Source organism: Nipponia nippon, unplaced genomic scaffold, assembly GCF_047370975.1.
Source record: "Nipponia nippon isolate SJK-2023a ecotype South Korea unplaced genomic scaffold, ASM4737097v1 scaffold_3, whole genome shotgun sequence".
NCBI classification, from domain to species: domain Eukaryota; kingdom Metazoa; phylum Chordata; class Aves; order Pelecaniformes; family Threskiornithidae; genus Nipponia; species Nipponia nippon.
The window spans coordinates 84,188,130-84,305,502 of NW_028262347.1; the positions used below are offsets into that span (position 1 = coordinate 84,188,130).

The 117,373-nt window shown below is 47.4% G+C and overlaps 4 protein-coding genes across 6 annotated transcripts; 1 reads left to right on the plus strand and 3 right to left on the minus strand.

The window, feature by feature from the left end:
• Nucleotides 1-1,142: 1,142 nt before the first annotated feature.
• On the minus strand, nt 1,143-32,245 carry LOC104014584 (alpha-2-macroglobulin-like protein 1). Its single transcript, XM_087766024.1, has 34 exons — nt 32,187-32,245; nt 31,849-32,032; nt 30,054-30,198; nt 29,176-29,391; nt 28,995-29,015; nt 27,609-27,693; nt 27,117-27,231; nt 24,975-25,083; nt 24,007-24,116; nt 23,026-23,190; nt 21,574-21,807; nt 20,630-20,693; nt 19,971-20,116; nt 19,284-19,430; nt 17,924-18,097; nt 16,277-16,379; nt 15,618-15,726; nt 15,297-15,522; nt 14,965-15,091; nt 14,700-14,821; nt 14,471-14,522; nt 14,066-14,149; nt 13,319-13,495; nt 11,994-12,075; nt 11,740-11,896; nt 10,256-10,330; nt 9,329-9,482; nt 6,824-7,005; nt 6,192-6,407; nt 4,830-4,951; nt 3,975-4,065; nt 3,212-3,280; nt 2,856-2,958; nt 1,143-1,198 (listed from the first exon to the last, which is right to left on the minus strand). The coding sequence occupies exons 1-34, from the start codon at nt 32,243-32,245 to the stop codon at nt 1,143-1,145; spliced, it is 4,281 nt and encodes a 1,426-aa protein (XP_087622150.1).
• Nucleotides 32,246-34,703: 2,458 nt separating this feature from the next.
• LOC104014583 (alpha-2-macroglobulin-like protein 1) lies at nt 34,704-61,391 on the plus strand. Of its 2 annotated transcripts, none has more exons than XM_087766251.1 (35): nt 34,704-34,774; nt 36,935-37,121; nt 37,460-37,622; nt 38,356-38,408; nt 38,734-38,754; nt 40,171-40,324; nt 40,759-40,843; nt 41,405-41,525; nt 42,325-42,442; nt 43,511-43,620; nt 43,974-44,144; nt 45,424-45,648; nt 45,784-45,847; nt 46,374-46,519; nt 46,675-46,824; nt 47,700-47,897; nt 48,582-48,669; nt 49,294-49,447; nt 51,287-51,515; nt 51,869-51,992; nt 52,172-52,293; nt 52,701-52,767; nt 53,167-53,250; nt 53,641-53,817; nt 54,137-54,218; nt 54,837-54,993; nt 55,993-56,067; nt 56,277-56,448; nt 56,899-57,113; nt 57,436-57,651; nt 58,066-58,181; nt 58,848-58,938; nt 59,226-59,294; nt 60,506-60,608; nt 61,320-61,391. In XM_087766251.1, the coding sequence occupies exons 1-35, from the start codon at nt 34,704-34,706 to the stop codon at nt 61,358-61,360; spliced, it is 4,419 nt and encodes a 1,472-aa protein (XP_087622377.1). In that variant the 3' UTR covers nt 61,361-61,391. The 2 variants fall into 2 exon arrangements, with proteins under 2 accessions (XP_087622377.1, XP_087622378.1); XM_087766252.1 differs by having other exon boundaries at nt 52,716-52,767.
• A 2,668-nt stretch (nt 61,392-64,059) lies between these two features.
• LOC104014588 (alpha-2-macroglobulin-like protein 1) lies at nt 64,060-87,595 on the minus strand. Of its 2 annotated transcripts, none has more exons than XM_087765934.1 (35): nt 87,537-87,595; nt 86,572-86,755; nt 85,473-85,635; nt 84,851-84,903; nt 83,513-83,533; nt 82,841-83,000; nt 82,312-82,396; nt 80,838-80,949; nt 79,704-79,818; nt 79,177-79,286; nt 78,507-78,674; nt 78,039-78,269; nt 77,296-77,359; nt 76,288-76,433; nt 75,843-75,992; nt 75,463-75,615; nt 74,376-74,460; nt 73,463-73,577; nt 72,537-72,762; nt 72,281-72,407; nt 71,577-71,698; nt 71,018-71,072; nt 70,317-70,400; nt 69,080-69,256; nt 68,880-68,961; nt 67,924-68,080; nt 67,600-67,674; nt 67,067-67,229; nt 66,440-66,654; nt 66,086-66,301; nt 65,852-65,976; nt 65,450-65,540; nt 64,625-64,693; nt 64,231-64,333; nt 64,060-64,100 (listed from the first exon to the last, which is right to left on the minus strand). In XM_087765934.1, the coding sequence occupies exons 1-35, from the start codon at nt 87,593-87,595 to the stop codon at nt 64,060-64,062; spliced, it is 4,302 nt and encodes a 1,433-aa protein (XP_087622060.1). The 2 variants fall into 2 exon arrangements, with proteins under 2 accessions (XP_087622060.1, XP_087622059.1); XM_087765933.1 differs by having other exon boundaries at nt 77,254-77,359.
• Nucleotides 87,596-91,624: 4,029 nt separating this feature from the next.
• Nucleotides 91,625-116,707, minus strand: LOC104014582 (alpha-2-macroglobulin-like protein 1). The gene is made up of 36 exons (XM_087766025.1): nt 116,649-116,707; nt 115,880-116,063; nt 114,685-114,847; nt 114,279-114,331; nt 113,346-113,363; nt 112,679-112,838; nt 111,986-112,070; nt 111,040-111,154; nt 110,596-110,710; nt 110,070-110,179; nt 109,421-109,588; nt 108,858-109,088; nt 108,387-108,450; nt 107,457-107,602; nt 106,345-106,494; nt 105,798-105,914; nt 105,085-105,232; nt 104,503-104,620; nt 102,997-103,222; nt 102,750-102,876; nt 102,340-102,461; nt 101,803-101,857; nt 101,018-101,101; nt 100,430-100,606; nt 100,185-100,266; nt 99,669-99,825; nt 99,397-99,471; nt 95,799-95,961; nt 94,967-95,184; nt 94,569-94,784; nt 93,939-94,063; nt 93,462-93,552; nt 92,962-93,030; nt 92,640-92,742; nt 92,506-92,547; nt 91,625-91,887 (listed from the first exon to the last, which is right to left on the minus strand). The coding sequence occupies exons 1-35, from the start codon at nt 116,705-116,707 to the stop codon at nt 92,507-92,509; spliced, it is 4,335 nt and encodes a 1,444-aa protein (XP_087622151.1). The 3' UTR covers nt 91,625-91,887; nt 92,506.
• Nucleotides 116,708-117,373: the final 666 nt, after the last annotated feature.

The window sequence follows — 117,373 nt, forward strand, 5'->3', positions numbered from 1 at the left end:
ATCCATAGTATATACACATGATCTTCATCTGCTAGCTTTCTGAGGTTGTCTTAGCTAGCTGCTTGATCCCCTTCTGCAAGACAGGTGTATAGAAGAAGCTGTAGGGACATCAATACCCATTTGCCATGTCATCAGGAAGGTGAAACTGCCATAGCCTCAGGAAGATCATGAACAGTTCACTACATGGTAACATCAGTTAGTGTCTTCTGTTTGCATTAAAGTTCTACAGCAGCTTTAGCTTTGCATGTCCTGCATGCACACAGAATCCATCACTGCCTCATATTGCTATTTCTTTTTATGAAAGGTAACTGAATCACTAAAAGGAAATTACAAATGTTTGCTTCCAAAAAAGAAAGCACAGGCAATAAAAACACAAACACATCCAGATCTAACCCTTCTTTTGTATGGCTTGGCAGACTTGCTTTTAAAGCAGTAGGCACTGAAAGAAAATCCTGCAGCCCTCGATCTAATGGAACTGGGATCTGAAAGTGAGATCTGCAGGATCATGCTCTAACTGAGTTTCTAAAATAAGACATAAGAAATGGAAACAAACAAGAGGCCACACAACACGTGGTGAATTTGGAGGGGATGTTATTTCAGTCTCACAGCCTGCCATCATAAGGCACTGTTATACAGTCCTTTTCTGTCTGGAAGAACTGATAAAGTAGTTCTCCCTCAGCCTCCCCTTGCCTGTTCCTGCTCTTCAGTTGTGACAGAAAGATGATTCACATGGCCATGTAGTGAACCAGATCAGGGTTAAAAATGCCTTTTTTTGCTTGGAGTTAGGTTGCAGACAAACTGTTTTGTTAACTCAGTTGAGAAGGTAGCCCAGAGATGGAACTCGGGTAGGAGACGAAGACTTAAGCCACTATGGTGACCAAAAGCAAAGAATGTAACCATGACCTAAGTAATGTTTCTCTCTTTTTCAGGCATTAACATCTGTGCAGACTTCATCAACTGCCAAGTCACTGCCTTCTTTCCAGGTTCCACATACTTTATTTCACTTGATCCCAAACTGCTGTGTATCAAGCCAGGTTTCACATAGAAACTTAGGGCATAGATCAAAAGAAATAAGGTGTGTCCAACGCAGTAGGGAAGAGGAGAGCCAGAGCAATGAAGTTTTCCTTATGGAAGCAGAAAACTCAGATTATTGGTTGCAGAGCCAGGGCATTCTGGTAGGAACCCTTCTTCGAGACATCTGTGGAAAGAAAGAGCAAGAAAAGGCAAAGTGCCTGATAAATTTTTAGGAAGCTAAGGACTAAGAGATCTTAGGGGATGAGTTGCAACATATTTTTGTCACTGACACAGGCATTTCCAGTTGCATTCAGATTTGGGATGCGGTGAGGACTGCACATGTGAGGAGTGTATGGAAATGGAATAAAAATAGATCCTTTTAACCTTCCATGGTATGCTCAAGCCTTGGTCTGCATTGAAATTATACCTGGACTAGAAACTGTGCCCACAACTAGTACAGTAGATCCTAATTCAACCTGCAGTCCAAGAAGGCTCTACAGCACATGATGGAATTAAATACAGAGCAGAGGTGGCTTGCTTTGCTTGCTTACCACCATCCTCTGCTCTGTTTCAGCTATTCCCACCTTGGAAGCCTGTTAACACTAACCTGAACTGCAAGGGAAAACATATTCTCTTGCTGTGCGGTCGTCTGTAGAAAGAAAACAGAAAGGGTGGTGAGCTGCAGAACTGCATGGTAAGGTAATGCCAAGCTTCTTTCTCTTTAACACAACCATCCCACTACCTTAATTTTTTACTCTTCAGACTGTGAATGCAGGAACAGAAAAATGTCTACAGTGGGTCAGACCAACAGTCTGTCTCCCCAACATGTCTCCCATACAGCTGTAAAAGACCCTCTTATGCATTGTGATACCTTCTAATGCAAGGACATTTTTGTAAATAGAGAACCTTTCAGTAGTGTGCCCTGATAGCCTTGCTTTTTTACTGATAATTAGTATTTTCGTGTCAGATAACAATTTTTAAATTGTATGTACTAAGCACAAAAATTCTTGTACAGGATCGAGTAGCAAAGAGAGAGCATATTAGGTGACAGTATTTAGCTCTGTAAAGGCTGGATTAAGAAGTCTCCTCCTCTTCTTGACATGGTGTGGAAGGGGGAACAAGAATGGAATTCAGTATACAACATGTAGGCCTGTGGTGCTGCTTTCTAAATCTCCGGTGGTAGTTTTTCCATTTTGTTCTCAAATACTTTTTTTAAAAATAATTCTTAATGTTCCATCTGCTGTTTTGGCTCATGCTGAGCACAGAATAATCAGAGAGACTCAAAATGACTCCAAGATCTCTCTTCCATGTGCTGAGAGTTCATTTAGAGCTTTAAAGGGTAAGAAAATATTTTCCTATTATCCTCTGAGACACAGCAGCACCCAATGGATGACAGGATTATTACACTATATATGAAAAGCATAGAACTAAATTCTGCCTTCTGGTGGATCAGTGTGGCAATAGGTAACGCTGATTTTAAATAAATGCCTAAATATTTTCAAGAGCGCTAAGGAGCTAGAGAAGACACAGTAAATTGACAGAGAAGCTTTCTTTCCACAGGGACATAGCTTGAAGCTAGAGGAAGTAAAAAACCACAGTCATTTTGAACACATACACACCACAACATAATCACGGTGTCAGGCAGTCTTATCTCAAGAACTGAAAAGCAAGTGATTCTGCTACTTGAATGTATAAGTTTTGTACAGAGGAAACCCAAGCTTGGAGTTGCAGGAGGAAGTGCACTGGATTAGGGGAGTTAAGGGAATAAGGGGCATAGACAGAACCGTGTCTGAGAGGGGGCGTTTAATAGTTACGCTTTGCCTATGTCAGTGAAATCTCACCTGGCTTATAGTAGTCATAGACATGCACTGTTGCTGCTTTCAGGTTCTGCACTTCAACATCTTGTTCCACTGAGATGTTAAGCTTCAGAGAAGTCTTATTCAGCTGGAGAGAAGAATAGAAGTGAGCAGAAATGCACTGGCCTTCTCAAAGTCACCTACATACCAACTTTATTCCCTCTGCATCAGAAATTTCTTTCTCTATGTTTCTACATTCTTCCACCCTCTTCCTCTTTTGCCAAAATTTTAGCCCACTTGACCAGCCTAGAGATTTGTATTTCTGATCTCTGAGAGTCCCAACGCAAAGTACTGCAGTTGCTACTACTTGAATGGGCAGCTCCCTGTGGTCTTCCTCTTACCTCTTCCAAGTAGATTGTGACTTTGTCTGGTTTTACCTCTGTCTTTTTCACCAGGGGTATCTTCTCCAGCTGTATATGAAGACAAGAGATGAGCTTGGTTAGCATCAGCTCATTGGCCTTCCCTGTTGTCTCACACCGAGTTTGGTATTTGTCAGTGAAGCACTGCTGACGAAAGCACTTAACCGAGTCAGGAGAAGGCCTGCGTTCCCCAGCTGTAATGACATTGAGATTGCTGGAAGTGCACAAAGCCTTAGAAAAGATTTTTTCATATTTGGAACAAGTGTCCTTGAGCCACATTCCTACTTTCAGCACTTGTAGCAAAGGGAAAGATGGTTAGTAGAAGGCTATGATGGGTCTTCCTGGCTATCTCCTGGAACCCTGGAGCATGTCATTGAACAACTCTACGGGATTCAACACTGCTTTATGGAGTATCCCTACAAATGGCACTGGCAACAGCGAAGGGTCTCAGTGCACCCCAGATGATTCTAACTAGGTGCTTTTCAGCTCCTCTCTAACCTCTTACTGCATTTGTGATCCTCACCACTGAACATGAAAAATTGCACAATCAGTTCTTCAAGTGGAAAGTTGCCTTGTGAAATAGCCCACTATGTCTGCACTTGCTTAGTTGTAGCTACTTATCTTGCAGCAAGATAAGTAGCTACCATTCTCCAGTGGTTCTTAGATGTTTGGATATTTCTGGCTGAGCTACATCTGGAAAACAGATTTTCATATCTTCAGGGAAGGCCAGAGAAAAAAGTCTTACTGCTTCCACAGAACTCCTCACAGGAATGAACCCTGACAGCATCTCCACCTCCACCAGGGCCATGTTACTGGTCTCACGGTCCCCTACGTAACTGAAAAAAGGCAGGAGAGAAACACATTAGATGTGGAAAGCATCACAGCATTTCTAGGAGATACTAATGAACACTTCCAAACCCTGGACTGCTCTACAGTGATGTGAAAGCTCAGCAGCATTTCTAACTGATGGGAGAAAGGGACAAAAAATCGCCTCCATCTAGTTGCTCAATATGGAGACAGATTGTGCAGCCAATGGGTTATGGTTAATCATCATGCTGCCCTCTTCAACTGGTGGAAGTGATCTTTGATGTTACAGGTTGACAGTGGCAATGTTGGCATTGTTCTCTTTCAGCACAGTAGGGCATGGAGAATATGGACCAAGACACTCATCCTAGACAGATGCAGGCAAGTGAAATTCGAGTAGGGACTGGAGTTTCTGCTGTCTGGTTCCAGCAGAGGTTCACACTGCAGGAGAATGCACCTCAGGGCTGGTTCAGCCCAGGCTGCCAAGTGTCCCCCAAGGGAGGAGCTCTGGCTTTTGGGAATGCTGCCACCACAGGTGCTAGTGCGCTGGAGGCTGCTGAGCTGCTCCATGCTGACTGAGATAGTTGCTGTGGTTCTGCAAGCCACTGCCAGTGTGTTCCCGTGCTTCTCCAGACCTTAATTCTCAGTTCATGATCTCTTTGGGATCTGTGGAGAAGAAGAGAGTCTTCCCCTGCATCTTTGTCTCCACAGACAGGAGGTTTTTATGGGGTTCTGGTCATACTACTGGGGATCCCACCTCTTTCCACTGAAGAAAGAGCATCAAGGGATCTCATACCTGACAGACACATGGATGTCAAGCTGTTTCCCGACACCATCACATTCTCTTGGTACTGTTTCCACATCCAGGACAAAGACCTCTTCTGTTTTTGGTGGTGGGGTGTTATAGAACAAAATGGTCTGGTGAGGGAGAAAACATCTCTGTGAAGTGCCCCAGCGCTTCTCTGTATGAGCTAAAGGACTACCTGTGCCTCCAGCTTTTAACAAATTGGTAACCAGTGGCTAACACAGTTGGCCCCAGCTGTACTTTTTGTTCAGACGTGCTGTTTAACACATAGCATCAGATACATCTGCTAAATGTAACCCTCAGCATGGAGGCTCAGCTATTTGTGATCCAAGGCCTCATTCAGCACAACATTGTCTCATTCTTACTGAAAAATAATATTGTTAAGGTGTGAGAAAGTACATTAGCTAAAACCCTGCCCACAAGGAGAAAGAAGTGTAACTGTTAACTTTTAACATGATAACAGTTAGTAGTTCTAGGTCTCAAGAGGAAAAATACTGACAAAAACCCTTAAGAAAGAAAGAACAAAGAATCAGAAGAGGACAGCTCAGCAAGAGGGATGCTCACACTCCTCCAAAGAGCGGCATAGGCCAATCTTCCTTCACCTGCCTGGTGACCGACTGCCTGGCCAGCAGGTCCTCATCAGATGTCTTATGCTTATTGACTATATTCAAGTGTAGCCAAGTAGTATGAGTCCTAGTTACCTCCTACATGCATTAACAATAAATAATTTTGTCCTTTTGTCTATACACTGCTTGCAGATTGTCTGTGAGCATAATAAGATATGGCTGAACAGAAGTGACCCAGTGAGGGAGGTTTTCACAGGCAGTGATTTGAGTGCTTTGCTGCATGAATGGCTCATAAGCAGACCACTATCAAAGCTGCCAGAAAAATAAGATGTATTTTCCTGATGGACCAGTTGTGTTGATGTACTGGGATAAGACGACCTTAGTCCTACATCACTCCTCATCTCTGCATGTGATAATAACCCAAAGAATATTATGTCAGAAGATATACAGTGCTCAGCTCCTGAAGCAGTGACATCAGCAACATATGTTTGATATAGAAGCAGGTACTGTTCTGTGTCTCATCACTGCTGACTTCAGATCTACTGATCTCTTAACAATGACATGGCTCTGTAGCATGGGACAGCAAAGCTGAGACATTTCTGAGAAGACACCATAGATGGTTGCAGTAAAACCATATCAGCAGAGTATACCTGAGCTCCTTCAAGCTTGACATGGTTCTGCCTAGAAAGCCAAATCCTACTCAGAATCTGAGTGCCTGCTTAGAGCCAAACCTCACTTGAATAGTCAGTGGCAAAACCTGACAGCTCTGTTCCTTAGATATACTCACCTGTACATAAACGCAGCCACTGCCAGTCGCCTGCACTGTGTACGTCCCTGGGACTGCAAGGAGAGATGCCTGATGCAGGACCAACTTGTTGTTCCTGTGCACATGGAACTCCAGTGGAGAAGCCTCCTTGCCTTTCACTGTCACCTTTACATCTCTGATCTCCTGAGGAATCAGGGCTGCATACTGAGCGAGGGCCTGAAGGCTAACAACTGTGTCCTGAAGGTAGAAAGAGAGTCGCTTTGCTGTGGAGCCATGCAGTACAAGATCCAGCACACTAGGGCAGGCACTGCATGGAGAACCACACTCCTCATGGCCCTGGTTCACACTCTGACACAAGCAGGGTCTATGCCACTAAGTGCATAAGTAGGGTCTATGCCACAGGCAGCAGGATGACCCCTGCTGCCTGGAAAGGGTGGCATCTGAGCCCTGGGGTTAGCAGCCCCAGGCTCTGGGTAATCCCAATTACACCACACAGAAAAAGAGTTTGCCTATGGCATTCCCCTTCCCAAGCAGGGCTCATGTATGCCTGTCTGCAAAGGATGGATCTAGAGTGACGTACACATGAGAGATGTACACATCACTCCAGGCACAGTATCTCTCTCCTTCCCCCGTGATTTTTCCTGGCTTGTTACCTGTGTGGAAGCAAATCCGCCAAAGGCATTTCTTTGTCCGCTGAGCCAGTGCACAAGCTTGCTCACTGAGGCTTCATTGAGTGCCAAGTCTGATTTGGAGACATGAGCCAGGAGGATGTAGGCTACTGTCTCAATCATAGAAGAAGATTCTTCATTACTGGAATGTGATGTCAGGAGCTCTGCTGATGGGGGGAGAAACATGTGGAAGAGAAGAACAGTAGATCCCTATGAATATCAGCTTCTCCTGCCCTGGTACCCTTCGAGCACTGGCAGTTTCCTGTGCACCATTAGACATGCATGTGCCTTTTTGGGGCACCTCAGAGTGCAGAAGCCAATCCCTCCTGTTGTTTTTGTACTCTGAATGACCAGCCATCTATGATAGGCTCCATTTCTTCCTTTGAAAGCACAGAGAGATCCAGGCCCCAAATCCTCAACCAGTTCCTCTAGGAAACAGTTCCCTTAGAAACTGATTGACTCTGAACAGACGCTTTTTGTTTAAAGAACAGTCCTAGTCTTATTCAGCTCTGTGTATACTTAAAGCTACGTCCCCAAGCTACAGCATTTTTGCTGTTTCTGCATTTACACAGAATAGTCTAACAAACAGGGCTCCCTGTGCTGAAAAGCTCTAGGACTCATTTCCAGTCAGTTGTATCTATTGTACAAGAATTGGACACCCTTTGAAGGAGAATTGCTGGCAGGCTACCAGAGGAGCAAGACTACCCAACTTATTTTGTTGGCATCAATATGCAGTGCATAGGCTAGGACAATTTAAGCTAGCGCTGGGCTCCCACCTGTGGTCCAAGCTCACAGGCACTGAATGCATCTGAGTCTGGTTGAATGTTTTGCTGTAGTGATAGTAGGGGTTTAACCAAAATTCTGCTAAGAATTTAGCTTAATTGTGCCAGTGTAGACATCTACAATGGTAAAAATGTGAAAACCTGAAATGCTTTTAAATTCCAAGTCAGTTTTCAGAACAAACCTTCACTTTTGAAATAAGAATCACAAAATCACTTGTTTGCATAAAAGCAGCATCAAGACTCTAGAATTTAGCTCAGGGACTCTATAGACTGATATTACTTCATTATGTTTATCACAATGGAAGGTTTTTGCATGAGGGATTTGTGATTTGTTACTTCCAAGCTGACATAGGCAGAACAATTTTTTCACAAAGTGGTAGAAGGTGTCTTGGAGATGCAGCTACAGATGACCTAAAGATTAACCCTGGTTCTTTAAAAAGCACCGAACTCCTGTTTGAGATCCAACTGTAAACCTGTTAGTGAGGCTAACAGAATCCCAGCCACCAGGCCACAAAAGGTGTCTCTAGCCAGCAGAAGATAATCCTCTTGGGCAGAGATTCTCCAGCAGGCAAACTGGCTGCAGATGGCGGCTGCAGTCACATCCTCAGACTCAGCAGACAAAACACAGACACATTTAAACATGTGGGACAACACCTTTCCTCACTTACAATTCTATTGCTCTTGCCAAGTCATTGCTAACTATTATCAGTGGAAGCAAGAGCCAGAGAAAACTGTCACTTCACCCATAAACAGTTTGTAGTGCTCCATGTCCTAGGGCCTTAAGGGGACATTTTCCAAAGTGCTTGGTAAGTGAGAAGCATCAGACTGACTGAACACCAGTGAGGGTGTGCTCCAGTCACTTGTTCCATATGTACTATCTCAGAGGCAGCTGTGAAAAAGTGTTGCACTCAGTGTGTGCAATTCTACTCCTTCCAGTTCGCCCACTAGCCACCCTGTGAAGCCAGCTGGGCAGCTTGAGTGGCTGTGCAGTGAACTGCACTCTGCACTGGAAGCTGGTCAGGCTGAAAAATCCTCTCTCCCTTTTTAGTTCTGTGTTATTTTTCAGTCCCCGTTGTACTTCACCATACTGCCAGATGAACAGATGTGGGGAGGAACTTACTTAATTAAGCCAAATCAAGTAATATTATTACCAACTGTTTAACCATAGACTTTGGTGCTTTGAAACCCCCACCTGGCATCCTCCTTCAGGATAGAAGTCCAGTTTTTTCCAAGTTAAAGAGACAAAAGGAAGAACTGAGCTCAGCAGCACAGCAATAAAGATGCATCCACCCAAGGGCCCTGAGCTGAGTAGAGCAGCAATGGGGAAGCAGCCAAAAGGTTTGAATTCTGCAAGTAAATGCCCTGACCAGCAGCTGAATAGACATGGCAAAGCAAATTTCCTCTGCAAGTTCTCTTGTACTGTGTATGAATTGCTGAAGACTGACAGGAGCACCACAACTCAAGTGAGTACTTTGACCACAAAAATTAAGCATGGATCACCTCTGCTGCTTTTGATTAGAAATTGTTTCCTGGGTCTGAGAAAACTAGAGACTTTCACAGCTTCAATAAATTACCATTTTCTGACACAAAAGCCAATCTGAGAACAGTTAAATTTCCCAAACCACCGCAATTAAATCCTATAGATATCAGGCCTTAAACACAGTCATTATCTCTAGAACCCCAAATCTTTTAAACAGCAACAACCTACCAGTTTCCTTCTCTAGCATATCCAGGAGCTGCTCTCTCATCTCCGTGTCCTTGCTCAGTGTGAAGACATAAGCCATCAAGGCCTTGACATAAAGGCTTGTCTTATCAAGTGTTACATTCTTGAGGCAATGTAAGGCATTATCCAGCATGGTGTCCTGAGAAAGGAATCTAAACCCAGTGAATTTCCTCTGACCACTTTTTGCTGTGAAAATCTGTCCCCAACCCTCAAGCATCCCAGCTACATCCTTGGTGTATTTCAGTGCTAGCATCTCTCTCAGGGCTGTGGAACGTGAAGTAGAGTGGACAAAGCATCACTCACTGTGGACTGAAAATAAAGATGTGACTGGACATGTCACTGGGACAGGGGATTGTTAATACACTGGAGAATCCAGCTATAGGAAGTGTCTGGTAACACGCTGGCTCAGAACTGTCAGACCTGCATGCTGTGGGTCTCAGCTCCCAAGGGGGTATGATGTTGTTTTCAGAACTGAACCAGTAAGGCTAGAATGTCAGCCCATCGTGGCTAGAACGGTCTATACTTGGCTTGAAGATCACTGCTTTTATTTCAGGTCTGAAGGGTGGGGGGTGGTGGTGTTGCATACCTGAAAGCTGATTTTTGTTTTCTCCTTTAGCTATATTGGTCAGTTTAATTCAGAACTATTGCCTCTCCCTGCAAGTCCTGAGCCATTTTCAGAGACAATTGTTTCCTCTGCGATCAGTTGGGAATGTTCTGCTGTGCTGCAAATCAGGCCATTTATATTAAGAACTCCTTACCAAGTTAAAAAATTCCTATTGAGCTTACTGTGTACAAAGGCGAGACATGACCTTTCACCAACTCAAACTGGGTACTCCCTGAAACCACAGACCTGGGGAGAAATGAAGGGTGGAGCATGCTCCTAAGCCCTGCAAGAGTTCAGATGTGACTTACATTCTTCTCCAGATGGAGCTCCACCAGTGCAGCAGTGATATAGGCTGTTAGTGAGATTGTATCGTCCACACCACCCTGCAAGTCACACAGACAAACATCAGAAAGGGACAAAAGCAACCATTGCTTGCCTGTCACTGTATAACCACTGAAACTGCCTATGGATGGCGTGTCTGAGGGAGTACAGTAGCATGCCTCTGGAAATTCTTGGACTGAAGGAAAGCACTCCAGGCTCACTGAATATCATGAAAGTCTGGTGTTGAGGGCAGCCTCAGAGGCATATTGTGCATACAGCCTAGGTGTGCCTTCCATAGAAGGGCATGAAGCAAACTGTTAAGCTATTTCTTTTATTAAATATGTTACAACTGGACACTTGAATAAAGTTTTTGTGATGCAGGATTTGCATGTAAGAAGCAATGCAAGTTTATATACAATTTAGCTGACTGTGAGAAGCTACAGGTTAATATGGGTAAACAGGCTTGCAGGACCCTCTTTTCCCATCAGAGGACATTCACTCTTGGGGAAGCTCTGTTTGCATCTTCAGATATGAGACAAGACTACATCTAAAATGAGGGGGGAAATTTGGGCTGAGATGCTGAGAAGCATCGTTCACACATGAATGAAACTTTGAAGTGTAAGGGGGGGGGGGGGGGGGGGTTGGGCAAAACCTATTCCAAAAAGTTCTGTTCAAATAGAAAGCCCAAGATGAGAAATTAATGAAAGTCAGACAAGGATGAACAGTCTACATGTACACACTGGTTTTATTTTATACTGCATCCAAATTTTAAGAAAAAAAGTGTAACTCTTTGATTTGCTAAAATAGCAGCCTGTTTTCTTTCATACACTTGCCTTGTATTTAATATGGGAAACTTTGCAATCTGACCAGTTTCTATTATTCTCACTTTTACAAAGAGAATGAACTCAAGTATTGCCATACTGCACGTACACTGTTTGGTACCTGAGCACTAGGGCATGTTCACCAAGAGTTTGGTGCATTTCCAGCTACGCTTCGGGGATCATTTTGGGAACGCCAGGCTCCAGGAGAAGTCATACTTTTTGGGCGGTGGAGGGACAACTGTATCTTCAGATAATCCCATATTAGAGCACATAGTCAGGCCTATCTGGAGAGTATTGTGCGTCATAAGACATGAGAAGAGGAAGAATCCAGCCAGGGTATTCTAGACAAGCACTAACATATAAAAATATTTATCCCCATGCCCTTGAAGTACCTTGGCACAATTAGCCATGGTGCCTTTTGGCTAGACTAAAAATGAAGAAAGCCTAGCAGAGATTAAAACCTCACATAGAGGAAATGCCTGCTGTTTTAGGCCATGCTTTTTCATTCTGCTCTGGGAAGCTGCCTTGGCTGTGCTAGGCCATGGGGATATTGCTTTGTGCTACTGTGTACAGTGGAAGATCCTGAGGAAGCAACCCTGTGCCCCACATTGTGTTCCTCCCACTCTCACTCCCAGGTCTGGCAGCCATACCTTCAAGTCATTATTAAAAAGCTTCCCCACACTCTGGAAGCAGCCACTGGGCAGCTGGTGCTTCTGCAGCCAGAGCAGAGCACTGTGCACATGATCCTTATTGATGTAAATGTGAGAGCTGGCTTGCCCAAAGGACCTGGCTACAAAAGCTGTCAGCCTGCAGGCAGAGCACAAAGGAATCCCATGTCACAGCCAGGAGCTGAACAAGCAAGGACAATAGGTTTGGGATGACAGTACCAACTCTGGTCACTCACCATGTGTTGCCCTGCTTGTCAGCTTTCCCAAAGGCGCTGTAGGAGCCATCATCATGTTTGTAGAGCAGCTGGCGCTGGTAACCTATGAAGACAAGTCCCAGGACACAAGTCTTTGTGTGAGGGCCTGTAGCATCTCAGACTGTATCCTTGCTGTGGGAGGAAAGCTTCACAGCAAGAGACTTCACCAGGTCCTACAGTCAGAGACATTGAGGCAAAGCTACCACCTCACAATTCCCCGTGCATCCCATAGCATCAGCATGACAAGAAGCAGTTGCACAGCATCACTGAAGTGTGCCATGCAGCTGCCCTGCGTTACTAGAGCTGCTACGTGCAAGTACTGTGGGTATCTGCCCGGCTTGTTTGCAGAACAGTGACATGCTCGCCCACCTCATGTCTCCCCGTGCCCCAGGGAACCTTCACGGGCACCTTGCTGTCAATAAAAAGAGCTGTAGGAGTGAGGAGAAAGGTTTTTCCTAGAGGGGACCAATATGAAATCCTGTTTGCTTTTCAGCACTTCTGCTAGCCCTGTGGGGACTCAAGAAAGCACTTTTTATGGGACATACAGAAAGCGACAAGCCTTTAAGCTCTGAGGGCAGAACGCTGTCCGCATCTGTTGGCTCTTCCTCCACACAGCCTCACAGTTTACTCTCTACTTCACCCCTCTGCTGCCTCCATTCTCTTGAGTTTGCTCCCCTCTCCCAGATATCTGTCCTAACTCACAGTACAAGAGAGAAAGGAGGAATGAGAGGGAGTAAAATCCTATCCATGGGAGGCTGCTGAACTTGCAGCACAGCAGGATAAGGAGACCAACAGGCTGGAATTTGAGGCACATTGCAAAATGAGACACAGACACTGGCACTGTATTAAATTCAGATTATATTGGACAGAGCTGACATGCCCTCACAATACATGCCCTAAACCATAGGGAAACACTAAGCTACCAAACTCGTATCTACCCCAAAAGGCCACTCTTTATTCCAGTTAATAGCAGCTGATGCCCTGTTTGCACAAGGGACTTCGATCTGCCTTGGACTGATAAGGGAACAAACCACAGGCATCACGTAATGATGAAGATCGTTAATTACCCACACCCTTCTCAGAAAAGCAGGCTTAGTACCTCAATAACAGGCAGAGACAGAAGTCCTGCTTCCTCAGAAACATGCTTTTGCTTCCATGAGACATTTCCCTTATTCTCTGTGATATCTTCCTTTGTCACAGCTCTGGCAGTGCTCCCACTCCTGCCCTGCACCTCCCCACCAGATCAGTGCCCCACTCCCTTGATTTATAGCACCTTCATTTTGCAGCAGCAGAAGGACAATGTTTACCTGTTCTCAGGAATGTCAGTGCTTTATCTTCAATTTCTGGGTCCAGTTGTTTAGTCTTATTCAGGTACTGGAGTATGAAGATGTTTGGTGCAAACTGAACCATGTTCTGTTCACCACAGCCAAAGGGCATCTCTAGCAGCTGGTCTAAATTTTGAAGTGCTGGGCCCATGATGTCCCCTTAAGTTTGAGGTGGAGGGGCAGGAGAAAGGAAAACCACAGATATTCATCAGTATGAAATGAAGGGACTGCTGCCTTCTCTAAGTTCTACTGGGATCCTGGAAAAGAGCCAGCCCCACATTGAATGGAGATGATTAAGATTTCTGCTGACCCCTCCTAGATTAGGCCAGCACAGAAAGGCCAGATGTCATGGTTCTGGGAGGAGGGAGAGAATGCGAAGATGAGGGGATCTGAAGAAAGGTGAAGAGAGCTGTCATTCCTGAGTGGGTATTAAGGAGGGAAAAGAATTATAGAGGCAAACTAGGTGGAAATCTGCAGGGGTGGTTTTGGTTCACTTAGGTGAATGACAGGGACAGACGTCAGAGAAGATACTCCACCGCTTGGGGATCACCCAGGATCATTCCTTATGAGAGGAATACTGAAAAAGATTACTTGATCTGCATTTCTGAGGCCAACATCATGCCCCTGACAGTTTATCTCATGAGGAACTGGATCAATGCATCATTAAGGCCAAAGCATTGTGCAAACTCTTCCCCCTGGGGACCCAAGAGCAGGGAAAGCCTTTCTCACCAATTACAGAGAAAGTGGCCCGGCCAGATCCCTCCAGCACTTCTGCAGGTAGCGTCAGGGAGAACTCTTCAGAGACAGTGTTATCTGAGGAAGGCAGAACCCAGAAATTTATCCCGTGGAAGAAGTATCATACACAGGCGTAACATCCCAAGGAGACCCAGGTGGGGCTCAGTGTGATGTTGAGTCACAGCAGCCGAGACTTGCAAACGACTGCCTCAATACAGGAAACTTTGCCAGGCAGAAGATAGACATGGACAAACTATAGTGGTTGTTCTCCCAGGCAGGGATGGTGCCACCAGCACTTGCTGTCTGACAGATTCCCCCCACCTCTGGGTATTTGCAGTAGCCCTGTCCCTTCCATCCTGCTCTCATGATCAATAGCAGTCAAGGATTTTTGTCCCATACCTGCAGCACAGAGAAAGGCATTTTGGGTCTTCTCTTGTAGGACACCTCCTGGCTGCAGATGGAGAAAGGGTAGTTCAGATAGGGAAAGCAGGAAAGGAAGTCACCATGCCTCAGCAGGCCTGTCTGCTTCCAAGAAGAGGGGGCTTAAACTTCCTCTTATCATCTTGCGAACTGCCTTAGGGGACAACTCACTGTTCCCAGGTGTTCTCCACCCTGAGTTCTGACTAACCTTCACAAGCAGAGGTTTTATCACTGTGTCTCTCTCCCCTTGCAAAGGTGTCACAGCAATCCTGTTATGACACAGATCGTGTGAATCTTCTGCCATGCTGCTCACGGTGACATTCACTTTGCCTGCAAGGAGCACAGAGGCACATCGCTGAGCACTTGCAGCAGACAGCTGCATGTATGAGCATCAGGACCGGACATGCAGAGGCAGGCAAATTCCATCCCTCCTCCCGCTAGCTGCCTCAGCACATCCCTCTGCTCAACCTCACCCAGCCTGGTGGCTGTCACGTTCCACTCAAAGGTTTTTGCTTCATTGGCACAGAGGCAGCTGGTGAACGAGCAGTCTGGACAGACATCCACCTTTAGTTCTGGGGTCTCTGTGAGAGTGGTGCGCACCTGAGCGTGGTGGGGTGTACAAGCACACATTAGCATAGTGTTAGTACCAAGCACTGCACAAAGGAGCAAACACCATGGGTCATGAAGTGCAAGGCTGTGCTTTGTGGCCCAGATGCCAGTATCTACGGCTCCTGAGAAGCTCATAGCTTCCCTTTGGGCTCAAGTTTTTGCTCTGACAGAGGTGTGTAATTGGGGGAATACTCACCTGGATACAGTCCTTAAGGTAGTTGAAGACAGTGGCTTTTAGGCAGAAAGTCTCTCCTTGGATCACAGAGTATGGCAGTGACAGGTCTACAAAGAAAGGCTGGAAGACCTTAAGAGTGGTCAGAGGAGAGAACCCAAAGCCAGTATCAGCAACACAGAAGGTGTTGGCGTTCCATTCTGTGATGGTGTCAGGTACAGCAACTTGGACAGATGCTTGCCCATCATCCCTACAGCAGGAAGAGAGAGAGGACAACTTGCTCAGAAGCAGTCAGAAGTCTCCAGGGGTCTCTCTGGGCAAGGCAGGTAAGAGGCTGTTACCAACCCGACAGAGACCAAATCCCAAATCCAGGTCTCTGGGAAAAGTGTCCGTGGTTTTGGTTTCCTCCTGTTATCAGAGTGAGGTGCAGAATCACTACGGCCAACATGATTTTCTGCAGAAAAGCAAGTGATACCTCAGAAAACAGCATATGTAGCTCCAGGTGAAATTAGTTCTTCATTCACAGGCAATCTAACACAAACCATAAATGCTTTGTGACACAGAACAAGAGTGGACAGAGTTGGATTTTCAGTGAGAATCTGACACAGTGTCTGTATCTTTGAGGAACACAGCTTTAGGGAGACAGAGTTGGATGTCTGAGGCTCAGTCTGACAGATCCAGCAAGTTTGGTCTGGATCCAGGGGCAGGCAGCATGCTCAAATGGAGTTGCGCTCTTTTAAATAATCTGTGAAAGTGCTGGTGGAGAGCATACTACATTTTCTGTGAAGAGTGCAGAACACAGGGACAGCCAATAAAGCACAGAGATCTGAGCTTTTATCTGTGATTTATAAATCAAGTCCATTGAACTGGACACAAGCTTCGTTCCTCCCATACATAAACAAGAAACACAGTAGGATGAAAGTCAGCTATCTCAGCTGCTGGCTGGCCAGAACTGGGAGAAGAGAGCCCATTCAGTCAAGGAGATGGACATGTCCGTTCCTTACCAATATTGTCTTTTCTAAGATACATCTTTTTCTCAAAGCCAGGTAGCATACAGGAAACTGGTTTCTTGATTCTAGTATTGGTTAATATTTTCATGCGCAATTTCTGGGAAAACAGTGAAGAGAGTAAAGCAAATCAATGATAAATAAAAAGGAATGAGGAATATTGAAAATATCTCATGACAACAGGTATCTTAAGGGGGCTGGTAGTAGCTGAAACATTTTTAAATGCTGCTTGTTTATATACATATGCATAGACTTACAGGCTCAGACTCTGGCCAATGCATGAGGAACGGAAACCAGCTTCTGAGGAATACTGGGGCCAAGTATTACTTCTCATAAAAGTAAATTTCAACTTTATATGCCTAACACTAACAATGAGCCAGAGTCAAACGTCATACATCCCATGAAAAACTTCAGAGAAAAAAATTCCAAGATTTAAATCTCTACACAATTTTAGAATGGAAAGATCTGACTGGCTGTTCACACAAAACTGTTCTTACACAAGTTAGTACCAGTCCTGGCTTAGAAAACTGATGGGGAACTCAGTCACAACTTAGTATAGACTCTGCTTTTGTCTGAATGAGACTCAAACTCTTAGGGCCTGTGCTTCACAAGGTGGAAATATTGGACTGAATGCACCCTCACGTGCATGGACTGAGAAGAAGACATCATCACACAAAAGAACGCATTTGATCCTGTGAGCAATCCTTGCTTTGATTTAATGGTCTGCAAATCACTAAGAACTCTTCTACTTTCTTAAAGTGCCAAAGCCCTTCATGGAGAGTATGGGTCCTCACCCTTTCTGTGGAGGCTGTACATGCCTGTAGTCATGTGTTACAGGACAATCATCTGTTGAGATATAGTGGGATCTCCTTTAACTAGCATCCAACATAATCTAGGAGTAAGCATCTAGAAGACAGCAGAGTACCATACCTTTGGGAGGAATCAGGGTTTGTATTTGTAAGGTAGAGTTCTGTCAGCCTGAGAAGCCCATGCAATTCAGACTCCATTTTGGGTTGTTTTCAGTGTGTTGTTACCCTCTTCTCCTATTTTGAGGTGGTTTTACTTGCATATATTTCTTTAAATAGCATTCTGTCAGAAGCAGCACTGCTTGGGTTTCAGTCAGCAGTTAATCTTTTTCTGGCTATGGTTCTTGTTAGTGCATTAGCTTATTTTGTCATTTGTCTTGACAGTTATCTATAAAGCCAAATTGGGAAGGACTTCTTTTTATTAAAACTGCTTTGAGGAGAAGTAACAAGAGACTTAATGAAACACAGAGTAAAGGAGTTTGCAAATAAAATAATAGCCAAAAGGCAGTTGGTCAAAATATGGTGAGGTACTTAGGTCTTACTGGGATATTCTTGCCACTCTCCCTTTGTAGATATGGTAGCCTAAACTAAGTTTATTCATTTTTACACTGTCTTTCTCTAATCAAGCGGTTTACACTATACTTTTACTCGCAAGTTTCATTTTTCCCCATAGTCCCCAAATGAGTGTGGCTACACAAATGAACAGGGCACAGATGACATGTAGCAATGAAAATCAGGGCAGCTGAAGTTTGCTAAGAGTAAATTCTTGTAGGCATTCAGGGTAGCATACTGGCAACCGCTGGCTCAGGAAAAGTTTGGTACAAGTGTAGAGACTCACCTTAAACAGATTAAAGACATCAGCATCACTTTGGTACCATGGTGCTCCCATCAGAGTCTTTTTGTGGGGACTGGACTGCTGGGGCAGACAAGGGTATGCCTCAAAGTCTTCCAAGTGATAGGGGAACCCTCGTCCTCCAATTGTAAAGCTGTCATCAAAGACCTTCTCATACAGCTGCAATGGAAAAACAGAGGTCTCCATAAGGAACTGGCCAACGAGCATGAGTATGGGTCAAATATCTGGATTGTAGCCCTCTATTATACTTTGTAAAGATTTGCAGTTGAGGAAGTCAGCACTGGCCCAGCTTATACTAAAGGACATGAAGCCCAAGGAGTGGATGTAGGCAAGTAGCTTTTGGTGTGCAGACTTTCACCTGTGACAGTTCAAGCCTTTTAACTCTATGGTGCAAGATTAGGATAAAATGCATGATTCAGTTTGAGCACAAGGCATTGGCACATCTGACTTACATATTTAATGATTACTACTTTATATACCTGTTAGTAGATGATGCAAGTGCTCTGCCCTAGAACAGCATTCCTGTAAAATGGAACACCAGATCACACGGTGGGTCCTATCTACAGGTGCAGCAAGTCCCCCTGGATTTGGTGAAGCTTCTTTGTAACAGGTTAGCCTGCTATAACGTAACTTACAACTTTGCATGAGGCATATACATGTGTATTATCTCTGATACACATTGTGGAATTATGTTAGGATTTTAAATTCTTGCAGTACTTTTTTTCTAAGTCTTAAATTCATTCCACTGAAACACACGTCTGCTTTAAGGTAAGTTCCTTCAACCCTTCTAGATTCTCAGAATGCCAACAAAATCCTGACCACTTTTCACTGGCCACTGTGCACTGGGTGCTGTCCCCTAGCTACTCTTTTCTGAAGAACTGCTCAGGTGCTCAGCCTGATCTGTCATATGGTTATAATTCAGCAATGTTTGGGGCAGAAGGATAGGAGGACCCTACTGGGGCAAAATTCCATTTCAAAGGTTTAGCCTCACTGCATTGTGGAAGATGGAAGAGCAGAGAGACAGGTGAATGTGAGGAAAGCTGATAAGCACTCTCCCTCCAAGTGGAAAGCACCAGCATCTCTTTGAAGTTGCTCTCCCTGCCTACCGCTGCAGTGCCATGCAGCATCCACCACCCTCCAGGCAGAGGCCCACAGTGCAGAGCTGATGCATGAGGAACATGATCACCACATAACTGCTCAGAAGAGGCCAAGGAGGGGGAATGCCAGGGCAGCCACCTAACACTGCAGCCATGTCCTGGGACGGATTATGGGCTTCCTCCCACCAACACATGGAGACAGAAGGCAGGCAGACTCTAGGAGCGTGGTTACCACAGGCTGTACTCACTGTGTTTGCTGTTAGGGTATTGTTTTCCTTCAGGAGGACACTCTTGTCAACAGCTTGGACAGAGCACAAGGACCCTGGAGCAGCCTTGATGTCCAGACTGACTTTTGATCCCGGGACTTCCTCCTTGTGTGAGAAGCCCAGTGTCACCTGCAAAAGAAGATAGGGGGCTTAGTGTTGGAGAGTGGGACCCTGTGACTCTCAGATGTTTGGGAAGCAGAGGGAAATACAGAGAATAAGGTAGGGAAGGTGGCTGAGATGCTGAGACAGGCCCACCTGGAAACCTACTGGGAAGGTTACAGGGGCTGCTCAGCCAGAACTCCTCTACCACCACCCTCTGATCCAGAGCTACCACAGGGAGCTAAGCAGGCAGGCTTCTGTTCTGTGTTAGGGAGAACATGGGGGATAGTGTGTTCCCAAGTCAGTTATGGGGAATGAGGGGAGCAAACAGAGTTCAAGGGGGCCTAGTTTACTCCTTGGAAAACGCTTGCCGTCAGTGTTGGGGAGGGCAGGACTAGGAATTCAGGGAAGAAGCAGGTTACCTGTTTTGTTTCCCAGCCAAAAATACTGGGCATCTGGTTTGGCATGTATCCAGCTTACACCACATGGCTGAGGATAAAACAGGACCAGAAACCACAGCAGGCCAGATCACATCAATGATGCTATCTCACTCCTTGTGTTTATACTCGCCTTGTGTCTAAAGCACTTTTCTACTTGAAACTCTTCCACATCAGCCACCACCTCTCCATCCAAGAAGACTGCATACAGCAGAAGATTGATGTCAGGCAGGAAGTCATTGCCAATAGTCAGAGTCAATGAGAAGGAGCCCTGCAGGTCTGCACAAGATAGCAGCAAGGAAGAGAGATAAAGCATTCAATTGAATCAGCTCTTTGGGGTAGGACACACAATACGAATCAAAAGAGTGAATTTAATAATTTTTACCTGCAGATAAGAACATCCCACACAGACACTGTCACAGATTAAGAATAAACCCAGGATACTGGCCAATTCTTTGTCTCAAGATTGGCAAAAATATTCCTCTTCCCTACTGCACCTGAGATAAACAGGCAAGCTACACGAATTTTATATCTTCTCCAAAGGTACAAGCTAGCAGCAAAGTCATAAGGTTGGATATCAGATCCATTAGACAAGGCAGGAGAAGGAGAGTTGCCTAGAAGGACACTGAACTGATATGAGAGAAGATTGTGTTGGTCTAATGGACCACCACTAAGAACTCAGTTCAATAGCTCCCACCTATGGATAAGCATAACACCTGCAGAGATTGTCACTGGAGAGCGGTCACAGTTTTCTGGGGTGTGTTATGAGGCACTTCATGTGTTTCTACTCACTCTCATGCTGGATAATTGGCACCTGCTTCTCTCCACTGAAAATGATCTTGCCTTTTGCTATCACCTGAAGAGCAAAGAGAAGAGCCATTCAAGAGCCTGAATTCTGACTGTATGAGGAGAGTGGGAAAAGAAGAAGAGAAGAGAGAAGGATGTCTGACAGATGTCACAGAAGCTCCTCTGGTGGGACATGACCTAAAGAGCTCTGCAGCAGAGATGGTGATAGTGTAGCTAGAAAGGGACTTGAGAGGTGTTGGTTAGGCAATGAGAACACACGGCTGCTTGCCAAGCCAGAGGTATGTCTGAAGCTAAGAGCAGCTGCTCTTAAGCCACAGTGAACTCTGATCTTCACATTACTAGGATATGGTACTTCTTGACCGTAAAAATGAGCCCAGTTCAGTAACCAAGATACTCATAACCTCTCAGCTAGGCTGTAGTCACACTCTTGCTTTGGACTCACTTTCTTGAAAGTAGACTTCATCAAAACATGATTATATACCTCTGGAGTTCATCAAGACCCTGTGCAATTTCAAGCCTTTTCCTCTAAATATGCAGGCCAGGGGAGGTCAGCTTCCCCAGAGATTGCTTCATAGTTCCCAGACAGGTTGCCCCAGACACAGATGGAATTCTGGGACATACCTGCTGGGCAGAAATCAGGCTAGCCCTCCACTGCCACCCATGTGAACATACTAGAAAGTAGGGTGAATGGCAGGCATCTACCACCCAAGCTTAGGTCAAGGCACTCCTAACAAAGCAAAGAAGCTGGGGGCTGGGAGCAGATCCAGGAACTGGAAAACAGGAGGAGGTTTGGGCAGAACAGAACTCACAAACTGACTTATACTGGCCTGGGAGTAGCTTACCCTTTCCTGTATCTGTGTGCTGTGTGAAAAGGGTAAATGCCAGTAAGCATAGTCTTGCCCTGAGATTCAGTTGTCTTCTATGCTCACCAAGTAGTAGAAATCAATGTGGTCTGCTTCAGAGCTGAGTTTATTCTGGTCAAGGATATAATCCACTTGCACTTCCTGCTTTTGATCACAGGGCATCGCATCATTCCTGGCCTTGATCTCAAGGAAGCTGTTGCTCTCAGAGTAGAAAGGTTTCAGCCAGTGGAAGCTATCCTCGACTCCTGTGTGACTTTCAGAAGAATCTTGCTCATGATCATTTCCAAGGTTGTAGGTACCCTTCAGAGCACAAAAACATGAGTTGGCAATCTGTATCAAGTGATACCAGGGAGCTTGTACACCTGCTGAAAACACTAAGTTATTACCTGAGCTGATGGCAGACCACACATCTGTATGCTTAAAATATCTTTTGTTTAAATGGCATTTTAAAGTCTCTTATGAGACTTTCTCTTATGAAGTTTTAGCAAAAATCTAAGTCTAGTAGATTTGCCCACAATCTCATTTTTCCTCCTTTATCTTTCCATGGGGACACACCCCACACCAGACTTTAACCCCAGCACAGCACCCCTGTTTTCAGTTTGTGTTTCTGGTCAGATGCCCTGAAGCACAACAGGCACCTAAACAGCTTTTGTATGGTGAAGCTCTTCTTCTCTGCACATAATTTAGGGCTCTGTGGACAATAGCCATGGGCATAGGAACAAGAATGAGAGCCTGTCCCCAGGCTCCCTGAGGACAGAAATCTACCTCCTAGATAACAGAACTTCTGATCACCAAATCCTGCCCAACCAAAATTAGGAACCTCACCCTGGTTAGACTGGAGTCTTGGTGAAAAACATATGGAACAATAGTTCCAGTCTCTGAGAAATGGATGGCAATAGATCGTACTACTTGGGCATGAAGCTGACATCAGCTGCAGGAATGTGGGTGTACTGCCAGGCTGGTAACAATGAGCTCCAGGTGTAGGATCAGAAGTTGTGAGAAGAAGCCAAGTGCTTCAAGGTCTGGTATTGAAAGGGAGATCAAGAGCAACTACCTGCCAAGCTGAGCCTGGGCAAGCTATGTGCTGCTGCAGGGCAAGGGAAGCCACTAGAAGTGGAGTTCAACAGAGAGAGGTGTCAACTGCCATTTCTGCTGAGCCACCTCCAACATGTGCCAGAGTGGAGAAAGGGGAGATTTCCTCCAAGGAAATGTTCAGACTAACAGGTGTTTTCGGTGGAGTCAAAGGAAGGTGAGGGGGGATACCAAACATTAGGATCATGCTCTAGCTCAGGACAGCAGAGCATCTTTGGTGCCCATTTAGCTGAACTGTTGCAGCATCGCCTCCAGTTTCCCTGAGGAGATGGCACTGGAGAGTAATCAACGATGCTTCTACAGATATAGTCAAATGAGATCAAGAACCAGAGGACTGTGCTCCAAAACCTAAGATTTCTTCCACTTTCTATCCCTTTCCTCAGTCTACCTTCACTTTATTGTCCTTTTTCTGTGGCTGATGCTCACTTTCAGAGAAACCAGCGTGCTGTTCCAGTTGGTGGTATCCAGTGAGAAGTGGACTTCCCCATTCTCATCTGTGAGGAATGACAGGTGTGTCTCCTCCTCATTGATGTCAACTGTTAGGTAGACCGTTTCATTTCTGAGGGGAGAGTTTTCACTGTGGCAGAACATCTGCAGAGAAGGGGAGGAAGTTAATACCCCATTGTGCCACACTCCGAGGCACTGCCAGTGCTTAATATTAATTGTTTCTATCATTGGGCTTCTTCAGCCCTTCTAGCTTTCAGACAGGTTGGAAGGATCCAAATAAAAGTGCAATAAATACACAAAACCAACAATGTGCAGCTGTTCAGGACTAGAAATTAACAGTAGGGCAGCCAAATGAGACACCTATATTGGGGGGGAAAAAGGTGATTTCCTCAGATCCTGAGCTTTTTCTTGGACAATGCTGCAGAATCCTTGATGATCAGAAACAGTCTTGTCTCCAGCAACTTAACTCTTGTTGTTCCTTGCCCTCCTTCATGCTGGGGTTAGTACTGGCCCAGGTGAAAATGTTTCTAGCCCCAATGGGACAGCAGTCCTAGGAGCACCCAGGGGACTTGAGTCAGAAATGACTGCCAGTGAACTGATATATACAAGGCTTTAGTGATTTCTCCCAAGTTGACATGAGCATTTGGACAGCTGTCCAAAGGGAATGTTATTTCCTTGCCGACACCACCCCATCTCATATGCCTTTTATCACACAGACTAGTTTCAGGAGCTACTCCTGGGGAAGCCTCCAGAGACTGCAGCTGGCTCCAAAATTTCTGTCCAGGGAATATACTAGGTTAGGATGGGGAGAAGAAATTGCTTCTACAGGAGGCTTCACTCATACTTGCTGGGTACCAGCAGAGCAGCACTTACTTTCCTGGAGATTGTTGCTTTCTGCCTACAAAAGCATCATGAAACCTATGATATATTCTCAGCAGAGAAGGGATCCCTGGGTGTTACCTTCCCTGTGTATGGTAGTCCACGTTTGTAGAATGAATGGAGGTTGATAAACTCTATAGACTTCATTCTCGTTGCAATAGGAATTTCAGCTGTTTCCACAGTCTTTGCTCCTGGGTGGAGAGATGAGAAATCTGTTAAACCCTAGCAGTGCTCTTAGGGAAGCAGAAGACAAGAAGATGCTTTGACACTATCTACAACACCTACAATCTCTAAATTTAGGAGAGAAAATACATTCTTCTAGGGTATGATTCCCTCAATCTTTCTGGGCCCTCTGCTACATGACATCATGCATCGTACCCTGTAGGTATTTATTTCTCTTTATTGAAGACTGAGAGAAACTAGATGACTGTTTAATTATAGACAACCACACTGTAGATGCCTAAAAGTGGCCTGAAGGACCCCACCCACAGTGTGACAGTTCGAACAATGGACACCTCCAGTTTCCAGAGCCAGGTGCACATTAACACTGATACTGAAAATCTACCTCCTTACAATCAATATTGTGTTAGACTAAAAGGGAGCAGAATGGGATTCGTAACAGCAGGAGTGTGCATAAGCAGCCCTGCCTGAGGCTTAGGAAAAGAGGACAAGAGACTGTGGGTAGGTACTACGTGTCAGGATGGTGCACTACAATTAGCAAGGACTGCGAGGGTTTGTTGCAGGCTATTCCATGGCTAGCCAGGGCTTTGCAACTGGCTGAGGAACACCTCAGTGTCCAGGCAATCACTAAAAAGTTATCTATGTGCTAGTGGAGATGAAGGGTGGAGAGGGTTAGTAAATCTGGTAATAACAGATGGCAGAGGTACTAGAATAGAGACCATCATCATGCCAGAAAACTTGGGAACCCTCAAGGTACTTTTTCAAAAGCAATTCAACAGCTGCAGAAAGGTCAAAACCAAAAATTTCAAAGAAAGAAAGGATCAGAAGTTGGCTGCAAAGAAGGAAACACTTCACATATCCTCCAGTACCTGTTCCATCTTCCACCATTTTTCCTATCACAATTATGTAGTTGTAGGTTTCATTTAATTCCAGAGTCTCTGTCTTCACTGTAAAAGTAGTGCAGCCATTCTTGTTTGTCTGGAGAAAGAGAGATATGAACAGAGAGTAAGACCATGGTGTGGAGGAAGAGGAGCTGTTTCATACATGCTGGGCAATCCTAAAGAAGTATTTCCAAATACATGTGGAACAGATGGAAGCTCAAAAACCTATAACTGCAGAAACCCATCATGGATACCTTAGCCAGAGAAGAAAATCAACACACTTGGATTAAACAGTCAACAAAAAAGTGGCAGAAAAAAGCGTTTCTGGCAAATCACATAAGGGTTTCTTATGTCACAGACACACTCAGGAGACTGGATTAAGCCCAGATGCTGCAGCTGAAAGAGCATGGGTGTCTTTACCTGAGCTAAAGATAACCTCCTTCCTGAAACTATATAGCCCTGAAGAATAAAGCCTGATGCTATGGCTTTCCAGTCATGGCCATCTCTGTGATGTGGCCATGTTAAACAAGGGCATCCAGCCAGTTACAGATTGCAAGAGCTTTGCCAAGCATTAAGGCAGAATCTGCCAGAGAGGGGACATGGACAAAGTGTTTCTAGTCATGCCTTTTAAGCTCCCCAGAGAACCTTGCAGAGCCTCTTACATGCTACGTGAGAGGGAGCTGGCATTCAGTTGGTTTTGCACAGCTAAGACTGTACAGCATTCCAGCTGGAGATATTTTGCTACTGGATGCATTTTAAAAGATGCAGAGATCCAGATGGATTTTTATATTCTGGCTTGTTGCTGGCTGCTCTACATTTAGAAATATTTTCTTGTGACTTTCAGGCTGAAAGAGCTGCATCTGAAAGCCATGGGAAAAAACAAGTGCGGAGCTTAACCACAAATGTATAATGAACACAAATGTGCAGAAAGTGTAACCAGCACTGGACATAATCTCAGATAGGACACTAGCAAGCTTCAGATGATCCATTAACTGTATGGATACAGCAAGAAACAGGGTATTAAGCCACAGACCATCTGATGCTCTGATAGCCTGTTTATTGGTGGGAGATGTCACAGGGCTGAATAGACCAGTGATCTGATTCCATACAATAGGATACAGACCCTTGGGAAAGGCCCCAGGCATCATTACTTACACAGAGCTTACACCTTCTCCTGAAACAGAGTCAGATATGGGCAGCTAGAGCAGTAATTCAAGCAATAGCGTCACAGGAAGAGGAATCAATGATCTGATCAGGTCTAGCAAGTGGGTAGACACCAGACTAAACAGATTCATAAAATCATAGAATGTCCTGAGTTGGAAGGAACCCACAAGGATCATCAAGTCCAACTCCTGTCCCTGCATAGGACAACCCCAAAATTCACATCATATGGCTGAGGGTGTTGTCCAAATGCTTCTTGAATATTGTCAGGCTTGGTGCCATGACTATGTCCCAGGGGAGCCTGTTCTAGTGCTCCACCACCCTCTGGGTGAAGAACCTTTTCCTAACGTCCAACCTAAACCTCCCCTGGCATATCTTCCTGCTGTTCTCTCTGGTCCTATCATTGGTCGCCAGGGAGAAGAGATCAGCGCCTGCCCCTCCTCCTTCCCTTGTGAGGAAGCTGTAGCCCGCGATGAGGTCTCCCCTCAGTCTCCTTTTCTCCAGGCTGAACAGACCAAGCGACTTCAGCCGCTGCTCGTACAGCTTCCCCTCTAAACCCTTCACCATCTTTGTGGCTCTCCTCTGGACACTTTCCAGTAGCTTCATGTCCTTTTTGTACTGTGGCACCCAACACTGCACACAGTACTCAAGATGAGTACCAGTGCAGAGTAGAGCAGGACAATCACCTCCCTTGACTGGCTACCAATACAGTGCTTGATGCACCCCAGGACACGACTGACACAGTTGGCCCTCTTGGCTGCCAGCGCACACTGTTGGCTCATGTTCAACTTGCCGTCGACCAGAACCCCCAGATCTCTCTCCGAGGGGCTACTCTCCAGCCTCTTGTTCCCCAATTGGGGCACATCAGATTGGTGCACATCAGAGGTGCACTGAGGCAGGTTAAGGGGACAGACATACATTTATGTATAACACAAGTTATACTTTCCACTCTCCTATTTGTTCACCTACCCTGTTGTTTTGCTTCAACATCTCAGTGGAACTTGATAAATCGCCTTCAAAATCCTGGGATAATGTGATAAAAGTAATATCTATTTTCCCTTGAACAGGCTTCCCATAGGTGTACCTGTGTCAAAGGGGAGAAACATTCACCTGAAGACTGGCTGCTTCAGCAGAAATATTGACCCAGGCCACCCCCCACCCTTATCGCGGGGAAGTGGAACCTGGAACAGCTTTGTACCTTGTTTGCTTAGGAACTTCAGCTCATCCCTTAAAATTAGTTTGCATCCCTCTCCACCCACTATACCCAGCATCTTTAGTGTCCTTCAGCCTCACAGTAAATGACTAGGTGCGAGAAGAAGCCCGTTCCAGAGAGTGATCTGGCTCCCCCAACCACAGGGTAATGCAGGAACATCATGCTGGAAGGCCACTTCTCGGCTATGGGCAATCTGGAGGTGATTGTGGAGCCGAAGGCCAGAGATCACAACGGTATCATGTACTCACTTGCCACAGACCTTCAGCTGAAATTCCTCATCTGCTGTAGTGATAAATGGAGGGTGATCAATCTTTATTTCAAATTTTTTCAGCACTGCATGGAAGGAAGATATGAATGGAGGAAAAAAAAGCAATACTGAGTATGGGCACTGACTGTAAGTTCTGTTATAGCTGCAGTCCAGATGGGGGGGAAAGACAGTAATGTCCCCACTTATTCATCACTATGCTGCAATAGGTGTTACTCCCTTCAGCCACACCACCCTCTATTTGCTGCTACAATTGCATATGGGACTGCTTTCTACAGTCATGCAGTCAAGCATAAACATTTTAAACGACACAGGGTTTTGTCCTTACCTACATCACTGCAACTGAATGGGACTAAGGCATGATGCCACTTCCTATAATGCCAGCTGACTGGAGTGGACAGTAAACTTAGTGTAGAAGAGGGTGACAATCAGCAGCAGAAAGTGCTCATCACAGGGCCCAGCTGCAGCTAGAACAAGGTGTCAGGCCACAGCCTCTCCCTTGTACCCTATGCAGCTGCAGAACCTCCAGCCCAGCATGAGATGTGTGCACAGACCAATCTGTCCCTGTCCCCGGTCTGCTCTTCTCCCAGGGCAAAAGGTCGGATGAACATGGCCACATCGTCCTGCTCTCTTCTCCAGCTACCCACACTGGTTTTCCCTCACCTCTGTTGTCCAAGTCTCACCATATTCATCAACACTGAAGGTTTTTTGAGCCATGTCTTGTTGCACTGAGATGGTATACTTCCCAAGGGGTGCTTCAGAGGCCAGGGGGAAGGACAGATCCACAATGCCATGTCTTGACTTTACATTCAGCCACTCAGCAATACGGTTATATTCAGGATCCTATTTGGGAAAGGACATGCAAAACCACCAAGTCATGCTGGGAGTATGGGTACCTGGCAGGTCCAGCCATACTTGGGCACAAGAAGGCACTACAAGGGCTTACCCTTGCCCCAGTAGACAGGATGCCAGATCACCAGGCGAGATTCCCTCTCCTCCCTCCAGTATCCTTTTACTGAACTTTTGAATTGAGAAGGCTGCCAAGAACAGTAAAGCTACTGGGAAGTGGTAATACCATAACACCATGAGAAGAAGTATCTGTGCTGCATCTACTGAGCACTTAGCCTTGTGCTTTGTGCTCTGTGCAGACAAGGTGTTGGGCAAATGTTCATTACTGCCCTGCCTCTAGCTCAGCATCATAGAGGTGCCAGTTTGAATGAAGAACCAAGGCTGACCAGATAGAAAAGACTTCAGCTGAACCTGATCCATAACCTTATGAGGTTACATTTGTGGCACAACTCTGTCCAGGAGTGAAAGGGCACAGTAGAAGAGACAGACATCTGCCTTTGGTCAGTTCTTTGTCACTTACCTGCAGCCATATCTGGGAATACTGTAAAAACAAGAGAAACACAAGGTCAGTTTTGTACAAAGCAGAACAGCATCCATGTGAACCAATATTAATAACACTGCCTGACGTGGTCCCCTGACCAGAAAGTTCTGCCCCATCCAAGTCCCACACTAGGTCTCCTCCTCCCTCTGTGCTAGCTTACACTCCAGTCTTTCTTCAAGGGACCAGTGGATGAGTGGTTCCTCTTCAAAGATCATTTGTTCATATGGTTTAACAGACATGAAGGGGGATGTCTCTTTCATGAGCCTCTCAATGTGCCTCATGCTGAAGCTCCTACTTCTAGAAAAGCACAAGGTGATACTCACCTCATTTTTAATGACCTTAAGGTCCTCATCAAGGTTCACAATTCGAAATTTCACTGGAGATATAAAGAAAAGGATAATAAAGCATTCTGGCTGCAACATGTCCTTGCATAAATCTGCTTCTTCTTTTCTGTGCTCCAGTATTCATGTCTCTCTGTTTACCTCAGAGGTATTCAGGTCTTTCCCCAAACAGCCCTCCCCAGCATCTCCCACCCCAGAGGACTTTGTCTGGGAGGTTTATATGCAGCTGCAGGCTGTAGAAACTCACTGCCTTTACCTGGGAAGATTACAACGATGTGTTAAACGGTGGAGTTGGTCTGTCTGCAGTCTGTTCATATTGTGAAGACTGTGGAGTAACTCTGTATTTATACAGCTTGGAACTGTCACTCTAGGCTTTACCTGAATGTAATCAACAGTCTTCAAAAAACAACAAGAGATTGTCCAGTGTCCTGGAGGGTCCTGGCTTTCCTTTTAGGTCTTACTAGAGATAGTTCACCAAGACAACACCCAGGAGCAGCAGGCTGGGCATTTGGTGCAGCACAGCTTAGAGGGGAACATCCTGACTCATACTGTTCCTGGAAACATCTTACAATAAAGATCTGCTTTCTTCCATCTCCAACAAGCTTAGCTTGCTTCACTTGATGAAATCTTCCCCCGAGATGTGGCTGCTACCTTGACCCTTCCCTCCCCATTTCCATATGCCACCTTCTTGCCTTACCTGTTTCCCCAGGTTTGTATAAGCCCTTGTCTGTCTCTACCAGAATTACATTCTTCTGGGGCTTGACCAGAACCTTCTTGCGACCCTCAAAGAGCACATTGTCCCCGCTGTGGATCAGGACATGCAGAAAAACCACCTCCTCTGGCTGTCAGTTGAAAAAACCAAGCTGCCTGAGACTACAAGTAGCTTGAAGGAGAAACAGAGGCACCTGTCCTACCAAAATCTCCAACTTCCCTCTCCTCCCTTCCCCTCCTTGGATTTAGCTCTCTCCTTTCCGCTCTCTCCTTTCCCTAGTCATAGTCTTCTCCGTGCTCCCCAACTTCCTCATTCTCTTTTCTTTGCCTTTCTCCTTGTCATGTTTGCCTCTTTCCACATTTCTTTCTCCCTTTACTATCTTTCCCACCCTGCATCTCCAACATTAACATGGCTCAGACACAGGAGAAGCTGAAGCCCTCTAGTTTGTAAGAGGAGAGACAGGCAAGAGAGGTGTCTTACGTGTGACGTGGAATCATCTCTTTTCCTGAGAATGAACTCTGGCACCTAGGTTGATTGATACAAGGAAATGGAAAACAAATTAATCAGAGACTTTGCATCTTATCCCAGATGTGAGACATCATCTCACTGTTAAAAAATCTCCAAACTTCAGAGTCCAAATTCCACTGTATGACTCTGTCTCTAACCTGCTTGTCATTATAGGGAGAAGAAGCAGTCACCGCCTGTCTCTTGTTCATGAACCCAAGAGTGAACCAACTGACATGTCATTCTCTCCCTTCACATAAATGTGAGATTTTTATGAAACCAAGAAAAACCATAGGGAAGTTGGATCTGGAGCTGACCAAGATGGGAAATGTGATACTCATCAGGCAAAAACACGGCATCTCAGTATCAGAAAGACCGAGCTCACCAGGAGAAAGGTTCTTTTTGCTAACGGCAGACTTCCTTGGCTTTCCAGAGCCAGGACTCACTCTCTCCTAAGGGCTGGCACCAAACACTTAGTTAACCATTGTCTTGTTGATGCAAGAACCAGAAGTGACTACAGACCCTCCTTGAGCTCTGCTGAATCTGCAGGACAGTCAGGGCATAGGCACAGCAACTTAGTGTGGTGCTGAGAAAGACAGGGGCAGTTTGTAGAGCCTCAGCATCAGACACATCTCCATGGCTCTCCAGCAATGTAACTGAACGTCCTGTAGTCATGCCCCAGCCTCAGTGTGTCTAGTTGGGCTAACAAGAGCAGCAAAGTTGCAATGACAGGAACTCAAGCCACCCAAGAAATATCCGGACTGGCTAGGTAAAATTCAGTTCATTGTGGCTTCAGCACCATCGCCACCCATCACAGCTAAATTATAGCAAGCTCAATGTCTATGCAGGCTGCAACTACACCCTGCAGTATAGATGAAGCTTTAGAGCAGGACAGTCCTCTCGGAGCTGGAGGGACAGGCTTCTGAGGAAGCAAGGATGAAAATAATGGATTCTCTATGCATTGACTTGCACTGTGTTATACAAGCCTTTTTAGGGACTAAACACTGAGTAAACTGAAAGTCAGTGTTTTCCAACAGGCTTTAAGTAGAATGAAATGGTCCAATACAGATCAAAAGAACAGGTGTTTATCTACACAGAAAAGATTCCCTACTTTGCTAGGCTGCAGGACACTGCTGTTTTTTGCCTGACACTGGTAGGGAAATACACTTAATCTGCTTGCAACCTATGGGAAGGCAAAGGACAGTGTGCCCAGAGAAGTGCTGGGCTCCTGTCTGAGACCATCCACTGCCAAATCAGCAGCCACAGCTACACTCACCTTGAAAATGAAACACCGAAAAGTGCCTGGCTTCTCCACATCCTGTTCCACCAGTGTGTGATTGTGGGTTGTCACCTCCAGGGTGACAGCCAGGTGGACAGCCTCAGTCAGGGAGCAGAGGTGAATGCAGAGCTTCTCCTCTTGGGAATGGTGAATGACAGCAGGGAACACCACCATATAGTGACTAGAAGAGAGCAGGAGATGTTCAAAAACAATTCAGAAGCTGAGGTGGACAGGCCAGAATCCATCTCAGCTGCTTTCATGAAGAGGTAGACCAGGGGTCAGAAATGTCTGGAGGCCTGCAGTGAAGGAACTACAGTGCAGCTCCCTTACTATACCAGAAAGAAGCAACATGCCCAGTGTGGAACCAGAAGGCTCCTGGTATGTCTGTCACCATCTTGCCACCAGCCAGGACACAGCTGCCCAGTGTACGGTACTCCAATTGCAAGTACACAGAGCAAGGCTGTGTGAGGAATGAAGCTGAAGACTCAGTGGCTGAGGCAGAAGGCTTCAGTCCTCACACCAAATTTGACCCCCACCAGCACAGGATGAACAGAGTCAAAACTTGTGGCTTCTATAGTTTTGCAGTGTGTGCAGTGCAGTGCCTGCACAAGCAAACACCAGGGGCTTCACCTGCAGTGGTTCTCGACACCCAGCGCTCCAATGGGACTCAGTAGGAGCTGCTTCTGCTCAGCCTACCTGAGAAGAAGGCCCCCACCATTCAGCTCTGTGATGCTAAACAGTGCAGCACCTCAGCACCACCCTTCAATGACAGTCCCTTCCACCAAGCACCCCAAAATCAAAAGGAGATATTCTCACGGTTCCAGGCTTGCTGCAGCTGCGACTGGGAATAGGGTCAGGGCTAAGAGGAGCACTGGTGCTCCCATTGCTTGGGCTGGGACAGACAGCTGACAAGATCCACACAGGAGGAGAGAACTGCCTGTATTGATGGGCCGGAGCAATCCTTAATACCCCCCCTCAGATGGTTCTAAGTCCAAAGAGTGGGGGAGTTTATATGAGAGAGTATCTCTTCCAGTCTAATGACGTTAGCTAATATTTACTCGCTTCCACCAACAGCAGAGTAAAGGCCAGACAGCACAGTTCTCCACCCACATCTACATTCAGATGGTATTCCAGGCCATGGGGTGCCAGAGCACTGTGGGGTGGGTGACGTCTAACCCAGGCTGAAGGGGACTTAAGAGAAACACTCATCTCAGCTGTGGCTGGTCTGGATCCTGGCTGTAGCATACAAATGAGAGCCAAAGCTGCACACCACCTGCTGTCCTCAGCTTGTAAAAAGCATCCTCAATACTCTTTCTGTGCATCATTAGTGATCTTCCTCTCATCCAGTATTTAATAAGAGCTTGGTGTAAAAACCTTTCAATTCATCTCCATTCCCTGAATCACTACCTCTGTCCACACATCCATCCCAGCCATGTCTGATCCTCCTGGGTACAGAACCTTCTCCAGGGCTGCTCCTGCTACCCACTGCCAACTCCCCTCGTAGCTCCACTGTAAGGCCTTTCCAAATAAAGCAAGACATTTTAAGCACCCACATATTTTAGCAAATCTCTACGTTATATCCCCCCAAGCCAGATGTCCAGTTTCTGCCAGCTTCCTCCAGCCATGAGGTAGTTCTACACTGACACCACTACCCATCTCCTCCAGACTCTTCTCAGGCACTGCAACCTTGTATTTCCTTTTGCTGGGTGGCAGCAGTGAAGTTGACAGGGCTTAGATGTATTTGCCCTGTAGTTGCAACCTCATTTGAAGGTGGATGTCCTCATCCTGCCCTGGCCCCAGCTGTGTTTTTGCAGAGCATAACCAAGGGTACACAATATAGAGTGAATTTGCCATCCACCCACTCTTTGCTCCCAGCTGAAGCAATCCCCTGGATTTACTTTGGCACAGTCTCCATATGTGTGCTTAGCATCCACTCTCTTAGTGCACAGTCCGATGTAACAGGAACACACTAGCCTTTAACCTAGCACTGACATTCAGATAATCTGCAGGTTTAAAGCACTGTATGTCACTGATCTGGGAGCATATTTGATTCTCCGAAATCAACAGGGTTTTGAGTTCAAGCCTAAACTAGCAGGACAAAAAACAATCAGAGTTCTGCCTGGTTTCAGAAACACTCCCCACAGCTCTGCATCTCTGAATGGTCATCAAGTTGGCTGTCTCTGAAGTTAAATGGGAACAGATAGACAACAAAAAGATAATAACATGCTAAAGTTCTTCCCTCCTTCCAGAGAGGAGTGGGGGCACTGGCAGAGCTGTGGTGGAGCTCTGGGCTGGTCTGGCTGGAGTCTGCAGGGCAGCAGGGAAATTTCAGTAAGAAGTAAATAATACATAAAAAAGAAGTTCTACAGAAGAAGAACACTGAAACAAACTCCACTGACATCAAAAAGAATGAATTTGCCGCAGGATGTTTCCAATGAAATCCCGGTGAAGACACCTTTATAAAAACCGAGCCCCTGTACCAAATACAGTAACTGAGCGCTCCTGCTGCCATCAGCTGTACTGCGTAAGAAGGCAGAGCAAGACATCTCCCAGAGAAATACCAAGGAGCCTTACAAAGCCATGAGGCAAGTGCCTTTGGTGCGTAGGTAATAAGCACTGTCTCCACCCCTTCCACCCGCCCACATCGCAGCCCCAGCCATGCGCAGCATGATTTCCACCTTCTTGGTTTCGAAGCCAAGAGAGAGACAGGCAGCCTGTCAGGACAGGAGCTGCATAGTCCTTCAGCTCTGGATGAGGGGGAGAGGGAAGAAGGAAAGCATCAGAAGTGGGGGCAAAGCGGGGACAGAGGAGAGGCTCACCTTTCTGTGGAGGGATTCGACCTGCAATCAGCTATGTGGAGCATCGCTTTCCTGTGGGGCAGCATCCTTCTCCTGCCTAGCACAGCCGGAATGCCTGCAATGCTGTAAGAACCTCAGCTGGTCACATACGTGCTCTGGTCTGTGGGGAATCCTGGGGGGGTGGTGGTGTGACAGAAACAGGACAGAAGTTATAAGACCTAGAATGTTTTTCCAAAGAGGCATAATTTCTCATAATCCCAAGGTTTCATTTGGTTCCCATGCGCCTTCCCCACAATGCTCCCCCTACTACTTGGCTCTCCGTTTAGTGCCTTTGATGTAGACCATGTATTTCTGCAAGGACTTGGGCAGAGCAACTCTGCCAGCTTTCTGCGTGTGTTTAATTCTGACCTGCCAACATCTCATGTCTCCTACTGTGCTCCAGAATATACTTCCTTTTGGGCTATGCTTTTCTCCCCAGAGTCATAGGTCACCATTTAAATCTTTAGCAGAGAAAGCTGGGTGCCTTTACAAACTGGGCAAACATGAGCCCAAGGTATCTAATAGGGATGCTCTTTGTAAAGCAATGTGTTCATTCTGACTTAGCTGGCCATCAGCTCCCTCAGACTGTCTGAGAAACCTCTGGCAAGTACAATTCCCAGCACTGCTTCTCTTCATATACTTTATCAGGAATGCAACTCTTGTTCCAGCAGGCACTGCTGTGATATATTGGCTTGTGAACTTGCTTTTGCCTTTTGAAGGCCTTTGCTTTTCCAGCCATGGCATAAGTGCAAACAGAAACAGAGCTGTGCTCAAACAATAGATATTACAGTGGGAAATATGTGACTGGGTCGTAGCTGGGTTCCCTCCTGCCACATGTGGTGTGGCATGAATAAATCTAGTTTTAAAAATCTGTTCCAGTGGTAGTACAGCCTCTTCCTCTAGGACATGTTCCATAGGCTGACACAGCTCCTGCTCAAATCATGCTTTACTGCTACCGGTTTCCCACTGTTACCTTCAGCATGAAGGTAAAGGCATGCTTTATGGAAATACTGCTCGCTTCAATAGGCTGTCTGCTGTCCTGCCTATATGCCAATGTGTTTTATAGATTCATGAGAAAGTAATCCAGCCTGGCTCTTGGGATCCTTGAATGACAGCTTCAGAGATGCTGTCTCAGACTTTTGTAGCTTAGAAGGCAAGGGCAAGGGATGAATTGGCAAAGCGTGTAAGAAAATGTTCCAGAGAAAAGGGTCATTAGGAGCAAGAGAAGTATGGGAGGTTCAAGCAGTGAGTCTTTAGTACTCATCCTGTCCTTTAGCCCAGTGGCAATGGGGAGGTGCCTTGAGTCAGCTTAAGTAGGAAAATCAAAACGCTGTTGGCATCTTTTATCAGATCCCCTACTATTAGCAGCAGACAAGCTGCTCAAGGCAGCTTGACAGCACTCAAGTATGAAAGCACTCAAGGCTTCTGACCAGCAGGACTTTGACTCTCTCTTGCCAGGGTGCTGAGCTCCAGCTAAGAACTGCCAGCAGGTCACGTCCCTGCCTCCTGCTGCTGCAAAACATGCTGCTGGCTGAACCTGTCCAGAGGCAGTAAGCAGGAGTCGTCAGTGATAAGAGTTTTCAAACCTGCTTGAATGTTGGCTTTTCTTTGGTCCTACTTGCTGCAGTGCAGTATAAGATGAAAAAAAAACCCAGTATGAACAACTTCTTGGTGTTATCCATGGGCACAGCTATGAGAGTAGCCACAGAGGTGTGAGATCTGGCATAAGAGAGCAAGGACGACAGGAGTTTCAGGAGCTGAAGAGAAGGTGCTCATGAGACTGTGTCTGGGACACAAAGTCAGGACACTGGGTCTCATACGCTTGGCATTGGTTCTGAGCCCAAGAGTAGCTGACAGGACAGAAAGCAGATAACCAGCCAAGCAAACTGATGGTGATACGTAGCGTGGTTCAGTGAAAAGGCTGAAGTCTCAGGAAACCTTCAGTGTAGCCAAGCTCTGCTGCTGATCCTTTGGGTGATGTGGGGAGGTCTCTTCACTTTATTTTGACTTTCAGTTTTGGAAGCAGTGACTATCTTTTTACATGTGCATGCAGCATGTAGTGCAAACTCAGTGATAATGGCTGCAGTACCGATAGATGAGAACAACAATGTGATCTTGTCCCACTGGCATTGTGACAGTAGAATGAAGAGACCAGAACTCTTGTTAGGAAGTACCCAAATCCTATGTCAAAACCTGTCCTCTTAGAAAATCAGTTTCACCTGACTTTTTTTTTTCTTTTTTAATAGAAATTATGCCGTGGCAATACCATCTCAGCTCTACTACCCTTTCTCAGAGACAGTGTGCCTCCAACTCAGCAGAAAGCAAGCAATCCCAATCCATGTGACAGTAACCTTGCAAAGCAGAGCTGGGAATGAGACTCTGATCACTCAGTCCATCTCTCAGCTCACGTTCTTTCATTGCACAAACTTCCAGGTGAGGAATATATTTTCCAGAGTTGTCAGTAGGGTGGATAGCATATGAGTTCTTCTCTTGCTGGGCAGGAAGGCACAGAATTGTGTCTTACCATGGGGGCATCTTAACTGGGCACTGAATCTTCTGATTCAGCCTGTGTAGGTCTGCCAGCGTCCTTCCTGCTGTGTAGCCCCACTGATATTTTACTCTTCTAGAAAGTATTCTGAAAAGTACTGTGAGGTCTTTCAGGGCAAGAAGAACTGGAGCAATATAAAAGCAGTATCATAATCGTTATTCCAAAAGCTGGGGGATCCATGAATGGGATCCACCCTGAGTGATGGTTACAACTATGCCTGCAGGTCCCTCCTCCTGTTGGAAACCCTGATGAAGTGGCTTTTATTGGGATCACAGTCCTGGAAGCCAACTCAGAGTATCAGAAAAAACAGAAAGTCCTAATCAAGCACGCAGACAAGAAGACTTTTATCCAGACAGACAAACCTGTGTACAAACCTGGACAGATTGGTATGGACAGAATACCATGTCTTGTGAGAGAAAGAGCAATCCTCAGGCCACAAAATACGGGGTAGCCTCTAGAGCTTGGAGTGGGGCCTCCTCTGCAAGGGAGATGGGTTACAGGCTTCATCTCCCTTCTAGGCTCTTCCTGGGGATACCTCTCTCCTGCATAAGCATAGCTTGTGTTTGCCCCAGTGCTAGCCATACTCAGACAGCATGCCAGTGTGAACAGGGCTTGTGTGTTTTGGCTGATGCATGAGAAGAGGTTCAGGTGCCATGGTGTTATATTCATGATTGCCCCAATCAAAGCCACAGCAGTCTGTCAGTGCCCTAAATCCCTCTCTCTCCCACAGACTCCCTCAAATGAGGATCACGGCCCTGCAGGCCCCGTCACTGCCCTAGCACAGCTCAGATCACCGCAGGGTACAGCTCTTTGTCCCATGCCTCTCCACCCTTTCCACTGGCATGACCTTCCCTGCAGACAAGCCTGAGTGCCCCACCGTGGGTCCAATGTCCAGAAAAATGCTGTTTCTCACCAGCACAGCCAGCCTTCCCAGAAACCCCACACCACCTCTCCTGCCACATTTTTTCTAGCAGGCTGCCAGCTCGTAGCAGGGCTCGAGCTGCTGTCCACACCCTCTCAGTGAAGCACATCGGCACATCTTGCTTAGCCATCCATTCTTATTGTTATTAACAGACGTGATTTCATTTCAGCCAGTCCTGTTTTTCTTTTGCTCTGTAGTCAAGTGGCGAATTGTAACCTTGGATCAGAACTTTATTGCCAGCAATGAAACGGTAAGTCAAGAGGGGAGAAACCTTAATAAGTCTGAAAATGCTATGGGTTGCCTCCACAACTTCTGGATCAGTGCTTGGCCCAGCTAGGTGATCCATCTGTGGACAGCTAGTTTCAGTGTTGCTTTTGGTGCTTACAAGCAGCGTTGGGCACCACCTGCAACGCAGGAGCTGCCCATGATGTTGGGTCACAGGCAGTCCCTGGGAATTGCTTAGGGAAGACTCATGCATGGTTGGGGGATAAAAAATGCCATGGAGGTGGATGGTAAAGCATGAAAAAAAAAAGCATGAAAGCATCCCACCAGTAACTGTTATTTCCTCCCCACAGCACCGCCTGGTCGAACTGAAGGTAAAGCACCTAGTTTATTGAAAGTGGTGATCTCTTCTCACCTTGGGGAAGACACAGGTTTGGAGATGATGGTGGGGAAATATGGATGCAGAAAGCCAGTTACCTCAGAATGAATGGGAACAGTCCTCAACTTCTTGCCCTTCCTTCCTTTAGTATCCACACAAGTTTGGCAGTGCAGTGTCATGATACCAATCACACAGGGGTCACGGCAGTAAATGATGGGTGTCACTGAAAACCAGTCCAGCAAACTTTTCTAGAGTGGTCACAGGACTTTTAGTCCCTCCAGCCTGTGAACTGAAGATTTGTGAAAATCCTGAAGATTCTTTAAGGAGACTTTCATATTTAACACACAGAAAATAAAAGTTTGACCACTTAGTGTTGTGGCTACACAGCTAGAGAAACTTCCTAAAGCAGCTTTCAGGATATTGTTCTTAAAATCTGTTACTTTAGTTTCAATATTATAGGTAAAATATGGACTGCAATCACCTGAGCTGAGGAAAGGTACCTGAAAGCAGTGTGGAGTTTTAATAACCCATGCAGAGAGGTCACAGTTCCAACTAGCAATTGGCAGTAGCTAATGCACATTTGCATGCCATACCCACCAAGCAATCAATACACAAACACATGGTTTCTGAGACACCTATGCAATGCTTTATCCCAGTTTATACAAACGTACTACTCTGATCCAGCTTCACCCTTTCAAACAACAGTTCCCACTTGTTCCATATGTTTATAAAGCACCCATCAACTCATTGCTAAGTCCTTCCTGGCTGGGCAGTGTGACTGTAGCCAGAGATCTTCATCTTGCCCTCCCAAGAACTAGCAGTGGGAGAACACTGTCCATCGTGGACTGACTGTGACAATCAACAAAGCCTCCAAGTGCCTTTTCATCCCAGGTCTTTACATCCTCGTTTCTATACTGGGCCTCATGGTCCCCTGCGTGAAGTGCTGGACTCATTTCCCCAGACTTTCCTGGGGATTCAAGAAATCAGACTCCCCCGCAATCACTCCCAAGTAGCTCATGCCTTAGACAGCACGTACTGTCAAGACTGACCCTCTCCACAGTGACCTGGGGGCTATGCCAGCTCAGATCATGACAGGCATCTCTGAGAGGGACGACCTCTATCTCTTAGTGAGACAGGCAGGCAGTAAATGGCAGTTTTGCAGCAGTCAGTGAGATGATGGTGCCACCAGAGAGCAATAATATGATAGATTGACTTTTTGTCAATGAGACAGGGAGAAAAGCCCTATCCTCTTCGAGCTAGGACTGAACCTGAGCACTGTAGCTGTGTCATAGACCTGGGCTCTCAGGACAAGAGGGTGTGTGCTCAGACCATGCTGTGGTATCTTGGACATCCTGCAAAAGAGTATCTTTTTGCACTGGGAAATAACTACTCTCTACTATTGCCTATGCAGAATCCCAAAGGGAACCGAATTGCACAGTGGCTGAATGTTACACCTGTGGGAGGCATTGTGGATCTGTCCTTCCCTCTGGCTGCAGAAGCACCGGTTGGAGGATACACCATCAAAATGCCTGACCGCACACATACCTTCAGGGTAGAGGAGTATGGTAAGAGTGTCAGGGAGTTGATGGCAGCAGAGAAAGATGTATTGCCTCCAGCGCCCCTCTCTCACATAGAGTTGAATGGGCCATGCAGCTGTGAACAGCTGTGCTAGTTGTGCTAGCACCTGAGATGTCCAATTGCCTGCCAGTAGGTGTTATCACTGACTTTCACTAAGGCCCACTGGCTTTCTGCTCCCCCATGTCCTGAGGATGGACTGAGGCACTGTCCCACAGCTGTGCTTTGGGGAGAAGACTAAGGCTGTCTACTCCCACAGCACTCTCCTGACTGGGCTGCTGGTGCATTGCTACCAGGCCCTGTCCTCTGGTAGTCAGGGAATGAAAGGAGAGATTTCTTTTCTGTGAACAACCATTTGAGGAGGACTGGAACAAATGAGCTCTCTCTGTTCTCACTGAATTATATTTCTCTTGCTTTCACACAGTGGTGCCCAAGTTCAGTGTCTCCATCCAGATGCCCCAGGTGGTCACCATCTTGGAGGAGAACTTCCGTCTCCATGTCTGTGGCATGTGAGTTGACTTACCATGACAGAAGGTGCATTCTTACTGGTTTGGAAACTGAACAGCTGTCAATAACTGAGCTCAGAATGGTCTCTACCAACTCTACCCACACCTCAAAGTCTGGTACCCTGGCATCCTTTGCTAAGGAATTCTCCTGGACTCTCACCTTTCTCCATATTCTCTCTCCCTTCTTTTTTCTCTGTGAGTTTGAAAGTGTGCCAGTGGATCGCTTCAGCGGGGCATGTGCCCTACAATACAGTAACTCTGCTGCATTGATTAGTGCCAGTGTGGACGGAATAATGACTCAACTTGTGGCCAGCACAATGTCCCCTAGCATTGCCTGGTGGGACTAGTGTTGACTTGGAGAGAACTCACCCACCACTGCCTTCTGTCTCAATCTGATGAAGTCATTTTAACTTCTTGGCCTCTGCTGAGCTCATGAACCATAAAGATACTGCAGGCCGCTGGGTTGTATAGCTGCAAACCCCAGGCTAAAGATGATATTATTCACCCGTGAGTCAGTGTTTCTGTATGTGAGTGTAAGTCAGTCCTCACTGCTATGTTTGCCAGGTACACGTACGGGAAACCAGTCCAAGGTAGTGTGAAGGCTGTGGTGTGCCGTAAATATATCCGCTATAATCGGAGGTCTTCCAAAGCCAAGCGCAGTATTTGTAAGGATTACACTGGCGAGGTGAGCACATGGGACATCCACTCCTCTTGCAAAAGAGAGGAACAGGGGTAAAGAGAGGGAAGAATACTAAAGGGACAGACATCAGCTATTGAAGCAGCATGCTCTTTGCTCGGGGACAAATGACTGATATGTCCTTAACTCCTCAATGTAGCAATCTTTTAGCCCCTCTCAGTGATTTCTCTGACTGCACTTAGATGCACTCAAAAGAAGAAGCATCTGTAGGCAAGCTAACTATTGCAACAGATATTGCAACAGGGCAATAAAAAACAAAACAAAACACTGTCCACATCGATTCACTTCCACTGGATGCTTTTTAGCACCCCCTTTTAATCTGGTGTAAACACCTATGTACTCTTTCCCAGAAACAGCTGTTTTGGAGATACAGAAATTACCTCTTGCATCTAAGCAAGCAATTGCAGTTCAGCACAGAATTTACTCATTCATCTCTAGGGCTCAATGAATGTATCTATATTTGTTTACATATTTTCAAGTAACAGAAATCTTAAGGATAAATCCTGCCGTAGCAGAAGAAATCATGTTGTCAGGAAGAAATGACAACTCATGTTTGCTACTAGCACATGAGTGAGTGTGTAAAGATGAGACATGCATGAAACAGCATCTCCTATTAGTGACTGCTCCGCAGAAAAGAAGTGCGTTTCATGCCAGTATGGGAGTTGCTCCTTTAACTCAAGTGTCTAAGTCATGTACTTTTAGGCTTATGGACCTTGGGCTTGATCTGCACTGCAGAAGGGATTAGTGCATTCATGATTGGTTAACAGATACAATTTCACATCCCCAGACAAACGAGGATGGCTGCTTTGCCGCTGAGGTGGATATTAAGATCTTCCACCAGAAGCGTGGTGACAATCATGATTTCAACCTGGAAGCCGTGGCTTTTCTGAAAGAAAGTGGAACAGGTAGCAAAAACTGATTCTACAATTTGTGGAAAATCTTTTACTTTACACTTATAAACATGCTTGTCTTTGGGTTTTCATCTGTAAGACTCCTTATGGATCCTTGTGTTTTCCCATCAAACCACTGGTGCTTTCTGCACTGGCTCCTGTGGGGTCAAGTGTTCAGAGGGTTGTGTCTTCCCTGGGAGCACCATGGCAGCATGGATGTTCTCGTGTACCATACCACCCCGGTCTGACTCACAAAGGACATGTGAGTTCTCCCAGTTGCATGATGGGCTTTGCCAGTATGCTTGCTCATCCACAAGCTGTTGTGACCAGTCCAGCTCTGGTAGTCACCTTGGTTTGGCAGAGATGGCCAAGAGCTGCTTTTTCTCATCTTCTAAAGAAATGTGCACAGAGGTGGGCCAGGCCAGGTTCTTTTGTTCTTAAACCATACTTTAGGAAAGTCCATTGGAATGAGGAGATACTCAGAGCAACCAGTGTCACCAAGGCCCTGACTCTATACTGTTAATAGCCCCTCATCAGATATATCGCAACATCCCAGATAGGAGATGAGGCTACTTGTCCAGAGCTACTGTTAAATATCCCATCCTGTAAGGTTTCCTCTCTCACAAAATTTTACAAACCCTTCCTTACAAGAAAATGTTTTGCAGCCCCTTGCTGAAAGCAGTGACACACATTCACTTAGCAAACAACTGCAGTGATTTCAGATGGGCACCACACGACTAGACAGCAGACTGTAAACTAACGCGATGAAGGCAAGGAAAAATGTTGCCTTATAGTGATCCTGCTGTGAGAATGGGAGGAGAATGGAAGCGGACAATTATGAATAGGACCATCTTAAAGTCAGAAAGAGCATTTGAGAACTGTCTGGCAGAGGCTTCCTGTCATTCTAGCAGGTCAGAACGTAGGAGGCACTATTGCCAAGTGTGTCCGTATTAAATGACTCCTGAAGTTACACAGAGAAACTACGGTCCCCTATGAGTCCATCCCTTACCTCAGTCCATCCAGTCTTGCTGCCTTTGCTCAGACACATGATACTCACCTGCGTGCACCCCCTGTCTTTCCCAGGGGTGGAGTTCAACGCCACTGAAAACTGCAAGGTCACTTTTGATATCACAACTCTCCAGTTCTGGGGGACAAGCTACTACTATCAGCAAGGAGCTCCCTACTATGGAAATGTAAGCGAACAGGGCAGAAACATGGAAAGCCCAGCAGCTGGGCCTGAGGGGATGGCGGGTACAGAAGTACTGAGGTGTCCCCTTGTTCTGAGCTGCCCAAAGCTGCTAGCACAGTTCTCTGTCCCAGCCTCTCCTTTGACATCTCTACCAAGATGTAATCCAAAGGTGTGACCACAAGATAAGCACATGGCTTTGCCAGATGAGATGGCTGCTGCATAAATAGGGAGGGGTTGGAGGAGTTAGAGTTCATGCTGAGAGTTACTTTACAGAGAGGGGAACTAAGACTTCTACTGGCAGGTAGGTTTTCAATCCTGAAGCCTCCAATTCTCTGACTGTTCTCTGCATCGTTACAGCTGGAACTCAAAAGTGTCAATGGGACACACCTGAAGAACAAGGAGGTGATTCTTACAGTGTCCTATGGTAGCAGGAAGCAGACCAAGACCTACTTCACGGATGACAATGGGATGGCCTCTTTCACCTTAGAGACATCAGCATGGGACAATAGCAGTAAAGTTGTACTACAGGTTAAGCCCAATAATTAGATTGGATTTGTCTAGCACTAAGCAATACATCCCTCAGACTGATAGTCTATGTCATTGTCTTGGTATAGCCAGGGAGATGGAGGCATGGAGCAGTGAAATGACAGATCTAGGGCAAGAGGAACAGCCCATGGCAGAGCCAGCGTTCTGGCCCCTGGTGCCACACACACTCCCTGAGCAGTCAGGAGACATGATGAGAGATGGGGCAGTGGACAGAGGCCTCATGAAGTTGTGACTGAGGTCTACTTACATAGCACCTCTGTCTGAGGTGAGCAGGCACAGAGACCAAAGGAAGAACTCCCACATGATACGGACCGGGAAGATAGAAAAGGAGCTAGGGAAGAAGCATCTGAAAATACAGGTGGAGAAGAAAATGTCAGTGACCAGTTTGCATTATGTTTCCTCATAGCATAAGAGTTAGGAGAAACCTGGCAGAAAATTTAGGAAAGAAAGAAGGAAGGAACTAGTTGCTGCAAGCCAATCTGGAGCAGAACAGGTAACCAGGATGTAAGGAACTAAATGAGGATGCCACTGACAGGGAATTGACAGAGAAAAGCTTGCATCTGCTTTCCCATGAACAAGGAAGGCTCTCTTGTCTGTTTGTAGGGGTAAGTTTCTAATACCTCTCTTATCTAAACTTCAAGGTCAAGGCACTTCGAGGCAAGCCCTGTCTCTTTATCAAAGTGCATACAGTATCTTAGATGATGGATCTTGACCTTGCTGGAAGTCCACAAGAAATAAATATCATAGTCTCAGTGCAGATACGTCATAGGTCAAAGATGAGCAAGGCTATTGATCTTCAGTTGTCCCCTGCCACCTCTACCCTATGGATCAGGGAAAGTGCTAAAAGAAATACAGCATGTGAGTGGAGTAACACTGAACAGTGAAATACATTATCAGGGCAGATCCATGCTGATACTTTCCCCACACGTACCAGACAGAAACAAAGGGTTCAGTGGTTTGATCCAGGGACTAATAAGCCACTCTACACAGTCTAATGGTCTGGCTTGCTCCCAGGGTAGCAGCAGCATTGTAGAAGTTCAGGCTCTAGCCCAAGCCCTAGTAGTATGCAGCTGCCTGCCCAGAGTGTGATAGAACAGGCAATGCCAGGTTCCACAGAAAGGGCTGACTGAGCTTGGTTTCAGTGGAAATAGACACCTTACCCTGGGAGAGTTCAGAGCCCACTGTCCAGTCAGTCTTGGTTTTGGCATGGGGAGAGCTGTAAGAAACCTTCAGACACCAAGCCTCCTTTTCTGTATCGCAGGCAAAGACCCAGCCGGAGGACATAAGCAGTCGAAATGTGAGGGTGTCTTATGGTACTGCATCCCTCACACTGAGGGCCTTCTACTCTTCCAGCCACAGCTCTGTGAGGATCCAGCCAGTGCAGGCAATGCTGCCCTGCAGGGACGTGCAGCAGGTCACTGTGCACTATCGCATCCTAGCCACAGAGCTGGGGGACAGGGCTGCCAAAGCAGACTTCTACCACCTGGTGAGTACAGGGCAGCACCAGCAACAAGGTCAGCTTTGGGATGGGTCTCTGTGATGTCAGCACAGGGCCCTTTGCTGGCCCAGAGACATGGAGCAGAGGCACTATCAACCCTTTGCTCTGTTCATTACCCTTTAGGTTTTGGCCAGAGGATCCCTTGTGCACCATGGCCAAACAACAGTACTTCTTGATCCACCATTAGGTAAGAGCGTCTAAATACCAGGAACAGATTAAGGACCCAACAGGAAAGCCCTTCCAGCCTAAATGGGGAAGGAGAGAAAAGAGATCTGAGACCAACAGGAAACAACAGAGCTGGCACAAAAAATCAAGAGGAAATGGCAAATATGCTCTCTCTTCTGTCTTTTAATTTCCCTATTTTTTTTTCTGATCAAATGATGAAATTGTCAGAGTTCATCTGCCAAACAGGAATTATCAGACACCTCCAAAAAAACTCACAGAATCATTTTTCTGGATACAGGTGGAAAGTCATTTATCTTCCAAGTGCACACTGTTGCCAAAATTCCTCATGATGTAAGGTCACTGCTACAAAATGGCACTAACCTACATGCTGGTCTAGCTGTGGCCTCCCCAGAAGCAAGGCAGAATAGTTTCTATCCAAGTAACTGTACAGAAGTATTATAGAGGATGAGCATGTTGCTGCTGTAATCCTTGGAGACAGACTTCCTTGCCTCTTCCTATACTTTTTCTATTTCTCCTTCTTGCTTCAGGTCAGTTTAGTGGGGCTTTCAATGTCAGTCTGCCCATTGACCTCATTTCACCCATGGCTACCATCTTTGTTTACACCGCCTTCCCTGAGGGACAAGTGGCAGCCGACACCTTCACTCTGAAAGTCTCCAAGTGCTTCAGGAACCATGTAAGTAGTGCACAAAACATAAGGGGGCAGGTAGGTTGGAGGGTAGCTAATTAACTGCAAATTGGCAATGGATGTCCAGTAGAATCCAGTAGCCACAGTCTCCCCTTTCCTTCCTCTGCCAATGTCTTCAGTTCCTCTTTCTTCTGCTGTTTCAGGTGAAGCTTGGCTTCTCAGACGCAGTGGCTCTCCCAGGATCGGCGGTCCGTCTCCATTTGCAGGCTGCACCAGGTTCCCTGTGTAGCATTTGTGCTGTAGACCAGAGCGTCCTTCTCCTGAGGCCAGAGGCTGAGCTATCCAGGGATAGTGTGAGTCACTTTAGTGCTAAGCCTTGCTAATATTGGAGAGATGCCTTCTGAGTATCTGGTTGCAGGCACTGGTTAATAAGGCACAGTGGATATCCCAACAAGTACTTGAATGGGGACAGGACATGGCTTAATGACAAAAAATGAAGGCCAACATCAAACATCAATCAAAATTTCCAGTCTCCACGGAGGGATCTAATAGAATAACCCACTGTCATCCCCAAGTATAGCCCAAAGTCACATCCTTGTTAAACTTTTAGAATGCTTTGCCACAGTGGCAACCAGATGGCAATAGACTTCCATCTCCTGAACCAATTCATGACAGTGCTCTGAGAAAAGGAGTTATGTTAAAAAAAATGCCCAATATGTGATAGGCTCCATGTCTTTGTTCCAGCTCACATGAACCAGACGGTCCTTCCATTCACAGACCGGACTGTAAGTGGTACCTTGTCAGTGGAAGGGTCACATTTCTCCTCTAGACCTGGTATTCGTTGGGTCTAAGGACCCTTAATTGCCTCTTGACACTGTCTTGGTGGATCCAGGGTATGCCTTCAGTCAGACAAGAAGCTATCTAATGACTCTTACAGGGAAGGTTTCCTCACTGTATGCATTGAGCTCACAGGTACAACTATGAGCTAGAAGTGGCCACAGCTATGCAGCCGATCCCCAGCCATACCAGAGGGGTTCATGTTCATCTCTGGTGCTATTGATCTGAAACTTGTGAAGGCTTTCCATGAAGCTCAAAAAACCTTTGGGTCTGGGCTTTTGTGGCTGGCAGGATCTGAACTCTGCCTCTGCGGTTACAGAAAATCTCTGGATAGAAATGAAAAACTTCCCACCTCACACTGACCTGTACTGTTTTCATTCTCTGTCTACAGGTGTACAATATGTTCAGCTATTCTCAGGAGCACCCCAGCACCCTCACAGACTCTTACAGTGACTACTGTACTATCCACAAGAGCCCAGGAATCATTGGTTCCCCTCAGACCACCCTTCCACCGGGAACAATGTCACCATTCATGTACAACAGATACACTTATGCAGTGTCCCAACCAGATGTTTATGAACTTCTGAAGGTAAATCTAATCTCCAGAAAACCCAAAATATCAGAGCTGAGCCCTTTTGTACCCCAGGTCAGTGCTGCATAGCTTCACAGATTGTCTTTCTTGTAAAGGCTGGCAACGTCAGGTTCTGAATTTGCCAAGCTTCTGAACTAAGAGCTCTCTGACACTCCATGCTGCTAGCTTGATAATTTCCCATTGATCAGGCAGATCCCTAGAACCCAACTCCCCATTTGTCCTAAGCTTGAGACCCTCAGACTTTCTAGGGACTGGAAGGAGAGAGGAATGTCAGCCTGAGTCAGAGAAAATTGGAGGCTGGAAAAGCAAAGCACTTGAGAGAAAAGGGGGACTGGGGAACAGAGGGAAAGAATAGTAGAAAGGAATAGCAGGTGAAAGATGAGAACAAGTCTGTGTTAGGGTGGGCAGCAAACTGTGGTGCCAAAATAGTGACTTTGTGTGTGAGCATCACATGCAAGTTGTCACCCCCACAGTCCTGACTGGAGAGAGCCTCCTTTGGCGTGAGGGGCCAGGACCGGGCTTTGGGAGCAGGGTCGTTCTACATTCGCTCCCTCTATAAATTCACAGGTGCAACAACACAGGGTGGCTGATATGCTGGGAGGTGGGAGCAGAGACAGACCCTCAGACACACAACCCCCTCCACTGAAATCTACCTTCTTTTCTTCCCCTTCTTTCCTCCAGAATTCAGGTCTAACATTTTTAACCAGCCTTAAAATCAAGTCTCCAATTGAGTGCCGCACCCAGACCACTTTCTACTACGACTACATGTGTACATCTCGATTTATCCTGTTTCTTTGGAAATCACGGGTAACATACAGGCTGCACAAGGGCAGCTGAACATGCAGTGTGCTGAGGAACTGGGCATGGCTTCCAGAGATGAGTGGGAGGTTGCACAGGAGATGTGCACCACAGGAAGAGGGGAAGGGTACTGATGTGTGTGTGTGTCCAGTGCACTGGAGGGGTGGCTGCATAGGAAGAACCTGCTTGGAAGCTTCTGCTGGCAGGCAGGAAGATAATATGGTCAAGGGGGGAAATGAGGCAGCTGTCTCAGGAAGGAACATCTGTTTGTGAGACTAGGAAAGGTCTTGCTGGAAACCAGAAAATGAGCCAGGATTGGCACTGGGCTGTATCTAGGCCTTTCTGCAGGGGCTGAGAGCAAAAGTGTGAGCAGGTAGAGTTCCTCATGGGGGAGCACACACATACTGGAATCCACATGGTCTCCTGGGTTGTCTCATGGAAGACAATATGAAGTAGGTTGAGGGCATCTTGGAGAGCACAAGGGAGATCGGAGTGGGAGTGGGAGGAGAGATGGAGAGCTGAGCTTTTCCCAGCTGAACTCTATCCTGATTTCATAATTGCTCTGCCTTTGAATGAATGCTTGTATTCCCAATAGCTTATGGCGAGCTGGAAGACTTGGACAACTTGGACCCAGAAACAGATGCTGCTGTTGAACGTGCTGAGTCAGAGCATGTTGAGCTGGGTAGCGAGGCAGGGCCAGTACGTACCTGGTTTCCAGAGACATTCATCTGGAGTCTGGTTCCCATCAAGTGAGTAATTATGGGCTGTGGCCCCACATGAATCCAGACCTCCTACCAGCCATAGCAGAGAGGGAATGGGCAGGAGCAGAGCCAGGACATTATTGCCTTTTGTGCCCACAAAGAAAAGGGAGGTGTGAAGAAGTGGATAAGGACAATGGAGGTTTGGTTCAGTTCCTGGCTTTGCTTGAGATTTTCCAAATGATTCTGGGGAACTTAAAATCATAGACTGCTATAGGATGGAAGAGGCCTCCAAAGTTCTGTAGCTCAACATCCTGTGCAAGGCACATCCAGTTAGATCAGGTTGTAGTCAAGGTCTCTGTAGCTCCAAGGATGGAGATTCCACAAACTATCTGGGCACCTGTTCCAGTGTTTGACCATCCTCATGGTATTTTTTTTCTTATCTTAAGTCAGAATTTCCCATGTTCCATCTTGTGTCTGTTATCTTTCATCCCATCAATATGCACCTCAGAAGAGACTGGTTCCATTGTCTCTACACCTTCCCAATAGGTAGCTTTAGAAAGCTGAAAGATTTCCCCCTAGCCTTTCCCTCTTAAGTTTGAAATCCCCAGTTCTTTCAGCCATTCCTTGTACATCACAGATCCCAGCCCTCTGACCATCTTGGCAGTCCTCCACTGGATGCATTCAAGTATGTCAGTAACTTTCTTATACTGGAAGGCAAAAATAGGACACAGTACACCAGACGTGGTCCCACAATGGAGGAATACAAGGAAAAAATAACTTTTCTCAACCCAGTGGTTGCAGTCTTCTTAATACAGTTCAGAAGTAGATGGCCTTCATTGCTGTAAAGGCACATGAGATGTCTCAGGCTCAACTTGTTATCCACCAGGACCCCAACCTCTTTTTCTGCAAAGTTGCTTACTAGCCAGTCACTGCTTAGCCTGTACTGTTGCATGGTATTATTCCAACCCAGATACAGAATCTACCCATTTTCAACCCCATTTTTCCAGCATGTCAAGGTTCCTCTTAATAGCAACCTTTCCCTCCAGCATATCAGGAACCCCTCCCCAACAAGGTATAGTCTCCTAATACATAGCAAGATTAGTCTGCTAATCTTGCTGAGGATATCCTCTCTCCTATTATCCAGGTCATTAATAAAGCCATCAAGCAGTATTGGCCCAAGTATCAGTCCCTGAGGGATGCCACAGGTAAACAGCGACCAGTTGGACTTTGTCTCACCAATAACCATCCTTTGTCCCCAATGGTCCAGCGAATTTTCTGCTCACCTTATCATCCACTTGTCCAGTCCACGCTAATGTGGCTACAAGGATACTGTGGGAGACTGTGTCAAAGGCCTTGCTAAAGTCAAGTTACGCAACATCCACTGTTCTCCCTGTTATTCACACACATCTCAGCTTTCTTAATTCTCCCATGTGCCAATGTTCTCCAACTCATCTCATTTGGCTGGATTATGCCCATTTCAGGGCAGGGACCATCTTCCATTTTGTGTATGCAAATCTGTAAGTGACACTTACTTATAATGATGACTGCTGAGCTGCGTTTAGGAATTTGGGTGGTAGTGTGGTGGAAGTGTCACACAGTACTCCCTGGCACAGGCTGGGTGTATAACATGGACCCTGGGAGCCCTGTGTGCCCACGCAAAACAAGAATTTGAGGTGCAACACTGTTCAGATAGAAATTTTGGTTTGCATTTGCCTCTCAGTTCTTCCTTGCCCACTTATTTGCTATCCTTCCTGTACCTCTGTCCTACTTCCTAGGAATCCCCACACCTTCACACGCATTTTCAGTTCATAGTCCTTCTGCATTTGTCTTCCTAAGAGGAATCGTTACAGGGATGGGACAACCCCTTCCACTCTCTTTTCTTATCAGTGATTCAGGGGCTGCTGAGCTAGCTGTCACAGTACCTGACAGTATCACAGATTGGAGAGCCATGACCTTCTGCACCTCAGAGAGCCATGGGTTGGGAATCTCAGAGACCACCAGCCTGCGAAGCTTCAAGCCCTTCTTCGTGGAACCCACTTTGCCCTACTCTGTCTTCCGGGGAGAGTCATTTCCCCTGAAAGTCAAAGTCTTCAGCTACCTGAAGCAGTGCATGGTGGTGAGTGGCTCCCTCCAGGATGGTTTTTGGGCAGGGGGTTGTGTGGTAACAGTACTTCACTGATAGAGACCCAGACAAGGGGCTGCCTCCTCAGGCACGGAGCAAAAGACACCAAGGAAGCTCTTCACAAAGCTCCATGCAGAGCCATCTCTATCTAGTGTATCCCTCCCCATAAGCTCAACCCTACAGGATTGCAATGCCCATGGGCTGTTGGTGTCCCACAGATATTGCAACAGGGCCATCATCATGCTCACCCTGGGCTTCTGGGCTTGACTCACATTTGGATCAAGGAGCTGAAAGGAAAAACACAGCAGCAGCTCTGTAACCCAAACTCCCTTTTGTTTCTCCTCTAGCTCCAGCTTAGCCTAATGGACTCCAGGGATTTTGAATTTGTGCATGCAAATGTCAGGTTCACTATTTGTCTGTGTCCTGATTCAGCAAAAACATTTTTCTGGGATGTGAAGGCTACAAAATTAGGTAAGGGGACAAGGGAGGGACAGGAGCGGGAGGCACTGGCAGAGCTGCTTGAGGAAACCAGAGCTGGGCTGGAAGGGAGAGTGGCCTATTATGCAAAGCATGAGTGAGCAGCCTTAGGCTGAGCAAACCAAAACATAGGCATGAATGTGCCAGCTGGCCTCTGATGTTTTGTTCTTTAGGGAAGGTGAATTTCACTGTCACTGCTGAGGTGATGGAGCAGGAAGGTGTTTGCACTGAGAGTACAGCTGTTGTGCCAGAGTCTGGAGGGAAGGACACAGTGGTTAAACACCTGCTGGTGAAGGTCAGAGTATGCTTCGGGGTCCTGGCGAGGTTGGAACTAGGTCAGGCTCAAAATGGCCTGGTGGGTGGCTCTGGGAAGGGAGGGTTGGCCAGGCAGGTAGGCACATTTCTCAGGGAGGTTGGTCAAAGAGTGATTCTAAGGGCAGATTGGGTCGGGGCATGAGCTGAGCACCTCCACTCGATGGGACAGAGTCGTTAGAACAGCTTGCTAGCAGGGCAATGCGGCAAAGGCCATGTAGCAGCTTAGAAACCTGCTTCCCAGTGAAACTTCACTGTCAGCACGCATATCCCTGCTGTCTGTGTGAGGCCCTTTGCATGGCCCATGAGGATGGAAAAGGTGCTTGCAGGAAGGTGAGGTACTGCGCAGCTGCTATCTCATTTTACTGGTCTCACTTCTGAGCTGACCAGCGTTTTCCTCACCAGGCAGAGGGGCTGCTGGAGGAAAAGACCCACACCTCACTCCTGTGCCCTAAAGGTAGGTGCAGGTTCCCCAGAGACGAAGACTGTCTTACCACTGGGGCTGTACATGTACACAGAGCAAGGAGACCAAACAGAAGCAGTGTGGTGTGTGAACAACTCTAGGACTATCTGGAGGTGCATGGGGAAGGCAAAGGCAGGGATTTTGGAGCTTTTATGGGGAGGCATTCAGCTCTACCCAGTACTACAAGCTCCTGACAGCACCAAGGCACTGCCTAACCACATCACAGTCACTCATCAGTGGGTGGCCTGATGTCTGTCTGTGTCATCCTGTCTTGAATGCTGATTTCACCAACTGATGAGGTGATCCCAGCCTTGTTTACACCATCTCCTGGGAATGCCTATGGGTCTGATGTCTCCCTCCTGCCTGTTATTCTGATGCTTTTTCCATTTGCAGGAACTTCAGCTTCAGAGACAATCACTCTCACTATGCCAGAGAACACGGTCCTTGGATCGGAGAGAGCCCACATCTCTTTCTTAGGTGAGATTTAGGGGCGTCTTGGAAAGTAAGATTCTTCCCTGCAGGAGTCTTTTCTTCTGGTGCCACCATGTCTGCTTTAGCAAGCAGACTAACGAGAGAACATGTACAGTGAAGTGTGATACTGGGCCCTTATGTCTTCCAGAGAAGCATCCCATCTCTCTTGTACAAGTGGGCCAGATGGACATATAATTCCACCCAGCCAAGAGAAAGACAGACAAATACCATATCACTGTTCCTACAGGGCTCTATAGACATTAAAGTCACCCTAGTGTGAGCAGAGATGAACTGAGATCAATCTTAGAAAGTTATCATCTGGAGAATCGGTGAGACCAGAAATTTTTTATATGCAAGAATATGTAAAGCTCCCCAAGCTGTGGTTCTGTCCTACAGGTGACATTTTGGGGACAGCACTGAACAACATAGATGAGCTCCTCCAGATGTCCAGTGGCTGTGGTGAGCAGAACATGGTTCATTTTGCCCCCAATGTCTTTATCACACGATACCTTGAAGAAACAGGACAACTGACTCCAGAAATCAAACAGAAGGCAATTGGCTATCTGGAAAGCGGTGAGTGGATTTCTGCTCATTTTGGGTTATTAAGCTGGTGATGTCCACTACAGTACGTTGTGCGGTGGGGATCTCAGCAGAGGGTTGGTGCTGAACAGGATTAGTGCAGCATCACTTGCCTGACACCATGGGAATTACAACAGCGTAAATCAGGCTGCTGTGTCTCAGCTGAGCAAGGAGTACGAGGCACCCCCCTGGAAGCCCTTTGGTGAACTCCTCAGAGACAATGCTCTCTAGAATGATCAGCAGGATTGGCAGAGCAGGTTGTCACCCTGAGCACATGAAAGAGCATCTTCACTACCTCAGCCTCTTCCCACAGGATATCAGCGGCAACTCCTCTACAAGCACACAGATGGCTCATACAGTGCCTTTGGGGAAGGAAGCGAGCCAGGGAACACATGGTAAGCATATGTTAAACAGACACAGTTGAGGAACAACAGCTTGACCTCATCAGGCTCAAGCTGACTTGGATTTTGGTCTGGGAAACTGAGGGAGTCTGGAGGTGTGGAGTTTTAAACAGAAACTGCTCCTGAGACTTTTTGGAAGAGAACTGTGCCAATGAACTGGCTTGAGGTACCTCAGTTTGATTGTTTGTGCTTGGGGACCCCAACTGAAGCTGATTCTGAAAACTTGGCTGCAAAGACACCTTCTTTCCAGGTTTTCCGTAGTGTTTTGTGCCCAAACAGGATTGGGAAAGGGTCTGAGTGAGCTCACTAAATATCAGCCCTCCTGGCTTTAAATTACACAAATGCACCCTGTTGGAATTGGCAGAGCTCTGGGGGAAGCACTGAACTGTCGGTGAATTTTTTCTCTCTTGCTGCAAATGGATCTGAGCTCGAGCTTCAAGAGCATCTAATTCATGTGCATTGCTTCCAATTCTCCATCTGCACAGAGGCTCTGGCCTGCTGGTATTTCTCCAGGGATGAGACAGTGGAAGACACAGAGACTCCTGTCTCCTACTGGAGATGGGCATCAGTGACTGGTTCAGTTCGATTTTCTTCTCCTTTCCTTGGCTCTAGGCTTACTGCCCTTGTCCTCAAGACCTTCAGCCAAGCCCGGGACTTCATCCACATAGATGAGCAGAATATAAAGGATGCTGCCAGTGCCCTGATTAAAAGTCAGACTCCATCTGGCTGCTTCAAGAGTGTGGGGAAGCTCTTCAACAATGGTCTGATGGTATGACATGTCCTGGCTGGTCATGAGGTACCTCAGAGCTCCTTCACTTTCTGGCCCAATTTGGGTGCCAAGAAGAAACGAACCCTGCTTCAGGAGGGAGGCTCTGATGTGCCCAAGGTCACCCTTGGGTGACACTCAGGGTTGTGCTTAGTCATGGTGGCACTTTTTCAAGTTATGAATGATTGAGGTTTGCATTTGATGATACACGCATGGGAACTAAACCAGTGCCCTGCCCTAGCCCCATCTGAAAAGTTAACACATGCCGCAAAAAACAAAACAAAGCAAACCAAAACAAAAGGTTTTTCAAGCCCTTGGTAAATGGCTTTAGCTTCCTTTCCATTATTGAGCTGCCGTTTCTTCCTTCAGTCTGAGTTCCCCCTGACAGCGAGAGTCAGAAATGGAGTGAATGAAGATTGATGGCAGCCACTCATGTGACAATCACCTTGCCAGGCATGTGCCCTATGCACTCAGAAACACAGCACTTGTGCATGCACAGACACACATAGAGTACCACCAAAGTGGAGCCAGCAGCAGTTTGGTGGACAGGACCTCCGATAATTAATTCTCTAAGTGAAGAGAACGGTACTTTTCACTTCCCATTGCAAAAGATACCTTTTCTTTTCCTCCTTCATACCCTTGCCACTGTCCTGGCCCTCAAGTGAAGTGCCACTTTTCAGCAGAGTTGTGGGAACATCACTTTCCCCTGGCACTGAAATCTGCTACTGAAAATCTTTTGCAGGGGAGGGGAAAGGGGGATGTGTTCAGCAGAGGGAGGGAATCAGCTACCCAGAGGAGCTTGGGGCACCATGGCTGAGAAGTGCTCTGGTAAGCAGGATCTGCAAGAGTAGATACCAGCCCTGGCACTTCCTCAGCAGAAGGAATAGGACCAGCACTGTTGCTTGTGCTGGTTTTCGCTTGGGGAGCAGAAGGCACTGGAAAACTTCTCCCTCTCCCTTCTTATGGCAGCCCTCCTCTTCTCTGTTTTTGTGGTGGCTGCAGGGTGCAGTGGAGGAAGGACTGGGGCTGAGCTCTGCGATCATCACAGCTCTCATACACTCAGGGATGCCACGCTCCGTGAGTATCGGCAGCAGGGACGGGCTGTGTGTGCAGCCTCTCGGCAGGCAGTGCACTGGCGCTCTCTGCCTTTGTGCACACAGGGGTATGTTACCAGTTTTCTCCCCATGCGTCCTGTCCCTGTTTCCACCCTCCTCTGCACACATTAAGGCTCCATTTCCTCCCCATACACCCTGCCAGCAACCAGTATGCTTTCAATTGTACCCTAGGACCCAGTTGTGTGGAAAGCTCTGAAATGTATAAAGGACCTGGTCGATGCTGATATTGGCAGTTCCAACCTCTACAGCCTGGCACTAGCTGCAAACGCCTTTGCAGTAGCAGGTGATAAGGCCCTCAGGCAGAAAATCCTCAAAAGATTGGACAAGGCCGCCATAATATCAGGTACCAAAGACTGTGTGGCAGGAGATAGGGCCATTGACAGAATTGTGTGGAGATCCCAGGGCTGAACGACCAAGGGAATGGAGGGCAGGACAGGGGGCACTGGCAGAGCTCTGTGGGGAGCCCAAGGCTTGGATAGCCTCTGTTTGCCAAGCTGTCACAGGCTATACTCATACTGTGAGACAGACTTTCTCTATGGATGATCTGACAATCCTGGTTCTCCCAGTCATCCAAACCAGAGGAGCTTCATGGATGTTGTAGAGCTCCTTCCCAGCCTGCAGGTCTAGGTTTTTACTGGGAAAAGCAGGGTGTGGGGGGCAAATAGGGAGATACGCACCCGTATCTTGTCCCACTGTACATGTTCACTCACTACTTAGGCACAGGGGCTGAGTAGGACTCCAAGGTCATTAGATACAGCGACACACTCCATAAGTGTTCCCACTCCACCTCTAGGTGACCAAATATTCTGGAGTCAACAGTCCAAACAGGAAGAAGGCTCCCTATATTGGTATCGGGCTCCATCTGTTGATGTGGAATTGACATCTAGTATCCTGATGGCTCATCTTTCAAAGTCAAGTTTGTCTTCAGATGAAATCAGAAAGGCATCCCAGATTGTGTCTTGGCTCACCAAGCAGCAAAACCCTTATGGAGGCTTTGCTTCAACCCAGGTAATCCTCGAGCCAGCATCAGCAGATAACCTGCCATCAGCTATGGTTTATGAGAGCAATGGGTTCTAGCACAGCCCATAGTAAAAAAGAAAAAAAAAAAAAAAGAAGAAGAAGAAAAAAAGATGTATGGATTTACAGCTCCTGGGATTTGGGAAAAGATGAATATTTGTATTCCTCTGAGCTAATCCCATGCTAAAGGACCAAGGGGAAACCTCAACCCCTATTGTGTTGTAGCTGCAGTATGAAGGAGGAAAAGGCTAAGGACTGGGCATGCACAGAAGGCAGGGATCCTATTTTACTCAATGTGTGTCTCTTTCCTCAGGACACAGTGGTTGCTCTGGAAGCCCTAGCCCTGTATGCAACCAAGACCTTCAGCAAGGATGGCCCTGATCTTCAGGTTTCTCTCTCCTCTGAGGGTTTCAATCAAAACATCCGAGTAGACAACACCAATCGCCTCCTGCTGCAGACAGTGGAGCTGCCAGCCATTCCCCGAGATTATACTGTGCGTGTGCAGGGCCATGGGTGCCTCTTCCTGCAGGTAAGTCCAGCCAGGGAGAAAAGGTCTGTCTGGGGAAAAGCCTTGAAAGTCAGGGGACCTCTGACCTTGCTACTTGAAAACAGACTGCTGCAGTGACTTGCAAGAATCTGGGCTTCAAGGCTGGTAAGAGTAGCTGGGATCCAACAGGAAGGGAATAGCAATTCCCCAAATGAAATCTGGATCATCTCCACCCAGTCAGAGCTGCACCTCTCCTCCAAGAAGTCCAGTGAACACCCCCAGGAGCAGCACTAGCAGAACCTCTGCTTCTGCCACATAGTTTGCTCTTACACCAGTGCAAGACAGCAAACAGCAGCCAAATGCTAGACAAAGATACTCTCCAGAAAAAAAACAAAACAAAACAAAACAAAGCAAAACTGTTATTCTCTGCCAACCAGTTTCTTTCTGTCCTGGCAGGCCATTCTGCGGTACCACATCCCTCCACCGCGGAGCGACATCACCTTTGCTGTATCAGTGCAGACAGAGTGCACTGCACCCAACGCCACCCAGTTCCCTGTCACCATTCATGCGCGGTAGGAGACACTCAGTTGCCCCTTGCCTCCCCTGTGCTAAGAGGCTTCTGGCACCACACCAGTCTCTTTATGGCCAGGATTCCCCTTCACTCATGAGGTCCAAGTGCTAAGATGTCCCCATTCATTTAACTATGATCTCCTCAGCTGGGTGAAAGGTATAAGGCCCCAGAGAGATGTCTCAGGCTATAGTCCTATCTCGCTATCATGCTAGTCACCACAAGTTCTCCCAAGGTCTATGGGTCTCACCCCCTTCTAGGATTAGGTCTCAAAACACTACTGATATGAAGGTCCTGTGAGACTGACTGCTGACATTTATTCCTAAGTCTTTCCTCCTCTGCTCCTTGTTGACTGTCACACCACTCTCCTCTGCTGTACTTCTGCCCAACTTGGGACAGAACTGCCAAGAGAGCAGGCAGAGGATGTAATATTCCCTGCCATGCCTAGAGAAGCTAACTCCAGAAATTTATTCTCCTTGGCTCAGCACAATTAAAAGAGAGATCGGGGAAGCACAAAGATTTATTACAGTACAGGAACAGATATGCTTACAGGAGAAACACTGGAAGGAAAGGCAGATTCCTCCACCTGAATACCAAAGCTGGGCTGGAGTATCTGGAGATCATGGCTCAGAAAGTAACATTAGTGCTGTCCCCTGGGTTCCTGCTGCAGCTACACAGGGAACCGTGTGTCCACCAACATGGTCCTGATCCAAGTGGAATTGCTGTCTGGATACAGCCCCGTGGCAGGTTCACTGGAAGAGGTGAGACCGTGAGTTTGTGTCCAGCTGGGATGGTAACAGTGATGGATGTCCATTATGCAGGATTGTATGCAGAACTGTGATCATTCCTGTGGACAGAGAGACACAGTTCTTTTCTTCCCAAGGAAGCTTTATACCCGAAGCCTCTTCAGGCTGCACTTTGCCTTCCCCTACCCCAAGGGCTTCCTTGGCCATGTGAACATTTTGCCCATGCTCTCACAAGGACAAATACCCCTGAATATTTCTCCTTTCTGTTAGAGTCTTTCTGACATTTTTTCCCATATTTTCAGCTAAAGACAATGCCTTTAGTGAAGAAAGTTGAAAGTGAAGCTGACCGAGTCATTCTCTACCTGGAGGAAGTGAGTGGAATTTAGTCTAACATCCTCATTAAAAGGACTATGGACTGGCGGATAGCTTTTAGCTTACTCCTGTATCTCGGTTCCATTAGTATTTTAAGTATCCAGAGCTGTTGTTCCTGCATACCAGCCACATTTGCTGACCTGGAGAAGTGTGCTGTGCCAGCCTGCAGTAGCTCAGCTGTAGAGCCACTTAACTTGACTGAAATGAGGCTAACTCTGATGTTAAGCCTACATCTGTTGGTACTGTTCAGAGACTGTTGAAAGTCCATATGCAGTGTCTAATCAGGATTGGGGAGTAGTAGTAGGATACATCTAGTAAATTCAAGCAAGCCTGAATTCTTAGAGAGCCCTTAAGCAGCCTGAATGTAGTAGGGAGCATCCAAGATTGCTCATGGAGTTTGCCAAGATCACTCAGAATTAAACCAGATGGTTGTGTGAGCAGCAGTGCTTGCTCCTCATTAATGAACAGATTAACAACCACTCCAGCCTTTCTCTAGCTACAGGCATACCTAACAGCACCAGAAACAAGACCTGGCATGAATTTTAAAACTTCAGAATTTGCAAGGAGCACTTCTACATTTCTGTGATTCTTCATCCTCAGTTGTGAATGAGCTGAGCTAAGCTAGCTTCATAGTAAGCGGGTTATTGTCATGTGGATGCGTTAGACTTGCAGAGATGCTGCTTTCGTTACATCTACAGCACAGAGCAAGATTTCAGCTCAGGCTGCCAGGTAGCACAAGGTGGAACCCAATCCACAGCAGGTCATGTAACTACTACCATCCAGCAGATGTTCATGCACACCTTGCATTTGTCTGCTTAATGATGAGGGTTGTGTGAGACTGGAAAATAAGAGCTGATGTAATGGTACTGTGTATAAGAAAGTAGCCACTGGGACAAGATGCATGAAGGAGCTCAGAGCAGGGCTGGATGGGAATGTAGGACTGGTTGGGAACCCTAGTGCTACATTTAGATACTTAATGCACATTGACTCTGTGGGTTTGGTGTCTCTCACGAGCTGAGTTAAATTTGGTGACCAAAAATGGGAGATGGCCACGAAATGTGAAGTAAAAGATATTTCTGAGATGGACTGGAAAGCAGAACAGATCTGTCACAGGGGTGAGGTCTCCACGGAGCCTGAGTGAGAGCAGGTGGAAGGGATTGTCTTACAAGACTTTGATTCTGGCTGTAATCCTTGCATCTCTTGGTTTTAGCTGACTAGACAGCCTCACACCTACACATTGCTGGTGCAGCAGGACATGCAAGTGAAGGACCATAAGCCAGCTAATATCAAGGTCTATGATTACTACATGCCAGGTGAGCTCAGATGCTGTACTGCAGAAACAACCCAAATGTACCACTGTAAAGAAATTTTCTGAAGTTGTCAAGTCTAAGACAATACTATCCCTGACATGTTTGTCTAACTGTCCCTTAGCAGCTCTCTAGTGATGGACTTACCCGCTTGGGTTTCAGAATGGTAGATCCTTCTTTCTCTGGTCCTAGAACTTGCAAGCTTGAAGTTGGCATGTAGATCCACTTAGTGTCTAACTCTCCCAACAAGACGGGAGCAAGGAACTCAGAGCTGTGCTTTTGTACAATGATTTTGTGGGAGGCAGCAAAGGCAGAGGGACCATAGTGAGGGGATGGCTTAGAAGAGTGAGGGCCCCCTTAGAAGAATGACACTGAAAACACCTTGTCCTCTGTTATCTGGGGTCCCTAATGGGAGGAAAAGTTAGAAATGCATCAGGGATTGCTATTGCTTCAGAAAGTGAGGAATCCATAACTGTAGCGGAGCTGTTTGGGACTTATGGCTTCAAAAGATCACAAGCCCTATGACTTGGGTGAATCCAGACTAGCTGCTCACAGAGTCTTTGACACATACCAGTGGTTTCATGTATCACAGCTGAGGGGAGTCATGGCTTGTAAGCTGAGGGAACACCTCCCCTAGAAACAGAGGCACAATGCTGGGTTGCTTTAGTGAGTTTTTGGCAAGTGTATCTCACCAGCACTTTTTTTCTCATCTTCCAGAAGAAACTACAGTGATGAGCTACAGTGCCCCGTGCGAGTGAGGTGACGGCCCAACACCTCTTTTGTCATCACAGGTATGGTCCTGAAGAGTATGGAGAGGGCGGGAGATGCAGGCAAGGGCCCTTGGTCAAGAAACTTGCCAGACTGCATGTTCAGGGAAGTGATTAGCAATGCTAGAGTAAAGGTGCATTCCTGTATCCCAGTGGTTAAACTGAAGGACAGGGAGAAGTGAAGTGGAAGGTTTGAGGTGCCAGCATGACAGAGTTGGAGGCACGTTACAGAAAACAAGGACTGCCTGTCCCGAGTCCTACCACCAGTCCTGGCATTTTGCGTCATCATTTTGCATCATACTTTCCTCAAGTCAACACAGTTCCTTTTCCTGGCACTGTCCCTGCAGTTCCACAGCCCTCCAGCCCTGTGCACAAAACACGCCACGTTCACCTTTACTGCAGAGCCTGGCTCCTTTTCAGTGCCAAGCCTTTCACAGTCTCAGCCTGGCTTCTGATCCATGCTAGGGAACGGGCACCTGCCCATCCTCTTTCCAGGCCAGGCAAAGGCAAAGCTTGAACTTGACCAGTGCCTGCTCCTGTTCTAAACTTTGCTTGCATCTGTGTACTTCCTTGCCCACAGCCCATGAGATGGAGAAAAACACCTGCTTCATGAATCACCTGTGGGAGGCACACAGCCCTGCCCTGGGATGCCTGCCACAAGCCCCACACGCTTAGTGGAGATTCTGCCATAGGCTTTGTATGGGTAGGGGCAGAGAGAGCCCTGTCCTTGATGGCTTGGCAGTCCCGTTTGGTCATGAGGTGCAAAAAAACCCCTGAGTTCCCAGTGGTTAGTCTTAATACTTCAGGAACACAGATTTTTTTTGTCCTTTGCTGTCTTCACAGGAACAGGGACAGACCCATCCTCTGCAGTCTCTGTCCGTCAGTCTTTTGTCACCCCGCCAACAGCCACCACATGGAGATGAGAAGCAAAGAGAAAATACTTGAAATTTCCTGCTGAGCAGTTAGTTTCTGAAAGGCTCTGACTGTGCCTGGCATCTTATTAAAAGTCAGGGGACTAGAACTGTCTGATTGAGTGATTATTGAGGTTTACTGTTTTTCTCCCAAACCAGGAAAACTGCATTTAAGAGCATCTGGGAAAAATAACTTCTTCACCTCTGCTCTGTATGTGCATGTACATGTACACGTGCAAAACTCTTCCCCTCCAGTAGCGGATGTGCACAGGAGGAAGTAGAGCACGCACCAAGGCAGAGTTGGTACCTGGGGGAGGTGACCATCACACAAGCTGGAGCTGAAGGCAAGGGAGGGCTAGGATATGTTCATCAGTTCCTTTGGCCAACAGTTGCATTTAGAGACCTTTATCAAGAGGAACTGGCAAGGCTGTACTGCTGAGGGGTGGGTGAGGGGCTGCAGTCTCAATGCACTGTATTACTATCTGGAGACTGCGTCAACGAAGAGCTGATGGCACAGGAGCTTGCAGGAAGGGTACAGGAGATACAGCTGTCACAGCATGTTCAGTTGCATCTTATACTCCAAAGCTGCCTGAGCCCTACTGCAGGAAGTATTAGGAGAAACCATAGGAAATATGAGGAGAGACAATAGAGAAGCTAGAAGGTCTGTACATTGGCAATGGCAGAAATGGTATCTTCATGGGCTATCCTGTAGTTCATCAACAACTGGCACAATGGCGGCAAGGTCAGGGGTCATGTTTACTTTAATTCTTCTTCCCAGGTGTGTACCAGATATGTGACACGCCCCCGTCCCACCCCAGGCCCTCACAGTGCAGGCACAACTGCTGAACTGCTGTGATCCCTGAGTACATCCACTCAGGCACAGGACCACGTGGGCTCAACTTTAATGTGGGCTGTGTCCCTGCTGAGGCACTTCCTTCCATTTAGTGCCCAACCTGAAATATTGGGCAAAGGCAGGAGTCATGGTGTGGCAGTTCCTCTCCTTTCCTTTATCACAAATTTGGTAGCTCCTCCACCCCTTTCTGAGGAACCATGTGCAATTGTGGGGACAGAAGGTAAGACAAACAAGGAGGGCATGATCCAGTCCCTCCATGGTTATCATCAGGCTGTGTCTCGGCTAGTAGTAGGGGTGAGTCTCTAGGCAGGTCCCTAGGCAGCACTCTCTCTGTGGGATGGTCAGGATGCACCATGTACCATGTCAAGATTCTATCTTATCCTTCCAGAAAGGACTTCTCCAGACCTGTCCTGGCTTCAGGCTACTACTAACAAGCCACCCCCCTTCTGGCAGCTGTGTATGTCACCCCACAAGACAAAATATTACATCTTCCCAGCTTCAGCTTGCTCTTTTGGCTCCCCAAATCCCCCTTTCCTATCCTGTAATGAATATAATGGGGGGTGGAGGGAATGGACCCATGTCCAGGTCTGAGGGCCCTTGTTAGCACAGGCTGCTATAGCTCTGCATTCTCACTCGACGTGATGCTCAGCCCTTCCTTCCTCACTCTCATTTTGAGAGATGCTGTCCTTGTCTCTGCCTTCCACCAGAGCCTTTCAGCTGCCTCCCTGGCTGCAAAAGAGCCTCCATCCTAGCTCCATACACCTGGCCACAGGCAACTGCCAGTTCCTCTTTCTAGCTGGATATATGTCCCCCACTGATTACCATTCTCCTTCCCATCTTTGATTGCTTACATTCCCTCTTTCCCACCCAAGACCCATCATTTCCTGATGCCCCTGTTTGTGTCATACAGGGACTTGCTGCCTACCTCAACTACAGGCAGCACTGTAGTCAGCCAAGGCTCGCTCCTCTGCAAAAGGAAATGAGGAAGTCGATTACACACAGATGCATGCACACAGAGAAGAGTGCATGTCTTTTCCCAGCCAGAGAACTAGGAACCCAGCTCCCAACCCCAGAGAAGGAAGGAATCTGCAACCCACCTGGCTGGTAGTAATCGTAGACTTTGATGCTGGCTGGTTTCAGGTTCTTCATCTGAATTACTTGTTCCAGTTGCAGAATGAAACTCTGAGATTCATCGTTGAGCTTGTGGAGGTGGCAAAAAATTAGCAGGGAAGGGGAGAAAGAAGTCATTGCATCTTCATCTTCCCTAGCTTGAATGTTTTCCTGCACTAAATCTCTCTAATCTATTAGAGATTCTGGATTTTAGAAACGGAGTATGTGTGAGGAATGCTAACCCAATGACAATGAAATTGGGCAAGCTTCCTCTGCCCATAGTTCTATAAGTGCTCTTTCCCCATGCCTTCTCACACAGCTCCTTGTCCTCTGGCCTCTTGCTCTTGCTGTGCTAAACCAAATGCTTTTGTTCCCACTTACCTTCTCCAGATAAATGTAGACCACATTGGCTTTCACTTCTATTTTCTTAATGATGGTTCTGCGCTCCAGCTGGGATAGGAAACAATAACACAAGGAAATTTGTGAGCACTTTCCTTAGGGCTTCCTGACCTGAGGGACCCACTGTTGTATTGAAGGCATGATGTGGTGCTGGACTCTGTGTGGAACTGTGTCTTTCTCATGCATAAGGGTTTTAGTGGTTATATCTTTGGTAGTCTCTGCTGGACATCCCTTGTGAGCATCTCAGGGATGGACTATGCTGTCCCTGCTCAGTTAGAGGAATCTCCCACCCTCGGGACAAAAGGTTTTGTGGATAATATATAGGATTGATGCATTGGTCAGCAAACAGGTGCAGGCACCAGTAAATATTCTGGTTATCTCATCTCACTGCCTGCTAGACTGCTCTGAAAGACCTGCCTGGGGGCTGTGCAAATAATTCATCTCTCAGTTTTAGGGCTTAATTGGAAAAAAATAATCTTTTTGGCTAGAACTAGAGTCTCTCTAAGAAATCTTGTCTTAGAATTTCTGGCAAACAAATCCTGGTGTTTAGCACACCCAGCAGCACATGTTGTTCCTGGCCCAAGGCAGAATAGTGTCAGTGGGAGAAGCTGAACCACCTCTGATGTCCTGTAGCCAACCTTTGTGGGCCCTGTATGGAAATGAGAGGTTTTGGTTCAATTACAACAGCAAAGGGACCCAGCTAATTTAGTTACTTCATGGCCTGAAGTGAACAGTTCCCAACAGGAGCAAGCAGGTGGGACCCATTCATCACAGCCGTTTTTCTTTTTTTAATTCCAAAGTCCTTACCAACATCCTGGATCTGGGAGCCAGGACAAATCCGGACAGCAGGGAGACCTCCACAATCACCATGTTAGATGTGACTCTGCTCCCGATGTAGCTGAAGAAGAACAAGCAGTCAGAGGGTCTGACTCTGTGAGAATAGTGCTCCCCTTCCCCCCCCCCACCATACCCTGTGTGCAGTACCCTGAGCCAGGCAGCCCATCCAGGACTGGGGACATGGCAGCCACTGCTCCCTCTTGCAGAAGGTAGCCAGCCCTTTCCTTCCCCACCCTTCCCACCCACTAAATTCACCCTCTGTCCTGTCCGCCCCAAGTGCCAGGTCCCTCCATTGCAGCCCTGAGGCTTTCCTGGCTGCTGTCCCCAAGCACAGCGGGTCTTGCTGGAGGAGGAAACAACCCTTGGGGTCACCTGGCAAGGATGCGAATGGTGAGGACATGCGCATTGGCCCGGCTACAGTTGGTCAGCTCTGTGTTGACACGCAGAGTGAAGGTTACAGCAGCCCGCGGGGGAGGCTCGTGGTACCTCAGCACTGTCTGCAGGGCGAGGACCAGGAGGGGAAAAGACAGGCCAGGCATGATCTCCTGCAGGAACAGGCAGAGTCCTCCACCTCTCCTCTCTCCCATGTTCGTCCCACCACCTCACCTGAGCGAAGACGCAGCTGCTGCCGTGGACCTGCACCAGGAACTGCCCCGGGACCTCTGTCAGTGCTGCCTGCTGCACCAGCAGCCGCTTCTGGCGGTTGACTTGGAAAGCCTTCCCGAAGCCCGTCTGGGACTTCACCCTCACAAGTGCCTGGCCTGATGTGCTGAACGTCCTTGCTGCATATTTTGCTAAGGCTTGCAAGGCAACAACTGTGTCCTAGAGAGGGAGAGACAGTCACCCGTCTGAAAGCATCAGCTTTAGTGAAGCCAACTTGGAGCAGGAAGACCTCAAGAGGACTCGCCCTGCCAGCCTCGGGTGCAAAAGTACATCAATCCACAGGGATCTACTTGTTACCTGGGTGGAGGCGAAGCCCCCATAGGCATTCTGCTGCCGGATCAGCCATGCCACAATACCAGCTGTAGTTGTCATGTCACCTGCGTGCACCCGTGGCTTAGAGAGGTACGCCAGGAGCACATAGGCTGTCAACTCTATGTCCACTGACTGAGTACCAGGCCAGAAGTCTGTGGAAGCTGGAGAGCTTGGCTTGGGGCTCCAGTGGATTTGTCCTCCTGCAGAAGGAAAAGGAGCATGGGGGCTATCTGGAGAGGACATAACTGGGTGTTCACAGCAAACAAAACCCAGAGTGCTTTCAGGGCTCCTTCAGCTCATTCCCTGTACTCAGGCCAGGATCACTTTCTTCAGTTTATTCTCCAGGGCTTCATCTGGTCTTAGCTCACAGATTCCTACCTCCCCCCTCAAGAGGATCTTGAAATCCTCCAGGCTGAGGAAACTCTTTCTGATAAGTCACCCTCACAGCTTGTGAAATAACTTATTGTATTTTCAGTCATACAGTGCAGTTACTGCACAAATACAAGGAATATGTACAAATACATGTCATTTTTTAACCGCTCTAGTTGGGCATACATTATTCCAGATCTCAGCAGGTGAACAAGAAGCATTACCCCAACCAGCAGTCAGCACCTGATTTGATGGCCTGCTCCTCCAGTTTGTACAGCAGCTCCTGGGTTGTCTCATAGTCTCCCGCCAGGGCAAAGGCGTAGGCCAGCACAGCTTCTGTGTAGATGTTGGTGATGTTGTGAACTGCCTGCTGCAGACAGCGGAGGGTAGTCTGCATCAGCTTGCCCTGCGTTGGGAGAAGAAACACATGCCAAATTCTGACAGTGGCAAAACAGGGGGCAAGGGAGCTCATTCCAGGGTGTCGGACTATGTCTTTCTGATGTAGCTCCAGAGAAACCCATTAAATTATACAGTCTCTTGAGGAAACAGGCAGTACAGCCGCAGTGTGCACTGGGAGCCATAGCCTCCAAACACTATTGCACCATGCCAGTTTTACAGCACTGTCTCTTTTGAGGAAAGACTTTGGCTCCCTCCCAGCAGCTCCCAATCCTGTTCCTGGCCTAGAGAATGCCAGCATTACGAGCTGACATATCCCCATAGCAGTGCCCAGGCGTGGGAGCATACGGGAGAGCAGGAGGGAGCGGAAGCGTGCTCACCTTCAGCGGCTGACCCAGCTCCAGCAGTGCTGCAGCGACATACGCCCCCAGGGAGATTTCATCATCCATGCTGCCCTGCGAAGGGAATGCACCTTTCACCCTCTAAGTGGTGTTTGGATGGCACAGGCAGTGAATTCCCAGAAGGAAAAGCATTCCTTTTGTGTTCCCCGCCCCATACCCTGCTCTCTTTAAGGCTGGTTGCATGGGTTGCAGGAGTGATTTTCCAGGATCCTTTGGGATCCCACGGGATCCCACAATCTTTTGGTGTCACAATATCTGTCCAGCCATTCTCCAGATGTGCTGCCTGGCTTGGCCCTCATTTACCTTTAGGGAGGAGTGAAAGAGGCTCCCTTTGATGGCAAAGCAGCCACTGGGGAGCTGGTTTTGCTCTAGCCAGTGTAGGGCATCCTGGATGTTCTTGTCGTCTACATAGATGTATTTTCTGGCTTGGCTGAAAGTCTTGACTACAAAAGCTGTCAGCCTAGGAAGAGGATGAGTTGTAAGAGAAAGAGAAACATAAAAAAGGCAAAGAGAAAGTCAAAGACCTCCTGGTGCTTGTCCCTGAAGTTAACACTGACATAGTGGGGTGCCAAAAAAAGAGTCATTTTCATACAGAAAGGCAAGCTAAAAGTGGAAATGGTCCACAGGACCCAAGTAGCTCCTCTCTCTCAGCGTGGCTCCACAAATGTACTACTCATGTACTACTGCTTTACCCAGTCATTTCACAGGTGAAAAACCTCTTACCCCTTCTGCTTTTACCTGTTGCACTTCATCTCCCCCAAATATCTAGAGACAATCTTGAATTCCCCATTTTCTTTCTCCCTTCCTTTCTCCATTTCTCCCAGCCCAGATGCCACAGGGTCAAGCTGGGCCAATGCAGCTCTTTCAAACTCTCCCAAGCAACACTGTCCCTGGGGAGATGATTTTTTTATTGCTCTTCCTTGATCTACCTCTAACCAATATGTACCCCTCCTGGCTGCCGGGACACCACCAGCAGTACCTGGTGTTGCCTGTGGGGCAACAGCAGGGCCACAGAGACAAAAAGGGACCTCCCACCCCCTGGGACCACATCTTTGTTGTTCCGCTTTCCCAGAAACTCTGCTGCTTTGCCTCACTGCTGTTTCAAGTGGCTCAAGTCCCTCAATCTGTCTCCCTGCCAGAGAGCTCCTGGGGTCTCCATCCAAAAGAAGGAACACACATCCTATCAGCTTTCCGAGGCATATTAGCTGCTCTGGCCCAGACATGAAAAATCAGGAGTGAGGGATATTTGTAGTGCTTACCAAGTGTTCCCTTCCTCATCCTGCTGCCCAAAAACACTGTAGGACCCATCTCTGTGCCTATAAAGAAGCTGCGTCTGGTACCCTGGGGAGCACAGTAACACAGAGGGGCCAACATTGACAGAGGGAGTGAAAGGGCAAGAGCTATTAGTCGGTTGGACACAGGGGAAGACAGAAGAGCAAGGTGGGTCTGTTGTACTTGCCATTGCGCAGGAATCCTGTGGCCCTTTCCTTGATCTCAGGGGTCAGCTGCCTCGTCTTCTCCAGGTACTGCAGCACATAGACAATGGGGGCAAACAGCACCATGTTCTGCTCCCCACAGCCATGGGGCATCTGCACCAGGTGGTCCAGGTTCTGCAGTGCCATCCCCATGAGGTCACCTACACCAGGGTGTAAGAAACAAAGCAAGTGTAAGTATGATTTGAGGTGTTTCTCAGCCAGGCAGTGGATAATAGTGCCTTATCTCAGCACAGTACAAAAACACTGGAGAGAGGAGAAAAGAGGAGTAAACGACAGTGCAGGATGGAGAGTGGTGACTGTTTTGCCTCTTCCGAGTCTGGCATCATGATGCAGGGTGACACTATGGAGTCCCTGAGGGACTTTCCCTTATCAGCTTTTGCAGTCTGAAGGGCTTCAACCATAACAAGTACTATTTGTAAAAGGTTATGAGCAGAGCTGCAGTTGTTCAGTGTGTGTCATACAGACAGAAAAATATAAAAGCACTTAGGGAAAGGTTGAAATGTTTCTGGTCTTTAGCCAGGCCTGTTCTACCTGGCCATATGTCAAGAATCAAAATGCCAGTAAACCAGCAGGGGTGCTAGTCAGATGGTGTGGAGGTGTCCATACGTCCTCCAGCTAGCCAGAAAAGCCTTGTATTTGGTTTCCTCCTTTGGAGCTCTGTTGCATAATATCCATGGCTACTTATGCCAGGCCTGGCTTCATACCAATTCTGGCATGGGGGCTGAGCCCAGTGCAAAGAAATGTATTGAATGGTAGGTATGTCTGGTCCCAGTAGCCTCTCCAAAGAGTTCTTTTGCAACTTAGTAATGCTGAGAAGGATTTCTTCTTTCCAGGAGCTTCTTTTGTAGCAGCGAAACTTAGCAGGGAGACAAGATGGTTATGAGCTTTGCTGATTTTATCTACACAGAACTAGCCAAGGTCCCAAAGTCCCAGTAAAAATAATGGCCTAGAGTCTCTGCTCCAAAGTCCTAGCTAGAAAAACAAGGATTATTCTCCTCTGCAGATTACTTTTCCCACGAAAGCCTAAGTGCTAAGCCAAAAATCTGAAAGCCTGGTGTTGGCAAACCTTGCAGAGAATAGAAACACAGCACCCTCTCTTTTGAGCAGTTTCATGTCAAATGGATCCCCTGACACCATCCCCAGGTTAAGCCTTGCTCATCAGTAACAGCAGTCAGTGAGCCCACAATAGAAATCACTTACCCGAGATGGAAATGGAAGCCCTGGCAGACCCCTTTACTACATTGTCAGGGAGGCGAAGGGACACAGGTTCTTCAGCCATGTTTCCTGGTAACGACAGGATGTGTAGAATGAAAAATCAAGCCAAATGCGTCTAACCAGAAGGACAAGACCGGGACAGATAAATGGGACACTGCCTGCATCCCGCTCACAGAGACTGCTCCCTGTAGTCTGTCCCAGTCATCACACCAAGCTCCATTGCTTGGAAACTTTTCACATTAGGAGAGACGCGAGAGCTGCTGGCCAGGCTGAGGGCTCACCAAGCTTCACAACTCAATTCACTACACTTCACAAGCCTCACAAGAATCACAGCTGGTCATCGCTCAGCAGGGGGACATCCTGGAGAGACTTGCAATGCTTCAGGGACAGGGTGGGAGGGCTGGAGCAGCTCTCACTGGCGACTATCAAGCCCCAGGAATGCCCAGAAGCTGCAGTGTGGGAAGGAGACTACAGAGCAGGATTTTGCCACCTATACTCAGTGGCAAATTCCATAGGACAGCACATGTGGAAGTAATATTTCTTGTTCTTTCCTGTCTAATAGGAAGTGAAATTTCCTATGTGAAAAATCATTTGAAAACATTCTTTCATCAGACCTCCCACAGTTTAGTCCTACTCTCAGGTCTAGTTATTTCCAGCTACAAGACCCATTCAGGCTGTCCACATACCTCCTCTCGGGCACAGAAAGGAGCTGTAAGACTTCTCCACTAACACACCTTCTGGCTGCCAGGGCAGGAACATGAACATGGGACAGGAGAAACAAGATTACACACAAAATTCCCAAACAGCAGCAAAATTTTAGAGCAAGTTCAGGTCTGAATTCAGTGGTTAGTCCCCAGGCTGTCAGGAACTCCATCCTCCTCACCTTTGGCAGGTCTGCACTGAAGCTGCTTGCTTCACTGCTCAAGAGAGCAAGAGCAAGCCCAAGGGACAGGGCTCTCTGGTCAGTGAGCATATACAAAAGCTCATGTACAATGGGTGATTGAGCAGGGAAAGGTACAGGGAGAAACACAGACATGGTGTATGAATGCAGCTCAAGAAAGAGTACCACAAGAAAGGAATAGGCTTGGCTAGGTCCTGGGGGGAACAAAGCAAACTGAGCCACAGCCTTGGTATGCTAATGCTGGCCAAAAAATGAGGAGAGAAAACCATTTAGCCCAGCTCAGCCTCCCTTCCCCCAGGGGCAGGGATACTCAGAGAGAGAAGCGAGCCTGCTCTTATACTGACCCGGACCAGCAAGTGTTTGACCAGCGTATGCCTCCGCCTCATGGTAGCTGGCAAGGGCTTCCTGTCCCCACACCGTGGCGTAGTGTCTAGTACCACCATCCTCACTGTGATATTCAGAGTCCCTAGCAAATAAATTGAACAGAGCCTGTTTCTTATACCTGTGGCCAAATGAAGTCAACTTGCTTTAACTGATAGTGGTCTGAGATGCTTCAGGTGGCTGGTCTTCACAGCCTCAGTGGTTTGGCTGGTAAAGGTGAGCCAGCCAGTACTGATAGCTTGTTCAGACACCCTAAGCACGAGGGAACTAGGTAATGCCTCACCAACAGTGATTTCATTGCACTACATATGACTGTAACAACAGAAGGTCCAGCAGCCCCTTGGACCCCAGTGTCCCCTTCCCATTGCATATGAAGCACAGCACCAGCTATACAAGGTTCCCCCACCCACATCCATGCAGCCCTTTCCTCCCCAGCTGGTCCCACAGCCCTCTCTTCAAGAGCTCTCCATGCCACCCATTCTCCCTCTCTGATGAGCCTGTCTAAGAAGAGAGAAAGAAAGCAGACACGATGGATCGCATGCTTGAATCACTAAGAACAAACTGAGATCCAGAGGAGGCAAGGCTCTACCAGCTTCTCTGGACCTCCCACTCCCTCTCACTTCAGTTTTAAGGTTCCCCATCACCACTCCCATTTTTGCTGCCGTACCCAGCTGGACTGCTGTCACATTCCATGTGAAGGTCTTGGACTCCTCTGCACACACACACTCCTTGTCCCTGCAGGTCCGGCATGGCTCCATCTGGAAGTCTGAGGATTTAGCCAGGGCCACATGGATCTGAGGGAATGACAGATGCAGGCAAGTTACTGGGCAACTCAGAAGAGATGGCTTGGCGCAACGCGCTCTAAAACTGGAGAGCATGGTAGGTCTGTCCCACACAGTGTTACCTGTGGCACAGGCACACACCTGTATGCACTGCTGCAGGTAGTTGAAGACAGTAGCTTTCAGCAGGAAGGTCTCTCCTCGGATGACAGAATATGGTAGCATCACATCCACAAACAAGGGCTGGACCGTTCTGAGGCTCGTGGTTGGGGCAAGGCCAAATCCTCTCCCAGCCAAGCAGAACGTCTTGACTTTCCACTCTGCGGCAGTAGCAGGCACTGTGACTGGGACACTCCTGCTGCCATTGGAGCTGAGAGGAAGAGAGCACTTGCATGAAGAAATTCATCCCACCCTGCTGCAATGGGGAGGGCTCATGGCCCTGGGTGAGGGAGGCTGTGCAGGTCCTCATGCTCAGATCAGCCTCTGTTATATTGCCAATGACTTCTGCTCCAGTGGCTCACAGCAAGGCAGCTCCCAGTGATTTGTTCCCTAAAGCCATAAACCCTGCTTAAATGCCATCAGTAATGGCTTTATACCCTTCTCCTGAGCAAGACACTGTCCGAACATTCCAGCCCTGTACACTCAGTCAACAGCATGATGTCATTCAACAGCATGATGTTCTGGAAAGCAGCAGCACCATATCCTCCTGAGTGCTGATTCATCAGTCCTAATCAAAGCAACTGTGGCAACAAGGGCTACAAATTTAGCTGGTGCACCCACCAAATTGAGGAGTTAGTAGAGTGTACCCCAATGTGTGAAGAGAGGATACTTTGTGTTTTGGTCTTGAAGTGTATTGTTCTTCTCTAAACCTGTGTAGACTTCAGTTCTGCACCTCAAAGTCTACCAGTCCTTCAGTTTGATGCACTACAAATGCAGGAAAGAGCCACAAAATTCACATGCAGACTTCTCGTTACACCTATGGCTGGACTTTTGCACCAATGCACGTCAGCCAAGACGCAATAACAAAGGGATCATCCTTCTGTCCATTTGTAAAGTCTGGCGTCACTTACCCAACAGAGAACAGATTCCAGATCCAAGTTTCAGGGAGATAGTGGTGACGTCTTCCATGGGTTGTAAATTGGGGTTGTTCCTTAGTGATTCTTTGGTCTTCTGTAGAAGGCCCCCCTGAAAGAAAGAATAAGGAGTCTCACCAGAGTGGGAGAGGTGAACTGTGCCAATGATAGACAGCCTAGCACTGGGGCAAGAGGCAAAACAAGCAGTGAGAGAGACATGGGAAGAGTCTGGCAGAGGAAAACACAAGGGAGTGAGCTGATTTGGTAGGAGAAGGAAAATAGGAAGGGAAAGGAGAGTGGCAACAGGAGAACCAGCTTGCAGTTAGCTGGGTGCAAGTTTTCCAAGACTTGGTTAGACAAAGCCCCTTGCTGACCTGGGCCAGAGTCGGTGCTAAAGAGATTAGGGACCTTCAGAGAGCCATTTCAACAAACACTTCTGTAATTCTGTGAATAACAATACTGTTTGCTTGTCTGCAGAAAACTCACAGCCCTCTGCAAGCAATGATTTAAATATCAGCAGGTGCGTGAGCCAGCTTAGTATGATTATCTAGTGCAAACTGAGACATAGAGGAAGGCAGTGACTGTCCCTGCAGCCGCAGGTGGGGAGAGAAGCCAGCCTGTGGGGTAGTCACTGGGAAAGAGATGCTGGCCCATGCTTGGGTTTGTCTGTGCCAGGACAGGGAATGCCATCTTTTAATGTCAGGGAACATCCATGTAGTGACATTCTTCAGAGCCCTTTTTATAGGTACTGGGTCATTCCTGCTGAGGCTGGTGGACCGGGCAGCTAGGCTGTGGCAGCAGGACCCGTTACTCTTCAGGGAGCCAATATCCAGCACCAGCAAACCCCAGAGATCAGAGGCTCTCCATGAGGGTCACCTCATGTCCCAGGTAGGCTGAAAGTGCAGCTCACCCATGGTCGGCTTCCTATCTGCTCGATGAAAGCACTGAGATGGCTTCTTGATTACAAGGTTTGAGAAGATTTTCAGCCCCATGTTCTGTTAGGAAAAGAAGGAGGGCAGGGGAGGCAGAAAAGCGTCTGTGAGTGGGGAAGAGCGGCCACTGCTCTTCAAAATGACTCTCAAAACCATGGGGCCAGGACAGCCCGGTGCCCGGGTGGCCCAGAGCAGCACCGGCCCAAGCAGACACAGTGCTGAGGGAGGCATGGCACAGCCTCACCAATCTCTTCTTTCTCAGGAGGTCACTAAACCACCACCTCTCTTCTGGATGACACTAGGATGTCTTACTCCTCTCAACATATTTCCAGCAGCAAGGGCAAAGAGGAGAGGTGTCACTGTCCTGCCCCATCCCCTCATGCATGCTGGAGGGAATAGCTGGATGAAATCTGCTTTCTGAAGTCATACAGAGGTGTGATGGGGAGCACATCCCCCACTCAGCCCCTGGGGCTGTGACATGGGCCTGTCCACAAACACAAGAGATGTCCCTATGCTGTGAAAGAGCCTCCTAGGATGTGTCTCTATTGCTAAATAAAAGTGGACAGGGTCTGATCCCCAGGTCCAAGGCCAAATGGCACTGCCTGTCTTGTGCCCATGCTGCTTAAGGCTAGTCCTTTCTAGAGGAGATCTGCCTTAAAGACACCAAGAGATCTGGCTGGGAATAGCCCAAAACAGTGCCAGAGAGCAGGCTAACAACTAAACCATGTCAACAATCTGTGGTCTAATGCTTGGGATCACTCCTTATCTCTCTTTTCTCTAATACTGTAGACAAACAGTACACAGCCCAGGACCTCATTCCCAAGCCCCGAAAGCTGGGTTTTGCTGGTCCAAGATCTCATCATCTTGCTTTCTGCATCTGTGGAGAGGAATACAGGTGTTCATACTCATAATGGGATTGTACATCTCTTGAGACAGCACAGTTAGGTCAGGACAGACAGCAGGGGCTGTCTGGAGAAGGCAAGGCCTTCTCAGACTGCTTGGGGAGAAAGATATTTCAGATGCTTATAATTTCAACAGCTCTGGGAAAAGTCATGAGGTGATTACCCGGAAGAGGTTAAAGATGTCAGGCTGAAAGGAATGCTGTGGCTTCCCTCGTAGCAGAGAAGACATGGACTGGGGCTGAATACAGTGATCTGAATGCTCTTCTACTTGGACAGGGTATCCATCTCGGTAGGCAGTAGGGAACAAACCATAGACCTAGGGAAACTCACAGGCAGGTAAGAATTGGGCAAGGAGCAGATACCTCCAGATGCTTCACTCCACCCTCCCCTAGCATACATATCTGTTCCTGCCCATCTCCCTAGGCAGACCCCACTTTCTCCTCCACATGACCTCCTCATCTGTCAGCCTCCAGCTCCCCTTGCCACAGCCCCTCCCTGCCTCCCCCAGCTCCTGTTTTTTTGCCTGGTTGCACAGACACTCACCATTTGGCTTGTCAGCTCACTCTCCGGTCTCATGAAGAACATGTTTTCATCCACTGCCTGTACTGCACACAGGGAGCCAGGGGCTGCCTGCAGTTGGAGCTGCACTGTTGACCCTGGGTGGGCTTCTTTAGCTAGGAATCCTACCTTGACCTTGAACAACACACCAGGAAAGGAAATATGAAAAAGAGAGAAAGAAGGGTGAGGAGGTTGACAGACAGGGGGCACAGGACAGAAATAGGGAGACCAGCTGGAGTCTTCCCTGGTCAGCCACTGGTATGAACGGAAGTCACTGCTGAAGCTTTCCTGGTCCCTGGGCACTGTGCTGCAGACATCCCCTTCCTCTCTTCTCCCCAGTTCTCTCTTTGAAGGATCTGAGGGTCCCCTTCCCTCAGGTCTGCTGACTCCTGCTTGTCAACTCTCCCCCAGCCACATGAGTGAGTCTCACCTGGTTTTCAAAGCACAAGGCAACATCAAAACGGATGCTGTCAGCTGTTATCCCTCCATTGGGGAAGATGGCATACACCACTAAGGAAGGTGATGGGGTGAAGTCAGCAGTGAAGGTCAAAGGGATGGAGAAGGAACCCTTCAACACTGAGGAAGGAAAGGCAAAGTGTTTTCATTACAGTCCCACTGAGATCTCCTTCTGCCCTCCTTCTTTTTTTGCTTTATAATCCCACAATGTCAAACCAATTCCTCCTGCTGCTCTGTCTGCCCTCTCCCTCCATTCTCTGACCCTATAGAATCATAGAATGGTTTGAGTTGGAAGGGACCTTAAAGATCACCCAGTTCCAACCCCCCTGCCATGGGCAGTGACACCTTCCACTCGACCAGGCTGCTCAAAGCCCCGTCCAACCTGGCCTTGAACACTTCCAGGGATGGAGCATCCACAGCTTCTCTGGGCAACCTGTTCCAGTGCCTCACCACCCTCATAGTGAAGAATTTCTTCCTTATATCTAATCTAAACCTATCCTCTTTCAGTTTAAAGCCATTACTCCTTGTCCTATCACTATGTGCCCTTGTAAAAGGTCCCTCTCCATCTTTCTTGTAGGCCCCATTCAGGTACTGGAAGGCTGCTATAAGGTCTTGCTGGAGCCTTCTCTTCTCCAGGCTGAACAACCCTGGCTCTCAGCCTGTCTTCACAGGAGAGGTGCTTCAGCCCTCTGATCATCTTCGTGGCCCTCCTCTGGACCCACTCCAACAGGTTCATGTCCTTGTGCTCCATCTTCCCACAGGTCCTCCCAGTTTCTCTTCCCATGATTGTTTCCCTCGTTCTGACTTTTTGGCCTCTCCCAGCTGACACAATTGCTTCCTCAGCCTCCCTCTGTCCTGTTCACTGACTGCCCAGGACCTATAGATTCAGGGAATTTAGGAAAAACTCTGGCAACTCTCACTGTCTGACCTAGAAACCCACCAGGCACAGTTGGTTCCCTTTGTCCGGCTGCCACAGACTTACTGTTCAGCTTCCCGACCTGGACGCTCCTCTGGCCCCTGACAACAATTCCAGCCTTCCCAGTGACCTGCAGGAGGGGGGACATGGGATGAGCAGACTGCTGTTTGCCACTGGAGCGCAGTCACACTCACCCATGTGCATCTTGCTCTCCTAAGCAACCTCAGAAATAAACTGTGGGTCCAGCCCAACCCCAAACCTCAGGACTAGCAGATTTGCAGACATCATGGTGTGGGAGGAGAAGCTTTAACACGTGAGATTCTGGTCTGGTCTGTCCAGTTAGGACAATGGATGGGTAGTGGGTTCACTGGAGATAAGTGAGAGACAGCTAAGGTATTTCCCCTCTAGTAGGCAGGTCTCCAGACTGGACCAAAAGCCATTTCCACTGAGCAGCTGTTTGATAACCAGAGTGAAAAAGTGATCCCCCATCCAGTTTTAAAGGAAGAAGAGTTTGACAGCAGACTCTGCACAAGACGCTTCCTGCTGCAGCCTTGGCAGAGGCTAAGGGGGCAATGGGCTGCAAAGGTAGAAGCCTCCTGCCATCCATGGAGGTGACTGGGGCCCCAATACCAGGATCACACTGTGGCTAGGCTGAGCTGTACTGGGTGTAGTGTTCACTCAGTTCTCCAAGAACAAGTTTTTCCTGTCATCACTCCAGGGATGATCTAAATTACACTCTCAACATTTCATTGGGGTCTGGTCCCATCAGTGCAACTTTTCGCCCCAGGTTCTCTACTATCCTTACTCACATAATACGCAAAACCTATGCGGCTGGTGTCTTCTCCCAGGTCATCCCGACTGAGCGTGAAGGTCACCTGGACATTCTGCTTCAGTCCACAAGGCAGTGTTTCTGTGAGTGGGTGTATGTCCAGGAAGCTCTTGGTTGTGACATGGAAGGGCTGCAGGTGATGGTAAGCATTTGTGTAACTGAAGTCAGTTTTTCCAGGCATGTGCGTGAGATCCTCCAGTGTGAACCTTCCCTGAGAGGGGACCAGAGACACACAGAAATCAAGAGTTTCATGCTTCAGTGCTTTGTCAGGATGTCATCAGCTTGGTTTGGGAAAGGCTGTTGCTTGGTGCCTTCCTGCTGGCTCTGCACAGGCAGATCTATGTAGGGAGCCCGCACCTCAGCTGGCAGCAGGGCTGCAGGGCAGGAGTGGGAAGCACTGTCAGAGCTCAAGGATTCTCACTTTCCTGTGTGCAGAGGTGGGATTTACCTCCAAAGAGACTGATGAGCTGTTCCAAGCGGTTGTGTCCAGGTTGAACGATGCTATTCCACTGCCATCTGTGATGTATGTTTTGATAAACCAACGCCTCATGAACTTTATCACAAGATAAACTTTTCTGTTTTTCATACCATTTCCATAGTGATCCTGAAGCTTAATCTGGTGACAACAGGGTGAGGCAGAAAAGCCAAAGTCAGATATTTCTTACAGTGTCATACCCAAAACCTTCCTCCCTCTGACAAACATAGAGCCTCCTGTGTAAGTGGCCTTAACTTCAGTCTGGCCCCAAGAAAACAGGAGATCTGTAAAACTCCCTCATCTCTAAAGCTAAGCTGAGAGTGATTAAAACCTGTCTGCTCCAAAAGGTGTGTATGGCTAGAGCATGAGGAGCTCATCTCCTAACCAACAGCTGAGACATCCTTGCATCCCAGCATCCCTGCTGAGACATCACTCATTGGTCTCAGCAGAAGCTGGAGGTGTAAACACATGAGGGAATCTGAAATGCAGAAACTGGAGCTGCACTGTCAAGTAATGTGACACACTGCAAGGTAAAGTACTCTGTCTGAGGAACAGAAGAGATGGTTTGGGTCAGCAAAATTTACTAGACACTAAATTCCTTGGCAAATGATGGGGAGGGAAGAAGCAAGGGAAAAAAAATCACCTTCCCCCTGTAGGGTACTCCAGGGATGTAATATGTATTTGGTGTCTCAAACACTGCCCTTGCAGCTGTCCTGGCGATGAGGATTTGGCTGGAGGTGTTGATCTGCACCCCTGTTGGAACAGAGTGCAAGGAACGCAGGATCAGTATCAGAGGTGACTACTGCACCCTAGTTTAATCTCACTTTGTTATCCCCAGCCCCTGTAAGCAGAGTGTCTCCAACTTCCTTCCCAACACCGGCACACTTCAAGGTTTGCAGGCTGTTCTTGTGGCAGCTCCTTCTTTAGTTAAGATGTCTGCAAACCCTTTGTGTCCTCACGGACCACGCTCCCAGCCACACCTCATCCGCCTGCTGCTGGCAGAGTAGCTCGCCAGGGGCACAGTGAGTTCCTTGGGTAGGACCGCTCTCCGTGTCCTGTGATGGTCCCAGCACCAGGTGGAGGAGAGGGGGAGGTGTGCCCGCTCTGACCCTCACACCCCCAGAATGGTCCCTCTCACCCTTGCATCTTCTCTGTTGAGCCCCTGGGTACCTGTGCCCGTTTCCAGGAGAGAGGCTTCTGCATAGAGCTTGCTGTCTTCCTTGCTGGGAGCCAGGCTGAAGACTGACATGCTTACAGAAGCGGTGAAGCACCCCTTGCTCACGGTCTGCAACAGGAAGTGGTAGATGTTATTTGGGGCTGGGGAGAAGGGAAGATGTCAGAACTACAAGGCATTAGTCATTCTGTCATAACTGTTGACTGCAACAAGTAGTAATGAAGACTCATATATAGATAGATACGGTTCACGTTTTAAATTCTGTGGTTTTTATTTTGTATGCATGAATATGTGTAATTCATATTGTAGAAATACAGAACAAAGCATGTATCACAGTTTTATCAAAGTTACAATGTTGGCAACTTTCCAGCTTTAGTAGAAAACTGAAGACTGCACTAACTGGATCACAGAGCAAATACATGGTTATTTTAATAGATCCAGCTAGAAGAACTGTAGGATCAAGTGAAAATTCAAAGTAATGAATCATTTTCAAAACTGGAAGATTACAACTACCATAACAAGTCATAATGACAAATGATAAAGCATGAATAGTTTTCAACCATGTATGTACAAGGGAAGAGCCCAGCTATGAAATACTTTGTTAGGAATGGAAAGACGTAATAAGGAAAATATAAAAATATGCAATATATAAATATATAAAAAGAGAAAACAAAGTATAAAAGCACTGTGTGATTTGGCTATGGAATTAACCATAACATTTTAGTGTCCTTGTGCAGCTCCAAAATAAGTTCACCTTAACATGGTCATTTTGCACCTGAGAAAGCTCTGTTAATTGCTGTTTCTTACACTGCATCAATTTCTGGCAAGTTATGCTTCTTTCCAGAAAAGAACAGAACTCTCAATCTTTCTGTGAAATTCCTCCTTTCTAGTCCCTATCATTAATAAGTAAAGTTACAAAGAAGAACTTCTGGGGGTAAAGGCTTCTCAGTTCATCTGGGCAAAAATAAGTGCATTAATTGAATTTTAAAAAATTACTTATTTGTCTACAAACACATTACAGAGGTTGGCAAATCTTCCCTACATAGCAGTTCATTCTGTTCACTCAGCCCTTGACACAGTCCTGTGTGGTGCTCCTTCACTACCCATGTATCTTCCAGGATTCTACTCACCGGACCGCTGTATTCCCTACAGATGTCCTTGCTGGCATTTTGAGAACGCCTCCTTGCCTTCTGGCACAAAGTCACCCGCATGGTCCCTTGCACTGCTTTCCCATGGCTGTACCTGCAGAGAGAACATCAGAGGAGCTGCCGAGAAGAGGCACTGTGTGTTTTGCCAAGCACATTGCTCCACACAGGTGGCCTTCCTGGTGAAGGTCTTAACGCAGCTGGTAAGCAGGCAGGCATAAATGAAAATATAGCATATTGTGTACTTGAGGAGTGCAACAGCACAGTCCTGCATCCAGCAGAGGCAGAAATAAAGCACAGACAGGAAAGGACCCACACTCTCCGAAGCTCTCCCACTTCTGGGTGCTTGCTGTCCCGGAATTGCAGGCAGACACAGAGAGCTGACCTGAGCTGATGTATCCACACAGCACAGAGCAGCACCCAGTGGAGATATTAGCTCAGGTGTGAAAGCAGCAGAAACCTGTGTCCCTGCAGACAGCATCAGCAAGTGCATGGTATGGCAGTAAAAGAGCTACAGAGTGACCTCAGGCCTGCCTCACTATGGGCTTATATCATGATCTGGACTCTTGTTTCCATCACCAGACTTGCTCTGCTGTTTTTTGCAAGGTACAGCAGAAGCTTGTCAGTGCAGACATTTTCCCTGCCTACCTTGCTGCCTTTCCCTGCTTTGACTCCGCTCTGGCTTTCCCTTTGGAGCAATGCTCTTGACAGTATCAGTAACAGGAAGACGTCTATGACCCATCCTAGGGATGCAGAGTGCTGTACTGTTTTCTATTAGAGCTTCATATGTTCTAATTTTAAATGTGCCAATCAATGAGAAATTATGTCAGACCAGCAGCAAAGAGACACCAAAAGTCTCTGGACAAGCCAGCCCCAAATAAAAATGAGCTCACCCCCTTTACCTGTCTACAAAGTTCTTTCCAGATCATTCTCCTTCCTCCTTTGGGCTTATACCATCTGAGGTCATGCCTTCCTTCACACCCTCATCTGCTCAGTTTCTGCTAATGACGACATAACTAGAGAAACCCACCTGCTGCTTCTAAGAAGGTAATAAGTTCAGCAGCATGTAAGTGAGAAGGAACAGCATAACCTTCTAAAGAAACACCACTTCCTGCTCCTTTACCTCAGCAGATCAGTCCCATATCAGATACGCATTTTTCCCCACATAAGGTCTTTCAAGGCTGGACACACACAGCTTCCAGAGCAGGGTATCAGTTGCCTAGAATAAGTCTCCCTATAGCTGGATGGTATCTCCCAAGTGTGGCTCGTGTGCCTCTTCCCCAAGGAAGAACCCATCAGTTTGACTCTTGTACTATTTGGGATTCTGCGAAAGGAATGACTGTGTGTGGCCCTTCTTGAGCTACTTCTCCTTGATGGATTCAAGAGATGATAGCAGAAATATAGAAGGAGACATAAAGTTTTGATGAGCTCTTTCCTTTCCCCTGAACATCCTCATTACCTGCCACACACACGCAGTGGGAAAGTTTTATCTGAAGCATAAATCTGAGCTGGTCCCTCGAAGAAAACATCAAACTTTTGCAACACTGGGACAAAAACCACAGAGTTAGTTACTCCATCAGAGGCAACAGACTACCTAGACATGGGATCACGAAAGGGAAGAGTGTGTTCATGTAAGGCTGGAGTCCCATGAAGGAACATGTTCATGAGGTAAAAGCTAAGACTAATTAAAAACAGGGAAAACAAAGAAAGAATCTCCTTTTTTCCCCCAACATATGAACAGTCTCACAGAGGTCTTTAGTGTATTCTCACTCTGTGCCAGCCTAGTTGTTAGCAGATACCTTCTCCAGGAATCTCCAGCACAATCTCTCTTGTGTTCATTTCTGATATTGCCCACTCTATAGATTTGTGTTTAATCCTAGGTCTCAGACAGTAAATCTTAGTTTACAATGTTTGGCTATATATTGTTATACAGACAGAAACAAGCAACTTCTTCCATCCCATTCTTTGTTCTCCGTACTCCATCTTACCACGTTCCTCCACTTTAAAGGTACTGGACACTTTTGGGTTCACCACACTGATGGTGTAAGTCCCCAGAGAGAGTTCAGCAGCTAACTGGAAAGAGAGATCTGCAATGCCCTGTTTTGGGCTCACATCCAGCCACTGGCCAATGCGGTTTTGGTTTGGGTCCTGCAGTTCGAGGGAAACAAAGAAGAAAGAGGCAGTCGTCAGCAACACCTGCTATTCTCTACCCAGAGCCCACTGGATGCAAAGGTGTTTCAGAGATTTCAGCGGCTTTCACAGGTTCCTGCTGTTTTTTTCCCCAGATGGTGCTGAAGTGACCTGAGTGCTGGAGCACCAACAGAGGTGAACCCAGCCCACCCAGGGCTACTCTACTCTGTACTGCCATTGAAAAAGAAGGTATGAAAGGTCCTGACATTTAGACTCTCCAGTCTTGCATAAAGATGATCTGTAAGAGTTAGCTAAAGCCTGACTAGTGTTCTTGAATGTAGAAATGGATGGAAGCTGAACCATTTGCATCGTCAATGCTTGTTAACAAGAAGCATGTGGACAGAGTATGCATGTGCATGTGTATGCACAGACCCTAAGAAAAGTAACGTAACTCAGTAAGACAGCAGCCTAGGTATTATCCATACTGAAGTATCTTTCCTCATAACACCTGAGGAGTCTGAAACACCCACCTGGACTTCCACCACGGAGTACTGCAAGGCAAACAGATAGCAATGTCAGAAACTGGCATGACATAGCAACCTGCATATAAACTTATCTTACCCACATAGCTGGTGTGCTGTGACAACACTGCTAGGCCCAAACATTACAGTACAAGGAGCTTGATCCTACTGAAACCAGGAGAATGGCTTTGAAATAGTAAGGAAAATACGTAACATAAAAATCTGTGCTATTTGGATTTGCTTTTTGCTCCCTGAGTTTTTAAGATGCACTTTGACAGATACTATACAACTGTGAAAGCTAGAATTTACTATATTAAAAAAGAGAAAAGTAGAGGTAGTCAAAAATACTATCATCCCAAGTTCACAAATATTAAAAGGCATCAGTTTTGTAGCATAATCCTAGGCCCTCACGAATAGCCCAAAAAAGAGGAAACGAAGAAGGCAATAAAGAAGCCAGAAGGATCTCTCCCTTTATTTCAGTCTAGAGGGATTTGATTCAACTCTCTGCCCACGTGTGCCCTTCAGTATTTTTCTGTCATGGCACGAATTCCTGTTGGCTCTCCTTAAATTGCTTGAGGACAGAGGAGTGTGAAATAGCTATAGCTGCTGGCTGCAGGTATAATTGCTTGCCGTAGAAAGGTGCTACTCTCACGGTTCCCTGGCTAGCACGTATGCAAGTCTCTGGCAACTACTCACTCCCTTGACATGGGGAGAATGAGCTGCTGCCAGCAGCAAGTCAGTATAATTTGGTTATACTGTTTTCTCTCTTTTCTTTCTTTATGATTATTTCATGCATATCCTTTCTCATATCAACTAATTTTTCTTAAAGTCTTGCAGATGCATCACAGCTTGCTTCAGGCCCTCCTGCTGCCCTTAGGTGCAACAGACTCCACAAAGCGCTGAGCTTTCCAGAACTGCGGAAGGGGAGCTTTGGGTCTGGCCGAGTCTGTACACAACTTGTCAGGTAATTGTGCCCATGGCCAGCAGCCCACGGATGTCCCCAGTAGCCCTGCCTGTTTTTTTGGCGGAGGACAGGGGCAGGTGCACGCAGCTCCTGGGCTGCCCTATATTAATTCAGCTAGCAGGGAGCACTGGCACACTCCCCAAATGCCATCAGCAGCACCAACCCTCCCACCGGCCAGCAGCCATCCTGTGAGGGCGACAGCACAGCCGTCAGCAAACAGGGGTTGCTGTTCCAATTTAGTTTAGTAGAGGGTTGGCATCAGCCGCCCTGGGTGCTGCAGACATTGGGACTGTCTCAGCCTCCATGGCGTGGGGCTGGCAGAGGAGGCAGAATTGACACAGGGAGCCCAGAGACTTTCTCGCGTCTGCTTAAATGGGCTTTACCTTGCTGTTAACAGGAGCAAAATCTTCGGTCAACGTCACAATCCGGAATTTCACTGAAGGGAGAAAATGGAGAAGAGCACATTATAGAGATGGAGTGGATTTGGGAATGGCCTTGCCCTGCACTTGCCTCACCCCTAAATCACAGCTCCCCGCACAGCCCTACCGGCAGCCCCACACCTGCCCTGCAGCCCCCCTTACCCCTTGCTCAGCCCTGCTCACCGCCTCTTCCCCCCAAACACGTGGCAGCAGCACAGCAGCCGGCCTCATAATTTAGGGTCTTTCCCACGGGCTGCACCCAGAGTTACCCTTACGTTTCCTTGTCTGCAGTGTGAGCAGAGCAGTCCTACCTGGCCCTGGCCAAGAAGATCACATTCAGGTCTGCTCACTGTTCCAAGCCATCTCTGCTCCTAGAGTGTGTGAGACCAACCCATCCAGTCCCCTCCCACCCCTAAAACACAGTGCATGGATACATCACTCCAGAAGACAGCAGATAGCTTCCCCCTCCATTCCCATGGAGGCTGCATGGCACAAAGCACTTGGCATGCCACTCACGGGAAATTGGGAACAAAGTCCAGGCAGGTCAAGACAGGGGAACTGTCAGGGTGCTCCATGCAGCGCTCACCTGCCTGTCCTGGGTTATAGACGGGTTTATCCATTTGGATGAAGGTTCCTGTGCCAGCCCTGCGGATCAGGACTTGCTTCTCTTCATTTGCACTGAAGTAGTGGCCATTGGAGATGCTCAGGTGGACAGTGCCCACCTCCTGGCTGCCTGCAGGTTGGGGGACCTAGGACACAAAAGAGGAGCCACCAGGTTAGCAGGCAGTAGGAGAGGATAAGATGGCATCAGTGCAGTGCTCTTCTCCTTGCTCCTCCTGCACTCCTCCACCTTACTCTGAAGGTCAGCACAGGGTGTCCCTTTTGTGCCTGAGGGCTGTGTCTATAGAAGCACAGGGGACAACACCTTTGCACTTGGGACAGATCTTGGACAAGAGGAAAAGGGAGCCTGTTCTGGCACAGAAATTGTGTCTGCCCCTTCACAGGGCCACTGATAAAGCCTGCATGGAGAAGACTTAACCCAAGGGAAAAAAAGGTCTATGTTGATAAGAAAGCTATTTCCTAGAATGTGCGGGTCACAGAGACTGAAATCCACTCTAATTCATCAGTGAAAACAAAGAAAATAAGGTTCATGAGTTTGGCAGATCAGAAGGACTTGTGCTGATCTTGTGTGCACACCCTCCCATATCTCTCCCAGGCCTCCAGCACATTTTCCAGCCCTTAAAGAAAAGCTTGGAGGGAAGCAGACATGATGGGAGGATGTCTGAGATGAAAGGTCTGGCTCTTCCTGCATCACAATTCATAAATCACACCCTGTGACAGTGCTTCCTTCTAGGAGGAGAGAATGAGCTGCACAGCTGCCATTTGGGTGTTTCTAAGTGCCTCCATCCTCCTCAGTCCTTTGGTGCCTGGCCAGGCAGCCTTCCTTTGGTGTGCCACCAGGGTGGATTGTGAGATATCCAGCAGGAACAGTACCATGCAGACAGACAAAGGCAGGGAGCAAAGACATCAGGCTCCCACTAAACACTCTCCCTGACATTGCATTCACTCCCTTCCGTGCCCTCTTTCCTCCTGTCATCCTCATTCTCCATTTCTCTGGTGAGAGGAATCACGAGCCAAATGCTGGGAGCTGCCAGCTAGAGGTCCCTGCCAACAATGATCCTGACCTGAAATTTGGAGCACTCGAAGATCCAGTTGTTCCGGACGACCTTGCGGTAGAGGCTGAGGTTGCCAGATGGATGCACAAGAGTTAAGGCCACACGAATAGGCTTCTCCACCCCACGGAGGTCCAAGCACACCCTCTGGGAAGAGGGGTAAGGCAGTGCAGCTGGAATGATGATCAGGTACCTCCTGCATTGGGGAAACAAGACATCACATGCTGGGAGTAGTCTCACCCTCTCTTGGCACTAATACTCTATGGTTTGAGGAAGCAGGAGGGTTTACCACTGCTCTGGGGGCAGGAGGTGCTGCTCTGCTGGAGTGAGAGGGACAGATTAACAGAGTGTGTTAAAACCTCTCACAGGGTGATGGAAGGTATATAGTTAATTTCAGGTAAATACAAGAGAAATGCTTTCAGGTGACCTCAGGTCACACTGGTGTGTACATGGTTTTGGAGGATGCTACAGTAGTGCAGAGAAACATATACAGTAGAGACCATGTCTGCTTCTGCAAAGGGAACCATTCTTAGGTGTTCCCAGTACACATGGAAAACACAGCAGTCCAGCTCCTCAACAGAAAAGGATTTGCCCTTCGTGCTTTGAGATGGCTCCTCAACTACCTTGGCAGCAGACTAGTTCCTGCTTAATCATCCCCAGCCCTGCAGCCCTTTCCATTTGCCCTTCACTTTACCCTACACCTTTCCCTTCAGCGTGCCTCAGACTGCAGTCCCTCATTCTTCTTGTTCCCACCGCCAGTTCTCACCTAGTTCTTGTACTGCAGCGATATCCATGAGAGAGGTTCCCACCTTCCGGAGGATCCTGTGTTCATAACAAGGCTCGTGGTGTGCTGCATACCACCCCATGTCTATCCCTTCCAGGAGATGACTTGCAGGGTCCCACACTCTCTCTCTGCTCTCCTGGCCCCTCCCTCAGCATCACAACTATCAATCACCATATTTTTAAATGACACTTACGGTTGTGCCACTATCCCCAGGGTGTAGAGCAGGCAGCTCAGGAGGAAGGGAGTCCACATTTTCATGGGAAACCCCTAGAGAGGTGGATTCCTCTGGAGAGGAGTGCAGGAGTGAAGGTAGGGTGCAGCTTCTCTCCTTCCAAGGTCTCCAGACCACCTGCTGCTGTTGCCGTTTCTCCCAGGAAGCAGACAAGAAGCGCCAAATTTTCCTTCCTTCTGCCTCATTCCTGTGTTTATAGTGCTGCAGGCACAGGGTTGTACCATTCAGGATGCTCCCCAGCCAATCCAAGTCTTTTTGGACTCCAGCCTCTCTGCTTTCCTACTCCCCTGTGGATGGACCAGCATCATTCAGGCAAATTTGCTCTTTATTTTGCTAAGCAACAGCCTGTTTCCTGCTCACTGAGCTGACCCCGTGCCAGTTGCAGCCCCAGTCCCATTGTTTTGCCTCCAGCTGGATTGTCCCATGACCTCTTGGCATGTGCACTCAGCTGGAGCTCACGGTGAGCTCTTGTGGTCATACCGTCCCCAAGCTTTCTGCATCTGCAGCTACCGAGGCAGGCCTCAGTCTTGAACTGGAGACTCCTTCACAGAGTGCTGCCTTCCACAGGTGAGCAGGCAGAGCTGGAGTCCTCACCTTATCTCTGCCCTACCGGTATTTCAGTTTGAAGAGGAAATCTAACAGCTGCAGTTCACTCCAGGTATATCACACAGTCCTCTGTGGTCCAGTTCAGGGCCAACTCAGACACACACTCACTGGTGGAAATGAAGGCTGAACATCGGTCAGGCAGGTCAAAAACTGTATGGCTTGGGTCTTCTGGGGTTTTCTCTAGCTAACAAGAGGCTGTAGCTCTAGCCTCAGGTGATGGAAACACATGCTATCTAGTTTGCGAGCTTCCTCCCGCCTGCTAATTTTATACCTGTTAGTCTACTGATTACACTGAACTTTTCCCTGAGTATCTTACCATAATTGAAAAGAAAATCTGGTTCTTGAAACCACTTATTCTTAAAATAAGGGAGTTCTTCTATTTTAGCGTATTGGCCATTTCATACCAAAATGCACCACTAATTTATCCTCCATTACCAAACTGAGCTCTTAAATATGTAGGGTCTAGTAATATTTTCCTTTTCTTTAGGAAAGACTGATGCATAACAAGGAAACTAGGGTTTGGGGCTTTTTTTTTTTTTATGCCCTCACACACACATAGTGGGCAGATACAAATCCTCTGTCTCCTTTTTGTCCCCTCCTGGGTTTTGTTCAGCTCAGAGTTGCTGGTGCCAACGGCTGAGAAAAAGGTGTAAGTGCACCTGGATAAACAAGTGAACAGGAACCGGAGCAAGAACGTGAATCACTCTCCAACACTAGGCTGCCCTTCGTTTCTTTCCATGGGTCTCAAAAAGTACAGGCAGTGCCTGCTGAACAATCCCAGCTGACATTTGTTTGTTCATGGTAGAGCCACAGCAGTTCCAGGGGACAGCCAGATCCCTCATAACAGCACAGTGGCTCACAATGGCAAAAGTATTGAGAGCCCTGACTCCTACTGACTCCAGCAGCCGTTTTGTGAGAGTGGACACATAAACACCTCTGAAGTTCTGTACTTAGCACTGATTGGAAACCTACATCCTGAGCAATCAATGCAATCCAACTCCCAGACAATGAAGCAGAATGAAATAAATATTGGAGCAGCAAAAACAAAGTCGCAAGCTTGGTGTGTGTGATTCGTCTGACTCAGCCCCATCTCCCATTATTGGCATGGTGACCAGCTGCTGGTGGCCAGGAGGCACTCGGGAAGTGAATACCTCTTAGCAGGGCTCTGCACCCCACTGGAACTTGTAGCAGGGCACATGGTACCTGGCTGCTGTCTTGTGCCGAGATCCTTCCCCAGCCCACAGACCCATTGATCACTTGGCCCAGAGACAGGCAAGAGGCACACAAGGAGTTGAGGCTGGATTTGTGTCCCTGGAGGCAGGCAGTCCTCGGTGCTCAAGCAGCAGAGCTGATCACAAGCTAGATGGAAGCATGCGCACCACCAAGACTCTAGGTTGAATCACCGCAACCCCTCAATTTTGTGAAGGATAGACAAATGAGTGTGATGTTTGACATCTCTTGCTCTAAGCAGAGAGGGGGGAGTTTAGGCCACAGAAAAATCAATGTGTTTTGTACAAAAATGTTTTTTTTTCCCTGTCTTTAAATTGCCCTGGAAGACAGCCATATCCCTCCAAATGCTCTCTAATAGCCAGACACCAGAGGTACTATAGTTTAAGTCCAAGAAAGAACATTTTGAAGGACCCAGAAGAGATGTTAAGAAAGTGGGCATAGAAATTGCAATGGAAATTGAGTCAAAAATGTCACTACGTGCAATTTTTATAGAGTGTGTGTACACATATGAGTGGGGGTTTTTGTCTGTGAACTCCTCCTGCAATAATGGGCTCATGCATGAGCTACCCCTCCTGGCGTCAGTAACGAGTAGGTAGAACACGTGTGTGTGATGACCACTACAGCAGTTGCTTTCCCGATAAACCTGTAGTCCAGGGACTGCTATCAGACCTGTTGCCTGTGCTCTGCCAAGCACTGCAAAACAGATAAGAACATGGTGGCATTGGCGGTAATAAGTGGGGTCCCTCCCTTTCTGTAAGAGCCCAAGCTCTAGCCAACAGTGCTCTCTAAGCACCAGGTGCAGGCCTGACTAGCTCCAGTTCTGCTTTTTGATATCAGCCAAGGACAGACATTGCCAGTGTTAAAGGCAAGGGGGAGAGGAGACATTTGCAAAGAAAGCTGCAGTATCTGCAAAGCTGTTTTTAAAAACAAGTTTCAGAGAAAGTAGCATTCCGGCAAAAATCCTGTTCTGCAGAGTTGGGCTCTGCCTTGCTCATGGACTGCTGAGGAAATTGAATAAAGAGAAGGAAAAAGCACCTGTTTAAATAAAGGTGCAGAAGGAGGGATACCTCGAATGAAGCCAACCTCAGCACAGCCACTTCTGGCACTGCACAGGGCACTGGTAACACCTAACTGCTGTGCTGAATTTATGCATTCATTCTGGTCCTGTTAACCTGCACATGAAGCATGGAGAAGGCTTTCATCAGCCTGCCTTGCTGGCAGATCTCTTCGGTGCATTTTGGAGAGTGTTCACTCTTAACCATGTCTTTGCCTCGCAGAGGGGACTTGCTGAGACTTCAGGGTTACTCTGGAACTTCAAAGTTGAAATTTAAACATGCTTTCCAAATCCCAGCCTTACTGCAGGGTATGGTCTGGAGAACTTTCAGGGCTGTAGCCAAATCCAGACCTCAATCCCACCCCTCTCCCAGGCCTTCCACTTCTAAGCCTGACTTTGCGTTTAGCCATCACACTTTCACAGCCAGCTCTAGTGAGGTTCTGTGGAGACCCACCTGCCTATACAGGGACATAGCACTGCCAAGCTTGAAGATCCCAGACCACAAACTGGAGTTCCTTAAATCAGGAGGTTTGATTTTACAAAGCAGCAATATTGAATAGATATTGAATTTTCACATATGCTTCGGTTGTTGAATTGCCCTTGCATCTCCTTGTCACATGACGAAGACTCTTCAGTAGCTCATTATGGGGGGAGGGTTCAACCTTGGGGCACCATCCCTGCCTGACAACTCATGTTTGAATTGTCCTGTGCAAGATCCAGCTTCACAGGGGGTGCAGAAACTAAAATTACTCCCCTCCCTCTCTCCATGCTAGGAGGACAGAAGCTAATCTGTGAGATAGGTAGATTTACTTTAGGGTAGATTTACTTTACACCCATGTAAAGTGCAGAATCAGCCAAGGCCTTATTGCTCAGCTACATCTGTGTGCAGTAGATGATGCTCAGTGGGATCAGTCTCCATACAGGGCTAGGAGTCCTCACCCCATACGGATGGCTGCATGACACTGCAGGAGTGGAATCCATTGCTGGAAGAAATGAATGCCAGGTGCATGGTTCAGCTACGCTCTCTCTATGAGAGTTTGCTTCTGCTCTTTCCTCCAAGGTAATCCTCTGTCACGGAGCCCAAACACACACCACAGTACCCAGATTTATGATTTATATTTTATTTTCATTCTTTTTACAAGCAAGAAAATCCCTGAATTAAAACAATCAATCAGAATTAATCAGACATCCCCAAGAATTCACCAGGAAACAGCTGTCAGGATGAGCAGGATGGCTTGGGCTGGGTTTAGTCCTGAAATCCAAGTTGAGATTTGCCCCAGTCCACTGAGACGTGACTTTCCAGGTGACGCATGCCCCATCATACCAGAAGAAATAATGCAGCAGCCCTGCTGTCCTAGGGCATCTCGCACTAGGGGGATCCCTGTGGCTGAAACAGTGGACAGTAACGGAGCAGACCAAGTCCTTGGAGAAACGAAAGCAGGAAGAGGGAGTAACCCAGAGAGCAAATAATATGACCCAAATTATTAACTCCGGGATGCTAACAGCTAGGGAGCCCAGGCTCTCACTAAGGAGGCTGTTTCTCTGGTTTGATCTAGCGCCCTTGATTTATCTCAGCCCTTCCCCAGGAAGAACTGGGACTCTCCATACCCAAACAGCATAAACTGAAACTGGTCCCATGAATTTTGCTTGGAAGTTTTTCTGGAACAGTGCAAACCATCTATGAGCACTGTCACTTAGCTGGCAGGCAGTCCCATGCACTAAACCAGCCCAGACAGCCCTGCAGAGTCCCAGAAAATGCATGTGACTAGTCCCTCACAGCATGGCCACATGTTAAACTTTTCATGTCCTGCCTACAGGACAATACGGCAAAGGCTACATTACAAAGTCCAGAAAACAGAGGGCAGAGACTAAAGTCCCTGGAGGCCTTGGGAATTCCAGATATAGTCCTAGATGAAGCAAACATGATGAATCAGAGATACACAGGGCTCCTCTGAGACAGAGAGAGGTGGATGGGATGCAGACGAAACATAACAAGGCTGCTAGGTCTGTACAGGGGCTGAGGAAGGGACTTACACCTACCTCAGATGCAGAAGACATTATAATCAGCCAGGGCCTGCTCCTCTGCAACAGGACAGGAGAGACCTAAGTTATCCTTGCACAGAGCCAAGTGCAAACACCCAGACAGCCCTGGCACCCCATGGTTCCACACTCACCTGGATGGTAGTAGTCATAGACCCTGACATGGCCTGGTTTTAGGTTGGTCACCCCAATCTCCCGCTCCAGATGCAGGACATATGTCTCAGACTTATGGCTCAGCTGGCAAAGAAGAGCAAATGACAGTTCACTTACGAGCTGTTCTTTTTATTCCTCACCTAAATTTGATCCTACTGATAGGCAATAACAATTCTGTGGAGTCAAAGGCAGGACTTCAAGATGAATCTTGAATATCCTGCTCTGCTAGCCCAGACCTAGATTGCTCACACAACTCTACCACCATCCCCCACTCCTGCAGCTGCTCTAGTAGCACACACATACTTTGTCCAAGTAGATGGCAACACCTCCTTGTGTTTTCTCAGTTCTTCTCACAGGGTGCCAATGCTGCAGCTAGGACAGGAGAGCAGAGGAAGCAATTTAGTTGAGTCTTTTGAAAAGCAAGTGTGAGACATCCCAGCAAGGTTTATCTAAGCTTGAATGGGCAGGTTCTCATTCACCCACTTCCAAACTTATTTGGGGCTTTTAGCCCTTCAGGCTTATCTCTCTGCAAGGCCACTCAGCTCCTACAAAACCCAAAGACAGGAACCTAGGATACTTAGCTGCCAAGGATATGCTCAGCAAATTGGGCCAGAAGGATCACCATCCTCAAGGCACAAACAGAGAGCCGACAGTATGTGTTCGTGTTGTGTGGTAGAGGAGAAGGGATGGTGAGATTGCTGAAGAGAGAGACAGGCAACACCTTCCTATGCAACCTCCCCCTCTCCTTGGACATGGATGGTCCCACTGACACCACGTCACCATCCTGATTCCAGGCTTCTTACAGACATCCCGGATCCTGGAGCCAGGATGAATCCAGACAGTAGGGACATCTCCACGATCACCATGTTGGAAGTGGATCTCTTCCCAGTGTACCTGGGGGAGAAGATCAAAAGGAGTCTCTTCCAGCTTCCCCTTCCCTCCACCACCATACCCTGTGTGCAGGACCCTGAGCCAGGCAGCCCAGCCAGGACCGGGGCCAAGGCAGTCACTGCTTGTTCTCACAGGGGGCAGATGATGGCTGCACTGCCTGAGCATCCCCAATCTGAGGTGACTGCTTGCACTCCTCTCCCTAGCAAGAACCAAAGCCCTCAGAAATATTTCCCCTTCTCCGGAGACACTTGTATCTTTCCTTCTCCATCTTCTATCTGGGCCTTCTGCTGAAACTGCCTGGTGTCTCCAATTGCAGCCAAGAAGCACCCCTCAGCTCTCCAGCCATGCCTGGCTTTCCTTCCCAAGTGGAGCTGTGTCTTTAGAGTCACCTGACATTGACATAGACAGTAACAGAGTGTGTATCATCCTCGGTGCAATTGACTGGCTCGGTTTTCACTCGCAATGCAAAGGATGTGGAGACCTGTGGGGAGGGTGTGTTGTACCTCAGCACCATCTGCAGGAAGAGACAAAAAGACAGAATAAGACATGGATAATTAGTTCAGTATCATCTGTCATAGCTTTTTCTCACTGGCTACTCTAATCCTCAAGATACGGAACCCAGGCAGTGACTAGATAAACCATACACAGTGAGCACACTCATCCCAGTACCCAAAATAAAAGTCACTCAGATTGGAAACCTTCCATGATCTTTCCAGCTGGGGCTCCTTCTCCTCACCCTCCCCCTTGAGACTGTGCAAGTCAGGCGCGCAGCAGTGGGACCACTATACAACATTTCCATCCTCCAATACCCTGACGGCCGTGGAAGCATCACTGTCCTCACATTTGGACATGTTCTGTCTCCGAGTCTCCTACAGCACACAGGTTTATTACACTGGCAACAGGCTGGGATTAATGCCCAAGTTAATGCACATTTCCTTGCATAGAGCTGCAGCAGAGACTTTTGTTTTCGATAAGATGATGAGCAGAGGGTTGTCACAGCAGAGTCTGTGGAAACCTACCCGGGTAAAGACACAACAGCTGCCGTGGGCCTGCACAGAGAACTTTCCTGGGACTTCTGTCAGTGCTGCCTCCTGCACCAACAGCCGGTTCTGGTAGGAGACTTTGAACTTCCTCCCAAAGCCTCTCTGGGACCTCACCCTCACTTCTGCAACCCCTTTCGTGCTGTACGTCAGCGCTGCATACTTAGCCAAGGCCTGCAAGGCGACTACTGTGTCCTGAAAAGGAAGAAACTATTACATTTGCAGCTCTGATACCCAAAGATACTTGAATGCACTGTCCTGAGGACCTCCATATACAAGGGCTCTTCTCCTCAAAGCGTTCACACTTGCATAAATTGTGCATAGATCGTGCAGAGGTTCGTTCTCAAGCAACATCCCCTTCCCCAGCCAGGAGTTACCTGTGTTGAGGCAAACCCTCCATAGGCATTCTGCTGCCTGGTGAGCCAGGCCACGATGCCAGAGGCTGTGGTGAGATCAGACCCTGTGACATTTGGCTTGGAGAGCAGGGCCAGGAGGACATAGGCTGTCAATTCCACATCCACAGACAGTGGCTGTGACCAAGGGCTGGTGCTGGGTCTGGGCTTGGACGAGATCTGACTCCAGTGGATCTGCCCACCTGGGAAAGGAAGGGAGTAGATGACATTGAGGGATGTCAGGAAAGAAATCCTGAGGCCTAGGCCAGTGGCTTGTGTCTGCAAAGACCATCAGGTAAATACCTCTTGTCTGGGTCATCACGTCACTGGGTGAACTGCAATCCCATGTATTTTGCAATACCCGGCACTTCGTATTACACACCAAGGTGATATACAAAAGCTAATATGCCAATAATCTGCATACACAGTACCTCCCAGATGTCCAGCTTCTCTGTTGTCCCGTTTTCCAGGTCCACTAAGTACCTGATACTAGCTAACTGCCCACTAGCCAGTCCTGGGGGTCAGGGACTAACAAGAAGCAGGGCAGCTTGCTTCCCTCTCTGGTGCTTTGCAGTCCTGCATAAGAAAGCCCACTTCTCTCAGAGCCCAACCTCCACTTTGGGTACCAGAACAGGATGAGAGGTTTGAAGGAGACCAGCCCCCATACCACAGTATTGTCAGCACATACCTTGAGTTTGTAGACTGGCTAAGGACCTAAAGGGTAAGGCTATGGTCCTTCCAGGTTGCATGTAACCAAGGGCTCAGAAAGGTCACTGGTCCCTTCTCTGATGTTCACCTGGCACTGAGGTTCCCGTACCTGCTCTGATTGCCTTTCGATCAAGCATATCAAGCAGCTCTTGCGTGCGTTGAGAATCTTTAGCCAGGGCAAAGGTGTAGGCCAGCAGGGCCTGGGTGTAAGTGCTGGCAGCTTTGGGAAGGGAAGGAGCGATGCAGCCCAGAGCCTTGCGCACCACTGTACTCTACAGAGAAGAGTTACACAGGTGTTGGCCACACACAAACACACGTGAGGCAGGCAAACATTGAGGTCTACAAGCAGAAGGATGCATTAGCATATGCCAGCACAGAAAGCACCTCATACATTCCCCCAGGTGTCTCTGTGCTTAAGCCTGCACTTTTCTCTTTGTATCAGTGCAGTACCAGGAAGCAGTGTCTCCAGCCCTTGGTGCAAGGTGCTTGACAGACCCACCCTGAGCTGGTCATGGGTTTCAGCAGTGCTCTCACAGTGAAATGAATGCCTTACTGCTGGAATAACACCACCACATCTCACTTTCCATGTCCGAACACAAGAGCAACAATGCACAATTGCAAATGCTTACACCCAGGCTGCTGACCAAGATTACTGTGTTCAATTCATCTCTACAGTGCCTTACAAGGTCACTGGGATTTCCAGTTTCCCCTGGAACACCAATACTGCTGTTGGCAGGAGGCAGCAAACCCACTGGTCTCAGCAGCATTGTATTCCAGCATTCAGCTGTGCTATTCCAGTCATGAGCCAAAGGCTCACAGTGGTTGCCTGTCCCATATGTATGCATCTACAGCACTTTGTGGTTTCCCGTCTTCCACTGGCCTCTTGGTTTAAGTACAGTAAGGATCACACAAGGGCTACATTTAAGATTTATTCTGACACGTGACATGCTCCTCACCTCTTTCCCTTCTAGGAAAGAGAAAAGGTAATGTCTGTGTCATCTTTGTGCTTTCTAGATGGTGTAGTAGTATTGCTGGATGCAGCCACCAATTCTCAGAAATGCTCATAGCATCTACTTATGGAGTATCAAAATTTCCCAGTATCCAGCTGATGCTTTTTGTTGCTCTCTCTTGTTAAAGCCCAGCAGAAGCAGTAAGCTAAACTCTCATCATTTCAAAAGTCCTACTTTTCTATTTGCCCTTAAACATAATAACTGCAAGCAGTACAGTAGCTTTTGTATTCTGTAACTGAATAGACCTAAGTAGGAATTACATCACATTCATGAATTTGTTCAGGGACTCCTTTATTATTCCTTTTCCTTCTTAAATCTCTCACTTTCCCAGACAGTTAAAGTGGAGATAACAGCACTAATGTTTGCACAACTACCAAACTTCAAGTGAAAACACTTGATGTACCACCTGTGAAGTGCTGACTGTTATCGTACATCTTATTACCTTGTCTAGGAACAGTCTGACATGTATTATAACCCATCTGGCTCTGGTGTCTTCTGGTGAAACTAACTCAAGAACTGAGAGTGCCACTCTACTGGAAGTGTTTTCACACTTACTGTGCTTATCCTGGTGTTGACAATAGCCATCCTAAATGCATACTGTACAGAAGCATTTAGCTTCCCTGGGAGTAGTCACGTGCCAACTGAGAAACTGCTCCTCTACAACATGCCATTTGTTTCTGCAGTCAATATAAACAATATCTGTTTTGTTCCAAGAGATCAATTTCCAACACAGAGAGGGGGTAGAGGGCTGTTTGTATCTGCCTAGATTTTTTGTCATACAAATCATGCTTTAATATCAGTTCATTCAGGACACTGTCAAATATCTCCAACCTTTTCCCTGCATTTTAACCCCTAACGACTTTCATCAGCCTTTTAGGTATGCTTGTAAGGGAAAGTAGGATCTGTTCTGGACATCTTGAATGCATTAGCCTTTGCAGGAGATCCTCAAACTCCTTCTCAGAATTTTGACCTCCAGTGATTGTGTATTCTTTGTAAAAGCATTTATAAACCACTCAAGGACACTCTTTTCCTGGGTGCTATGGCAAGCTTTGTGTTTCCCACTTCATCTACCCACAGACCTACACAGCAAATTCCTTCATTGGGGCTAGGATAACTACTGTGAGACTTGTATTTTCACTTATTTGTTGATACTTTTGAGTGTCTTTCATTGTCATGACCATTTTTTAAAAAACAACGGTTTATGCATGTATGTCCAAATTAGTAACTGTCTGGTTACTTTCACATCAACGAATCTGCTTCTGCAACAAAGCATTCCTCCCTCCATGGACAATCCTTTCTGAGTTAATAATACTGTTGTCATCTTCTCTGGAGTATGAGGAATTCCATGAGGTCTCCTACCTTGTGGTAGCCTAGATTTTCTATCACCACTATCAGAGCACTAAGTCACTCTCTGTGGATGTATTCAGGACAGAGTGGCTTCCACTTGCTCAGCATGCAAGTTGCTTTGAGGTCCTGTTTGTCACTCTTTCAGGATTTTACTCATGGATTTGTAGCAGTCTCGTCTCTTCTCAGTAACTCTTTGCTTTCCTTCCCAAACGACAAAACTGGTTCTTAAGACCTACAACAAACTCTTCATTAATTTTCTACCAGGATGAAGGTCCTTGCCCTTTTGTTTCATTCTGCTGCAGAGCACAGTACGTGTCAAATATTTGTCATCCAGTTTCATGAAAAGCCTCCTCCACAAAAGTCAGCCAAAACTCAGACAGTTCATAGAATTACCAAATGACAGAATAATTCAGATTGGGAGGGAGGACCTCAGAAGGTCTCTAATCCAACCTCCTGTTCAAAGCAGGGTTAACTATGAGATCACACCAGGTTACTCAGGGTTTTGTCCAGTCTTGAAAACCTCCAATGATGGAAACAACTAAATCTCTAGGCAACCTGTTCCAACACTTAATTGTCCTTATGGTGAAAAAGGTGACCTGAAGGACACCTGTTGCCAGAAAGAAGGTTAATTCCCATCTGTCTAACTTTTTTCCCTTAAAAGAGCACTGCTATTTCACTTACTTTTCTTATTTCCAGAGAATTTTGCTTCTCAAAATCTATAGCAATAGCACTTCTCCATCAAGTTCAGTATATTTTTTTAACTGCCAGTACCACAGAGTAATTAGTTATGATCTTTCGCACTTGTAAAAATTCCCTCTTATTATTACTTAGGTGCGCAATTCCAACTGCCCTACTTCACAACACATATCTCCCTCCAGCACTCCTTTCCCAGACTTCCACTTTCTGGGAAGCTAAAACACATTAAAAATGTCATTATGGCTATTTATTTGACTGTGGGAGCAGCTACACCATCCTCTCCTGCCTAACAAGACACCTCTCCTCACCACTAGCTCTCAGCTGTGTATAGTAAAAAGGGTAGCAAGGGAGTGGGAGGAGGGGTGGGGGGGGCGTGGGAATGAGCAGCCAATGCCTGGGAAATGGGCATAGTATCTAGCCATGAACTCCAGTGGCTCCCTGTAGTCTAACCTCACCTTCTACCCTGCCAGCGATGTCCTCCTCAGGGGATAGTTGAGGCTTTTTCCTGAGAAGTGGTAAGTTCTTCCTCCCCCACCCTATTACTTTATCCACAAGCCTCTCCAGGACACTCTGTTGCCTGCCCCAGTGACACCACTAAGCTCTTCAGGATTCAGATCTTAAGGCAACAGCATGGCAAAGAATCCCAATATTTACCTCTGGTGTCTCTCCTGCCTCCAAGTATGCAGCAGTGATGTAGGCAGCCAAGGGGACTTCCCCATCCACACCGCCCTACAAAAAGCATAAACATCCAGAAAGCTGGGAAAGTTAATACACAAAGACCTGAAGCTTTTCAGTAAAAGTCCCACCTATCCCTGGCTTGCTCCCATGCAAGAAAGCAGAACGATACAGGAACGTGAACTAAACAATTACCAGTACACTGGGAAAGAACTGCTTTGAGTTGTCCTTCAAGGTGCTCTGGCTCCTACCTTCATGGCTGTGTGGAAAAGTTGGCCCACATTTCTGAAGCAACCGTTGGGAAGCTGGTGGAACTCCAGCCAGGTGAGAGCAGCTTGGATGGTCCTGTTGTCCAGGAAAATGTATGGCTTGGCTTGGACAAAGCATTTAACCACAAATGCAGTCAGCCTGGTTGGGGAGAGAATAGAAAAAAAGGCATAAGAGAGGGAAGAGAGAAGCAGAAAGAGATGGTGTGAATGAGACAGAGGGAAGAATGAATGGAAAGAAAGAATTGAAGCAGAAGTTGATGAAAAAGAAAAAAATGTGTGAGTTTGAAACTGGTGGGTCTCTCCTCACCTATTGTTCTGCTATTCCTTATTTGCTGGTCCAAGAACAGTTGCATGCCCCTAGGATGCCCTAGCCCACAAAGCATCTGGAACACTTTGGGTCCAATAGGACAGAAAGGATTCAGTGCTGCAAGCAGAAAGCTGCCCACCTCCAGGCTGTCAGACAGCATGTAGACGGCAGGGAGAGAGCCCAGGGCTTACCAAGTATTACCATACTCATCCTTGGTACCAAATTCACTGTAGGAGCCATCAGGGTGTTGATACTGCAGCTGTATCTGGTACCCTGGGAAGCAGGATAGGACATTAGCGCTCAGAATGGTATCTGCAGTGAGATCACTGGGCAGGGAATAGGGTGGTTGAGTGCTCTAGGGGCAAGGGGAGAGGCAACCATTGGTAGGCTGGACACAGGGGAAGACAGAAGAGCAAGGTGAGTCTGTTGTGCTTGCCATTGCGCAGGAATCCTGTGGCCCTCTCCTTGATCTCAGGGGTCAGCTGCCTCGTCTTCTCCAGGTACTGCAGCACATAGACAATGGGGGCAAACAGCACCATGTTCTGCTCCCCACAGCCATGGGGCATCTGCACCAGGTGGTCCAGGTTCTGCAGTGCTGTCCCCATGAGGTCACCTGGAACAGAGCATAGGCACCCTGACCACCTCCTGGGCAGGAGGTTTGGGGATCCACCTCCTCCTACCTGTGGCCCGTTCCCAGCAGTGCACCAGGCAAGATAGATAGGCCCAGCACAGCAATGTGGGGGCACCTCTGTCCAGCCAGCTTATCAGTTCCACCCTGCCCTCCATATGGGCTGTATACATTCCCATTCTGGCAGGGGAAGCCCGTAAACAGAACACTCTCTCCCTTGATGAGTGTTTTAGGTTATCTGGAACCAGGAAATGCAGCCACACACATGGGAAGCACAAGGCAGTGGACCCTCAGAAACCTCAGAAAGGGTGTGGGGTGTTCTGGGTTTGGGCTTTCCTAGGGCTAAAGTCAGAGATACGGGATTTGGAAAGGTATTATCATAGCTGAATTCCTTACCGGTGACCGAGACGGTGGCTCTGACTGAACCTTCAACCACATTTAGAGGCACCATCAGGGACACAGACTCCTGTGCTGGATTTCCTGACACCAGCGGGGTAAGGTGTGGGGGGAAGACAAAAAGAAAGAGATTCTGATGAAAACAGCCTTCAAAATCCCCAGAAACTGTTTGAGACTGTTCTGTGCCAGCATCCCATTTTCCTGTCACAGAGGTTGCAGAGCACCTCAGAAACCCTGTCCCGTTCCATCCTCAACTCCCTCCATCAGCCTCATTGTGACTCTGCTATCCTAACAGCCTTCCTTCTGAAGAGGCTGAGAGGATCTTCTCCTGGAAACCCTCTGTGGTCAAAGCCACCTTCCTGCTTTTCTTTACATAAGTTATTCCATCTCATTTCAGATTTCAGTTGCAGGTATGTCTTCTCAATGCACCTGGTGCTCTCAAAATCTGCTAATGGCCCCATCATACACCATAAAATTAAAGAAGGGAGCAGCAATCCTAAGTCATGTCCTCCAGCCTCACCATGTTCAGTAGTCTTGTTTTATTACCACAGGTGAAAAAGGCCTCAAGCTATCACATTAGTATCAGGGATGTTGATGCTAAAAGATTGGACCTCCCCACATCCTTACCTAGGGGAAGCTCTAGCTGGCACCACAATTAGAGTATGCTTCTTTAGCTTGGTCATGTTGACAGAGGAAATATTTCAACAAGTGGAAAGACCCAGGAGGTGATTAGGCAGGAAGGGGAGGATGAGCTGGGTGAAAGAAGAAGAAGAAAATCTCTCTACCTTTTTTGGGACACAGGATGGAGCTGTGAGCCTTTTCTACCAACACTCCCTCTGGCTGTTGGAGCACACAAAAGTAGCATTATAATGAGCACACAGGAGAGAAACAGGATTACAAGTGGATTAGAAATAGATATGGACAAAATCCTGGTTCAGGCTGGAAAGTCAGCTGGACTAACACCATTATCGCATAAAAATGTAAATTATTGTCAATCATTTTCATTTCAGATAAGAAAACAGCATGCATTTTCAGAATATCATAATTTCTGAATGTCTGTGAAACTGATGCTGTAAGATTAGAAGAGAGCTCAGGAGCAAGGACATAAAAGAGCATACATATTTAAAAGTTTTCCATGGTACGAAGTGGAGGATACCCCTCTACCTCCCTACATCAGCCCTCATGGTTGGGCCCAGCTCAGGCCCTGAGATTCTAATTACACACCTTTAATAGCAAGGTGGAACTCCCTAAATTAACCTGCAAAAAATCTGGGAATTGCACAAAGCTCTTTTAGGTCCAGGTAACAGAAGAGCTTGTCTGACCCGAACTAAAAGGTGTTTGGTGATCGTGTCTTTCTGTCCTTGGTTTGGTACAAATGGTATCTCTTCGCCACAGAGCTCTTCAGTGGCCACAGCCTCTGTCCTGAGGGTGATGTTCATGAGCCCTGAAAATAACACACATTTAGGTGCATAAAACATCTTCTGAGGAAGCATCTCCCATTAATACAATAGAAGTCACCTGTTGACAACAAAAAATTGGATCAGAGCTCTGTATGATTCTGTACCTCCTAGCACAGATTTGTGAGTAATCATGACCTTAGGATGAATGCAAACAAGTACGTTCTGGTTAACAGGGCAAACAACTCCTCACTCCATGTCAGCTCTTACAAAACATCCCCACCTTGGTCCTATCCCTTCCCAATTCCACCATCCCACCTCCCTGATCTTCTCACCCAGTTGCTCAGCTGTGACACTCCATTGAAAGGTCTTAGCTTCATCGGCACATAAGCAACTGCTGTAGACACAGCCTTTGCATGGCTTCAGCTGGAAGTCTGCGAACTCCTCCAGGGTCACTTGGATCTGAAGGGACAGCAGGGATGGCAGGTGGTAACAAGATAAACGTCACAGGCCATAGATTTTAGCCATCTCCTACCTACCCATACCCTGCTTTTCTTGCAGAGCCTATCAGGGCTCACCTACCTTCATGCATCGCTGCAGGTAGTTGAAGACTGTGGCCTTCAAGATGAAGGTCTCACCCTGGATCACAGAAGATGGCAGTGTGAGCTCCACAAGAAAGGGCTTGAAAACAAGCAGACTGGAGGCTGGAGCAAGTCCAAAGCCATTACGTCCTGTGCAGAACATCCCTGCTTTCCACTCTGTGATGGTGTTAGGCACAGTGACAGTGACATTCTTGTTCCCACTGGGACTGAGGAGAAGTAGACAGCAACAGAAGCATTTAACTGAATCTTGCTGTACGCAGCATCAGGTGACCTGGTTCTGTGCCATTCTCTCCAGTGCACCCCATCCCCTAACCTCAGTCTAACCCCTAACCTCTGCTGAACTTGTAGCCCCTGTAGGGTTACAAGTAGGTCCTTGTAGAAGTAGGGCCCCCTGCCTCAGATGCTTATATCAACAGAACATTTTTGACAATAGGTTACATGGCTGCAAGATGCCATCAATCACGTTTCTCAGACAGCGCTTGCCCTTTGCACATCTAAAAATGCTTTACAGATGTCAGCAGTTTTATTCTTTTTGGCCTAGGGATGGAGAACCAGACACCAGCAGAGCAACAAGACTGGCTCAACATCAGTAGAACTTAGCAGAAGAGACAGATCCAGCCATTCACCTTCTTGTGAGACACTGACAGCTTAAAGTCCAACATGAAGACAGGGCAGAGACGTGGCTTGTGCCCACATCACAACTTCTGAGAGCAGCAGACTGTTCTGTGGCTGCTACCACAGCAGACATAAAAACAGCCCTAGCTAAAGCTAATGATATTATTTGACTCCAATAACTGGAGACATTCACTTTTGCCAGGCACATACAGGAAGGCAACACATACAACATAGAGACCTTTGGTTGCTCAGATGAGGCTGGTGGATAAATCACATAGGAGATATCTGCTGCTAGGGAGCGAAAAGATGGATGTAGTTGGAAGGACATAGCTGGAGGTGGGAGAGGGCAGATATAGGGGCATCTGGCCTGAGCAGACTCTAGTCTCCACACACCAGACAAGAAATTCTTAAAGTCAGAGATGAAAAATCTCCAAAAGCTCCCTCAGCAGACCCTGTGCACTCACTGAGCCTTTCTCACAGGACACAACTCCCAGTCCTGTGAAGGACTTCTGTGGAGATCAGCCTCCCCTGCATCCCAGGATACATCCTGTGAGCACAGTTTGGGAAACGCCAGCCCACAGGGCTACGACAAGCAGAGTGCAGGCAGTAAACCAAGCTGTTCTGCTGCACTGCACCTGCTTTCCTATCTTCCCATGCCAGCCACCCTCCATGGATGCACAATACTTCTGTATGATCATCTAGTACCGGAAAATGCATTCAATGCAGACATCAGCTCCGATGAGAAATAGCCTGACAGATATGAGCCCCATGACATATGTCCTTAGACATCTTCCTCAGCAGCTTATGATCTAAACCCAGTTGTATCTGCTGCCATTCCTGGTCACACTAAGCCACTGCTCAGTTTACTCACCCCACAGAATACAAATCCCATATCCAGGATTTGGGGAAATGCTTGTGTACTTTCTCTTCAGCTGAAGAAACAGGTGAAAACATAGTGGGCTGATAGGTAGATGTTGTCAGATGCTCTGCTGGAAATAACAAAGACCCAGTCACCACAGCATCCTCAGGCCCTGGTTTAGAGCAGAGGGGGTCCGGCACAGCTCAGGCTGCCCATCATCCAGTCAGCTCTTGGGAAGCATGGCACAGAAGGAACAGAAGGTGCTATCCCAAATTTTAAAATCTCTTGCCTCATTTCAAACAGAGGTGCTGTGGACCTTACTTGCATTTGTAGGCACCAAGGGAAGAAAAACCATTCCTTCACCTCAGAGATAAGACTTGGGATCCAGACAGCTCGCTAACATTCCAGAGCAAGAAGCCACGAGACCCAGGCATCCTCACACTAGCACAACAGGTTTAGAGCCAAGGAACACTCTCACTCCTCCATTTGCAATTATAGCAAGTACTGCCTCTTAGCTCAAACCCAGGATTGCTTTCACCTGAAAGACTGAGCATCTCATGTAAGAAGAAACAATGGCAGCTGGCAAATACTTACTGTTATATGCTTTATGGGGCCGGGCAAACATCAACATGGGCCTGGAAGTAAACATTGCTGTTTCCTGAAGCATAGTTGTCGATGTAGTGTTTGGGCACACTCTGGGTTTCCTGATATTGGTGTTGGACATAATTTTCAACCCCATTTCCTGTAGGAAAAAAAAAGAACTGATGCACCAGAAGCTTGTCCTCTCCTCTCTGTGCTCTATCCTGTGCCTTCTTGTCCCCTCACACAGTGGGGACTTGGCTGTCCTCTGGCTTGGCAAAGTATTCTCTTGCTTGATTTTAGAAGGGAATTATTCAGATCCTCAGCAATGGGCAAACAAGGTCTTCTGAGCTAATTCATCTGGCCTGAGTCAGCTAATTATATTCTTTTTCAAACACATGGTTATTCAGGTACTATGCCTTCTCAGCCTGCAGAGTGCAATTGCTCATGCTATGGAGATTAAACATACTATGTGAAACCCAATTAAAGTAACCAATCATCCTTGGCATGCTGAATTGCAAAACCAAAGTGCAGTAACCACACAACAATTTCTTCTTGGTCAACAATTTAAAGTCACTTATTCAAATAACAAGTGAATTACCAGGACCTAAACTGGACCTGTTACCTGTACTGTCTGTAATGGCATTCCTAGGATATTGGTAAAGTCAGGGGGCCACACTTCCCTCAATTAATGAATTATCCCAACCCACCAAATCAACCATTTTTACCCTGAATGCTGTAAATACATCAGGCTCATCAGAATTTGGGAACCCGCATGAATGGTCATCTTCAGACACTTGGCGAGGATACCTTGAGTTATAAACAGATGGGAACAGCCCATAGATCTGGGAAAGCAAGAAAAAAGAAAAAAAAAATCAGCACAAATAAAACCTGGCATCCCCTTCCTGTCACACATCCAAGACCTGTTTGAATTGCTCCTGGCTACTGTGCATGAATGCATGCCAGAAAGCCCAGGCTCACTGTCACTCTTCCCTGGCTCTCCTCTGATAGAGCCAGCACAACCCGCTGAACTGAACATGAGACAGAACAACAGAAGTTCATTTACCACTGGTGCACTGAGTGATGTTCAACCTCTTTCTTAACACATGCCCCCTAATCCTTACCCATGCCACACTGAGAGCGCTGCTGATCCTTCTGGGCAGTGCTTTGAGTTCCTTAGGAGATAAGCTCTGCACAGATGCAATGGCCTGTCTGTCTCCCTCCCTCTTCATGTCAGTACAAGGGAAGGGAAGAAGTTGGAGCAGGCTCACTCACCAAGGAGCTGCTGAGCTCTTTTTCTGGCTTCAGCAAAAGGATGCTCTGATCCACAGCCCAGACAGCACACGTGGACCCAGGAGCTGCCAGCAGGTGGAGACCAACCTCTGAATCAGGAAGGGTCTCGGGCGTTGAGAAACCCAGCTCCACCTGGATGGGAGGAATGCAGGCAATAGGTGAGTGACATTGCTGCTGGCCACCCTACCACTTCCTGAGCAGGGAAGGGACCTACATGAAGAGAGTTTCCAAGGACTTGCCTTGGATGGAAACCTGAGGAATCTCCCAAGGACCCCCAGAAGGTATTTAAAAAAACATCATGTTGAGGTTCTACCAGGAAAGATGGCGGGGGGGGACCATCAGTGTGTGCAGTTCACAGTACTGAAGATATTCTTGTGTCGGAACACAGCACGCTCTTTACCCAGCAAACAAGCCAGCCATGATCACACAACTCAAACAGCTGTCTTTCTGGTCCTTTTGGAGCCCCAGATCAAAAATAAGCCTAGTTCTTATCTCCAGGCTCTTTATGGGGTTGGTCTCAGTTTCCTGCAGCACTTCCTCTTCTTGCTTGAATCTGACTGTCCATGGCAGACAAACAGCTGTGGAGCAGGGGCAATGGCAGTCCTCAGAAGTTCATCTTTGGAGTGCAAGACACAGCCAAGAAGGCAGATTCCCATGGATGTCATAATGACCACAAGCGCTCAGCCCTTTCTGGATAGCCAGTAAAATCCACTTCTTCCATCAGCCACTTTGAGCTGTCTTCCCAACACCACATACTAACAAGTCTAAGCAGCCTTGAGCTCTCCTGGGAATCACACTAATAACCTGTGCTGGGCTGTGATCCTACTGGGTTGCAGTTGCTAAACAAGCCTATGGAGACAGACACAGCAATTCTCTGCCAAACATTGCAGTAGCCCCCACAATTCTCAGCCTGTACTTGCTCCATACATCACAGGACACTTCACCATTCACATACTGCAGTTCACATGACAGCGTCGCACACAGTGTCAGTCATACACAGCTATACATATTGTGTATTCCTCAGTCTCTTCTTTCATTGCAGCAAGCACATACACTCTCACACATTTAGTCATGGCCTCAGACACAAATCCTACCTTATTTCTGAAACACGTGGAGACACTGAAGATGGCAGAATCAGCAATGATTTTTCCATTAGGGAAGATAACATAAACAACAAGTCTTGGAGCTGGGGCATAGATCAAGCTGAAGGTAAGAGGGATGGAGAAGAAGCCTTTCAGCACTAGATGGAGGAGGGAAGGAAGAAGAGAAAGTAGATTTGGTAGTGAAAATGGACTCTGATCAGCTTTTGCCATTCTACATGCGCCTGTTTAATTCCTTTTGTCAAGTCTTTCAGGACCAAGGAGATTTCTGGAGACCACTGAAACAATCAGCGCATCTCTGGATCTGGTATTCAAGACCAGCAAAAGACTCTTCCTGGTTCTGTTCATTGCCTCCAGGAGATGAAACAGCTCTTTGGAGTTCAAGCTTAGATCTACAAAGAGTGAGAGTCTCAGATAGCTTTCAAAGCCTCCCATCACCAAACATCTCCCATCCCATCATCAACAAAGAGGTGATCTTTGCCCCAAATCACCTATAATTTAGGCTTTAAAGAGCTGGAGAAGCAGACAACAGTGAGTCAACACCCATCAAAATGATGAGCTGTGGCATCCTAACTAGTCAAAGATCATTTTTAGACACAATTGCAAATTAATGCAGGACAGTTTTGCTAGAAGATAAGGCTATAGTTTCATGCCACTTGCAGAGGCAGCAAAAGGAGACTTCTTTGAAAATGAAGGAAACAGAGGATGAGTCTATGGGCTGGGAAATGCCGAGTATTATTCTCTTGGTACCAAGCAGGAGGGTAAAGGAAACATGAAAACTGGAAAGGCGCACTGCTCTGATACAACAGAAAAGTGGTGAGCCAGCTCTGAATTGCAGAGAGGCTTATGCCACATATCCAAATAAGATGGCATGCCACAGACCACCGAGTGCTTGCTAGATATGAAACAGAGGAGTGCACTTACTTCTTGGCAGCCCAACCCAAACAGTCTTCTGACCTGCATGGACTATCCCTCTTTTCCCTGTGACCTAGGGAAGAATACAGAAAGGGAAGGGAATGCCAGTTACATAGTCTTTGAGACCACTGTGCAGATCAGAGTAATCCTGAAACTGGAGATTAAATGGGGGTGAGGAGAGGGATATGAGCTTTACTCGCTCTCAGGTAGCAGGGAGAGCTCAGGGGATCAAGAGACTTGGGGGAGGACAGGTAAGGCCAATACCTGCCCTGCACCTGTGCAGAGCCCAAAAGAAAGGTGCTGCCTTTCTTGCCATTACTGCAGCCACAGGACAGAAACCAGGATCCAGCCCCATGATGGCTGCATGATCAACCTGTCCCAGGCTGAGCCAAATCTATCAAATATCAAGCTTGAGTCTGTAGGAGATGCTGGATCTTGTGCCTTGAGCCATCACCCACTAGCACTTCCCCAGAAACTCACAAAGTAGGAGAAAATGACACGTTTGGGCCCGTGTTCCAGGTCCTCCTGGTAAATTCTGAAGTCCACCCGGATAGCTTGCTTTTTACCACAGGGCATTGTTTCTGGCACATGGACAATAGAGAGAAAACTCCTGCTGGTGCTGTAGAATGGATGTATGAAGTGAGAGGCTCGCTGGTAACTCAAATCAACTGTGCCAGGCTCTTTATCCAAATCTTGATGCAGGACACTTGCCTGGTGAGACAAAAAAAAAAAAAACCCACCACATTTAATTTCTCTAGTTAAACAAGTCAGCTGCAGATTGCCCTAGCTGGAGCTTCATAAGAAGCTCAGATAGGGTGTGACTAACACCGTAGCACAGGTGTCTGTGTGGAGAGTTCATGGGGAAAGCAACTGGGATCCGGAGAATAAGCTCTCAGAGGGAGCCAAGATTCAGAACATGCTGAGGTGTTTCAGGTTTGAATTACTGTCCTTCAAGAAGAAACAGGGGAGATGTCTGTGGGGCAGTAAATAGCTCTGAGATGCATGCGTACCCCTGCCAACAAGACAGACCCTTCCTCACTTACCTCCAGGGAGGCCGAGGTGCTGTTCCAAGCAGTCGTGTTCAGGCTAAATGAAGCTGTCCCAGAGTCTCCAGTGATGTACTTCTGCTTAAACTGCTGCTCACCGCAGCTTACTATGAGGAGGACTTTTTTGTGCTTCAGTGCCTTGCCTTGGTGGTCGATGACTTTAATCTGAGAACATTGCAGTGAGCAAGAGAAGCACAGAAGAGTCTAATCAGCAGACAGAATCTCCTGCTTCTCCAAGTCAGGAGCAGCATATCCAAAGACAGCAAGGTCACCTTTCCAGTCATTAACAATATTATCAACACTGCTACTGGTCGCCTCCTATTATCACTTGCACCACCGTGTTCATTCACCCCCATGCTCTCTATGCCTTCACAGCAGAAGGCCACCCAGCTGCTGAAATTCCAAATGTTTGGGTTTGCACCCCACATATGGATCCCCATAGCTGCTACTACTCAAGGCTTATTTGGCAAATGGCAGTTTTGGGTGTTTTTCTCACTTTTGACAGTTTAAGAGTTTTGTCTCCGGGAGTCATTCATGCCCTCCCAAGCCCCTGGCTGGAGGTGAGGTCGGACAAGATGCTAGGTAACAGTCTCTGTGAAGGCATTGCTCATGCTCTCCCCTGCAAAGGATTGTAACTGGGAATTACCTTCCCCCTGTACATCTCTCCAGTGTGGTAATAAGACTTCACATCATCAAACAAGGCCATCCCGCAAATCTTGGAGATGAGTAATTTGTGGGAAGCATTGACGTGTATCTCTGAATGAAAGCAGTGAGACAGAAACATGAGGGAGGGAGCAAGGAAGCCAAGCACCGCTCAGCAATTTCCCTGCAGAGTGTCCCACTGGAAATACTGATGCACACGTTCAGCTGCACACACATTTCATATCAGAGAAATGATCTGCCCAGGGCTCTGGGTATCTAGTCTTCTTCCCACTTACTTCTAGCCCTTAGAGAGGCCGCTAAGCTTCACCACCTGAGACCGCAGGCACTCAGAGTGTGTCGTGCTGTCAGGAACTGGTGGTTCTATCTGTATCTGTGAGGTTAGATGGCAGGCCCCGACAGGCTCAGAAAGTTCAGAGCCCTTGCTAGCCTGAAAGTGTCCAGTGTTCTTGGTAAGATTAGTGCATCTTCACATGCCTCTTCTCAGCCACCAGAGATGTTTCCAGAGTTACCTGTGCCATCCTCCACCAGCGAGGCCTCTGCAACTATGCTGTCCTGATAGTACCGAAAGTCTCGACTGAAGGAGGACAGACTCACATTTGTGAAGAAGCAACCCGTCTTGTCTGTCTGAAAGTACAGAGAGAGAAAGCAAGGTCTGAGCAAGGCACTTACGTTAGAAGTTACCCAAATGGTGCAGAAACAGCAGCGCAAAATCCCTGCTCTCAGGGAGCTTGCTTTTTTACATAGCAGTCCTGATTGTGGAGCAGGAGCATGATGCACACCCATAGTCACCAGGCACAGTTACTAAGAGGCAGCACCAGCAGACCACTAGTCAAGCAGCCAAAACCATGGGGTAACATCACTATTATTTCAGCTAAAGCCTCCAGCAGCCTTACCTTACCCTAGGGTAACACAAATATCTCTGAATACAGCTCAGCTCCTGCTAAACATCTCACCTGGTTGTTGAATTCCTGACAGAGATCAGGTTTTGAAGCACTGGGAAGGAATGGAGCTATCTTCTGACAAAGGCTCACATGAACTAGCCCCTGGACGCCTCTCCCATAGGTGTATCTGTTTGGGAGAGCAGGGAAAGGAAGAGACAGTCACACACAGTGAGAGAACACAGGCCTTGCTTTGCATAGCCCCAGAGACCACTTATTCATGGATATTCACAATATAGCACAAGGGTGGCAGCCATACAGCAGGCCCAGGAGCCCTGACCCAGTAAGCAGAGTCAGGCTAGGGCACTGCAGTGATGGGAGATCAAGGGCTCTGTGATATAATTAGTGCCAAACTAATCTATTTTGGGAAACCAGAGTGTTGTAGGTGCTGACTCGGCACAGAGCTCTGCGCTTTACATCAGCATCACCTACATTAACCCCAGGGTATGCTGAAGGCATGCATCATCTTATGAGCAGAAGCACGGGTGATTAAGAAACTGCCTTTCATTAAGAAAGCACCTTTACATGAGGCTGTTAACCCTAGCATTGTCCTTGGACTGTTCCTGGGGCAATTCCTTTTTGCCTCTCTCTAGTTTCCTCTAGAGCATCATCTGGAAAAGCGTCCATTCATTTCCCATGAGTTTGTTCTGCAGGACGACACCAAACATCTGCCATGTTCTCCCCCACAAATGGCTGCTTGTCGAAGGGTAGGTTGTTCCCCCAGGTCTTCTGTGTAGAGACTTGTGGAGTGTTTTTAGAAAAGGGGCATTAGAGTACCAGAAGGATAGTTATAGGAATGTTTCGTGTTGCATCAGGGTGCAAAGAGCTGCTGCAGAAGATTCTGGCCTCCTGTAACTGAAGCGTAGTAAATTTTCCCCGAGTTGCTCATGGTTTCCTAGCCATCTTGTGCTCATCAGGCCAGAAGTTAACACAGGGCCATCCCTCCAAGCAGAATCCTTACCTGCCACATACCCGGAGTGGGAAGGTTTTATCTAGTGCATAAATCTGATTTGGCACCTCAAAGATCACTTCAAATTTTGGCAGCACTGGAAGGAAAAAACAGAGGACTGTAGGAAACACTGGCCAGGGACAGCCTTTCCAGAGAATCAACATGAAGTCAGACTATGGTGGAATAAGAGCCAGGAAATGGAGAAGGAAGGTGGTGGGAAGAGGAAAGGGAAGATTTCCATTGTTTCTTTAACAGATTTGTGTGTAGTGCCTGGTTGATTGCTCCTTCCCAAACTAAAACCCAAACATGTCCATGTCCCTGCACTTATGACAGCTATTTGCCCTGAGAGAAGACTAGCCTCCCAACACAGTTAATTGGGGGATGAAAGAGAAGTGGGATGGCACTGGACTTCATACTACCTGGAAAAGCCCATCCTAAATGACCTTGTTTTGTCTGACGCAGGGATCTGCAGGAATCAGCTGTGTCAAAGGTCTGGGGCCATGCACAACATTCCTCCCACACACTGACCCAAGGTGCCAAAGTGATTTCTCTCCTGATCCTCAGCTCAGACTCTTTTCTATGACAGATGCTACTACTTTTCCCATTTGCTCCCAGGGTGGTTATCACAGAATAAACACCCAGCTTCCTGGATCAAGAGTGCAAGGTCCTCTCTGCAGCTCAGACATATCCCACACGTGCTCATACCATACTCCTCAACGGAGAAGCTGCCGTACGCTTTCGCATTGGTTACGTTGATGACATATGTCCCCAGCAGAGGCTCATGACTTAGCTGGAAAGACAGATCTGCAATGCCGTTTTGGGGGATCACATTTAGCCACTGCTCTATCCGGTTGTTCTTAGGGTCCTACATCCATAAGAAAGGAAGAAACAGTTGTTCCAGCATCTCACTGATCCACATCCCATAGAAATCAAGCTTCAGGATTTCAGTGCTGCAGACTACCAGGTTCTATAGCTAAGGAATCAGGTTTGGTATAGGCTAGTCAAGAAATTTTGAAGACAATATAATGCTCAGATTCTGCTCCCAGCATCTGAGTCAAGGAAAGATCCTTCACAGTTCTAACTTTTTTGGTAAAGGTCTGTTGATCTGTCTGTACTCTTGCAAGTCTAGAACAACTCAGATTTCTACTGAAGTAACTAGAACAACTCAGATTTCTACTGAAGTAACTGGGAGCATAACATCAAATAAGTGCATAAAAAAAAGCAGCTGTAAGGAGTATGCTAGTTTAAGAAATCTTGAAGTTCTACTGTTCCACCCAGAGGTCTGTAAAATCTACTAGGAACTGAATATGAATAGCCCAGTGAAATGGCTGCCATCAACATTACTGTAACACTAGATTTCAGCATCACTCACCTGGAGAAACAGGGAAATCTGGGGGGGGGAAAGGCAAAAACATTAGAAGACAGAAACACATGCCAGCAACACACACAAGGTACTTCAGATGCAGAGCCCCTCTCTGAAGGATGTGCAACCAGTGTTTTGGATATTTAGAGCACTGACAACAATATAAAGTAAACCAAACATCACCAGAAAGGAGAAATACCGGCTGGGTCCATTACAGTACGGTCTGGAGAAAGGGAAAGGAAAAGCCAATCTGGAGGTCACCCAGCACTTGCTAATGACTTCCTGGCAGAGTCCTCCATCAGGAAAACTCACTACCCAAACAGACCTAGCTCTGGCTCAGCAGCAGTCTTAAGGGGGTTACAGAGATATAGGATCACATAGTTTGGCAGGAGCCTCTGGAGGTCATCTGTCTAGTCCAACACCCTGCTGAAGCATGTCTTCTTAGAGCAGATTGCTCGTAGCCTTCTCCAGCTGAGTTTTGAACATCTCCAAGGATGAAAATGCCTTCTCTGGGCACCATTTTCAATATCTGATCATCATTGCAATGAAAAAGTTTGTTCTAATGTCCAATCATAATTTCTTATATTCCAACTTGGAGGACCCAGATTAAGAGCACTCCCCCCCCCCCCCCATATCCAGGAAAACCTGACTTGCAAACTATTTGCTCCCCACATGACACCATCACATCAGGAATCAGTATGTCCCATGCTTATGCTTGCTTGACCATTTTACCAAGACGAGCAAGAGACACGTATGCCTCTGCCATCTTCCTGAGTTACCAGCTTTTACTTGAGTTACTATTCTCCTCCAGACACTTATCAAGCCTGGCCCAGGGATGAATGTGGAAAAGTTGGAGCTTTGCAGATGAGCAGGGTAGAAAGGAAGTAGGATCCACGCATGGAACGAGGCAGACTTTTCCACAGCCCCCCAGGGTTGGCTTACCGAATCGTTGAGTGCAATGAATTCCTCATCCAGAGTCATGATGCGAAATTTCACTGAAGAGGCAAGGAAATCAGGCAATATATTTATCAGATCTCAGTCCTTCCCTACAGATCCCTGCTCTATCAGTTTCCCCAGCTCCTGTCTCCATTCTATACATGTTTGTGATAACACTGACAGGGACAGTCCCACATGTAAAATACCATGGACAATGACCTACTGCCTGCTGCAACTTCACAGTCACCACAAGCTGGGCATTACAGCCACTGAAAACATCACATCAACAAGAGACGTTGTCTCAAAGCCTTCTGCTAGGGCTGTCCATGAATTTCAGCAATCGCAGGCTTTCCATATGGTGTTACCAACAGAAAGCCTAGGGCCCACAGTTGCTCCCATTTGCAGCTCTCACCTGTCTGCCCTGGTTGATAGATGGGCCTGTCTGTTTGGATGAAGGTGCCACTGCTGGCCTTACGGATCAGGACCTTTTTCTTCTCTTCAATACTGACCCCTTCGCCTGTGATGATCAGTTTGACAGTGGCAATCTCCTCTGTGCCGTCAACTGGAGGTGCAACCTAAACAGACAGAGAGAGGAGAGCACGCAGCCCCCAGGTAATCTTCTGGCGGCCCTGAGCAGGAACTGAGAGTAAAGTGGAAGAACTAACCAGTTCCCCTCCACCTGTCCCAGGACATCCCCTCCAATATCTGGATCCAGATCACATCCAGACCTCCCTCAGTCCTACATGACAGCAGGAGGCCTTGCATGTCATGGAATCTGTCCTTTTTCCTACTGGTTAAGGAATTTCGCCTCTGCTGACAATGTGCCTGACACCTCTGAGTCTTCAGACTTGGTCAGGAAGATGGTCAGATGCCAGAAAGGTGGGAGATGGTAGCAGAGAATCAAAGGAGAGAGATCGAGCTGTAGCACAGCCTCAAATGCTAGGCCTTCAGAACTACCCAGCATGTACAAGTAAGAAAGCCAGATTAGAAAAGACAATCAGAGGGTCTTCCTGGCTCCAGCAGCCTCAGCACAGAATATACTGTATATCAGAAGGAATGTTGTTTAGGCATGTCTGCCTTATCCTCGATCTTTGCTAAATTCTCACCAACAATGAATCAGCTTCAAGATGCTGTTTAAAAATAACAAGCACATCCATTTCCATCCAACTGCTCTTCAGTAGCTCCTAAGAGCTGAGCTGCTGCCTGACTTCAGGTCCTACAGAAACTGCAGTATGTCATGAAAACCACTATTTCCCCAAGATTTAGCTGTGGAGCTGCACAAGTCCTTCAAAGAAGAGCTAAAGCGGCTTCATCTGGCCTGGGATGGAAGAGAAGGAAACAGGTAGGTTCTTATGTATCCAGAAGTGTGGTAGATTTTAACAAATGTAACTGGAATTTAAAAATTAGATTCAGAAGGGGAATTCAGTGCTGACCAACAGGTACTGTGCTGGGCTACACATCCCTAGGCACCATCCAATCCCCATCCTAGCAGGCTCACTCCAAGGCAAAGAGACCCTGTCCATGTCATCCCAGGTTAGGGAGTAACACAAGGGATTTACAGTTCCTGAAGGGAAAATCAGTGATGGCATTTGCCTAGGGTGGCTCACCCAGAACTTAGTGCACATGAAAGTCTTCTCCTTCTGGATGGTTTCTTGCACTAAGAGTTCACGTCCTGCAGAGCGCTCCAGGACCAGGTTCGCTTGAAGCTTTCCTTCATAACAGGTGATATGGAGGCAGGCAGCTTGGGTGGATGGGTAGCGGAGATCTGCAGGGATCACCACCAGGTAATGTCTGGGGCAGGGGAAAGAAGACATCAGAGGTGGCATCAAGTTGAGAGCTCAGAGATGCAAAATAGCTTCCCTGCAGCAGCCCACTACTGCAGAATTGCTCAGCAATGTGCCATGGCTGCAGCCGATATTCAAAAGCAACAATGAACCCAGCGAAGTGATTGCTTTGCTGATAACTTGACAAATAGTTTCTGCTTGATTAGCTTAAGTACAGCCCTATAATCTTTTTCAAACCCCTTATTCCAGTCATCTCCTGAACTCTCCAAAACCATCCCTTGCAGTCTTCAGAAGAAGTGGCCTCATAACTTTGCAGTAGAGACACCAGTGATATGATCTGGCATGGCAACTGGAGAAGCAAACATCCCTGGGCCTAAGGTCTGACTTGGAAGCCCCCCAAAAAGGTGGCTTGTCTTTTAACTCACAGGAGTCAATCATCTAATGCATGGGAGGCAAGGTAAATGACTCAGCTACCCTTTGGGGTGATCTGACAGAGCAGGAAGCACGAGAGCTGATGCCATGGAATGTGGTCCATCTACCTAGACTGATGCCTTCATGAAAGAGACCGAAACAGAAGTTCAGCATCACTCACAGTTGGTGAAAAGCAGCTGCCATGTGGAACAGAAGGCTCAGGAAGATGGCTATCCTCATCTTGGAGACTCTTGCTGCCCAATCTCCAATGGCCCTCTTCCTCTGAAATCACTGGAGGCTGTTTTTAGGGGGGTAATTTCTTTCTAGCACAGCCTAAATGAAGAGGTGGGATGGGGGGAGGAGCCAGCCTCTCCCCACCTCTTCCTCTCTCCTGAGATTATACACAGGCAGCAGTAGGAACGGGTGTCCTGTGCCAAGTGCCCCTTAGCCAATAGCAGCTGCTTTGGCTGCCATCCACCAGTTCAGAACATCCCCTCCTGCAGGGCTGCCATGGAGACATCTGACCAAATGGTCTTTTCATGGAAAAAAAAAAAAAAAAAACAGCAAGAACTTTGCTGATCAGTGACCCAGGCCAGGTCCTGATCACTTGTCACTTGCGTCTCTTTGTTTCAGCTGGAGATGGATTGCTGCTGTGCAGCCAGCAGCAAGAGCTCACCCCAGCACACAGCAAGCAGTGTTGTCATTCGGGTCAGAGGCTCAGTAGTTCTGGATCAGATTATGGGGGTGGGGATCTCCTTAGGTTGTTTGGCTTGAGAATGGCAGCAAATCCTTGTACGTGCATAAGGAAGCACTGTAGAAACACTACCACCAGCCAGCAACCATGAATGACTTTGCCTTTTCCTTCCCTGCATACAGTGAGGGAAATGGAAATATATAATGGCCAAC

Bases quoted from the DNA above. Each gene is read 5' to 3' on its own strand.
- LOC104014584 (XM_087766024.1), bottom strand. From the start codon at position 32,245: ATGGTGACAGACATACCAGGAGCCTTCTGGTTCCACACTGGGCATGTT. The intron at 20,694-21,573 runs GTGAGCATAGAA...TTTGCTCTTCAG, and splicing joins ACATTGATTTCTACTACTTG to GTGATAGCAAAAGGCAAGAT. The intron at 14,523-14,699 runs GTTAGTCAGAAC...CTCCATCTGCAG, and splicing joins TAAAACCTCTGCTTGTGAAG to CCAGGAGGTGTCCTACAAGA.
- LOC104014583 (XM_087766251.1), top strand. From the start codon at position 34,704: ATGTGGAGCATCGCTTTCCTGTGGGGCAGCATCCTTCTCCTGCCTAGC. The intron at 38,755-40,170 runs GTAAAGCACCTA...TTGCCTATGCAG, and splicing joins ACCGCCTGGTCGAACTGAAG to AATCCCAAAGGGAACCGAAT. The intron at 42,443-43,510 runs GTAGCAAAAACT...TGTCTTTCCCAG, and splicing joins TCTGAAAGAAAGTGGAACAG to GGGTGGAGTTCAACGCCACT.
- LOC104014588 (XM_087765933.1), bottom strand. From the start codon at position 87,595: ATGTGGACTCCCTTCCTCCTGAGCTGCCTGCTCTACACCCTGGGGATA. The intron at 85,636-86,571 runs GTCAGGATCATT...TTTGTGTCCTAG, and splicing joins TCGAGTGCTCCAAATTTCAG to GTCCCCCAACCTGCAGGCAG. The intron at 73,578-74,375 runs GTGAGCTGCACT...TCTTTCTTTCAG, and splicing joins AGATAGGAAGCCGACCATGG to GGGGGCCTTCTACAGAAGAC.
- LOC104014582 (XM_087766025.1), bottom strand. From the start codon at position 116,707: ATGAGGATAGCCATCTTCCTGAGCCTTCTGTTCCACATGGCAGCTGCT. The intron at 109,589-110,069 runs GTAATTCCCAGT...CAATGTTCTCAG, and splicing joins GAGAGATGTACAGGGGGAAG to ATTAAAGTCATCGACCACCA. The intron at 99,472-99,668 runs GTAGGAGCCAGA...TGCTTTTTGTAG, and splicing joins TTTTCCACACAGCCATGAAG to GGCGGTGTGGATGGGGAAGT.